This window comes from Delphinapterus leucas, chromosome 12, assembly GCF_059928025.1.
Source record: "Delphinapterus leucas isolate spDelLeu-1000000601 "Yukka" chromosome 12, BTC_Dleu_Yukka2, whole genome shotgun sequence".
In the NCBI taxonomy this organism is placed as follows: domain Eukaryota; kingdom Metazoa; phylum Chordata; class Mammalia; order Artiodactyla; family Monodontidae; genus Delphinapterus; species Delphinapterus leucas.
This window is the reverse complement of record NC_143140.1, coordinates 61,956,049-62,059,393: the sequence shown is the minus strand read 5'-3', so window position 1 is coordinate 62,059,393 and position 103,345 is coordinate 61,956,049. Positions and strand designations below refer to the sequence as shown.

General features: G+C 37.4%; 2 protein-coding genes across 16 annotated transcripts; one reads left to right on the top strand and one right to left on the bottom strand.

Moving 5' to 3' along the window:
* Positions 1-31,544: 31,544 nt before the first annotated feature.
* ECHDC1 (ethylmalonyl-CoA decarboxylase 1) lies at positions 31,545-79,258 on the top strand. Of its 11 annotated transcripts, none has more exons than XM_022556073.3 (9): positions 31,545-31,699; positions 31,930-32,051; positions 39,493-39,583; positions 43,492-43,539; positions 47,113-47,334; positions 49,879-50,021; positions 58,673-58,725; positions 63,313-63,393; positions 75,093-79,258. In XM_022556073.3, the coding sequence occupies exons 5-9, from the start codon at positions 47,115-47,117 to the stop codon at positions 75,499-75,501; spliced, it is 906 nt and encodes a 301-aa protein (XP_022411781.1). In that variant the 5' UTR covers positions 31,545-31,699; positions 31,930-32,051; positions 39,493-39,583; positions 43,492-43,539; positions 47,113-47,114; the 3' UTR covers positions 75,502-79,258. The 11 variants fall into 11 exon arrangements, with proteins under 11 accessions (XP_022411781.1, XP_022411828.1, XP_022411787.1 ...); XM_022556079.3 differs by lacking the exon at positions 31,545-31,699 and adding an exon at positions 31,785-31,864; XM_030760266.2 differs by lacking the exons at positions 31,545-31,699; positions 31,930-32,051 and adding an exon at positions 31,817-31,864.
* RNF146 (ring finger protein 146) lies at positions 70,895-98,508 on the bottom strand. Of its 5 annotated transcripts, none has more exons than XM_089921982.1 (4): positions 98,395-98,508; positions 90,018-90,125; positions 85,191-85,436; positions 70,895-79,257 (listed from the first exon to the last, which is right to left on the bottom strand). In XM_089921982.1, exon 4 carries the CDS (start codon positions 79,254-79,256, stop codon positions 78,177-78,179), a length of 1,080 nt encoding a protein of 359 aa, XP_089778108.1. In that variant the 5' UTR covers position 79,257; positions 85,191-85,436; positions 90,018-90,125; positions 98,395-98,508; the 3' UTR covers positions 70,895-78,176. The 5 variants fall into 5 exon arrangements, with proteins under 5 accessions (XP_089778108.1, XP_022411768.1, XP_022411751.1 ...); XM_022556060.3 differs by lacking the exon at positions 85,191-85,436 and adding an exon at positions 82,405-82,480; XM_022556043.3 differs by lacking the exon at positions 85,191-85,436 and having other exon boundaries at positions 98,395-98,507.
* Positions 98,509-103,345: the final 4,837 nt, after the last annotated feature.

Genomic DNA, 103,345 nt, shown 5'->3' with positions numbered 1-103,345 from the left:
TTATTAGTTCTAGTAAAGAATAGAATATCAAAATCTGTCTGATATGCTGAATTAAATTCTAAGGGAAGTGTTATTAGTACATTTTTATGTAATGGAAATATTAAATAAATTAGGATGCCATATATCTCTTTCTTCAACATCTTTAAAAAACTGGTTGAAGTTTTCTTCTTTATTTTTATTAATTTATGCCACTGATGGCTTCAAAATGCAGCTCTTAAAAATATTGCTTTATTAATTTTCATTTGCCTCATATAGGGAATTACCAGTGAATTGGTAACTTATGAACCCTGGAGATTCATTTTAAGTGAGTTTTTTAGATTTTGAAAGAAACTAAAACCAGAACTAAGACAGAAATCTTGTAAGAAAAGCATATGATAGAAAGACCATGATTTTAAAACCAGACATCTCTAGCTTTGAATTCTAAGTTTGCTGCTTACTAGTTCTGTGCATTGGGAAGAATTGAATGTCTGTTTCCTCACCTTTGAAATAAGAAAATACTTTGGGAAATATCTTTTTGAAAATTGAATGTGATAACCTGTCCAGCCCCTAGCACAGTGAGTCACAGACTAGCCACCAGTAAATGTTAGTTCCCCATCTACTACTCCTTCCTTCTTAGTAACATTAGATTTTATTAAGAAAAAAACAAACCTTCTATCCCTTTAAATTCTACATGCAGTAGCATATTAATTGTTTCTAGACTGTACCTATTATTTTATTCAGCTCCAAAATGCTTCACAGAAGAAATTGGTTTGGAGTAGGTGCCAAGCAGTTGAGCCTAGAGAACACTGGGTCACCATTCTGTGGAGAACTTGCTCTGTACCAGTTCATAAATGGAGATGAAGCTAGGGGTTCTTATAGTTGCACAGTCCCGATGTGCCGCTGTACAATAAGAAGAATGAGAATGAGTTACAATCTCTCTACTGAAAATATTCTCAGAGGCTTTCCCTAAAAAGTTGCTGTTGTTATGGTTTCTGGCCAACAGCTCTGTGAAGCCATTTTCTTATGATTTAATTACCTTATTAAGTGAGAATCTCTTTCAAAAGCTATTCATTCAACCTTCCATACAATGTGTTCTTTATACAATTCTGCTCTCAATCCAGCTCTGATCTGGGGATGATAGAATATGAAGGATATTATTTGTCGACACAGATATACTCAGCTCTACGGGGAAAGATTAGTGACCATTTGGATAGAGTGTGTAGGTAATGGTAGGAAGAGAGACTATTCCTGCTTCTTCTGCTGTTACCACTATTGCTTTTTTGGGGAGCCTCATCTTGCAGCATGTGGGATCTTAGTGTCCTGACCAGGGATGGAATATGCACTCCCTGCAGTGGAAGCGCAGAGTCATAACCACTGGACCGCCAGGGAAGTCCCTGTTACCACTATTCCTGATGCAAGTCATGCCCAGCTGATGCGGTAATTCATTAAGTCAATCCAGGAAGCAAGAGCTCTCTCTGCACTTCACAATTAAACGCCCAAACTTTCTGATTGTCTTCTAAATAACAGGGGGAGCTCTAACTCATCTCAGCTAAATTGTCTTTAAAATATATTTATGTCTATTAAATGAGGATAGAAAATAAAATTTTGTAAATCCAAAAATATGCGTATGTGATATAAAACATATATGGAAATATGGTGATTTCAGTTTTCTGTCAAATCATAACTAACCTGTACCTAAGGAATAGGACATGCTAAAAAATTAAGGTAATTATTTATATTTAATTTAATAAGGGTAAAATGTTGAAAATGTTTCCTGCCTTTGAGTGATGTATCTTGAGATTTTTTTTAACATGTGAGCATTATATGCAAGATAATAGTTCCTTGCTCTTGGTAAGTGGACTGATGCAAGGCTGAGTTAAATAGACTAGTAAGCCCGGATTAGATAAAGTCTGTGTTAGTGACACTGTACGTTATCCTGAGGGGAACAGAGAGCCTTTGGAGACACAACTAAGTATCACAGTGTAGACCTGACATGACAGATCTGATATCTGACTATTTCAACAAGGGATAATCAGTTCTGTAGACCTTCCCAATGTTTCTGTTATTTTATATATAAAATAAAATGCATAAAATCTGATTGGTCCAACCTAATTCATATGCCTGTACTGTAGATACAAAGGAGTTTGTGGGTGTGAATTTTCTGACTTCTACCTGCAGAAGGCAGGACTCATAGTGTGAGGAATTACAAAAATAAACGGAGATATTCAAAGGAGTTGGCCAACTACAGATGACTAATGTCCACTCAAGAGCAGATTTGGAGAAGAAAATAGGTGAAGTAGATTTTCAAGGCAAGATGAAATTTCATCTGGAAATATTACATTTAAATGTTGGGGCAAACAGACAGGAAGACATATTTAATAGGCTCTTTGGAGCTAAGGTGAGATGTCTGAACTACAAGTACAGAGGTAAGAATATTTATAAATAATCTACAAATGTTGAAGATAAAATGTTGCAGGTAAAACTGCCTAGAAAGAGATGGTATTTAAAAAAAGGGAGCAGGGTGAAGGTGGGGAGAACTAGTAATGGAGCCTTGTGGAAGAGTTGCACCCAAAAGAAATTTAGCAATTAGTAAGGACAGTTTCACAATGGAGAGAATAGAACCCAACTTCCATTGGAAGGATATAGGGAATATTAGGAAGTAAGGAGTTCTGAAAGGAAGAAGAGATAAAGTTTCACACTACCCCTGATTGTCTGAGGAATTTTTCTGACCCTCAACACGATGCAGACGAAAGGACTTGGGTATTAGCTGAGTGGTCACTAGCTGGCCCACTGCACTATCTAGAATGACAGCACAGGCAAAGGTCTTTACAGCAGATTCAAAGAATTCACACCCCATGGTCCACTTGGGTTTAATCTATTAACAGACATGAGTCCTGTGTTCTACACAAAGTTGTTGTCTTTATTATTTTCTTCTCTTCAAGTATTCTTTTTTGATGTGAATTACACTAGCCTGTAAAAAAAAAAAAAAAGAATTGACTGAATGAACTGAGTTCTAAAGAACGCAACTGCTATTAAGGAGAAGACACAGTAAACTCTGCAAGCTTATGCTGCATCCTGATTCCAAAAAAAATGGTATCAGAAAGTAAAGCCTCAGTAACAAAGTCCTTGAATGTGGCTAATTAATAGATCCTTCTGGGGGGGTTAGGAGTGAGAGTGCTGGTCATGGAGCCCTTTACTCTTACTCTGCTGCTTCAACCCCTACTAGCTTATCGGTTTATCTGCCTCTTTGCTACATGCATTTCTAGTAGCATTGGTACTTTTGGCACTTTCTGTGGTTAAATAAAACCCACCTTTCTCAGGGAACCAACCCCAACACCAGGAAGTAAGGGTTCCTAAGGACCCTTATCTGTGGAAATATCATTGTCAACATAGCCATAGCTATTTGATCCAAGGATGGATTCCAGAGCTATCTGGAATGTCCTGTAAAACCTGACTTTTTATTTTTTTCCTTTTTTTTAATACAACTGCCTGAGTTAAGCTTGGATTGCTGAGGCATCCACTTTAAAGAGGCATCCACTTCAAAGATGGTTTTCTAGAATAAATTTGCCAGCCATAGGACTAGATAAAGAGCCGGGTCACCTTCTCCCACTGATACCCCTTTGTTTTAGAGACCTTTGTTGATTCAATAACTGACCAGTTGGACCACTTGTTTTTTCTCTTCCCAAACTTTAAATTCCAGCTCCTATACTTTAAATTCACCAAGAAAGAGTAGAGTGCACCCCTGAAACCCTAGGCCCCCATCCTTGACTCCAGTGAAGGCAGAACTCCAGGCCTGTTCTCTCTCTCTCTCTCCCCCCGCCCCCAAACAACCTCACCATTAGGCCCCAGGTGTGCCATGTGCTTTCCAGGACCTGTGAGTAATAAACCTTTTTTCTTTTTTTTTCAAAGTTTCCTGATGGTTATTGCTGAAAGGCATCTTGCAATAATAATAAGAACCACAGGGCTGATCCAGCCACAACATTGGTTATTGACAGGCTGGGATCGGCACAAAACAACTGGTCAATCAGAAGAAAGATTAGAGAGCCTGGGAGTTAGTTGAGCTGAGTTCTTTAAATGGCAGGGAGAATCTGGACCACAATGTTTACAGTCTCCTGCTACTGGGTTTCTGGATCTGCCTTCTTCCTTCCTTTCTTGCATCTTCATTTTTCTTTTGATTTTGTGAGATATGTCTGTCTTCCAACAAATTCCCTGTTTTTGTTTATGCTAGTCAGAATTGGTTCCTACTGCTCCCAACCAAAAGAATGTAATGAATGCTCTTAAAATAGAGATGCCTTGAAATTAAAGAAAGGCACATTCCTAGGAGATTGCATGGAAGAATTGGCATTCTCTGGTTTTCAGTGGAAGCTTGTGCCAGTGATTGTGTGCTGCCCCATCAGAGCACCTAACCATACACTATACTTGGATTGTCTGCTTCATTGTCAGATTCCCCACTAGACTGTAAGCTTCACAAAGGAAGGGAACATTAGTGATCTGCACATTAATGAATCCCATGCACTTAGCACAGGGCCTGACATTTCATAGTTGTGCCAATATTATTGAGTGAAACACTTAATGAGCTTATCATCCTTGCCATGGTTCATTTGGCAAAACTGGCTAAGTTCAGTTTTTATTACCACCATATAATTGTTAATACTATGTTCTTTTATTGCAGGGCTTCCGTTTATATTGGCATACAGTTTTCTTCTTCTACTAAATCTTAAACCTAGGTCAATTCCTTTGTTTTATAGAGCTATGTTCATCCTCATCTCATGAGTGTAAGATCATGACTTTACCCAGAAACTGAGTTTCAAACATGAAAAATGATGAAGATGAAGTGCTGCCTAACAAAAAAATAACAAAAATGTACTTGCAAGGAACTACAAACAGCTGACCCAACAGATTATTCTTTCTGATCCGTTCATTCATGTAAGAAAGAGGAGAGGTCCCTCTCCATCTGATTCTCTTGTTCAGTGGAAAGTCAGTCATCTGTTGGTAGGCTGATGGGCATCTAGTGAAGCTAATGCAGTTTACAAAGCATTAGAAGCAGAAACCTCACATCCTGGGCTTAGCTGAAAGGACTGAGGGAGGTTATTGTCTGGTGAGTGATCTGAGTCTAGATCAAAACAGCTGCAGAGCAACTAGATCCTGCCTATTTACAAAATTTTCCTTCCTTCCAGGATATAACATGTATAAACATCTGACCTAAGAGTTAGGGTTCCGAACGTGGGTGCTGGTAAATGTTTTACAACTGGTTTTCTGGGGGGGAAAAGTAAACAAAAAACGTGGTGATTGTAGCGTTTGCTGATTTCCACGGTGTACATTGCTTCTAACATGGCCAATTTCCAGGTACCAGTGTGATATCAAGTAGCTCACAAAATTCCTGAATATTTATCAGTTGACTCTCATGAGCTGGTAGAGGTAAACTCCAACACACCACTAATCCTCTTCCTTGGAGGGTGTTTATCACACACCTCAGTCCGTTATGGTGTTTGGTTTCATTAACTGACACATGCATACTTATATTCATTTACTAAACTAACACTTATGAAGTGTCTTGTGACAGAAATGGGGGATACAAAGACTAACTCTACTCTCTAAGGGTTAATAGTTTAACAGAAACAAATTTTTTAACAATAACAGGTAATATTAGAGGTATGTACAGGCTATATGGGGTCACAAACAAGAAAGTACTTAAATCTATGTGAGGAGGCAAAGGAAAATAATATTAACTATTTAGTCATTTAATGAGCATGCTTTTAGCAATGATTGTTACCAGGAACTGCTAAGCATTTGATCATACAAAGGCAAATTAGATACTTCTAGAGAGGGTTTCACATTATAGCAGGAAAGATAAGTAAATAAACGACCATAATCTGGTATAAGTACAATTATGGAAGTGGATATTAGAAGCAGTGATGGCATATAAAAAGCATAAGATCCACACAGCTTGGTATAACCCACAAGACCTCAGTCACGGGGCCCCTTTGTGTCTCTCTACACTCATTTCTGACATACCGTGTAATCCATGCTCTGCTCTAACAGCATCTTGAAACTCCTTTAAAATGCCCATTTCTTGCCACTGAAACTCCGGCTTTCTTCTAGATTCAAGTGGTACTGAATATTTCCATATCACTTTTTTGAAGGGAAACATACTAGAACAGTCTTTGTGTATCTTTCTGTCAGACATTCTTCTTTGCTTTGCTTTTTGAAAAATGTCATATTAATGTATATAATTTTCACATAATAAAACTTACCATTTTATTAGTTCAGCAAGCCTTTTGCATTCCAGACCATCTAAGATGAGCTTACTTCTTCTGAAGTGTGTCTTTAAATGCTGCTTTATGGTGGACTCTGGGAAGGTAGTAAACTCAGTTTTTTACTTGTAAATATTTTTATTTTCCTTTCATTCTAAAAGGTTTTGCTAAACATGCAATTCTAAGTTGAGAGTTATTTTCTCTCAATAATTTGAAGATGTTATTCCGCTCTCTTCTAGATTTCATTGTTGCTGTTGAAGTTTGCTGTAATCCTATTATTGTTGTTACTCCTCTGTAGTTTGGAATGGAAAGAATAACAATGGGTCTGGAAGCCATTCCTTGCTCCACGAGGACACCAGAGGCAAGCTTGACCCTGAGCAGAACTCCTTGCAAACGTTAACTGGTGGAATTTACTGACTAAGAAATACATGAAGGTTATGCAGGGGTTTTGATGTGCTGATTACAGAGCTAGGAATGCCTTTAGCATGGTGGATCTGTTCCAGGCAGATTGGTCACTGTAAATAACCTGCAATTTATATACTGCCATTGCACTGAAGAATGGAAGGTGTGTACAGTGGCTTTCCTGTGCTAACTTGGCCCATACTCAGTTCTCAACACTCTAAAAGCAACCACACACTGGTGAGGGAAAGGGATTCTGAAAATGGGGGCTGACAGCTTGGGGTCTCCTGGATATTGATGTTGAATACACTTCAGTGTTTTGTGTGAGTCTGTTGAACAGTTTGAGTCTGTGCTTATGCACAGGTATCTGTTCTTCCTCTTCAACTAATTTAAGAGCTCCCCCCGACTTTGGTGTTATGCAGTTTCACAATGGTTTGCTATGTATGCATTTATTTTTTATAAATTACTGTATATCTTGAATTTTTTTTTGCTTCCAGGATCTGTAGATTCATATTTTTCAATAGTTCTGGAATGTTTTCAGTCGTTATCTCATTGAACATTGTTATTCCTCCAGTCTATCAAATCTATCTTTTCTAGCTCTTCAATTAGATGAAAGTTAGACATTTTCATGCATTTCTTTTAAAAACGCTTTGTTTTCCCTTTATCCTATAGTCCGTAATTTTTTTTTCAGTTATAAATTCCATTTAAGTAATTCTCTTCTAATTTACTGTTTATCCATTTTGGTTTAATTTTAACAAATACATTTTTTTGCTTCTGAAAGCTTCACTTACCTCTGTTTTCCAAATATTGTTTATTCTTGATAGATTTTTATTGCTTGCTTATCTTGTGTAAGAATAAGCTATGTTCTTAAAATTTTACGATGGGATATCAATGTGATTTCTCATAGTTAGCTGTATTTGTGATGAGAAATGTGAAATACCAACACTTGAAGTATAGCATAAAAATCACCCCAACTTAACTGTGATTCGACACTTATCACAAGATTATTTGGGATATCTGAAATTGCAAAGGGAGTGTAGTGGACCTGCTCATTTTCCAAATCCTCTAATATCTCTAGTCTGCATCTATATTATAAATTAGCCCTCAGTGAAACAATAACAGTGTTATATTTCTATCATTTATTTATCACTTTCTACATCCTATATATTGATTCAAAGCTATTTTACAAGATAGGTGCTGGTATTATTCTTATTTTACATATGCGAAAACTCAAACTTAAAGAATGTGTGTAACAGTTATACAACTAGCAGGACCCAAGATTCAAATTCAGGATTGCTCAACTCGAAATTCCAAAAGGATTTGAATAAAGCATGAAATTATTTACCAAAATAGTACCTAATTTCCCTTACATAACAACTGACTTGAAAATTTCTCTTTAAATGCAGCGTAAGAAAAAGATTGTCACTATAATCCAAATGACACGCTTTCTGCTATAGGATCACTAGAATTATAACACCTCATCTGATTTCCTCTGTATCTTATCTGTCAGAAGTCTCAAAGTAAAACAGAATATCTACCTGCCATAATAAACTATAGTCAGATGCCTGGTAATAAATATCAATTTGCTTTTGTCAAGTGTTTTTTGCACTGTTTTAATTCTTTTACTTTTATATTTCCTTTAACTTTTAAAGAGTTTCAAATATTTTTATAATGTAGGCAAGATATCTTTAAAAACTCAAATTAATGTGCTTGGCATGAGAAATATTCAGCCTCAACATTAATGGCAAGTTCAGTTTAGTTCATTCAAAATTATTATTGTTTCAGAAGCCATCTTCAGCCTTAGTTGACTATAACAGCGGCTCAGTCTTTGAGGAGTTTGCAGACAACTTATGTGGTCAACTTACTTCCCAACAGAAGTGTGGTTTATTGTGTTTCTCTTAGGCTCAGACATTAAACATTACAGGTAGCAAGGAAACTTCTTTTCACCACCTACCATCCCCCCCTGTATTTCCACAGTTATATGTATCCACCCTTGAAAAATTAGACCCAAAGTGTGTGCATTACCATCTTTTATTTAATCTTTGTTGAAAAATATTCTCAAATGTTGCCAAAAGCCAAGAAAGAAAATTATGGTTTTTGTTGTTGTCATTATTATCCCATTTGTAATCTTTTATCTTGATAACATTTCAACCCTTTGATCATTGCAAAATGTACATATTTTAGAATGAACTAAAATTATTTATTTCTAGATCACTAGTATTTGTTAAAGGCCTATTGTATCCATATTTGTACTAGATATTATGAAATTTAATAAAGCAATAAATAGATAAGTTCAAAACAATACAGATGAAAAGTATACAAAAATAAACAACCTGAATATAATTCTAAAGGTGAAGTTATATGATATAAGCAAGATAGAGAGGTATGTTTCTGGACACGTCAAGTAAAATGTTAATGGATAACTTGGCATTAGTCAGACAGTGTAGCATTTTAATTGATAGTAAAAAGATGGGAGACTTCTCTGGTTGGGAGAACAGGATGAACAGAGAATATAAAGGGGAGAGAGAAGAAGGAGAGTAGTCTCTCTGAGAAGTATATCAGGGAACAAGGAATCACAGGCCATTGTAAGCCAGGCAAGGGGGAGGCAGAGTGGACAGGAGCACAGCACAGTGGGTAATAGCCCCAGTTCTACAGCTATGTAACTTGAGATAGAGTCTCGGAGGCTGATGAACAGAGGACTTAAACTTTAGGCTGGCACTTCTGAAAGATCATAAAGGATAATATTTCAGTTAATTAAATTTCAAAGTGGGTGGTAGTTATATTTTGTTTGTCTTGCCATCTTTTAAAATATAAATTGCTACATTCACCTAAACAAAAACAGTTGGTGATCAATTTAAAGACAGATGGCACAAATATTTTTCCCTACAAGTATGGCTTTTTTCCAGTTGTGATATTTTCTTTCCTGAAATTCAATTTTTAAAGATCTCAAAGGAAGCATTTCTAAAATATAAATGATGACTGCAGTAGAGAAAAAAAAAAAGCATACTGATTATTGAACTCAACTGTAAGAGCAAATGAGTTCCAGTGGGATATGGCTTGTGTGTCCAAATGTGTTCTAGCCATGAGGTCAAGAGGCCATGATGTCAAAGCCACCCTTACTTGTCTGAAGAGTCAGTGGCTGCCTAGGAAATGTTCCTTCAGGGATAACAGGAAAGGTACCTGTAACTCAAAACAACTCCCCTGTCTATAGACTGACTTGTGATGTCTTTTCATTCTCTCTAAAAGAGGACTTTTAAGTGAAGATACTCTGTGCAATATAAGGAGTTGGTTTACATTTGCTTGAAGATATAAATGAATGAGGTTGATTCAGTCATGCCAGTCTCATGAATACTCACTTTTGATCTAATGAGATAATTTGACCACATATCACAGCTCTCTTTGCCCAGGGTAAGTTTGCATAGTATATCTATATACTCTGTACAGTGTGGAATAGCAGTAAACACTCTGGGTTGCTTATTTACTTATCTAAATAACTTATTGAAGATACATTAGCAAATGCAGCTTCAGATTTTCCTACCACCCAAAACAACAGAATCTGTGTTTTGAGTAAAATTTAAATTGTAACCCAAGGCCTTCAAACTTAAAAAAAAACAAATTTCCAGTTCTAAAGAGTATAGTCTCTGATCTTTAATAAGCACTATTTCTTAGATATCAAGGACTTCATGCTATTTTAGGAAGAGAAAATGTCATATGAGAAAGAATCTAAAATGGATTTACTTTTAGATTCTATGTCTATTGCTGCAAAAGACAGTTACAGTTGGCATCTAAAAACCACACAGCTTTCAAACAGATACCATCTGGAACTGTGAGTAGTCTCCTCCAGGCAAAAGAAATGAGGGGATAATTCAACAGAAACAGCAGAATGAGGACATGGGAAGTTATTAAAACAATAACACGTGCATGTCCATCAATTTGGCAACTATCTTAGTGTCTTGTTACAACACAAATCTAGTGTATATTTTATGAGCAACACCTGTACTTTAAGTATTACAGGTTGCAAACATGAGTTTCTGTTTTTAAAATTGAAGTAAACGCACCCAGAAATTACAGAAATGAGACAAACATGATCATGTACTGCTGGTGGAAGAGTAAATTGGTCTAACCTTTCTAGAAAACAAATTGGAATCAAATATCAAATGCCTTTAAAACTTATTCATGACATTTTAACACTTTTAGCAATCTATCTAAGGAATTTGTCAGTGATCTTTTAAAAAGGGAATATGACGTTTTGCACAGTACTCTTCTTAAGAGCAAAAATTAACTCTACAACAAGGGAATGGTTAAACAAATCATGCCATTTCCACATTATGTAACATTGTGGAGCCCATAACCATGTTTTGAAAACTTAGTATTATTTTTAAAGGTTTATGATTTAATGTTAATTTTTTTGCAATTTCATAAGTAAAATTTTACATATGTGACCATTAAAATTTGTAAAAAAGAAAGTAAATCAAATGATAATATTTCAGTTCTTTATATTTTCCACTGCCAGACAACAATAGCTGTAATATTCAATGGGGGGGTCAGTCTTAATCCTGCTCATTTAAGTCACATAGAACAAATGTATTTCAACTTCTTCACCTTTCAAATATTCGAAACTAGGTAGAGAGAGCTGTCAGATGATCTGTCTACTCCTTCCCAATCCTGACAAAATGTCACAACTTCTCCACGTTAACTATTCCTGATACCATCAAAGATTTCCTACATGATATTTTCTATTTATTTACTTAATTCTATTTATATACAATGCTTTCTATCTACTGGTTACTGTTCTGTGTGCTTTACAATGGTGAGTTAAAGTGGCCTTCAAGGTATTTTCTGATCTAGGTTATCTAGAAGTTTGTGTTCTAATTGTGTTCTAAATTCAGGAGCCAACAAAGAAATAAGACCTTGGGACTATTCCAGGTGGAGAGTTAAACTGAGTCTTGCCCTCCCACCCCTGCACAAAGTTGTGATCTTTGAAGGGCTGTGCCTTCTGAAAAATGATAAATGAGGCAAAATCTATACAACCAGAAAATGTGTCTGACTTAACTTGAGCTATGAGTGAGGAAAGAAATCTCCCTTGAGAATTTGTAAACACAGGCATAGTTCAAGCAGTCTTAGGGTTTTATTTTAAACCTCCTGGGTGGTTAAGTGCCAAGCTGAGAAATATACTTGCACTGGTCCTCATTGGCAGAGCCCTGGGTGTCTGGCAGAACATACTCCCTAAGGGCATAAATTTAATCCAGATTTGTGGATTAAACCTTGGATTCTCAGAAATCCAAAAGTCAAGCAGATAAAGTCAGGGTAACATGACCTCACACCTCATAATTACAAAACTCTCGAACTTAAAACAGTTTTTGTTTTAAATTTTTTAAAATTGGGGTATAGTTGCTTTTACAATTTTGTTTTAGTTTCTGCTGTACAATAAAGTGAATCAGCTATATGTATACATATATCCCCTCCCTCTTCGACCTCCCTCCCCCACCCATCCCACCCATCTAGGTCATCACAGGGCACCGAGCTGAATTCCCTGTGCTATACAGCAGGTTCCCACTAGCTGCCTATTTTACACATGGTAGTGTATTTACGTCAAACTCAATCTCCCGATTCATCCTACCCTCCCCTTCCCCCCTTGTGTCCACACGTCCGTTCTCTACCTCTGCATCTTTATTCCTGCCCGACAAACAGGTTCATCTGTACCATTTTTCTAGATTCCATATATATGTGTTAGCATAAGGTATTTGTTTTTCTCCTTCTGACTTACTTCACTCTGTATGACAGACTCTAGGTCTATCCACATCTCTACAAATGACCCAATTTTGTTCCTTTTTATGGCTGAGTAATATTCCATTATATATATGTACCACATCTTCTTTATCCATTCATCTGTCGATGGACATTTAGGTTGCTTCCATGTCCTGGCCATTGTAAATAGTGCTGCAATGAACATTGCAGTACATGTGACTTTTTGAATTATGGTTTTCTCAGCATATATGCCCTGTAGTGGGATTGCTGGGTGATACGGTAGTTCTATTTTTAGTTTTTTAAGGAATCTCCACACTGTTCTCCACAGTAGCTATGTCAATTTACATTCCCACCACCAGTGCAAGAGGGTTCCCTTTTCTCCACATCCTCTCCAGCATTTATTGTTTGTAGATTTTTTAATGATGGCCATTCTTACTGGTGTGAGGTGATATAAAAGTGTTTTAAATGCTTGAAGAAGTAGTAAGAAATTAAAACTGAGCAATTAACCAGGTATTATGCTTCTGACTATGGGCAGATGTGAAAAGTAAACAAATAGAAGTTATAGAAAAAAATTTAATATGTATGTATATAGTGTTCCAGAAGAAAGGAACAAATAGATGAAAAAGGGCAATGTTTGAAGAGATAATAGTCAATAAATTTTTATAATTGATGAAAGACAAATCCACATAATTAGAATAAATAAAGAAAAATTCTTCCATAACTTATCACAGTAAAAATAAAAAACAGCAAAGACAAAGAGATGATCTTTAAAGCAGTCAGAGGAAAAAGATTGCCTACAAAGAAATAACAGTTAGACTCAATGCAGACTTCTCAGTCTCAACAATGGAAAACAGAAATGTTTCAAAGTACTGATACAGATTAATTTCAGCCCGTAATTATATACACAGATGAATTATTATTCAAGAATGTGAAAAAATAAAAACATTTCAGAATAACAACCAAAATAGGTTCATTCTCTTCCAACAAATCCTCAACAAAGGAAATTCCAAACTATATTTCAGAAAAAAGGAAAATGATTCCAGATAAGAGAAGGAATAATGATCAAGAAACTGATAAAAATAAAAAAGTGGTAAATCTTTCTTAAAGGACTGTATAAAATGATAATAATATCACTGTCTAACTCCAAGAACAAAAAAAGAAAATATAAAAAAATATTGGACAATTACATAGTAAGATAGAGTTCATCAGAGCTATATATTATATTTATTATAATTTTCAAAGGAAAAACAAGATAAATAGAATTTATAATTTACAAGTCAGTGGGAGAAAAAACAACAACAATAGAAGTTTTTAAAAAACCTCCAGTAATCCAAAAGAAATTCAGAAGAAGAGGAGAACCTAAAAATCATGATATACAGAAAGCTTAAAATAAGAAAAATTTAATATGAAAACCAGTGAAGGACAGAATAAGAAAGAAAATCTGTCTTTTCCCAAGTCATAGATACAAAAACTTTTGTAGTAGTATCAGGAAACTGAATTAACAGTGTATTTAAAAATAATACATCATGATCAAATTGGATTGATCCCAGGTAAGAATGCAAGAATACTTTAGCATTTGAAAGCTTATTAATAGAGTTCATCACATTAATATATTGAAGGAAAAAAACCATTTGATCATCTCATTAAATGGAGAAAAAAACAATAATAAAATTCATAATTTCTATCACAACAATTCGTAGGAAATTAGGAATAGAAGAAAAATTCTTTCCTGATAAACAGAACCTATCATAAACTTGCAGACACTTACTATACCTGATGGTGAAATGTCAGCTTAATGCACATTAAAATTGAGACAACAATGCTCATATCATCAACATATTGAATGTCATAAAGAAAGCTGGACCAGCACAGTTAGAAAAGGAAAAGAAAAAAGAGAAACTAATCAAGTAGTCATTATTTTAAAATGTGTTTGTAAAAAAATGTATAGAAAAGTATCTGATTTAATAAGATTAAAAACAGCAGCTGGATATAAGAATATATATATATATATATATATATATATATATATCCAGAAAAAAGACAACTAGAAAAGATAATTTTAAAGATATAGCATTCATAACAGCAACAAAACAGAAAAATAGCAGGGAGGAATAAACCTAATAATATAAATGTATAACCTTAGTGGAGAAAATATGAACAGTTTGCTGGAAGATATTAAAAAGATAAATCAAGGACCTGAAGGAAAGGCTCCTATATGGCAAAGCTGTTTATATAATCATATCTTAACCTGTAAATTTAATGTGAACTCCTTTCAAAATCCCACACAAGTTTGTTATGCAATTTGACAAACTGGTTTGAAAATGCAGATGTATCAGCTGATGGCCACAAACAGGCCAGATGATTTTGAAAATGAAGAACAAGATAGAAGGATTTGCCTAGTTATATACCAATGCTTATTACAAAGCAATAATAATTGAGACAATACTGTGTTGGCTCAGAAGAGGATCAAAGGAACAAAACAGTAAGCATAGAAAGAGAACCACACACAAACTTCATATATGACAAGTGGCATTGCTAATCAGTAGTGAAAATGTGGACAATTCAATAAATGGTTAAATAATTGGTTATAACCATGGAAAATAAATTCTATCTATAAGTCACACCATACATAAAACTCAATATCAAATTAAAGTCTTAAAGACGGTAAGCAGAAGCATAAGACTTCTGAATGATAAGGGAGCACTGTATGACTTTGGGACAGACAAGAATCAATAAAGAAGTTTAACATCCTTAAGGAGTTGAAAATTAACCCTAATACAGGAGGAAGACTTGCAGCATAAGAGGAGTCCGGCTCCTGGGTAAAACTCTTTGTGTGATGTTTCAGGCCTGACCACAGGCCGCATGGAGACAACTGCCCTCCCCACCTCAGATCTGGCACACAGCCCTCCCTCTGCAGCTTCTCAAGGGAGTCGCAGTCAACGACTCAGGCTCCTCTGGCAGGCGGTGCTCTCCACACGAGCCTTCATTCCCAAGCCTCTTTATCTGAGGCTTTGGGTGGGCTCTTCTTCAGGCACCTCTGCTGGGACCTCATTATCAGGGGGAGGAAGGGGAAGCATTGAAGACACTTTCCACCAGCCTGACTCAGTTACTCTGTACATTTCCACTCCTAGCCCTTCCCCCTTGCTCTCTCCTCATCGCAAGTTTCGTAAAACCTCCAGAGCCTTTTGCTGGGAATATTTAAATATTCCCAATTATCCTAAATTTTGGTTGATGAAATATGGGCATGATATTTGGAGATAGTAAAAGTGGGACCATTCTAATCAGCTTTCACTTGCCTCAGTGTTATAGAAAATGAGATGCTAAAATTTCAACCTAAAGTGCCAAGTAATAGGTTGATACGGTGTTTTAAAGATTCAGCTACTCATTTGTGAATGATGTTATTTTCAAAGTTTGAATCCTTCATAATGTGTGAATGATTATGGCAAAAAGTTGTTCAATTACAGGGAGTTTTGATTCCTTCACAGCAATATTAATAAAGTTCTATGAAAGAATGGATATTTTTAGAAAATATATTCTGTGGAAAAATATAAAAAGAATGAGTACAAAGTAAAAGAAAGAAAGCAAAGAAAATAAGTCTGATGAGAAAGTATAAAACAAGATAATCTAAATAAAATCAAAACCTCACTAATAACAATAAATGTCAATACATTAAGCCTTTCCCCAGCAAAAGTTGTGCTATCGGTTTAAATTTATATACAACCTAACAGAAATAATATAATAGATGGATATAATTTTTAAAACTGATGTGATATTACAATTAGCAAGGAGAAAGGAATTCAAGGAAATTGCATTTAATGGAATTAAGCCAGTCATTTTATATTAATAAAATTCACAATAAACTCTGTGTATGTATGTGTGTGTGTGTGTGTGCACTTGTGTGTTGAGAAATCTATATGTACCAAAATATTGCATCAAAATATATGATATCAAAACTATCTCAGTTGAAAGGAAAAAAAATTCCCAAACATAATAGTAATAGACAATATAAATGTAGCTTTCAGTCCATGATAAAGTAGGCAGAAATTATAATGAAGGTAATCTGATAATGTAATTAATAAAATATATTAATTTTTCTAAACTTGTGCCCTACAAACAAGACAACTTATTTCTTAAAAATCATGGAGAATTTACAAAAATTGAGTATTTATCAGGCCACAAAGGAAGCTCAAATTACAAAAAACATAAATGGCATAGGACATATTCTCTAAAAACAATGCATTGAAAACAATGATTTAAACCAATGCAATAGTAAAAGGATAAACAGCAACAAAAATCAATCACTTAAAAATTTAAAACTCAGAGGATTCATCATATTTTCATCCAAGAAGAAATCAAACCTCTATTTTATTTAAACTGTAATTTTACTTATGGGGTTTCCCTTGTATGTTATTTGTTGCTTTTCCCTTGCTGCTTTTAACATTTTCTCTTTGAATTTAATTTTTGATAGTTTGATTAATATGTATCTTGGCATGTTTCTCCTTGGATTTATCCTGTATGGGACTCTCTGTGCTTCCTGGACTTGATTGACTATTTCCTTTGCCATTTTAGGGAAGTTTTCAACTATAATCTCTTCAAATATTTTCTCAGACCCTTTCTTTTTCTCTTCTTCTGGGACCCCTATAATTCAAGTGTTGTTGCATTTAATGTTGTCTCAGAGATCTCTGAGACTGTCCTCAATTCTTTTCACTCTTTATTCTGCTCTGTGACAGTTATTTCCACTATTTTATCTTCCCGGTCACTTATCTGTTCTTCTGCCTCAGTCATTCTGCTATTGATTCCTTACAGAGAATTTTTAATTTCATTTATTGTGTTGTTCATCATTGTTTGTTTGGTCTTTAGTTCTTCTAGGTCCTTGTTTAACGTTTCTTGTATTTTCTCCATTCTATTTCCAAGATTTTGGATCATCTCTACTATCACTACTCTGAATTCATTTTCAGGTAGACTGCCTATTTCCTCTTCATTTGTTTGGTCTGGTGGGTTTTTACCTTGCTCCTTCATCTGCTGCATATGTCTCTGTCTTCTCATTTTGTTTGGGGTCTCCTTTTCACAGGCTGCAGGTTCGTAGTTCCTGTTATTTTTGGTGTCTGCCCCCAGTAGGTGAGATTGGCTCAGTGGGTTGTGTAGGCTTCCTTGTGCAGGGGACTGGTGCCAGTGTTCTGGTTGGTGCGGCTGTATCTTGTCCTTCTGGTGGGCAGTGCCACATCCACTGGTGTGTTTTGGAGTGTCTGTGGACTTATTATGACTTTAGGCAGCCTCTCTGCTAATGGGTGGGGTTGTATTCCTATCTTGCTAGTTGTTTGGCATGTGGCATCCAGCAGTGGAGCTTGCTGGCCGTTGGGTGGAGCTGGGTCTTAGTGCTGAGATGAATTTCTCTGGGAGAGCTCTTGCCGACTGATATTACATGGGGCTGGGAGGGTTCTGGTGGTCCAGTATCCTGGACTTGGCCCTCCCACCTCGGAGTCTCAGGCCTGACACCCATCTGGATCACCAAGACCCTGCCAGCCACACGGCTCAGAAGAAATGGAAGACAGAGAGAAAACAAAAACAGAAACAAAAAACAGATTTAAAAAAAAAAAAAACGGAGAGAAACCTAGGATAAATGGTAAAAGCAAACCTATACAGACAAAATCACACAAAGAAGCATACACATATACTCTCACAAAAAGATAAAAGGAAAAAATATATATATATATATATAAATGAGGGCTTCCCTGGTAACTCAGGGGTTTAGAGTCTGCCTACCGAGGCAGGGGACACGGGATTGTGTCCCGGTCCAGGAAGATCCCACATGCCACAGAGCGGTTGGGCCCGTGAGCCATGGCCGCTGAGCCTGCGCATCCGGAGCCTGTGCTCCACAACGGGAGAGGCCACAACAGTGAGAGCCCCGCGTACGGAAAAAAAAAAAAAAAAAAAAAAAAAGGAAGACAGCAACCAAACCAATAAACAAATTCACCAATGATAATAAGCACTAAATACTACACTAAGATAAACATAAACCTGAAACAAATTAGACACAGAAAGCAAACTCCAAGTCTACAGTTGCTCCCAAAGTCCACCACCTGAATTTTGGGAACATTTGTTGTCTATTCGGTGTTCTTCAGATGCAGGGTTTATCTAGTTGACTGTGGGGATTTAATCTGCTGCTCCTGAGGCTGCACGGAGAAATTTCCCTTTCTCTTCCTTGTTCACACAGCTCCTGGGGTTCAGCTTTGGTTTGGGCCCTGACTCTGCATGTAGGCTGCCCTCAGGAGTCTGTTCCCTGCCCAGAGAGGAGGGGGTTAATTCAGAAACGATTAGGGCTCTCTTGCTCACTCAGGCCACGGGATCGGTAGTCAGAATTGGAATGTGGGGAGAGCCTGAGGCAGCAGAGGCTGGCGTGATGTTGCAACAGCCCGATGCATGCCGTATGTTTTCCCAGGGAACATGTCCCTGTATCATGGGACCCTGGCAGTGGCGTGTTGCACAGGCTCCCAGTGAGGTGTGGATAGTGACCTGCACTTGCACACAGGATTCTTGGTGGCAGCAGCAGCAGTGTTAGTGGTTCATGACTGTCCCTGGGGTCTGAGCTGATAGCTGCCGCTCGCACCCGTCTCTGGAGCTCACTTAGGCAGTGCTCTGTCTTCTGTGGGCACACTGGAAAGGAATACCCTCTCCTCGCACACCCTGAAACAAAGGTCTCTTGCCTCTCCAGCAGGTCCAGACTTTTTCCTGGACTCTTTCCCAGCTAGCTGTGGTGCACTAGTCCCCTTCAGGCTGTCTTCATGCAGCCAACCTCTTTCCTCTCCCTGGGGTCTGACCTCCGAAGCCCGAGCCTCAGCTTGTAGCCCCCACCTGCCCCAGCCAGTGAGCATACAAGCCTCTCAGGCTGGTGAGTGCTGGTTGGCACCCATCCTCTGTGCGGGAATCTCTCCACTTTGCCCTCTGCATTTCTGTTGCTGCGCTCTCCTCCGTGGCTCCAAAGCTTCCCCCCCCCCAACCCCCATCCCCCCCAGTGAGGGGGCTCCCTAGTGTGTGGAAACTTTTCCTCCTTCACAGCTCCCTCCCAGAGGTGCAGGTCCTGTCCCTATTCTTTTGTCTCTGTTTTTTCTTTTTTCTTTTGCCCTACCCAGGTATGTGGGGATTTTCTTGCCTTTTGGGAAGGCTGAGGTCTTCTGCCAGCGTTCAGTATGTGTGTAGGAGTTGTTCCACATGTAGATGTATTTCTGATGTATTTATCAGGAGGAAGGTGATCTCCATGTCTTACTCCTCCACCATCTTGAAGGTCTCTCCTCAGAAAAATGTTGTCTTCATTCTTTTTTCTGTTCCGTGATAGTGAATTTCACCATTCTGTCTTCCAGTTCACTTATCCGTTCTTCTGCCTCAGTTATTCTGCTATTGATTCTTTCTAGTGTATTTTTCATTTCAGTTATTATATTGTTTATCACTGTTGTTTTGTTCTTTAATTCTTCTAGGTCTTTTTTAAGCATTTCTTGCATCTTCTCGACCTTTGCCTCCATTCTTTTTCTGAGGTCCTGGATCATCTTCACTGTCATTATTCTGAATTCTTTTTCTGGAAGGTTGCCTATCTCCACTTCAATTAGTTGTTTATCTGAGGTTTTATCTTGTTCCTTCATCGGGTACATAGTCCTCTGTCTCTTCATTTTGTCTATCTTTCTGTGAATGTGATTTTCATTCCACAGCCTGCAGGATTGTAGTTCTTCTTGCTTCTGCTGTCTGCCCTCTGGTGCATGAGGCTATCTAAGAGGCTTGTGCAAGCTTCCTGATGGGAGGGACTAGTGGTGGGTAGAGCTGGGTGTTGCTCTGGTGGGCAGAGCTCAGTAAAACTTTAATCTGCTTGTCTGCTGATGGGTGGGGCTGAGTTCCCTCCCTGGTGGTTGTTTGGCCTGAGGCAGCCCAGCACTGGAGCCTACCTGGGCTCTTTGGTGGGGTTAATGGTGGACTCCAAGAGGGCTCACGCCAAGGAGTCCTTCCCAGAATTTCTGCTGTCAGTTTCTTTGTCCCTGCAGTGAGCCACAGCCACCCCCCACCTCTACAGGAGACCCTCCAACACTAGCAGGTAGGTCTGGATCAGTCTCCTGTGGGGTCACTGCTCCTTCCCCTGGGTTCTGATGCACACACTACTTTGTGTGTGCCCTCCAAGAGTGGAGTCTCTGTCCCCCGCAGTCCTGTCCAAGTCCTGTAATCAAATCCCACTAGCCTTCAAATTCTGATTCTCTGGGAATTCCCCCTCCCATTGCCAGACCCCCAGGTTGGGAAGCTTGACATGGGGCTCAGAACCTTCACTCCAGTGGGTGGACTTGTGTGGAATAAGTGTTGTCCAGTCTGTGAGTCACCCACCCAGTAGTTATGGGATTTGATTTATTGTGATTGCGCCCCTCCTACTGTCTCATTGCGGTTTCTCCTTTGTCTTTGGATGTGGGGTATCTTTTTTGGTGAGCTCCAGTGTCTTCCTCTCAATGAATGTTCAGCAGTTAGTAAACATACATCCTTCTACTCTGCCATCTTGAACCACTCTCTCGATATGCCTGTATTTTACATTTAGACAACAGTTGGAAGTTCTCTTTACCTCTCCCTAAGTTGAGCATAAGAACACCAAGAGTAGCATTTCAGACATATCACTGACATAAGAGAATTTGAATTCCAGAGGGATATTTAACGTGCAATTTCTTTACACAAGGATCATTTTCAGCTCGTTGTTTTTGACATTGACCAAATGAGTTTTGCTTACTTTGAGTACTGCTTCACTTTCTGCCACTTAATTTTTGCAGGAACTGGGTTACTTTCTCTAAATCATGGCAAGAAAAAGACTGACTGACAACTACTTTCCTCCTCCCACCATGATCCCCTCCTGCTGTTCTCATAAAGAAGGAAAAGAAGGGAGGATAGAAGGTCCTCCAAAAATGTCAGGAGGATACACAGTGATCTCTGCTGAGATGAAAACAGATCTGAAAAATCCACAAGCACTGTCCAAACTGCGACTTCTGCAGAACTCATGACTTTGCACTCTGACCAAGTAAAACATATTTTAAGATTTCTGAAATTTCAAAATAAATTCTCCCCTCTTTCCTACTAAATTTGGTAAATAGTAATATCGTTTCAAACTATTTGAATCACTGGTATGACTCATTCAAATCCAAATTATTTGACAGGTAAAAATGACAGGAAGAAACCAGTTCCATGTTAAACTAAAACTAGTGCAGTGCTCACTGGGCTTTCTTCTGGTTCTATAAAGCTACATCCTTAAGCTTTCTCTCTCTCAGCTTCTCAAGTGAGTTTCATAAAGTTTTTCCTTTGGTACATTCAAACAGTCCACTCTTATTTTAATTATTTGGGCAGATGTTACTTGATTTTTGTGTGTGAGTTGACTTTGCTAGGTGCTTGAAAGACATGAGGAAGTGTCAGCAAGTATAGAACAAGAAGAACTTTGCTTTGTCTGTTATTTTACCTCGTTTTTCCAAGGCAAGAATAAGAAATGAGGAGGTGACGGAGATAGTTTGAGGAGAGAAAAACTACTGCGCATCTTATTCATCCATTCGTTCATTCAAAAATAATTATCCGGCACCTCTCATATGGTAATCATGGCAATTCAGAGCTAAAGGAGATAGTAATGGTCTCTGTCCTCATGAAACTTAGAGTTTGGCTAAGAAGACATTTATTAAATATATATTCACATGCACACTGAGCCTTAGAATAAAGTATAAAGTATACTGGGTGTGTGTGAGGAGCTAATCATGAAAACAAAAACCACTGAGTATTTAAAACAGCAGAAATTTATTGCAAAGGAATGGTGACACAGGTGATGAAAAACTGAGAAGTCCAACAGAGGACCCTGAGGCTATCTAGAGGCTGGCAACAATAGGAACCCATTATCTCCTCACTTCAGTCTGAAAGGACAAAAGGCAGAGGTGGCATTATGAGAGCACAGGGGCCAGGGTCACCTGGTGGGAACTGGAGCCACGTTAGGAAACACAACTTCCATCAATTATGACACCACGGGCCAGGAGATGTGGAAACGCCGTGGCTTTCCTTTTCCTCCCACCCTTCAGTTTCTCTACAGTAGTCATCATTGGCAGTAAACAAACTGGAATGGGAGTTTATCTTTTTGCTAAATAGAAAAGACCAAGAAGGAGATTTGAGGACAAATTGACCCAGGACCTGCACAGAGAATATAGAGAATTAGAAATATCTAACGTAGTACTGGGGATATCAGCTTTGAACCCTCTACTCACTTCCTACCTCTACATCAGCCTGGCTATGTAGCCACACAATCAGAAATGTTCACTGCCAGTCTTAAAATACTCTTCCTTCTACTTACTCAGACATAGATCTGAGGAAAGGAGAAAAAGGAGGTGGAGGAAGCTCTAAAAATGGTGTAAGAGACCAAATGGAGGGGGAGTTTTATATATATATGCAGCTCAGTATAGATACAAAGGAGAAACATAGTCATTACTGAAGCACTATAAAGAAAACCCTCTGCAAGATTTGGGTTCAAATTATATCTTTTGCAATTACAAGCCATGAGCTCTTCGGCAGTTTATTTAACCAATTTGACCTCAGTTTCTTCATCTATAAAATGAAGTTAATAATATCAATACTTACCTTTGGTTGCTGCAAGGATTTCCATATATCAGACGTAGGGGTGGCAAGCTGGTTGGGGGTGGGAGAATGACAGCTAAACTCATGTTTGCACAGAAAGCAGCAATTGCCCACTTTGGTACTGCCACCAATTAGTTAATGCCATGTTAATCTCTTGGATACATAGTAGGTGCTCAATAAAAAGTTACTTTTATTATGTTTATAAATCATTAAGTAAAACTTTGTGTGTAGTTTATTCATTTGGGATTCAGGTAGGTGTTGAAAGGAAAATTATTTATTTTCTCATCTCAATCTTCGTGTTCATCTTTTTACAGCCATTTGGAATAAACCGATGTAGAAACTTCTATAGAAAGAAACCCCTATTTCTTCTTTCAATGTCGTCTCCTTCTCCTCCTATACACCTGCAACCATGTCTATTTTGTTCACTATTTGATCTTCAGTGCCTAGAACAAGGCCACTTAGGACGTGAAAGGTCCTGAAGTCATGTTGCTATGCAGGCTCCACTTTAGTAATTGATTGCTTAACTGGTAATTCTGAAATAATTAGGTTGTTGAAAGCAACCACTGAAATTTAAAGATCACTTCCCGACATGCCTTCACAGTTTGAAGACTGAACCTACTGTTTCCATATCGGAGCAAATGCTTTATGGGAGCCGACTATAAAATTCAAAAAGTTATTATTCCAATTAGTAAATCTTAAAACAATGGTTGAAATTAAAGAATTTATTCTTGGTTGAATTTCTTCTGTGTGAATCAGAAAGACTAATGTTGTGGGTAATACTAAATAAGACAGATTATGTCTCTGTGTCAAATATCAAAATAATTTTGATATGCGATGCATAATTTTCTGAATCTTTTTGCAACATCTCCTGGTTATGAAACATCCCAACATCCCACATCATCTCCTTTCACACCTTTAATACTAGGCTGAGAACTTTCTTTTTCCTTTCATCTCCTGCTGTTATATATGTATATAAATGACTCATCAGAAAGTCTAGCCTCATAATTTCTCAAGCTCCATATTTCCAAAACCTTTTATCTCCACTTCATTTCAGTCAGTCTTACAGCTCTGAATTGCTCCCCTTCGAAGATTAAATCTCAAGACTCCACTTCTATCTAATCCTTTCCTCCTGCTCTGTTTCCTCTCATATTTGTTGCATTTACTCTTCAGGAAGACCTCTGGTGTCCTTTCCCCTTCTGTATCTTTTCAGTACATTAGAGCTCCTTTTGGCTTCTCTTACTTTTCTATTTAGCCTAATTCCATGCTTGCACATCTCAACTCTGCCCTTTTTTCCCAGCACTTTTGAGTCCCTAGACTCTAACCTTCCACCAACTTACAAAATCAGGTCATAAACCTTGGTAACTGCTACACCCATCCCCTTCTTTTCCTTAGAATGCCTAATGTTCCTGTATGTCAAGTATGATCCTGAATCATATGAATTCTTGCAATTTTTACCTCAATTCCAGGAATCTTTTGCTGTTTTTTTTTAAAATTTATTTTTTATTTGTTTATTTTGGCCGTGTGGTGTGGCATGCAGGATCTTAGCATGTGGGATCTCAGTTCCCTGACCAGGGATCGAACCCGCGCCCCCTGCATTGGGAGCACGGAGTCTTAACCACTGGACCACCAGAGAAGTCCCCCAGAAATCTTTTTTTTTTTTTTTTTTTTTTGTGGTACGCGGGTCCCTCACTGTTGCTGCCTCTCCCGTTGCGGAGCACAGGCTCCGGACGCGCAGGCTCAGTGGCCGTGGCTCACGGGCCCAGCCGCTCCACGGCATGTGGGATCTTCCCGGACCAGGGCACAAACCCGTGTCCCCTGCATCGGCAGGCGGACTCTCAACCACTGCGCCACCAGGGAAGCCCCCAGAAATCTTTTAATTCATTTCTTGTGGATTCAGAATCATATTTCCTAAGGAGACCTTAAAGAGTATTTTTCTCTCCCCCCTTGTCTCCCAGTCCCACCACGGCCTTGTTCAGTCTCAATGGAAACTTTTTCTCATTTAATTTCTATGGTCTTGAACCAATAAGTTTAGGCTATTAATCACTGGGACATCTTTACGAAGGAGACACATTTACATGCACCTCTCCCAATTGTGCTGTATACAAGAGTAGTCAGAATGCAAGGTGGTGGGTGAAGGGAAGAGAGGGGCACAGGCTGGTTTGTTTGAAAAACTCCCTAGTGTAGGAGGCACTATCAATATCCATAATTTCCATGCATACCATGATTGCTTCCAACATCTTGGGCTGCCTGAACTCACTTTGCTGGAGATCACAGCAGGCCAGAAGCGCCGGGAAAATGACTCGCTGGTGTGGGAAAACATATGCTCTAGCTCTCAATTTTGGGACAATTTTGCACACGTGTTTTACACTGTCTTCTAGAGCTTCCCTGGGGATTAGGCTCCATTTCCCCCACTGTGGTATCATGCTTAATTACTCCTCCTTCAATTCTCTGTATCACCTCACCTGTGTTCCTGGCTACTTTCAATAAACTGCTTGCATGTGAATCCTTGGGTTAAGGTATGCTTCTGATGGAGGCAAAAGAAGACACTAGGGAATTCTAAAGTGCATACACTTTTGGGAATCAGTGCCTTAGTGAGAAGATCAAACCCAGCTCTCATCAATTTATTTTATCTTTCCTGTTTTTCATCTCAAGACACATTGCCACACCACTCCCCTCATCAAAAAATATTCAGTAACCTCCCCAATTAACTTTTCCACTCTTGTTGACTTGGGAGAAAAGCTATCTTTTCTCCTTGTCAAGCCATGTTACTTCTTATCTACTTTCAACACTAAAATCCACTATTAAGAGATTGCTTTTATTTAAAAAAAAAAACCAAAAAGAAACCTCTCCACCCTTGTACTTCTTGTCTATGATTTTATAGCTACCCTACCTTGCATCAAAACATCTAAAAGAGTAGTTGCTAGCCAGCCTTTGCCTTCACTTCATTACCATCCTTTGAGTTTTTAATCATTTGCACTGCTTCTTCCCACCTTAATTAAAGCTGCTCTCTCAAAGGTGACCTATTTCAGGAGTCCCACCTCTGGAATGGCAGCACGAGGAGTTCCATGGACCCAGTCCCTAACCAAATAAGCATAAATTGTAAAACTTATTTTTAAAAAACATGACGTTTTAATGTATATGGAAATTGGCTTAAGGGCATACAACAAACATTTATTCAAGAAAATCTACTAAAACTCAGTAAGAACAGTGAGAATCTGGACCATTTGAATCACAACCTGTTCCCTCTGTCCCTTGCTCCACATCAGCATGAAAGAAAGTTCATTCCAGACAAGTGCAACCAAGAACATAGGGTTCCGTCTCCTCTTAAGTGCTGTGCAAGGGACAAGCTGCCAGTGTTTATCAAATACCCCAGCTACATTTTGCAGAGGCTAAATTCCAGGTGACTGCAGTAGAGGTCAGAGGCTCTCTTCTTTCACCCAGCCTCAATTCATAGGCCAGAGGCTCTACCACAAGTGCGGTAGGCTGAGAAGACTGGGCCCTTGATTTCTCTCATGCTAGCTGATTTCGAGGTGGAGGTTTCACTATAGGAGAGGCAAGCCAAGAGGACCAGAGGCTACTGCCTACACTTAGCGCCTTCCTCCTGAGGGAAAGATACCATACATAGAGAAGTCAGAGATTTTTTTTCCTCAGGAGGACAGATAGGCCTTTAGAACAGAAATTTCTGAAGCTCTACCAGATGAGCTAACTTTATATGAAATAGAGTGTGGGAAAGGTCAAACCTAAGGGTGCTCTTAGAAACAATGGAGCTGTTTGTTGGGAGTGAGAATGCCAAGCTAAAAGGCTGGCCAGCAAGTTTGCTAGAGGGAAACAGGGAAAGAGATGCCCAAGAAAATCACTCCTGGAGTCAGAGCAATCTTCATACACTGGCTTCAGACACTACCCCTAAAATGAGGCCCAAATTTAATTGCATCAAACTGTGGAGCAATTTATGCCCAAGGGCACTATAAAACAATACAGCAGATCAGCCAGAAATTGAAGGAGTCTAACATCTGGGTGTGATCAGGGAAAGAGACAAAGAAAGCCCTGCTAAAACCACTATCATCTCAGCAACGTTTGCAGTACTCTCTTAGGAGCAACGTCAGAGCCTTCAAACTAAGATAGCAGCACCAGTAGCTAAAGAAATAAACAAGCAAACAATGATAAGCACCAAATGGGTGAGGGAGAATCATATGCAGAGTTACTACAATATATTACCTAAAATGTAAAGTTAAAAAAAAAGGAGACACGCAAGAAATTGGAAACGGTGACACATACACAGTTTTGTTTTTTTTTTTAAAGCAGGCAATAGAAACTTTATTTGAGGGGGCCCAGATGTTGACCATAGCAGACTTCAAAGCAGCTCTCACAAATATCTTCAAAGAATCAAAGGAAATCATGCTTAAAGAATTAAAGGAAGGTACAATGATAATGCCTCACCAAAGAGAGAATATCAAAAAGGAGAAATTACAAAAAAGAAACAAATAGAAATTCTAAAATTGAAAATACAATAACCAAAAAAAGAAAAATCACTACAGGGCTCAACCGCAGAATCGAACTGGCAGAAGAAAAAATTAGCAAATATAAAGAAAGGTTGATAGAGAGTATACAATCCAAAAAAACAGAGAGGACAAAAAGAATGAAGGAAAAATGAACAGAGCCTAAGAGAAACGCATAACATCACTAAGCTCACCAACATACACATAATAGGATTACCAGAGCAGAGAAAGGAGAGAGAAAGAAACAAGCAAACAAAACTGCAAAAACTTATTCAAAGAAATCATGAAAATTTCTCATATTTGATAAAAAAACATTAATCTACACATCCAAGAGGCTCAACAAACTACAAGTAGGAAAAGCACAAAGAGAGCTACCCAGCAACATGATAGTTAAATGTTCAAAGACATTTTTGTCTAAAGACATCTTTGTCTAAAGAGAAAAATTTGAAAGCAGCACAATGGAGCTGTAATAAAGACAATGTCAGTTAAACAAAAACTGAAAAAAATTCATTGTAAGTGAATCCAACTAACAAGAAATACTAGGAGAACCTCTTCAGGCTGAAAGCAAGTGACCTCAGACAGTAGTTGGAAACCATATGAAAAAAAGAAAAAAGATACTGATAAAATAATTATGTAATGATAAAACATTGAATGTGTATTGTTTCTCCTTTCTTCTCTTAGTTGATTTAAAAAGCAATTATGTAAAACAGCATGTATAGAAGTAGGTCTATAACATATAGAAATGTAATGTATTTGCCAATAATAGCACAGAGGAGATTGGTGGGAGCAAAGCTGTATTGGAATAAGGCTATGATACTAGATGGTAACTCAAATCTTAAAGAGAACCATAAATGATAAATAAGGTTAATATAATAAAATGCTATAAATATACATTTGCTCTTTTCTTCTCTCAGTTTTTTTAAAAGATATACAACTATATAAATTAACACTTATAACAATGTACTGTGCAGTTTGTAACATTTATAAATGCAGTATGTATAATAATAATGGAACCAAAAGGCAGAAAAAAGAACTCTATAGGAGTAACATTTCTATATGTTACTGGAATTAAGTTAGTATAAATCTGAAGTAGACTCTGATAAGGTAAGATGTATATGGCAAACCCCAGAACAACCACTAAGAAAATAACCCCCAAATAATGAAAAAACTGTAAAAGGAAAAAAAAAATGTAACAAGAGAAAACAATCATTAATGCAAAACTAAGAAATGAAGGAGAAATAAAGGAAAGAAAGAAATGAGACAGAAAAAAAAAGGTAAAATGGCAGGTGTAAATCAACTATATTAATAATAACATTAAATGTGAGTGAATTAAAAAAATCCAATAAAAAGACAGAGATTGTGACACTGGTTAAAAAAAAACAAGAACCAAGTATATGTTGTGAGAGTGGACAAATTTGTATTTATAGATACAAATAGGTTGAAGGTAATAAGATGGAAAAATATATATCATGTAAATAGTAACAATAAGAAAGCTGGAATGTGTATGCTGATATAAAGCAAATTGGACTTTTAAAAAATGTTACAAGAGACAAAGAGGGACTTTAAAAATGATAACAGTGTCACCCTTAGGAAGATAAAACATTCATAACCACATGTTTACCTAAAGTTAGAGCCACAAAATACAGGAAGAATTTACAAAATTGAAGGGAGAAACAGACTTAGAAAAACACAATTCAACAGCAACAGTTGAAGGTGTTATTAACCTATTTCCTTCCCCCCCCAACTTCATGGAAGTATAATTGACAAATAAAATTGTATATACTTAATGTATACAATGTGATGCTTTAATATATGTATACATTGTGTTATGATTACCACAATCAAGCTAATTAACATCCATCACTTCACATTTACCGTGTGTGTGTGTGTGTGTGTGTGTGTGTGTGTGGTGAGAACATTTAAGATCTACTCTCTTAGCAAATTTCAAGTATACAATACAGTATTACTAGCCATAGTCATCATGTTATACATTAGATCTCCAGGATTTATTCATCCTATGTAATTTAAATTTTGTACCTTTTGACCAATATCTCCCCATTTTCCCCATCCCCCATCCCCTTGTAACCACCTTTCTGATCTCAGTTTCTATGACTTTAGCTTTTTTTCTATGACTTTGGCTTTTTTAGATTTCACAAATAAGTGATATCATAGAGTATTTATCTTTCTCTGACTTATTTCACTTACTGTAATGCCCTCAAGATCCATTCATATTGTAGCAAATGGCAGGACTTCCCTTCTTTCTTATGGCTGAATAATATTCCTTTATATATATATATATATATATATATATATATATACATACATATATATACATATGGCCATCAGATATAGATATTGCTATAGATAGACTATATCAATTTATATTTTTAGAATATACTCAAATATTAGCAGTTATCTCTGTGAATGGGACTAGGGAAGGTTTTTGTTGTTCTTTAAAATTTTCATATGTGCACAGTAACATTATATTCCTAAATAGAAAAAACATTTTTTTCTAATGCCAACAGAGAATTACACTCTTTTAAAAATAGACGGGAGGGAATATCTCTTACTATCTAGGAAGTGAGGAAGTGTCAGAAAGAGAGAGGGAGAGGGGAAAGGCATGGAAGAGACAGAGGAGAGAAGAAAATTGCAAAGAAACAGAAGTTATAGTCACTTGATGCTTTTCATATTTGATAAAAATATCTCCTTTTATCTCTCAGTTGGGTTTTTCTTGGACATCCAAACTCTTTAGAAAGGGATGAATGGTGACCTATCCAGATATAAAGTTGGGTCATAATACTTTTTAAGGTCCAAAAAGTCTTTTGGAATTGTTATAAAAATGCAGAAAAAAACTAATTGTGACAGAAAATTTTATGTGCCTCAAGACTGAAAGCTATTTTGAGCCAATCTCTCAGAAGAGTAGATACTGAAAAGTCTTGACTGTAGAACATGAGATGGAGTAAAAGGAAGAAACGCAGTTTAACAGCAAGTCAACTGAAGGAGGGGAAGAATAACTGGATATGTATTTTATGAAAACTCAAATGATTAAAGAAATGGCCATCCAATATTTGCAGATTGAGCCAGCAGTTAGACTAGGCACTGACATGCTAATATTACAGCACATTAACTTTGTAGTTCGGCACAACGGTTATTGTAGTAAAAGGTATTTTTACACTAAGTTGTATGTAAATGTACACTGAAATGCTATTCATACAGATGGGCAACCAGAACACTACTGGAAAATAAAAAAAATGTGAAAGACTAGCTCTTGGAATAGAAAACTTTTTCTATAGGATATGGGAAGCAAGTATCAGATATCCTGGTCTCAGCCCTCCCAGCTCCCACCTTCCTGTCCTCTCAGGACACTTAAATAAATAAATACTTTTTGTGGTTTAGCCTCATAGTAGATTCCAATTTATCAAGGCTAATTACAAATGTACACGTGTGTGTGTGTGTGTGTGTGTGTGCAGGGGGTGTGAGGGAATTTCAACATGAAATTCAAGTAAATAGCAATAGAATTCGTTATTTAGGCCCACTGCCTACCACCACTGACACGTCATTGCAGATTCCCATCTACTCTAACTATATAGCTGTGGGTGAAGAGGCACTTCTGTGGGTGAAGTGCGATTAGAGAAAAGAAATACTGGTCTATCAGCGTATTAGTCACTGTACTTAAATGCATAACTGTCATCTTCTGTGCTACCTTCCATGAATCTTCACTAGTTGCCAAACTTGTTCCCCTTCCTCCAAACTCCTGAGCACCTTTTCAGCTACCTTCCAAAGCACTTCGGATTGGCAAACAATTTTAAGCTTGTTGAGCGTTACAATGACGCTACTACACGAGGTGCATATGCTTTCTGGCAAAAACAAAAAACACAAAAATGCCTTCTCTCCACTCAATAACACAGATGACATGTGTAAGAAGGCACAGCCTAGATAACTTCCTCTCCCCTCCCGTTTCGAAATTCTCCTAAACTGGTCCTTCTCCTTCGCTCTTTCCACGTTTACACAGGAGCCTGAAACAGCGCAGGACTTCGGGGCTTCCGGGCACCAGCCCCAGCCCTGCGTCGCGAAGCTCGGCAGATAGGAGCCCGCTTTCAGGGCTCGCTCACGGCACGAGCACCCGGCCAACAACGGGGGCTCTGTCTGGGATGCCCGCCCTGGAGCGGCACAGGGTCGCCGGGAGAAAGCCGACGCGTAACATAGGTAACGGGCCATGGAGGATCGGAGGGCAGCGGGCGGTGCGGAGTCGGGGGCGGGGAAACGGAAGAGGATCTGGGCGGAGCGGAAGGGGGGGCGCGGCGGGGCGGAAGGGGAAGTCGGCGCTTCTGGGAGCTGCGGGACCTTGTGGCCGTAGGGGCTTCACTTTAAGTAAGTACCGTCTAGGAGAGGGCCCTAGCTGTCTCTGCGTAACGGACTTTAGTGTTTCTCCACAGGGATTCCAGACGGCGACCTGCGGGGGTTCGGCGGCGCGGTCCGTGTGAAGCCGCCCCGCAGGCCCGCTGCCCTCTGCTGGGCGTGGGGACGCAGCGCACAGCGACGCAGAGCCCTTTGCCAGGTGAGGGGAGGGTGATAGGAAAAGACGAGTCGAACTTTCCTGGGAGAGTGGAGAAACAGCTGACATAAACGTTTTCAAAAGAATAGGGAGACCTGATTTCAGTGCACTAATTTAAATGCTGAATACTTTCCAGGCCCTCTTCTCAGCAGTGTTAAAAAAAAAAAAAACGACTAAAGAAAATAATTTAGGTGATACAGTTTAAGTTCACATTGACATGAAGTGGGCAGTCTCCTTTTGGAGACATGCAAAATAAGGTGGAAGGCATGAAGCTTTTAAGATAAAAGTAAAACAGCCGTTTATTTTACCAGCAAAATGGGCTTATTTGGGAATAGCAGAGGAATTGCAATTCGAGACAAGCGAACTATAGGAAAACCCATAGATAAGTTCAGCAAAGGAGAGGCCCATTCTGTTACAGAGAAAAAGGAGGAAGTTGGGAGGGGTTGTTCTGAAGAAAGTCCCCTGGTAGAAAGTGAGAGTTCAGGTGGTGATGGTTCCTCCTAGGCAAAGTTGCTGGGTGAACAGGAAATCTTCCCTCCTAGTAGGTCTGTGAATGATGCTTTCCTGTTGGAGTATGTAATTAACGGGAGTAGTTGATGCTTCCTGTGGTAGTGTGTGAGGGTTCCCCCTTCTGGACTCCCAGCTATTTTAAATGAGGTTTCCTCTATTCAGTTTGACATTTTCTGCTTTTCTCTGAAAGCATCGCTGATCAAGAGTCAGGTTTTCCATCTAAAGTGGCCTTTGTCCCTTGGTGCCAGGACTTTTCCTGGGTGTTGTGTCCCACCTTAAAGGGAAAGTGCACAGATTGGAAACGACTGAGGTCATGTTCAAGTAACAAGGAGGAGTAGGAGGGAGAAATCTCAGGCACTTACCATCTAAAGTCTGTCATAAGCGTTGCAGACCATTCTGATCATTTTGAAATGTTGAGCCAGCATTACCTGTTGGACACATCAGTTTTACAAAGGTGTTACAGGAAACAAAATACAGAACTTAAAATAGTTATACAAACCGGAATTAAAAGTAACATAACTCCAGGGCTTCCCTGGTGGTACAGTGGTTGAGAGTCCGCCTGCCGATGCTAGGGGACGCGGGTTCGTGCCCCTGTCCGGGAAGATCCCACATGCCGCGGAGCGGCTGGGCCCGTGAGCCATGGCCGCTGAGCCTGCATGTCCGGAGCCTGTGCTCCGCAACGGGAGAGGCCACAGCAGTGAGAGGCCCGCGTACCGCAAAAAAAAAAAAAAAAAAAAGTAACATAACTCCAAATTTTATGATGGTCTAAACTAGGACCTTAGGCCTGCGGGTAGCCAGCTGAACAAATCATGGAGGGTCAGGTGAGACTTGTTGCAACCAGTGCTCTTTCTCCTCAATTCTTCCATGCAGTTGAGTTTCTGCTGCTCTAATCATGTTTTCTTTGGCACTTACTCGGACCTGAGGGAAAAAAGGCCCTTCCTACAGCGGCAGACGTGGAGTCATGTATGCCTCCTGGAAGTTCCCACTCAAGGTGGCCATGAAGGTTTAGTAAAATGGATCAATGGGAGGCTTCTGTTTTGTATTGAAGAGAAAATAGAACAGTGAATACAGCAACAGCACAAACTGAAAGAATTAACTGAGCATATTGGGAAGACAGGGCAGGAATAAGTATGGAGCAATAGCTTATGAGCTCTTTGCAAAAACAGCAGAACTTCAAAGACGTATTAAAATAGTATTGTTATCCCAAAAGAGCTGTTTAGAACCAAGTGTGTTATCCAGTAAGACAGCCTGTAAGGTTGCAAATTCAAAGACCGTGAATCTAGGTAAGAATCCCGAAACAGTTAATAGTCCAGATGAAAGAAAGACTTCAGTGAATTCTAAACCTTCTAACTCTTAAAAAAAAACCAAAAGGCAGGTGAAAAGACTGATTTGTTATGGGGTCATGATGAGGTAGTTTCTGAAAGGCCATAATCAAAAGAAGAGGATTTGGGAAGTAGAAACAAGGGCATCGTCTTTCTGTTAAAGAGAGAGAGAGTAAAAAAAAAAGCAACAGTGAGAAAAAGGGTATACAGGCCTGGTCAGGTCATCTTTGGAAAGCTGTATGCCTCCGTTGTCAGCTGCTTTTCTTCCTAGTCGTTTCGATTTGGAGGTTTCCAGTGTTTGTGTAGGACCACATGTCAGGTGCGGTCTTCTCTAGCTGTGAGATGTGTACTCAAGGTTCGAGTCCCTGAAGTTTGGCTGCCTTCTAGGTAGTGAGGAGGACCTGGTAAAGTCCCTTCCAAGAGGATTCAAGGCAGTCTTTGTTCTTACTGATTTCAAATCAGAAGAGTGGAAGAAAATTGAAAACATTAGTCTGGAGAGGAGTAGCCAGACATTATTGGAGACTAGAAGAATTTAGGATCCAGTCCAATGTGCAGGTATATGACAAAACCTTGGAGATAATTGATAGGACTAGAACTTAATAGCTACGTAAGTGCAAACATGATTTTTCTCTCTATGATTGTCCTCACTTTTATCAAAGATAATCATAGTAAAACTAATTTGTTGGTATTAAACTTGGTTTGATTATTTACATAAATGCAGCAAGAATGGTGATTGACCATATAAGCTCTTTTTCAAAATTGTTTTGCTGGAATCTTGTAAGCAAGGTACCAGGCTGATTTATTTATTATTTTTGAGAAGTTCCTTAAAGCTGTCTGGTCATATCTGTCTATGTACGTCTTTCTTGAATATGATAATCCAGCCAAAGCCTTGGTAATATAGCCAATATTTCCAGTTGTGTCTTGTTATGAGGAGAACAGATTTTCATTGAATTTATGCAAGTACACATATTGTCATGAAAAACATACTTAAGTTTTTGAATTCTGGAGGGATCAGGATGGGAGAAAAAAAAATATTTTAACCTTTGTTACAAAGATACGTTTTCTTTTTTTTTTTTTTTTTTATGCGGTACACGGGCCTCTCACTGCTGTGGCCTCTCCCGTTGTGGAGTACAGGCTCCGGACGCGCAGGCTCAGCGGCCATGGCTCACAGGGCCTGCCGCTCCGCGGCACGTGGGATCTTCCCAGACCGGGACACGAACCCGTGTCCCCTGCATCGGCAGGCGGACTCTCAACCACTGCGCCACCAGGGAAGCCCAAAGATACATTTTCTTAAAGGAGAGAAAGAAAAAGGCCCTTTAAATCTAGTTCTGTGTAATAGCTTACAGTTATCTAACACCTGCCTTCAAGAGTATTTGTCAGGATCTTTTCTGTGATGAAAGGTACTAGAAATGATATTTGCAAAAGCACCAGAGTAAAACAACAACTGTCTATAACTGACAAAAGACTTAAAAATAGTAATGATTAAAGATCTGATGAAGGTTCATTATAATGTAGTTGACAAGTCAATTTGGTTATTTCTGTGACTACATCTTTAAAATCATGGCTGATAACATTATGCCAGGACACATCAGAATCATAGGAATTTTCATACAATCTCTAGAACATTTAATAACATTCACGTATACAACATAACCTAAGAAAGTTTATCATCATTTATTTGACAAAGCTTCCCATATAATCTGACATATCAGATAAACCTGATTAACATCTCCCTTTTTATAAGAAGAGAGAACAAGTCTCTGGAGATTCCCAAAGTTATTTTCAGGTCAAAATGACTTAATTTAGAGTTTGATTTTGGGGAAGTGTTTCAAAAATATCAAAAGGTTTTGGACATTTGACCAAATAAGATTACTGAAGATTACAAAACACCAAGTATCTATTTAATCAAAATGACAAAAAGATTTCAAAAGACAAATAGAGAAGGTTACATAGCTGCAAAACAAAAAAAACCAAACCCTTAGCTCTTCTTTATAAAAAAGACAGCTTTTTAGAAAAGCACAGGAAATAATTTTGATAAAACACAAAAAAGTAAGGAAAAACCTTTCATAATCTCTTATCAGGAGCAGACCAATAGCCCAAGCAAACCATGTCCTTTTAGCAGCTGAAAGAAAATTAAGTTCCAGTTTTACATAAGTACACTATTGATATTAAAGCTTACTTTTTAAAACCCTTATAGCAAGTATATTTAATCTTATCCTACTTTATTGCATATAAAATTTCTTTCAAAAGATTCTTGTTTCACAAGCCCTTCTACAGTTCTCTATTTACATTCAGATTTTGTCTTATCCTTTCCTTTTTATTCTGGCAACTATTTTACTTTAGGACAAAACTACTTCCTTTGCATACAGCAATGTTTTCCTTATCATTTCTAGTAGCTTTAATCATATTTATTAATCAGAATATATAACCCTTAGAAACTTTGATTTCTAGTGAAAACTAAGAAGTAAGCAATTTTAGACTAGCAAATTTATAAATGTATTTTCTAGTTTCCAAAGGTATATGCCATTTTAAATAGTACAGTCTTTCAGTGTGACACAAGACATGGTTACTAAAAGACAAAAATTTATCTTTGGTTTCTCTAAAATAGAAAGCCAAAAGCAATAGATCTGTGTTCAGTAATTAATGTTCTAGTAATTTATCATGTTTGGAGAATGATCCAGACATTCAATAAAGATTTGAGTATGCTATTTTTTTTAAGGACACATATCATAAAACATAATTGTTGTACCTAAAGACTCTTACCCCATTTTCATCTATCTGAATTATTTGTTCCCAACATTTATGTTTAAATTACTCACAAAAATTTTATGAGACATTAGACAAAGTCAGCCATCAACTCAAGCAAATTTTTTTTCTAACAAACTTGCAACAGAGATAACATGAACTTATTTGACTAGTAAACCCAAGTAGAATAAAAGTATTATATTTAATGCTGTTAACTCTGAAGACATGCCTGTTTCAATTAGACTAACAAATTTAAACTAGCTTTAATGCCAGATATTTTCCCAGATCACATGAACCACAAAAGCATCTGTTTGAGTTTCTCTTATATTTCTGATAATTTAATTTATATAAGTACTTAATTTTTTTAGGCCAGTTAAATAGAACTGTTTTTATAAATTAATTTTGGCAATACCATCTGGAGGTATAAAAAGAACACATATCTATAACACATATATGGACGCACATCACATACATACAGACACAGAGATCTTATAGCCTGGTACAAAACTCAAAGAGAATATTTGGATCCAAATTGTATTTCTGGCAGATGGACTAAGTTAACCTGTTTAATTGCGTACTGTAAGGATCCTCTTAGAGCTGTCTTTTTGGAGTCCTCTTGTCTTTTTAGAAATTTCTGCATACCTGTTAAAGAATGCATTCCACTGTCCTCGAGATCAGGTGTCCTAAATATTGAACCTGGGTTTGAGCAAACTGCAGTTTTTCTTTGGAGACATTACATCCCCTTAAGGTCAAACATTTTAACAGGTGGATGCTGTTTTTCTGTGAAGAAATTTGAGAAGGGGGGCAGAGAAACAGATTATCTACATAGTATAACAAAGTAGAGAATAGAAGAGTTTATCGAAAAATTTGATCTCAGTAGGAATGGATGTCAGTAGCTTGTAGGGATTAGGAACAATAGGGTACTGAGGGATAACGGTGTTATTTATTGTTCAGAGGTTCTGGACAAAGCTCCATCCCTGCCCTTGGGTTTTCTCACAGGTCAAATAGGGGTATTACAAGGAATGAGTTTATTGCTTTGAAGGCTTATTTTTTTTTAACATCTTTATTGGGGTATAATTGCTTTACAATGGTGTGTTAGTTTCTGCTTTATAACAAAATGAATCAGTTATACATATACATATATTCCCATATCTCTTCCCTCTTGCGTCTCCCTCCCTCCCACCCTCCCTATCCCACCCCTCTAGGTGGTCACAACCACAGAGCTGATCTCCCTGTGCTATGCGGCTGCTTCCCACTAGCTATCTATTTTACGTTTGGTAGTGTATATATGTCCATGCCTCTCTCTCGCTTTGTCACAGCTCACCCTTCCCCCTCCCCATATCCTCAAGTCCATTCTCTAGTAGGTCTGTGTCTTTATTCCTGTCCTACCCCTAGGTTCTTTATGACATTTTTTTTCTTAGATTCCATATATATGTGTTAGCATACGGTATTTGTCTTTCTCTTTCTGACTTACTTCACTCTGTATGACAGACTCTAGGTCTATCCACCTCATTACAAATAGCTCAATTTCGTTTCTTTTTATGGCTGAGTAATATTCCATTGTATATTGAAGGCTTATTTATCTACTGTCAAATTCTAGAATTATTATTTCCTTTATGGGGAGAAAGAAATCCCAGCATGATACTTTTCTAAAAAGTCTTGGCCTAATAAATGAATAGGGGGCAGAGGAAGTTAAGGAGGGAAGAGTGGGTATCTCTCAGAAGGCCTAAAAAAAGGCCTATTGCAGAGACTCCCACTATCTGAACCGTGTTAGTACCCGTCTTGGAGAAGGGAAGGAGGAAGCTGGCACTGGAGGCAGGGCCTGAGACAAAGAAAATTGGAGGAGGGGAAAGAGAGACCTCAGAAGACACGTCTTTCTTTCTTCGTTTGAAACGTGCATGAGGTAGGACTGCAGTTTTTAAATATAATACTGTCCAGAGTCCCTGAAAGGGCAGGGGGCGAACTCCAACATGTAGCTTACTGGGATCTCATTTCTCAAGTTTTTTTTTTTGTTTGTTTGTTTGTTTTTTAAATTTATTTTATTTATTTATTTATTTTTATTTTTGGCTGTGTTGGGTCTTCGTTTCTGTACGAGGGCTTTCTCTAGTTGCGGCAAGCAGGGGCCACTCTTCATCGCAGCGCGCAGGCCTCTCACTATCCCGGCCTCTCTTGTTGCGGAGCACAGGCTCCAGACGCGCAGGCTCAGTAGTTGTGGCTCACGGGCCTAGCTGCTCCGCGGCATGTGGGATCTTCCCAGACCAGGGATTGAACCTGTGTCCCCTGCATTGGCAGGTAGATTCTCAACTACTGCGCCACCAGGGAAGCCCTTCTCAGGTTTTTTTCCTAGAGCAAAAGAAAATTCCTAAACAGTCTGCAGGTCAAATACCAGCACAGTTCCAATAGGAACAGCCTGATTCCAAACGAGTTGGGCCAAATGCTAAGTGAGTGAGTGCTCACAGGAAGGATAAAGCCTTTATATAGAAAGTTATTTAATGGAGGTTGTCTAAGTTTTGGTTTGCTGATGTGGCACCCATGGCAGGAACAGCTCTATTTTGGGCCTAGCAATTGATTTCAACAGTAGGTAATGTTCCCTGGGAACTCTGTAATTGTCCTTCTCACTACCTGTATTAAATTATCTTGCTTAAGTAAAATTTGCATCCTTCGTTTCATGCAGCCAACTTTTCAACAACAACAAAAATGACTAACTCATTTTTGGTAAATGTTCTTTCATTCTAGAATTCTTTTGAGCCTCATTAATCCTTTTAACGCTACACACACATATAACTGTGAAATCTGCTGGGGGAGGAAGGAGCGTGGTAATAAAACAGAACATCTTTTCTTGATATTTTATTGGTCTGATCTGAAAGGTGAGCAGATCTCCATTAGTTGGGGCACAGGCAGTGATCAGCATCCCAAGAAGACAGACCAGCTTGCAAGGAAGAATGGAACCGAAACAGGGTGAGTGGTGGGAATGATAAACAGGGTAGGTAGAGTTGGTTTGTGGACAGCTTCTTAAGCCTTGTATGGCATTATGGATTCTCAGGCATTGTGTGCCAAATTATTACTGGTGAATGTTATTTGTCAAGTACTGTACTAGGCACTGCAAATGTCCTCTTGCAACTAAATCTAGTGGGAAGATTTGGTTAAAGAAGTAATTACAGGAAAGCGTGATTGAGGGTTAATAAAGGATATAAATATTGTGAGAACAGATAGTAAAAGTATTTTGTATAGTTTAGAGTATTAAAGGAGACGACTTGGAGTTACTGTGAGGAAGAAAAAAGTGTAATGGGTGGGGGAAGCACATATTCAGAGGCTTGGAATGAAGAGAACATCTGAAGGATTTGAAAAACTGAAAGAAGTTCATGTCGGCTGAGAGGAAGAAGGGTATGTGTGGCACGTGATTAAACTTGAAAGGTAGGATAATAAATGACAGCCTAAAACCAAACTAAAATACGAAAAACAGGTCATATACTGACAGTCTAAAGTAGAATAGTTTTGATTTTTTGTTTACTCCCTGCGTTAAGCTAATTGTTTTCTTACTAAGTATGCGTTTGTGTTTATTGTCTAGATTTAGCAGTTTCAGCACATGGTAAAACGGGTTATGCCTTCTAAGAGAACAGCTAGCTTAGATCCTGTGCAGGGAAGGGAGCTATTTGATCACCTTTGAAGAACTTTAAAACAATTGGAGAAAGTGAAACCTTTGATCTCAGATGTACACAGGGCTCTCTTCTCTTTTCCTTTTCCCATGGTACGGTTGTAAGCTTGTTCAGCTGGGCTGACTCTACTTGTGGTAGGACAGCAAAGCATCCTGCAGGATGAGTTTTAAACATACTTTTTGTTCTGAAGAAAATTTATAAAATCAAAAATGCCTCCGAACCTTTTCGTTGCCTCTGATCCTGGGACAAATCCAAAATGCCGATTGCTTAACTACATGCTTATAAAAGACCAGAATCTCAGCCCTTGTTTGTTCACTTATACTTTCAGATAATATGGTAGTTTAATAGTGGTTTATACCTTGTCATCTTCTAAGTACTGAACTATTGTTTAATTTAATCTCTGAGTTTAGAATTGGGATGAAAGTATCCATAATAGGCTATTTCAAATGTCAAGAACTGGATCCCTAAACTTGAGATCAGCAAACCTAATAGGCTTAAGCAGTGCCCTTGAGTTTCTCTGGTACTAGTGTGTGGCACAGACCAGGGGATATGAGGGGAGGAGAGAAAAGAAAGGAGAGTTAGTGGAAGGGGGACAAGAGTGAGGGGGGGAAAGAAAAAAAATATGGAATCAATAGAGAAAAAGGATAATGAGGTTTTTATTATAAGGTTTCCATGGAAAAATCAGCATATCAAAGTTGTCCAATGAGGCAAAAATATTAGTAACATGAATATTTAAATTTGTAATGATTTAAGTATGAGGAGATACAGATCTGATGATGTCTATACTAATTGCCCTTGTTTTGGTTAGTGGAGGTAGGGAAGTGTGTGAAGACAGAACAGACAGACTCCTTACAATGAAAGAAGATAACGTTTATTGAATCTATTATCCCTTCATAATACTTAAAAATGCTAATGATTTTATAAGCCTTACCCCTTCTTATTTTCTAGTTTAACTCCTTATTCTTTTCCCTAAACAGAATACTATGGAAAACAGGGAAATTTATTTATTTTTTTAAATAGCCATTTAAGTTCTCATCAAGTTTCTTTGGCACAATTCTTTTATACTGAAGTCATGGTCAATGTGGAAGAGACCTCTGCCCCAACTGAATTTTCCATTGAGTGGTCTCTTCTATATATGACTTATCCCCAGGGGCAAAACGTGCATAGAGCATATTCTAGGCAAAAGCAAGCCTGGTCATATTGTGTTTGGCTCTGACCCTCTATGTAGACCTCTCAGTTTTGTGAACTGATCTGGCAGGTGACCTTGAGAGCTTATTTTTCTTAGACTAGAAGCAGGCCTAAGGAACCCTGAGCCCTACTGCCTTTAACCTTCTTCAGATGCCTTCCGAAGATAAAGGCAGCCCCTGCTTCCATGTACCACACAAGCTGAAAAAGAAAGAGAGGAGAGAGAGAGAGAACCCAGTAGAGAGGAAAAGGAGGAAAGGAGGGAGATGAGAACAAAGAAATCCAAAGTGGCAGCAGTGCCAATGGAAACAGTTTCACTCTGTTGCCTTCTACAGAAAGCTGTGGTACTTTGAATGTCGTTGGCTCAAAACCGATAGCATCTTCCTTTGAAGGAGGAGTGGGGAAGGTAGGGCAAAATAGGTCAAGTCATGGGTTCCCCATTTAAATTTGCCACGAACAGTTACTAGGTCTCTTTTAAAATTAATTTTTATTTATTTTGGTTGCACCAGGTCTTAGTTGTGACATGGTCTTAACCTCAGTACTCACTGGGTAAATTGCCTTTCATTCCTAGAAAGTTAGAGAATGTAACAGGCTAGTCCTAACCCTTGTGAGGGAAATCTGGTTATATAGTTAAAGTATGAAGAATACTACTAACCAGACCCTTGTAAAATATGTATTACCAACTACAGACATTATAAATAGGTAGAGCGATGTTTTGTTATCTATTACTTACCATCATTTCTTAAAAAGTGTTAGTATTTTCATTAATGATCCAATAGAGATTGTGTTGTATGCAAACCCAATTTGTAAACATGAAAAGAAAAAAAATATCAGACCCAAAGCTCTTGTCTGTTTTGTGAAAAGGAGCAGGAGCACTGACGGTGGAGTGGTGGTCCTGGATCAAACTGACCAGGGGCCAGTGAAAAGGAGATCTCCTTCTCTGGCTGACTGTAATACCCTTAAGCACTTGGGGCTACATATCCTGGACTTGCATTTCCTAGAATTCCAACAATGAAATAAACTTTTTCTATCTGGCAAATAGAGATCTTTTATTTAGTTTGGGAAATGATGGTTAGGTACAGTAATCCCTGTATGGTAATAACCACGTTAGGTATCATTTAGTACCGCAAATATTAAATGTAAAGCTCTGTATGCTAAAGCCATGAATAAGATGTGGTCCCTACCCATAAGAGTTTTTGAATTTACTGGAGGCAGGAGGTTCATCTCTAATTCTTTCTTATCTGGTTTCTGGTTGTACATCAATTTTTAAGAAATATCATTACCTTTAATAAGAACACTTGCTCAGTTGTCAGACCTGCCAGAACCTTCAGACACTTATGTGGCCACCAATGGCAATATTTGTGTTCTTTATTAAATATCTTCTATGCAAAAAACAGAGTATTTAGAAAACTAGTCTTGAAATTGGCAGTTTAGAAGGTTGGGAGAGATTACTGGCAAAGGTAGAGACCATCCCCTCTAAATTTGGAATGATATCCTTCAGTTAAAAAAATGTTTAGTGAGAAATGTAGCATACATGCATATAGTGAAAAGAGCATAAGAAGAGTTTAAAGAAAGGCAACAACAAAAAGAAATACCTGTGTATCCATTACTTAGGTCAAGAACTACAACACATTCATTCTGAAACCTAACTTTTTCAAAAGTATGTTAGGTTAGCTTTCTTCATTCTTCATGTCTACATTTATTTTCATTCTGGCTAACTGTAATACAACCTGATTTCAAAGTAAGTAAATGAAAGCAATCTTTTGTAGAAGTAATACATGAATAGTAGTGTCGCACAGTTTCATATAACCTCATAAATGTTTTGATTTCATCCGATAGCCTTTATGTAAAGTATGTTCTTGTCTATTCAAAAGACTTGTGATTCTAGGCAGCTATTTAGTTACCTAAAATACTGTCTCAAGTTTTAAAGGTTTTTATAAATTGATAATTTGTTTTAAAAAATTACATGTATTTATTTGGAGAAAAAGCAGAGTGAGAACTTCAAGAGCTTTCCTGTTGTTTCAGAATTTGACAGTAAGCAGGTCACTCTCTAGAGGAAAGCTTCACATAAAGGTACGCTTTCATTACTTGTAAAATGGAAATGTGGGCCCTATTTTCTGTTTGTCTGTTTTCTAGATTTGTTTTGGGAGGGTAGTGGGACTATATAATTTTCATTCTAATAGATTAGTGCTAACATAATCAGGTGAAGAACTGATACTCTGGAAATATGTAAGATGAAAGTGTTTTGAAAGTAGAGCCCTCTGCCAATATTTTGGCCACAAGACACTGCAAAAAAAGAGCTGATCTGAGTTTACTTTTTTCTTTGGTTACTCCCCAGCAGAACTAGGATGGTGCTTGATTTTTGTTCTACTTCTGCTTAGAATGTTAAAACTTGGAAAGAATGAAGGGAAATAAAGTATAATCCCATGCACTGATTTAATGTCTTTGGATCCATTTCTGCCTATAGAAAATTCTTAGACTTCGTGATAAAAGTTTATTGGTGAAGAGAAAAAAATTCTTCTATGAAGTTATGGCTATATTTTAAATTTGATGCAGGTCTCTAATAGAGCTTAATAAAATGAGGGATTTTGTTCTATTTTCAACTAGAGAGTTGAACATTATTGCTGAGTGTGTATGTATTTTGTTTCTTTGATAAAACTAAAAATACTTTTTTTTTCTCTCTGAAATAGCTAGTTAGCAAAGGGGAGATCACTAAATAGGAACTCAATAAATACCAATTGAATTGTTACCAATTATATCTTACCAAATGCTCTTATCATATGCATGTATGTTTATATACTAGGATCCCAGTCCTTTGAACTTCTTGGCTATAAAAACCTATATACACATGGTGTAATTTACTTAATGACTTTTATGCAAAGAAACTATTCAACCATTTTTTATTCTTAGAATGAAGCTATTTACTTTAAATAATCCAAGAAAGAATACTGTCCTGTTTTAAAAGATTTATCTTAATTGCTAATCTAGTTATTATGTATGTTTTTTGCAATTTGTCTTTTAAAAAGCAAGGAAGGCTTCCAAACTCATTTTGAATGATATATTTTGACCTTATTTTTCCCACAGACTTTGATCACTGAACTTGAATCTAGGGATAGTGAAAGGGGAGATGAAAAAGAAGGAACAGTGGTTGGGGATGAGAGGGCTTTTTTGCACATTGCTGGAGTTGTGAGCATACATATAAATATACATATATATCTTGTCCTGAGAATATAAGTTTTGCTAATTTAATTTATTTCTAGCCCCATTGCTTGTAATTTCTCAATAACTCCTGAAATTTTTAGTGTAGATTTCCTCTGCTAGCTAAGAGAATCTTGAGAGAACTTGATACTTATATTTAGTTGATACTTTAGGAAGCCTCCAAAATCCTTGTGTTTTTTCATAACTATTTCGTACTTTTTAATTAGTAAAAACATTGTATTTCCCCCCCCCCATCCCTTTCATTTCCCATAGACCTAAATTTTCCCACCTTAATCACTTTATTTCCCCTTCAGGTTCATTTTTTAGGTTCATGTTCAAGTCCTGAGAAGGACTAATTTTAAATCTTTTCAATTTCTTTGAAAATGTATATGAAGATTTGTACTTCTGGGGGCATACAGTAGAAAGATAGCTCTGATTTTAAGGTGTAGTATACAACTAATTGGTGACCACTGTACTTATCCAGGTACATAGGTTTGAACTATGTTAGTCATAGAAGAAGTAAAGGATGAGAAAAATAAAAAAGGTTGCATATGAGAAATGAAGGTGGGGAAGGAGATTGGGTTTTCTGCTGTGGCTTTCTGGGTTGAGGATACTATGGATAGTTAAGGGAAGGAATAAAGTAGTTACAGGTTTTAAAAGTGTGAGTTAGGTTTAAACAGTGATTTTGAGAAACCTGTGGTACATCTAGAGGTGAGGAGTAAGAAGTAGATTTTTGTTTGATTTAGGAGTACTTGGGCATAAGGTCTCAACTAGAGATGGAAATGTAGAATTTGTTGTCTTATGAGTTTTAATAAAAACTGTAGGCAAATGAATAAAAGAATTCCAACAAATTAGTACTAAAAAGGCAAAAAAATGAGCAAGAAAACTTGAAGAGGCACTTTATAAAAGATGATATGCAAATAACAAGCATATGAAAATGGAGCTTGACTTCATTAGACATCATAGAAATGCAAAGTGATACCACAATGATATACCACTCTCTAGAATGCCTAAAATGGAAAGAAAGGAAAAAAAAGACATTGGCAAGTGATAACAAGGTTGTGGAACAACTGGAACGTTCACTAGCTGTGGATGTGAAAACTCTTAGGCAGTATCTTTTAAAGTGAAATAAATGAACAGATGTGATCATTATGACCAGTGGTGTACCCGGAAAATGGCTGTGGGGGGGGGCGGGGAGAGATTGATATGTAGAGTTTGCTAATACTCTCACCATGGTTAATTTCAAGCTACCTATGGTTTAAAAAGCAACTTGCAAAATTCTTCAGTGTTTAGCAAGCAGTTTTAGCCAGCTGCTGCCTGACCCACTAATTCCATTTCTAGATATAGCCAGCAGAAATGCATACTTGTTGACCCAAAAGACAGATACTAAAATGTTCACAGCAGCTCTACTTGTAATGCCAAAACCCAGAAACAACCCAGATGACTATTTACATTAGAATAGATGAATTGTGGTATATTCATATAATAAAATACAACAATGAAAAGAATGGACTATTTAGAATCTAATTACACATAATAATAGTAATGGGTGTCACAAACGTAGTTGAAACTAGACACAAAAGAATATTTACTATATTTTTCAATTTATATAAAGTTCAGTAGCAGGCAAGCTAATGTTGGGTATTAGAAGTCAAGATAGTTGTTATTTTTATTTGGAGTCATGTTCAGTTTCTTGATCTGAGTGCTATTTATTTGAATGTATTTACCTTGTGAAAATTCATTGAACTGTAACCTATGATTTGTATAATTTTCTGAATGTATTTTTTTATGTGAACAAAAGTACTTACATAGGGCAAAAAAGCATTTGGGCAGATAGGAGATTACCCAGAGATGAGCTATGTAAAGTGAGAAGAGTGACAGAAGTTTGGGGAATACAGAAACCACACACATACATTCCTATTTCTTTGCCCACTTTCCTCGGGACCCATTCCAGCTTTTTCTATAAAGCATTACATAAGGTAAGGATAATGCTAAAAATAAATTTTCTGTTAGAGACTGGAACTGCTCTGTAGCATTTCTGCATAGAGATTGTTTCCAAGGGGACTTCTGGACTGAATTTATTCTTAGATTTAGAGTTAAAGGGAGAAGAACTGCTGTCATGAGGAAGACTCCCTGAAGGCAGGAGATGGTGCTAACTACAGAACAGCAACATTTTTCTAAATCCTCCTAGTGTGTTGGATCTCAGTAAATGCCCTATAACTACGTCATCATCTCCTGATGATATACTGAAATAATGTAACTTATATCCTTTGGTTTGAGAAGCGGGGGGGGAAGGGAAGCAATCCTATACACTTCTCAGAGAGTGTTTTGAGAAGTAGGGAAGTCCTCCCAATAAACAGAAAGGTCTCTCACTAAAGCCTATTAATGTATAATATTCTAAAAGTGTCTGTTTATCCAGACTACTGCATACTTATCTCTCTTTTCCAGAAATGGCAAGACATGTTTTGAAGACATCACCTATCCCTATGAAGACAAAATTGCTACATCAAATAGGATTGTCACTTTATAATACCTCTCATGGCTTCCATGAGGAAGAAGTGAAAAGAAAACTTGAGCAGTTTCCTGGTGGATCCATTGACCTTCAGAAGGAGGACAGTGGCATTGGCATTCTTACTCTGAACAATCCAAGTAAAATGAATGCCTTCTCAGGTATAGAGAGCTTTCTTTTGTTAGTTAAAAAATGACACTAAATCTAACCTGCTATCTCATGCTTTTATCCTTAAATCTGTTGAAGAATTCTTGAAAGTCATGGTACTCTTTGTAGAACATGAGAAAACAAAACAAAACAATCACCTGAACCAGGAACCCTTTTACTAATTGTGAATATTTTAATGTTTTTAAAAAATCCGTGAGTATGGATGTTGGTAAAAAGGAAACCATCAAATTAATCTTGATTATTTTTTCCATTGAAATTTTAAGTGCTTAATAACTTCATTTGTTTGTGTTCAGCTAATGTCACTGGGAGACAAAGGGAAGGATGTTTCAAAGATTTTAAAACCTAAAGAGAAAAGCCTAAAATGAAAAAAAAATTATTTAGCTTAAATTTTTTTTTCTATGAACTGAAATAAGACTGTCATTTTAACCATGTAGTTCCAATAATCACTGAAAACACTGCACTTGCCTACTTGTTGCCCCTTTCTAACTCTGAGATACAGGTAAATACCTTCTATTTACTAGGCAGCGCTCTTGGCATATAAGAATTTTATATTTAAGAGACCTCAAGGTCCAGGACCTGTGATAATTTGTAATTTTTTGCCGAAGCTCAAATTTGAATTATCCTACCGTGATGTTACACAAGAGCTCATGAGTTACCTTCCTGACTACCCAGCACTCGTGTTTCCAGGTGATTTTGGCAATCTCTGTTTGTTAGTTACATACTTATTGTGGGGGGAGCGAATTATATTTTATAGTAGCATTTGAAATATTGGGCTCAAAAATATCCCAGTAAAGCTTCTTGTGTCTATATATAATCATACTTATACACATAATTCAGTAGACTGTAAACTTTGTAAATTATTAGTGGTGGGTCTTCAAACACAAGATGACTTTTCTTTACATTCAGCAGAATTCAGAGATGTCTCTATTAATGTTAACCAATAGAAGTATAATGCAGGACACAAGTGTCAGCTACATATGTAATTTAAAATTTTCTAGTAGCCATATTTCTAAAAAGGAAAAAGAAAGGTAAAATTAATTTTAATAACATATTTTATTTAACCCAGTGTACTCAAAATATTTCAACAAATGACTGATACAAAAATTATTAATGAGGTATTTTCCTCTTTTCTTTTTTCATACCAATTCTCTGAAATCTGGTATGTATTTTACACTACTGTTACCAAATCAGGTCTGGTTGCTTGCCACTCAAAAATCAATACTCAAGAGACAGATGTTGGTAGAAAGGAAAGTAGCTTTTAATCAGAATGCTGGCAATCTGGGGAGATGTTGGACTCAGTTGTCCCCCAAAAACCACCTCTGAAGATTCTGCTCAGCCATGAAAGTTTTAAAGGGAAAAGGGGAAGTAATCTCAGTCGTTGAGATAAGGGGTCAGAATCGTTGCCATCCCCCAGTGTGTGCAGGCTTGTTGACTTCTTGTGATTTTTCTTTAGATGCTATCTTGTTCCCACAGATCTGTTCTCGAGATTTCTGAAGGGGAAGCTAGGGAAGAGATCTGGTCATGTCTTAATTACTTATTCTTCATTTCTACTTCTTTGATCTACAGAAAGAGCCAACAGGTTAGGCAACCTATTGTGTGATCAAAAGATCTGAAAGTTGTGCTAGGGCCAGAGATGAGTAGAGGATGGGGGTGCCTGGCTTAAGGTTAGTGGCAAGAGAAAAGGGGCGTCCTGTAGAGAGCTCTTTCCTGCAAAGAGGCCTTTCCTGCCCAAAGCTGTTCACACTACTGCACATCTCAGTTTTAGCCATGTTTCAAGTGCTCAATGACTACATGTGCGCGGTGGCTGCTTTACTGGACAGTGCAGCTGCATACCCTCAACTGGTTCAGAGAATAAAAGCCAGTTTTTATATTAGCCTAGGAAAAATAAAATTAGAAAGGTAAGACTGCTCTAGAGATTTAGACTAGATAAATACTTGTTTTAACTTACTACTGAATAGCTACAATTTATAATTTATATTAGTAAAACTTTTTATTCAAACAGAAACAAGTATTAATTTGATGCCTAATATTTAAAACTAATACAGGCAGAGCTGCTTTGATTTGGAGGATGGTGGTTGGGTTGGGTTGGGTTGTGAGATGATGAATTAGCCCCACACCACACAACTCTCAAGGCCCTTATTTGAAAATCAGCCAACCAGATACTCTTTAAGGTCTGTTTCAACTCTTATGTTTATTTTACAAAGTCAAAAAGATTATTTTATACTGGTACAGATTTCTCATACTTAGGGCCAGCATTATTTTTTCTACCTAACCACATATTTATGTGACTTCTTAATTAAGGGAGAGAGGGAGAGAAAGAGGTCACTATCAAGTTGTAAACTTTTAAAGCAGAGACTGTCATGCTTGCCTCTTTTGTATATACTCCTTAGTACCAACATGATAGGCATTTGATAGACATTCAGTAAATATTTGTAAAATTTGTGACCTAAGAGTCTTGTTTGACACCTTACAGTTTCTAAATTATTTCTATTTGTCCAATATTTTATGTGTTTTTGACTCCCCCTCCCCTCTGGCAGGTGTTATGATGCTACAACTTCTGGAAAAAGTGATTGAGTTGGAAAATTGGACAGAGGGGAAAGGTCTCATTGTCCACGGAGCAAAAAATACTTTCTCCTCAGGATCTGATCTGAATGCTGTGAAAGCACTAGGAACTCCAGAGGCAAGTATTGTATGAATTATGCAGTAGGTTCTACATGTTTGTCAGACATCTGGGCTGAGATACTTATATTCTACTTATATGGTTATTATCATGACAGCTTTTCTTTAATAGCTTTCCAAGGATCCGAGTTTTTGTTTTGCTTCTTAAAGTAAAGATTAGCTTGTAATAGTGTGAAGTAATGAGGAATAAAATGAAGGACAGGAAGACTAGCAATAAAAAGTTAATTATTAAAGCCAGCAAGGATTTTAATTTTTTAAGTGGAAGTCCCTTAGCATCTCATGATAAGGAGTTTTCCATGAGGTACCTAGCATAGCTTTGGCACATGGTAGACTTCAAAAAATGCTAACAGTTAAAAAATTTTCTTTTGAATTATGATTACAGAAAAGGAATCCGAATCATCTCTCATTATCTGTCTTCCAAGCAACCTGTTTTTCTTGAATTCAGCCGTCCACTAACATCCCCTAGGCAGAAAAAAAAAAAAAAGAGAGTGAGAGAGAGAGAGAGAGAGAGGAGAGAGAGAGAAGAAAAAGAAAAAAAACTATCTGTTGCCATTTAATTATAGATGTGAGCTGTACGTAGGTAATAATGTTTTAATGTTATTGCACAACTCTCATACCACTCTATGTAGTATAATGATCTCTATTTGCATAATATATGAGGAAGGATCTCTCTTTTGGATATTTTGATAGGTTTGTATTTGAATGCTGGTTTCAACATTTTCTGGCTAAGTGATTGGGTAAATCACTTACTCTTTCTAAGTCTTATTTTCCTAATCTATAAATAAGAATTGTATATTTCACAGAGCTATCGTGAGGATTTAAGATAATATATATAAAGTGCCTACTAGCATGGTGTCTGAAAAAGGTAGCTATTATTTTTATTTCAAAGATCATCATCCATGATGATCCGTAATTTGTAGCAGCACTAGCCTTAAATTTGTAATGCCTCTGAACGGTTAGAGTGAAACTGCAGAAATGCATCTCGGGGTGGGGGGCTCCGAGGAGCTCTGGTTCTTTATGTCTCAGATCGGAAAGAATTCAGCAAGAGGCAAAGTGATAGATAAGAAATGATTTATTAGAATAGGATGCTTATAGGTTTACAAGCAGGCAGGCAGGAGGGTGCTGCCCTGAGAACTTAGTGGGCTACAGTTTTATAATTAAAGGAAAAGTGGGGAGGGGGAGATGACCACCTTCTTCCTCATTCCTGAGTAGACATCACGCTTCCAACATTGGTTCCTCCTCCATGTCGGGTGGGGGATTTTTCTTGTCCCTACATGGTCAAACTGGGGCTGTCATGGTGTAATGGAAATGAGCAAAAAGGTAGTAACATATACTAAAATGTGGTAAATCATCTCAGCTTTCAGTATAATGTCACCTTTTCCTTATATTTTTATTTTCAGTGTATGCAGAGAAGCATGTCCTAGAAATCATTAACTTACTGACCTCACTGGACAGGATGTGGGTCTCAATCCACCATTATTTTATTGTTTGGGGCATGTCTCATGCTTCTGTTGCATGATTTTGCTGCTAAGCAAGCCTGCTTGGTTTTGTGGTGAAGCAAACCTGCTTTCTTGAGTGATCATTACCTTACAGGGTCTCCCATGCTTTGTCTTTACTTACAGTCCCCTAGTGGGATTAACTATTTAATCACCTACTTTGTCCCTTTAATCTGTCCCTATCAAGAGCACAAAGCTGGGGATCTGAATATATGGATTCTTGCCCAGGCTTTACTGATAATTAACTATGTGACCTGCAAGTCATTTGATTATAATTTTTCATTTCTAGAATAATTGTATTGCTAAGCACTTTACTTTGTTCACAAAAGATACTATAAAGATATTGTAGAATGAGATAATAGATTACTGTGGGTCTGGTGTGTTGTCAGCATTGGGCTGCACCCTGCAGGCCTGCAAGGCCTGTATTTGCCCAGCTTTTAAGACCTAAGAAAGAGCCCGGAGTCAGTGACAGAGACATCAGTGGTTCAGTGGATAGGGGGAGCGTCTGAAGCAAGGTCCTGGAGCAACACCCCACCATCTGCAGCAGATGGTGGGTGGGACAGGGCAGGACAGTCTTCACTCCAAGGGCAAGGGGAGATGGGAGATTGCCAGTTTTAAGGGGAATTAACCTCAGGTTGGCTCATTGGTTACTAGGGAAACTAGCAGAGGGGCACGCCCCTCACCACCGCTTTGTTAGGAACAGTCACTAGCTGGGGCCTGGGGCAAGTATGTAGGAAGGTCAGTCATGTGAGTAGGGTGTAGGTAAAGCAGGCACTGGTGGAGCAGGGAATGTATAGAGAGCCAGAGAACAGCCATCTTGAGTGGCCTGACCTTACAGTCAGATAGGAAAACACCCCTAAAAATGTGAAAGGTTATTTTGCTTTCTTCTAGTTAGAAGGTTGTTGCTGTCTAACTAGATCATGTGGCCAGGAATTTTTTCCCTATAAATGTAAAAACTAAAAGTGGAGATATGCTAATTGTTTCACATATATGTAGCCAGCCTGATGTAAATCATGTAGGAAAATATGTATCATTTTTATTCAGACTTCAGGTAAGGGATCACTAAATAAAGTTTATTCTTTCCAGTAAGGACATTCTCCAAGCAATCTGCGGTCTTGAATGCCTGCAGTAGAGTAAGATTGACTTTTGATCAACAGCTGAGAACTCGGGTGGTGTTACCCCAATGCTTAAATAACACTGCCGGTGTTCGTCCCTTGTAGCTATGCACATCTGCCAGTCTCATTAGAAAAAAAAATCTGGAATTGTGATTCTGCTTTACAGTGTGTATGCTTCAAGCCCAGATTGGTATTTAAAATACCTTATTTTATTTAAAGCATTTTTTTGTGTAGATGGTTCCTTTATTGTACTTTTATGAAACGTTCTTAGTCATAGTTATAGGAAATATATAGCATGGAAATAAACAATTTGAGTAAATTCTCTTTATGGATAATGTTAAGAAACACAGTAATATTTATAAAGTATGGTGTATTTGTCACATGATGATTTTTAAAATTAATAAGAAGTGGAAGCAGTTTACATAAAGTTCCTGTTAACTATTTCCATTTCTCATATAGAACATATTCCTGTATGCCTGAGAAGTAACTATAAATACATGTAAAACTGAAATTTTCAATGGCCTTGGGACTTTTGAGGCTCATACATGTTTATGAATTACAGCTGCACATATAAACGCATCTGTCCCTCACAGCTGAGAGATTCTGAGATGCTTAACATGACTTTAAGTATAAACAGCCTTTCTCTCAACAAAGCTCTTCTTTATCTAATATACTTACTCTTTGTTGTTGCAAATGCGTCATTGCATCTGCTTATTTGGTGAATTTGCTCTTCTGAGGATGATGAGATAAGTAGAATAGATGATTTTAGTAATTGGGTTACTTTCCCTTCTCATTAGAATAAGATACATGAAAGTGATTATTAAATGGCTTTTTAAAAAAAGATAATTATGTTGATGTTTTTGCCACTGTATGTTTTCAGTTTTGAAAAAATATTTTATTAATGAAAATTACCAAATATAAACAAAAGTAGACATGTCGACTGAAAAAAGTGCATGACCTAAAAGTTGAGAGTTATGTATTTTTCAGCAGACATTCTTAGGACTTCAAGCCTGGAGACAGCATCTCAAATAACCCTGAGAAACTGCTCCTAGGAGGTGAGGGGGAACCGGAATATATAGGAGTATTTGCAGCAAAGGGCAGTTAGTCGGAATGTCAAAAGATTATTGTTAATTAAAGAAAACCAGATATATCAAGTTAAGGAATTTACTGCTTTTCTATGTATAGGGAGGTGCAAGAGTCTAGGCTCATTGAAATCATTCCTTTGATAGGCACTTCAGCTATCTGGGGCCAGTGTTCTGTGTTTTCTCATCCTGAGTTTCCTTAAATCTGCAGTGTTGGGGTGGCTGCAGTTTAATGACTGCTAGATGGGGGGCATTCCTTGTTTCCATCCTGAGTTCCCTCAGGGCTCACCATCAGCGGTGGCTGCTGTGACTGATGGCTGTGACATCCTTTGTTTAGTGATATGACAGGCAATATTTTTCTTCTCAGACTAATACGTTGAAACCCTCATGTACTCATAATAGTATCAACAGTCATCAACATTTTATTTGCTTATCTGTCATTCTAGTTTTTTTTTCTTTATGTATGTGGTCTTCTAAGAGGTTGGTTTCATATTGGTACCCTTTGTTTAATGAGCAGGAAAAGAGCTCTAATTGTTCCTATTAGGCAGTTAATCCTTGGTTGAGAAGGTCCAGGCAGGGAGATGAATTAGCATAACACAAGCGTTAGCCCTGAAAAGTTATGGGACAGAAAAAAAGAATAAAATAGGAAAAAATCTAGTGTAAGTATTAACCCATTTATAAGATTTGAATTGATACTACCAATGTTCTGCAGACTAAAGTCTTTTTTCAGAGGGAGAAATAATCAAAATCCAATTAGAAGCTTCAAGATTTGGGGTAATAAAAACCTGCTTACTCTGCAGTGAATGGGTTTAATGCCTCAAGGAAAAGTCTGGCGTTTTAGAAACCTTTATACTCTTAATCTAGCTGGAAGATAATATCCTCCGTTGTCCGCTGACCTCCCTTGTTACTTTTTTACCAATCTGTTGCCCCCTATTTCTCTGTTGCTTCAATTTCCACAGCGACCTCAAAGTTCTTGTCTAACTTCTTTGCTTTTGCTATGACTGTTGTACAGTTCCATTGTAGCCTTATTAATTTGTAGACAAGCTATTATAATTTTCTTGAAACCCTTCCATGTATTTTGAGGAAATTAATATATACAACAAGCACTTAGGGAGAAAAAAAGAGGCTCATTTATGGTTATGTTACTGTAAGGGGCACCCCTTCCAGGGCCCAAGAGTGGACTCTTGTCTAACACTCGGAATTGAATTGTCCAAGGAGACACCTGTACTGACAAAGCAAAAGACTTTACTAGGAAGGGGTGCCTGGGCGGAGAACAGCCGGGTATAAGGAACCCAGGAGAACTGCTCTGCCACGTGGCTTGTAGTCTCAGGTTTTATGGTAATGGGGTTAGCTTTCCAGGTTGTCTCTGGATAATCGTCTTGCTTGTGCCCATATTTGGTCCACTTCCTGGCAGCACATACATCTCTCAGTCAAGATGGTTTCCAGCGTGAGGATTTCTGGGAGGTTGGCAGGACATATTATGGGCTGGCATCTCCTCCCTCATTTAGGCCTCTCTTCCGGCTGGTGGTAGCTTGTCAGTTCTGTTTTCCTTATCAGGACCTCCTGTTGCGAGATAATTCATTCAAGCAGTTATTACCCTGCCTGGCCAGGGCAGATGATTTCTGTCAGTGGTTCCCTAACAGTTCTAGGATAAGATATGTTTACAGGCTGGGCATTTTTCCACTCAGTATACATGTGGTTTAGAGTAAATATGACGTTGATAGTTCCCTTTGGCACTTAGGCTGGGCATTGTGCGTCTCATCTTTGTTATTCTAGGAGGAGCTGGAGGAGGAAGGTTGGGTCTCAGGGTATCATCCAGATAGGATGGAAGTATCCCCTTCTGCAGCAGCTCTGAAAACCTTTATTAAGTTTAAGTTCCAAGCTCCCAACTTTCATTCATCAGAGTAGGTCTAGATTTTCATTGGTTCCTTTCTTTCAGTTTATTCTATCACAGGTCAGGGTTTCTCTGTCACTGGCTTATTTTCATCCTGTAGCCTAGGAAGAAGCCTGAACATTTAGTCATTGTTGGCTCAATAGCTTTGGGGAATAAATTTAATAAATTAAATATTTCTTCTCCCTAGGTCATGTTGGCTAGTGCAGTGTAATCTCTATGATACATTTAAAGCCAAAGCATACCTTATTATCTGATTGCTATTACTGATATTAATTATAATGATGATAGATAACATTCTTGTTCTGGTACTGTATGTCAGGCACTGTTCTAAGCTCTTCTGTGTTGTAATTTATTACTAATTCCCCTAATGAGATATAGGTACTATTACTAGCACCATTTTACAGGTGAGGAGACTGAGGCACAGAGAGGTTAAGTATCTTGCCAGAATTCAAACTAGCTATTAAGTGGTAGAGCCCAGATTCAAACCTAGGCAGTTTAGCTCTAGAGTCTGTGTTGTTATCTATTATTCCATATTGCTTTTAAACATTTTTAGTGTGACTTTTATCTTTTGAATGAGAAGCATAATAGTACATAGGTTAATACCCCCTTCACTTTTATTTCTACCAATTCTAAATAATTCCATCAGTATTTTAAGTACTCTAAAATCTAGTAATAGAAAATAAGCCCATTAAAATTACTTTGTTGAGATAATTTAACAGGCTTTATAGGACAGATTTTTAATAGAATATAAACTATTCTAGTTTTAAACCTTCTAGCTCTTTGTGCTTGTGTTAATTTTCTCATCACTTTATTGTATAGACTGACCTTCCTGATAAAGGCTTTCAGTTAGGAAATTTGTATCATACTGGTTTTTACTACCATTGACTGCCTTTGTTTTATGAATCAACATAATTCTCCACCTTAACTTCATCTGAGTCAGTTAACTTCAGCAAGCACATACTATATGCAGAACATTGTACTACTAGCTTCTGAGGATAAAGAAGGCATTTTGTTAGCCTCAAAGACTTTATTATCTAGGCCTAGCAAATGCCATCTCCCCTTCTCCTCTATAAAACCTTCTCAGCTACCCCAACCCAGTTGAAATGAATTGTTTCCTATTTGCCACTGTTCTCAGCTTGTTCAAGCATTTCTTAAAATACTTATTATACTATACCTTGATGCATGTTGCATTTCTTTATTTCTCACAAGATTTTTGAGGACTGGGAACTGGGACCACATTCTACTGATTATGTTCCCTATCCTTATTTTGTAGAGATGATGTGACTGATAATAAATCCAAACACAGTGTATACAATCTATAAATTCTGTAGTTAAGTTAGAAAAATAAAAATACTGCAGAAACACAAAGGAGAAAACTATTACTGTGGGATTTAGAAACTCCTGATGGAAAAATATTTGATCTGAGCATTCCTTGAAATAGGTAGAGAAAAGGACAGGCTGTTCCAAATAGTGGGAATGATGTAAGCAAAGACACAGGAACAACCGTAACTGTAAGGTGTTAAAAGAATGACAAATAGTTTGTCGTTGCAGAAGTTAAGATGCTTGGATGAGGGGTGCAGTAGTCAATAAAGTTGGTAAAATAGTTTGGGATTAATCCTTCCCAAGGAATTTAGACTTCATTTTATTGGTGATGTGAAATTATCATCCTACAGGGAGGTTTTTCAGGCAGGATGCAAGATATATCACAGAGGAAAAAGAAATTAAATGTAGAGAGACCAGTTAGGAAGCAAGGCTGTTGGTAATAATCTAAGCATGAGTAACACAAGTCTGAGCTAGTGTTGCGGCAGAGAAAATAGAAAAAGAAGGGATTTGCATTGGAAATATTTCAAAGGAAGGATTGAGGGGACATGCTTGTTAACTCATCTAGCATGGGAGAACTGTGAAATGGAAGAGTTAAAGATAATATCAAAATTCTGAGCCTTTTGGACCAGAAAACCTTTCCTATTAACTCAGAACTCACTCTGTGATCTTTTACAGAGTATCTAGGTACATTTTCATCTTTCCAACCATTCTTTAAGTCAAATAGAACAGGTTTTTAAAATTTTCATTCCTTCCTTATGGATGAGAAAACCGAAGTTCATAGTTATGACCTGCTCAAGTTTATGTTATTATTATGTGGCAGTGCTAGGATTAAAACCCAGCTTTTTCACAACCAGTTGGTTTTGCCATGCTGAATTTGAAGTATTAGCAGAATGTGAAATTTCTAGCAGGTTTTGGGACTCTACATGAAAACAGTAGTTGAAGCAATGGGAATGGTTGAGACTTCCAAGGGAACAATTGTAGATAAAGGAGAGAAAGAGAATCATGGATTGGATTTTTGGTAATAGCATTTAGCTGAATAAAAAGAGAGAAAGAAGAAAACTGGAAAATAACAATCAAAGAAATAGGAAGGGGATCAGGAGTGGAAGATGTTGCTAGAAACTGAGAATATCAAAATGCAGAAACTGGTCAAAGCAAGATGCTATGTATACTGCGGAGACACAGAGGAAGATGAGGATAAGGAAAAGCCATTTAATTTAACAATTAGGAGATTATTAGAAACCTTTGAGGAGAGTCTTTTGAGAGAAGGCTGAAGACCACATATTATACTAGTTGAAGAAAGTATATGAGGGAAAAAAGAAGGGGCAGTGAGTTTACACTACTATTAGGAAACTTGTTTTTTATGTTTATATTCTTAGGGGATCAGAGTTTGGGATAATAGGTGGGTTTGTCTTATGCCTCTTCCCTCCAAATTACCCTGAGTAGAACTCCCCTCTTTTCTGGGGTATGTGACTTAGGTGTGAGAGTTACTCTCTCTCTCTCACATCTAAGTCTTTACTAATAGCGCATGCAAAGCTGAGCTCAAGGAACCCTAGAAGATCCACACAGTTAAATACTGCATCATTTGCATTTCAGACAGCTTCAAAGAGTTTTAAATGATAACCTCATTTTATAAAGTTTGGTATATTTTTGGCTTTATTACTTTCTAAATCCTGAAAGTGTTTTTTAATAATTTCTTATATAATACATTTGCATTGTATCTTTGTGCTTATTCTTATTTAAAGGATGGAATGGCCGTATGCATGTTCATGCAAAACACCTTAACAAGATTTATGAGGTAATGTATCTTTGTTTTTAAAATATAATTTCTAATAAACCAAAAATAGCTCTTCATTCTGTGATTTGCAGTAGTTAAAAAGCAGTCACTGACTTTCTAATCATATTTATTCTAATGATGAACTATTTGTGCCATCAAGGATTGTCATATAATTAAATGTTACTGAAGGACATACAAGAATATCTCTTAAAAAATATGAGAGATAAAAAGAATTAAAGACATAGCACTTTTCCCTAAAGAGCTGATATTTAGGTATAATCTGGTTATATTTAGGTATAGACATGGGAAGGTTAAATACTGTTACTAGAGCAGAATAGACACTGGTCAAGAGATGACACATAAAGATTACCTAATATTCAAAATTAGTAGAATGTATAGTGAAGTGGTCTGTATCTGCAAGGAGATAGAAAAAGAGTTCCCAATTGGAGAAGGCTTTTATAGATTTCTGAGGAAGATGGATTCACTTTGCACCTAGATGAGGAAGAAAAAATGAGAAAATTTTGGGCCTGTCATTTTGTATTTGGGGTTACAAACTGTGAAATGATTGGGCTGATTAGCTTTCTACTTCTATATTCTGAATGTAAACAATTTAAATATAATTATAACTAAGGAAATTCATATTTATTTAGCATACTTGTTTATTGGACATCACTATATTTTTGGTACTCTTTGTATGTGAGTCTAGAAAGAAAAGTGGAATCAACATTACTGTTTAAAATACCTTCTTCATTGTCTTAGCTCCTATTCACCTACTTCTCCCTATTACACTTGACTTTTTCTTAAATAAATCTTAAAACTTGGGTGTTTTTTTTTTAATAATCCTTCTTAGGGACTTCCCTGGTGGTCCAGTGGTAAAGAATCCACCTTACAATGCAGAGGACGTGGGTTCTATCCCTGGTCAGGGAACTAAGATCCCACATGCTGCAGGGTAACTAAGCCCATGTGCCACAACTACTGAACTCACGCACCTCAACTAGAGAGGCTGCGTGCCGCAAACTACAGAGCCCACGTGCTGTGGAGCCCGTGTGCCACAACTAGAGAGAGAAAAAAACCCACATGCCACAAATAGAAGCCCGTGCCCTGCCAGGAAGAGCCCGCATGCTGGAACGAAAGATCCTGCATGCCTCAACGAAGATCGTGCATGCTGCCAGTAAGACCTGATGCAGCCAAAAAAAAAAAAAAAATCCTTTTTTTTTTTTCTTTGCGGTACACAGGCCTCTCACTGTTGTGGCCTCTCCCGTTGCGGAGCATAAGCTCCGGGCGCGCAGGCTCAGTGGCCATGGCTCATGGGCCCAGCCGCTCCGCGGCATGTGGGATCTTCCCAGACCGGGGCACGAACTCGTGTCCCCTGCCTCGGCAGGCGGACTCTCAACCACTGCACCACCAGGGAAGCCCAAAAAAATCCTTTTTATTTGGAAGCAGTGTGTGTTAAGAAATTTGCAATTACTTTAGACCTGCACCTTTTCATTTTGGTTAGACCTACAAAAAATTCTGTACTTTCAAAACATTTTAAATTCACCTTTTAAATACACTTTGCAAAGTGGGTCTTTGCAAACACAAAAGGTTAAGACTTTTTTTTTTTTTTTGGTACGCGGGCCTCTCACTGTTGTGGCCTCTCCCGTTGCGGAGCACAGGCTCCGGACACGCAGGCTCAGCGGCCATGGCTCACGGGCCCAGCCGCTCCACGGCATGTGGGATCTTCCCGGACCGGGGCACGAACCCGTGTCCCCTGCATTGGCAGGCGGACTCTCAACCACTGTGCCACCAGGGAAGCCCAAGACTTATTTTTACTTCAGAACCATTCTTTTATATAGGATCAGTCTCTGGGTCATTTTAGTGAGTAATGAAAACATTTTTGATAGGAACCTTCAATAACAGTTCTGGAGCTCAATCTTCTGTACCACAATTCTTCCTTTTGGATACAGCCTTAATTTTCCCATCCATAATTTGATACCAATAAAAATGGACTAAGACAGTATCACATTGAATTATTCCCGATTGCCAGCTGCTGAAAAGTTCCAGGAGCTGTATCCAGGCCTACCTCAGAGATATTGCAGGTTAGGTTCCAGACCACTGCATAAAGCGATATCGAAATAAAGCAAGTCACAAGAAGTTTTTGGTTTCCCAGTGCATATAAAAGTTATGTTTACACTCTACCATAGTCTATTAAAGTATGCGATAGCATTATGTCTAAAAAAAATGTACATACCTTAATTTAAAAATACTTTATTGCTAAAAAATGCTAACCATCATCTGAGCCTTCAGTGAATCGTAAACTTTTTGCTGATGGAAGGTCTTGTCTCAGTGTTGACGGCGGCTTACTGATCAGGGTGGTGGCTGCTGAGGGCTGGGATGGCTGCGGTAATTTCTTAAAACAAGACACCAGTGAAGTTTCCTGCATCAGTTGACTCTTCCTTTCATGAATGATTCCTCTGTAACATACAGTGCTGTTTGATAGCATTTTACCCATAGAGGAACTTCTTTCAAAATTGGAGTCAGTCCTCTCAAACATTGCCGCTCTTTATCAAATAAGTTTATTTAACATTTTAAATCCTTTGTTGTCATTTCAACAGTCTTCACAACATCTTCACCAGGGTAGATTCCATCTCAAGAAACCACCTTCTTTGCTCATCCATGAGAAGTAACTCCTCATCTGTTAAAGTTTATCATGAGATTGCAGCAACTCAGTCACATTTTCAGGCTTCAGTTCTAGTTCTCTTGCTGTTTCCACCACATCTGCAGTCACTTTCTCCACTGATGTCTTAAACCCCTCAAAGTCATCCAAGAGATTTGGAATCAACTTCTTCAAATTCATGTTAATGTTGATATTTTGACCTCTTCCCATAAATCGCAAATGTTCTTAATGGCATCTAGAAAGGTGAATCCTTTCCAGAAGGTTTTCAAGTGACTTTGCCTAGATCCATCAGAGGGATCACTATCTATGGCAGCTATAGCCTTATAAAATGTATTTCTTAAATAATGAGACTTGAAAGTCAAAATTACTACTAGATCCACAGACTGCAGAATGGATGTTGTGTTAGCAGGCATGAAAACAGCATTAATTTCATTGTACACTTTCATCAGAGCTCTTGGGTGACCAGGGGCATTGTCAGTGGACAGTAATAGTTTGGTTTTTATAAATTTATTTATTTTTGGCTGCACTGGGTCTTTGTTGCTGTGTGCGGGCTTTCTATAGTTGCAGTGAGCAGGGGCTACTCTTTGTCGTGGTGCGCTGTCTTCTCATTGCAGTGGCTTCTCTTGTTGCGGAGCACAGGCTCTAGGTGCGCAGGCTTCAGTAGTTGTGGCATGTGGGCTCAGTAGTTGTGGCTTGCGGGCTCTAGAGCGCAGGCTCAGTAGTTGTGGCACACGGGCTTAGTTGCTCTGTGGCATGTGGGATCTACCCGGATCTGGGCTTGAACCCACGCCCCCTGCATTGGCGGGTGGGTTCTTAACCACTGTGCCACCAGGGAAGCCCTGGGCAGTAATAGTTTGAAAGGAATCTTTTTTTTCTGAGCAGTAAATCAGCAGTGGGCTTATTCAGTAAAACACGTTGTAAACAGATGTGCTGTCACCCAGGCTTTGTTGTTCCATTTATAGAGCACAGAGTAGATTGAGCATAATTCTTAAAAGCCCTAAGATTTTCAGAATGGTAAATAAACATTAGCTTCAACTAGTAGTCACCAGCTGCATTAGCCCCTGACAAGAGAGTCAGCCTGTCCTTTGAAACTTTGAAGCCAGGCGTTGACTTCTCTCTAGCCATGAATGTTTTAGATGGCATCTTCTTCTAATATAAGGTTGTTTTGTCTACATTGAAAATCTGTTGTTTGGTGTAGCCACCTTCATGAATTATCTTAGTTAGATCTTCTGGATAACTTGCTGCAGCTTCTGTATCAGCACTTGCTGTTTTATCTGGCACATTTATGTTACGGAAATGGCTTCTTTCCTGAATTCTCATGAACCAACCTCTGCTAGCATCACACTTTTCTTCTGTATCTGCCTCACCTCTCTCAGTCTTCATAGAATTGAACAGAGTGAGGACCTTGCTCTGGATTAGGCTTTGACTTAAGGAAATGTGGCTGATTTGATCTTCTATCTAGACCAATAAAACTTTCTTCCTATCAACAGTAAGGTTGTTTTGCTTTCTTATCATTCATATATTCACTGGAGTAGCCCTTTTAATTTCCTTCAAGAACTTTTCCTCTGTATTCACAACTTGGCTAACTGTTAGCCAAAGCCTAATCCAACGCAATAAAGCGAAGCACAATGAAATGAGGAGTGCCTGCATTATACAAAAACATCCATTTATTTGGAAGAAAGTTGATATGTCTATAGTTTAAAAATATATAATGATTTAGGGATGTATTTTGATAAGCTTACATAGCATTTAGTATGAATTATTTTATCTTCATTATTATACTGTTTTGCTCATGATACATTGGCTAATAGTTCTATACTTTGAGGTGTGATTATTTTTATAAACATAGTTCAGTAATTTTGTTTCTACTGCATCTTAAGTTTTAAAAGTATTTGTAAATATCAAAATTAAAAATATTAACATCCATTTTTCCTTTTTCCTTCAATATACAGACTTCCTTTAATAAGTGTTGCACTAGTTCAAGGTCGGGCCCTGGGTGGAGGAGCAGAGGTTACTACAGCATGTGATTTCAGGTAGGGTAAGAATTGTATGACTCCTTGCACAGGTGTAATTAACATGCTCAAATTCATTTTTGCCTGAATATCAGTATTTTATTTATTCTTAAAGAGGATAATCAGTTAGTGAATATTTTCTTTTTGCCAATCATTAAAGTAGATAATTTTAGTCAGTCTAGTATAATTCCATAATTATTTCTTTACTATGCATTTCAAAAAGTTAACAAAAGGATTTGAATAAATCAAATCCATATTAGCAAAGTCCCTGGGGAAGGAAACCAAGAAAATATATGAAACTTTAAGATTCCCAAGAATTATACAAGAAAAGTAAAGAACTAAAAAAACCCAGAGAAATAAAATAAAGAGAATAGAGAAAGAGACTGCTTAAGTCTTCCTCTTACAAGAGGTTTTCTGAGAACTATTTCCTATCTTTACTGTGATTTGTAGTAACTTTGTGGAGATTTTGGGCTGATTAGGGAATTCAATTAGAGAAAGTTATTTGGGACCAATTAACCTTTCGATCCCTAGAATTCTTTTTAGTATTGGCTAGCTGTACTTTATAGGAATGACACAATTTTGATAAGGCCTTCTATATTTTGGTTTTGTGTGTATAAAACATAAATGTTCAGTTTAATGACTGGCTACAAAATAGGAACCTATGTAACCATATTATAGGTCAAGAATTGAAATATTGGGGCTTCCCTGGTGGCGCAGTGGTTGAGAGTCCGCCTGCCGATGCAGGAGACACGGGTTCGTGCCCCGGTCCGGGAAGATCCCACATGCCGCGGAGCGGCCGGGCCCGTGAGCCACGGCCACTGAGCCTGCGCGTCCAGAGCCTGTACTCCGCAACGGGAGAGGCCACAACAGTGAGAGGCCCGCGTACCGCAAAAGAAAAAAAAAAAAAAAAAAAAAGAAAGATTACCGGCACTCCTGAACCCCCATACATGCACCTTCTAAGTCATAGACCCTTCATTTCCATCTGTAGGAAACTATTACCCTGTAATTTATGATAATTACGTTCTTACTTTCCTGTATAGTTTTATAAGTTAACTATTCTGTAACCAATATATTCTATTTTTTTCTTTTTGAACTTAATATAAATGGCATCATATACTAATAGAAATACTATGAGGAAAGATTCAGTAAGCTAATTCATGCAAAGTAGTAGCATTTTATTGATATATTAATTTTTCTTTTTAAAATTTATGACAGGTTTCAATTTATAAGTTGAAATATATCACTTTGTATTCACATAAGTCGGGATTTTAAAATAGTTTTGGTGTGTAAGACAATTTACAAAGATCCCAGTCTCTCTGAAAACTAGTACTTACTAACTGGGGAGGATTCTTGTACACAACGAAAAATGGCGATTTCACATGACAGTGACCCCTGCTGTCATCAGTGCAGATTGCATCAGGAAGCTACATTTCATTCTGTGAGGAGGAAGCAGTTATTGGCTTCATGGACAGTATGAGACTAAATATAAATGCTCTGTGTGTGAAAGGATTAAATGCTTTCTCACTTTACCCTGAAACACAGGTACTTGTGGAATATATAATTTAAATATATAATTATATAATATATATAAGATATAAAGTATATATTTAAGTATAATTTAATATATTTAAAGAATCCTAAGGTATATGTGAGTATACATTATTACACTTAAAAATTCTCTACATAAAAAAAAACATTCTTTGCATAAAAGTAAGTGCAAGTTAAAACTTTATAGATGCACTCTGGAGAAAGTGTACCCTCTAACATAGTCTGGTGTTCATCTTTAAGCATTTATTAGACTTTTGCATCATCCTTTATATTCATTCCTGACCTGTGTTTGGGTGTAGTTAGGATTTAGGCCAAAAGGCAAAATCACAGAAAAAAATAGAGATTATTTAGTCCTTTAATACTGCTAATTTACCTTGCTGTGTTATTCTCTAAATGAAGTGTCATGTGTTCCTAGAGCCTCATAAAATATTTAGTTTTTTTGATTATGAGTTGTCTGAGGGTACTGCCCTCATCAGATATATTCAGTAACATAACCAGATACAGTCACTTTTCCAATGAAGACATATTCATTTGTGGACCAACTACTTGGCATATACAGACCCTCATATTAAATTGCATTCAGTAGAGTCATTCATTAAACATAGTTTAGCACCATGGCTATCTAGGCACTGCCATTTAAGAAACTTGTATGTTTTGGGTTTTTGTTTAGTTTTTCTAGTAATACAGTTTTATTACATTTTATAAAATTTCTGATTCACAACTGATAAGAAATTTTTAAAAAAAGAAACTGAGCCTTCACAATAGAAGTGTGAAAAGCACTGTCCTAGACTATTCAGCCCTTTTAAATCTTTATACTAAATGCAAGAGTTCTTAAAAGATAAAGGCTAATAGAGAGGGTTGTATACTGAAGTACATTACTAGCCACAGTTACAAGGTAGTGATAAATCAACACAAATTACTCTAGCTGATTTTCCCCCCAACTTGATCAGTACCCTGTCAGTTATCTTCTATGACAAATTATATTATAAAAATACCTGCTTGTTATTAAAAAAACACCAAAAGCTTTCATAGCATTCTGCTAAAAAGATAAGTTCCTTCCGTAGGTTGGCTCTTTTTAGCTTAACTTTCTTACCTTGGAGAGTTGCCTGGAATTCACTCAACTGACAGAAGAAGAAGAGAAATAATCTTAATATGAATATTCCAAAGAATTGAGCTCATGCACCATTCTAGCATTATCCTACTCCCTGCCCCAAAACCCTTTAAGCACCAGCTGATAATACATGTAATGAATTAATATGTCAGAAACAGGTCTGCATGGCATATATAGACCCTCATACTAAATTGCCTTCAATTGAGTCATAATTTTCATTTAAACTTTCTTGAGAAAATGGCTTTTTAAAAACATTTTCTAAAGCAAAACATTAACTTATGAATTAAAAAATGACATTCTACAGTGCTCACAATCTCGTCACTCTAACATCTTTCCCTTTAGTGACAAAATTGATGAGGAAATAAAAAGCTAGAACTGTATTAAAATCATTTGCTTCAGATTTTTAAATTTGTCTTGATTAATTAAAATATCTAGAATGAAATATAAATTAAGAAAATATTTGAGTGTTAGTTTTCTATTGCAGCCGTAACAAATTACCACAAATTTAGTGGCTTTTAACAACATCAGTTTATCTCACAGATGTATAGGTTGGAAATCTGGCTGGGCTCAACTGGGTTCTCTAAACCTGGTCACACAAGGCCCAAATCAATATGTTGGCTGGACTGGGCTCTGAGGGATCATCTACTTCCAGGTCCATCCTGGTTACAGCTGGCAGAGTTCAGCCCCATGCACTTGTAATTCTGAGGTCCCTGTTTTTCTGTCAGCCTGTCAGCCAGGGGCCAGTCTTTGCTCTTGGAGGATGCCTGCATTCCTTCTCATGTTTTCCATGTGGCCCCCCTTCAGCAGTGGTGGGTTAAGTTCCTTTCGTACTTTGAATCTTTCTCACTTTCCCCTCTGCTGCATCTCTCTGACTCCAGTTGGAGAAAGTTCTCTGCTTTTAAGAGCTCATGTGGTTAGATTAGGCCCACTCAGGTAATCAAGGATAATGCCCCTGTTTTGGTGTATATAACCTTAATTACATTTGCACAGTCCCTTTTACTATGTTTACTATGCACAGCTTCCAGGGATTAGGGCCCTGGACATCTTTGTGGGACCATTCTACCTACATCGTATGGGCTTGGCATAGAGAATATTGCCAGATTTTTTGCTTTTATATTCCTATTTGATCACCAATTAAAATTGGTAACTTTGTTACTCTAAGCTACCTTTGTAACTCTTTTTAAACTTTTATTTAGGTACTTTTTAGACAACATTAATAGGAGTTCCTATATATACCAAATTAATAAAGGTTCGTTGATATAAACATTATTTTAAGTGTAGCTATAGTATGGTTTCTTAGATTGGTTTCAAGCTCAAGTTTCCAGAATGTGTTTTAGGAGGTACTTAGAACACTCATTCCTTGATTCTGCTTTCTGTCTTATTCCATATCATTCAGAAAAAGGGGGTCGGGGTGGGACAAAGGGGAGAGAAAAGAAAATCTCTCAGAACTACCCTAGAAAATAGAAAATGACAAACTCAGACTGCTTGGCTTTTCAGCATCAACTTTTGGCAATCAAAAGCATGTAAACAGTTTAATTACATGTCTAATATTTACTTTTTGCTACTTAATTTGGTATAAGAGAGAAACTGGAATTGCATTTTTTGTTTGGAAATATAGTCAGCCCTCTGTATCTGCGGGTTCCAAATTCAAGGATTCAACCAAGGATTGAAAATATTCTGGAAAAACATCCAGGAAGTTTCAAAAAGCAAAACTTCAATTTGCCATGTGCTTGCGGCTGTTGACATAGCATTTACATTGTATTAGCTATAAATAATCTAGAGATGATTTAAAGTATATGGGAGGATGTGTGTAGGTCACATAAAAATACTACACTATTTTATATGAAGAAATTGAGCATCTGAGGATTTGATATATGTGGGGAGTCCCGGAACCAATCGTGGAATGAACAGAGAATTTTCCTATAACATATTATCACTTAAATTTACCGATTTTTAACACCTTGCTGTTTTGTTTTTCACCTCGTGTGTGTGTGCGTGTGTGTGTGTGTGTGTATACGTATGTTTTATATATATATATAATAATTCTGAGAAATTTGAGTAGGTTGCAAACATCTTGCCCTTTTACTCCTTTAAACACACATGTACTCACATAAATATATATTATTTTTTAAGAACTAGAGTATTTCCTTATTTAACCACAGCACAGTTGTCAAATGCAGGAAATTTAACATCAGTGCCATACTTTTATCGAACATACTATCCATATTCCAGTTGTGTCGATTCAGCAGTAATACCCAGTAGAGCACTCCTGGACTTTTCCTCCACTGCGAGATCATGTACTGCATTTAGTTGTCAGAGTTCTTCACATTCAGAACTGAGATTATTTATTTATTTATTTTGAGATAATTTATTTTTAAGCCAATAAGTTTGTGTTATAACATCAATAGTAAATAATACAGGTGATGATAGTTTTAAAATGTTTATTGTGCTTTCTGGTTGTAAAAGGATATGTGTACATGCTGGTGAATATGAATCACCTGGGGATTTTATTAATATGCAGTTCTGATTTCATCTCAGGGGTGAAGCCTGAGGTGATGCTGATGTTGCTGGTCCACAGACCACACATTGAATAACAAGGTGTAGATTATTTTGAAAATACTTATTTCAAAAATATTTTACATATTGTAAAATATACCTTACTGTACAGTAAAAAAATTTTTTTAATGTACAGTTAGTTATAGACTAAAAATTAAAGTTGTTGCCATTCAGAGATAATTAGCATTAGCACTGTGGTGTGCTTTCTTCACATCTTTTTAAAACAGACGTATAACTATTTTTTAAAAATTAGGATCATATGACATATAGTTTATATTTAATGTACTTGGAAAACATGAATTTAATAAATTTAAAATATTCCATCAGTTTGGATTACTAAAATATCCTCCTTTGGTTGTTCCTAATTTTTCTCTATTATGATTAATGCTGTGATAACTGCCTTATAAATAAGGCTTTGTCCTTTTGGATTATTTCCTTAGAATAAATCCTAGTACTTATTAAGTACTTCAGGTACTTAGTCAAGGGATGTGAAAATGTTTAAGGTGTTTGATATATGGTGCCAAGTTATCCTCCAGGAAAGATTCTGCCAATTTATACAACTACCAGCAGTATATGAGTGTGTTTGAGAGCATCCTTTCTTACAATGAGTATTACTCTTTTAAAAGATCTTTTCTAATTTTGATAATCAAAAATTAAATTTTATTTTAATTTGCAATTTTTAAAGGTTTCAGTGAGGCATAAATTTTCACATGTTCATTGATGTGTATCTGTGTGTGTGTGTGTGTGTGTGTGTGAATTGTCTGCATTTTCTTTTTGCTCTTCTTTGGAGTATCCAAGATTTAGCTGTTTATACACTGTATGAAAAACATTTTTATTCCTCCATCTCCCTAGAGAAATAAGATTCTCAATTATGCAGTTTAGAGCCTGCCTATCTAATTTGTTTTCAGTCTCTAACATTGCTTTCATGAATATAAATAACCCTCAGCCAAAGGTATTAGCATTTCCAGCTGCTACCCATTAGTTAAAAGTATATTACAAAGAAAGGGAGCTATAAACAGCCTTGTCCCAAGGGAGCTACTGTAGGTAGCTCTTTTCTTAAAATACTAACTTAACAAGTAAAACACAAAATACACATACACACTTGCACAAATGTGCACGTGCACACACCAACCAGCACATCCCAGAGTCATTAGAAAAGAAATTCCTTTTTTTTTTTTTTTTTGTACGCGGGCCTCTCACTGTTGTGGCTTCTCCCGTTGCGGAGCACAGACTCCGGACGCGCAGGCTCTGCGGCTATGGCTCACGGGCCCAGCCGCTCCGCGGCATGTGGGATCTTCCCGGACCGGGGCACGAACCCGCGTCCCCTGCATCGGCAGGCGGACTCTCAACCACTGGGCCACCAGGGAAGCCCACAAATTCCATTTTTGCTGTGGCAGTGCCTGTTCTCTAAATATGAGATGTCCACCTTAGGAAGCAGTCACGCTGCCCACGCATCACTGTATTATGCGGAAAGACTTATTTTAGAGCCTGTGATATCAAGAAAATGCACCTCTGAGCATGCTAGGATTACTGAGTATTAAAACCAGACTATATTCCCAAAACATTTTACTGTCTGTTTCTATCTCACTGTACCACCACACACACACACACACGCGCACGCACACACACACACAATATTCACTCATTCAACCATACTCTCTTAGTCAAGCAGTCTCTTTGCATAAAATACACGGAGCCTCATGAGAACAATCAGCTGAGAGCAGGAAATCAGAACAGTGAGCTATGGGGAGAATCTTTGGAGTCTTTCCTTCTGTTTTCCATAATTTGTCTTATGTTGTGATGGCAGGTAGAAAACATGAGGAAGGAGGTGCCAGGAAAGGACATGCACAAACAAATAAGTGTGTGTTCAAAGCATGATTTTAAAGTATTGTTTGTGGTCAGATATGTTGTTGCTATTATATAATTTTATGTGCCATATTTCCCCATATCACCAGTTTGCTTTGTTGTATTTGGGTCTTTGTTTCTGTGCGAGGGCTTTCTCTAGTTGCGGCGAGCAGGGGCCACTCTTCATCGCGGTGCGCGGGCGTCTCACTGTCACGGCCTCTCTTGTTGCAGAGCACAGGCTCAAGACGTGCAGGCTCAGTAGTTGTGGCTCACGGGCCTAGTTGCTCCACAGCATTTGGGATCTTCCCAGACCAGGGCTCAAACCCGTGTCCCCTGCATTGGCAGGCAGATTCTCAACCACTGCACCACCAGGGAAGCCTGGTTCGTTCTTAATACCATGTAAAAGGACGAGCAATTTCTGGCCCTACAGTTTTATTTAAGTCAATGATTTCAGACTTCAAATTTATATCATGTGATTTAATTTTGTAACAGGAGTGCCTTCTTTAAAATTTTTAAATATTTCAGCTTTTACTTATATTGCACGATATTCCTTGTTAGTCTTCGAGAGATATATGTCTATTTTTCTTTTTTTAAATCACCTTGGAATCTTCTGCTTCAGCCATATCTATAACAGAACACAGTATTATTTCTACCTTTATTTGGAAATGAAAAATTGTATATATTTTGTATTCTCCATTAACAGATATTGAGGAAAGGTAGTATATCATTATTTGCTGGGCTTCAGTGCGAGTATAGCTCTTACTTTAGGGACTGAGTGAGTTTAGTCCAGGAAACAACTTTATAATGTCTTTCTAGCAGAAACACTGCTGTATTTGTAGTGACTTATCTATTAATGTAACCAACTTGATAATAATAAAAGCTAGTACACATAGTTTAATATGTACATTGTGAGGCTACAAAATACAATTTTTATATTCCAAATAAAAGTATAAATAATACTGTGTTCTATAGATGTGGCTCAGACAGAAAATTTCACACTGATTTTTTAAAAATATATATAAACACAATTCCTCTAAGATTCTGTTTAAAAGAATTGTGGTGTATATATGTTCGAAGTAACTTTCATATATTAACCATTTAATACTCATGGTAATTCTATGGCATAAGTACTATTGTTATATCTATTTTATAAACAAGCATACTGAGGCCCAGGGATGTTAAGCAATCTACTCTTCCTCATCCTCTTTATACCATGTGTCTTTTTTCTTTGCTGTATTTTACGAGGTGTAAAATGCAGCCGGTCTAGTGGCCAAGCCAGGCAGTCAGTCTGGTTTACATTTATGCACTTCACATCAAAGCTCCTACTCTATCCCAATGCAGTTATTTATGTGTTTCTAACTCTTTGCCACAGAGATCAGTAAAAGTACCTTTCTTTAATAATAAACAGTTTTTAAAAACTTTTTTATAACTTTTACTAAAAATCCTCCTGTTTTAGTAAAATTTAGTAATTGTTTTAAAATTGTTTTTCTTGAATACATTTGTCCAAAGTCCTGCAACTTATAGCTAACTCATCAGAAAGTAGTAGCACAATGAACAGTCCTTTCAGATATCAACATTGGCTTTGCAACACCTGTCAAAGGTGATACTCTTCCTCAAGTTATGGGTAGTTTTTCCTATAACACTGATGCATCCATACTGTAACACCAGGTATATCCATATTTGATTAAATTTCCTCATCTCCCCTCTCCCAAGGTGTCGCAGGAAATTTTCAACTTTGCTAATAATAATGACACTAATAAACAGATGATACTTATAATTCTTTTACTTTTCAAAATAAGAGAGTTTAATATGGTTTTATAAATGAGTCGGCTATAAGGCTTCAGAATCTTAAGATTCAGGTCTTCCAGTTTTCTACATAGATTAATAGATTATCCCTTGCAATAAATTACATTACATACAGGTAACTGCATCTAAACTCTAGCAGTAATTAGTGTATAATCCTGTAAGGCCTATCAGGAAGCAGTTTCTGTTTTTGGATGCATCTGGCTGATATGACGTTTTCTTCATAAATTCTGGTTATCACCATTGAAGATTTTATATTTAACTTTTAGGTTAACAAAGAGTATTGTGGAAGGTTATCATCTGAATGTTCCATATTTCTTTCATTGTTAGACTGAACTACTTTGTGTTCTTTTGTCACTAATACATTTTTTGGTCATATTTTCTAATGTATTGATAATATGTACATCAGTACACAAGTACACCCTAGGCATGACATGTAAAGAATGGATGTCAGAGTTTGATCACAATAGGTATTTTTATAAAGATCACCTCAGGATTTGTTAGAGTTATAAAATATGATTCAAAAAATCATACCTCACCTTATAAAATAAGGGAAAAACCACACATGGTATAAAGATGCTAATAAACATTCTTCTTTAGAAGCAAATAATTCCAAATATAAAAATGCTTACATATATAATAACTTTTGTTGTCATAAGTTCATCTACATTATCCCAACATCTAGAACTTTAACCAACTTTTGTGTTCAGCTGATTTTAAATGAATTTTTCCCTGACATAATCCTTTTCTGTACTGTAGGCATAGATCTGAGCCATCAGTGTCAATTCCAGTATATAATGAGGAACTGTGACACATTTATTCTGTGAAAAGCTTTATAGGATTTTCAATATTAACAATATTCCTATTTCCAAGTCTATTAGACATTATTGTAATGTCTATTCTACTTTCTTAATTTTTGACCTTGATTTCTGTTTATTATAAGACAGTACTCCTCTCACAACTTGGGGCTAGATTCAGATTAAGACACTTGTTCTTTTTTCCCTCCCATTTAAAAATAATTTATTGAAAACTACTATTTTCATGGCTATTTGCTTCTAATAGCAGTTGTCCATAATAGAGGCAGATTTTCTCTTACAGGAATTCACAGCTGTGAAGAGAAAGTTCTTTCCCAGTGGGTTAGTAAATAGGCTTTTGTGAGAATTCTCTACTGGAATATTTCTCTTGATTAAAGGGTCAGAGACTGAAAGTCTATTGTTCTTGGTACTAAAAGAACCAAACCACCTGCAGCTAAGCATTGAACTCTTTGGAAAACCAGAACTATCTTAAAGTCTTCGTTTTTGTAATGAGTAGTTTGAAAGCAATAATTTTTCTTAAAAAATTAAAATTCAGACATGACTTTTGGTCCAAATTAGAGATTTTAACATAGTGAATGCATTGAAGAATGCAGTCCAAATAAAACTCATACGCTGCATTCTCTAAACAGTATAGCTTTCTGCAGCCTATTAATACTATACACATATTTAACTGGCAAATGTGACTGCTGTGCCCACTAATCTCTTTGTGTTTATTCCTTTTTATTGTTCCACTTGATTATTAATCCCCCTATTCATAAAAGTCCCAAGATTTGGGGGAAATGAATCCCTGCTATAGGAAATCACTCAAGTCCAACCCAAGCCACTATCAACTTTAATGGTATCCCTGCTTCCACTCATCTAGTTAACTATTTTATGTACTGTGAGGTTAAGAGCACACATAATGAAGCTAACTTACTTGGATTTAAAATTCTGGTCCTGCTATAGCTGCATGGCCTTGGGTGTGCTATTCATTTAATCGCTGTTGCCTCTGTTTCCCTCTGTAAAATGAGCATATTACTGTACCTCATATGGTGGTTCTGAGGATTAGTTAACATAAAGTTCCTTAAATAGTTGGTGTGCTATTAAATGCTAAATAGGCTACTCTTACAAAACAAATCAGATACTACTCCTTTGGTCAGCCTCCTCCTAAAGAGCTTCACACTTAAAAAATAAAACCTGACCTTCTGAGTGCCTATAAGCTTACCTGTCTGATTTCATCCCCCATTACTCTCTGTTGGCTCTATTCAAGCTACATTAGCCTGTTCCCCAGAGATACTAAGCAGTTCTACTTCAAGGCCTTTGCACTTGCAATTCCCTCTTCCTGGAATTCCCTCCCAGAATTTTGCATCGCTCACTCACTTGGGTAGCTGCTCAAATATTCAGAGGACTCCATCTAAAATAGCACACACCCAACACACATTGCCTCATTCTCTAGTTCCTTGCCTCATTTTCTTCATAGCATTTATCACCACTGACATTATATTGTCCAGTGTCTTTCCTAACAGGAATGTAAACTCAGCATAGGGATTTTATTTTGGTCATTCCTGTAGTCCCGCATCTAGCGTTGGTAGTGCTTAGGAAATATTTGTTGGAAGAGTGGATCAATCGAGTTAAAAAAAAAACCAAACATTTTTTTTCCCCCTGAGGACTACTGAGTTTAACTTACTATGCATTTTTTTTCATGGTATGCACCTAACATTCCTTACTCCCATATTTTCACTTTAATCCAGGTTTTCTCAGTAGGCCACCACTCACTTGAGAAAGATACACTTTGGGCTTTTAGAAGTAAACATATAGATTCTTATATGCAAAGTAAAAGATAAGCGAGCACAAGAATGTTGACCATGTTTTCAAAGGGAAGTGCTAAATACTGTGCAATAAATTGAATTCTATACTTAGCCAGATTTTTTGAACATTGTTTTTAATACAACACATCTACCTGTAAAGATCTATGGAGATTTCAGATTAGATTACGAATAGGTAGTACTTTGTGACTCAAGCATATATAGTTTCAATTAAGTTTTTTCTTTTTTCTTCTGCAGATTAATGACTACCGAGAGTGAGATCAGATTTGTCCACAAGGAGATGGGTGTAATACCAAGCTGGGGAGGTGCTACCCGGCTAGTTGAAATAATTGGCAGTAGACAAGCCCTCAAAGTGTTAAGTGGGGCCCTTAAGCTGGATTCAAAAAAGGCTTTACAAATAGGAATGGTTGAGGAGGTCTTGCAGTCTTCAGATGAAACCGAATGTCTCAGAGAGGCACAAGAGTGGCTACAGCAGTTTATCAAAGGGCCACCAGAAGTAATTAGAGCTTTGAAAAAATCTGTTTCTTCAAGCAAAGAGCTTTGTTTAGAGGAGGCATTACAGACTGAAAGAGATCTTTTAGGAACAGTTTGGGGTGGACCTGCAAATTTAGAGGCTATTGCTAGGAAAGGAAAGTTTAATAAATAGTTTAAAAAAATATGTACTACAGGTAAAACTCCAATGATTAATATGTATAAAAGTTAAATGATATTAAATATGAATGTCAGAACTACTTTGAAGGCTACTATTAGTATTTCAGTTTTAAACAACTGTTTGAATACCTGAACTCATTGGCCTAGTTTTCAGTCTATGTGGGTACTTACCAAGTAATTTCGAACATCTGACTAAAATATGCAACACTTTCAGCTTAAAAATGATTAGCAATTCCCAAATTCCCATATTAGTTCTTAGGCTATAACCAAAGACCAGTTTTTAAAAGAAAAAACTACACAAAATCTCTTGTGTTATTTTTCATAAAGTCTTTGTCTTGCCTTACCTGGAAATTATTTACAAAAATAGCTTAATGAAACTTAGCAAAAGTGGAGAGGGGTCAGGGACAGGAAAATACGCAAAGGTATGGTTAGTCCTCTTCTGCTCCAAGCAGCTGCATTGAAGAAGTCATGGGTAACAGCCCTTCTTTTAAATAAAGATGCTCCTCACCTCAGCCCTCTACAAATCTGGACCTTATTTATTTGATCTTTTAAATAATTATTAGATTTCTATTTTAAATTATCTACGAAACAATGATAGCCACAACAAAGAAAGTCTACTAACTACAAAATTGGCCAGTTCATTTGTGTGTTCCAGAATTTCCAAACCAGTAGTTAAGAAGTACTGTAGTTTATGTAGTAATCAAATTGAACTTTGATCAAAACTGCCAAAGACTGCAGAGACTGAGGAAGCATCCTGTAACATACATTTGCATTTTACATCAGATTTCTATTTTTTTCTGAAAAGTAGCTAGCGTTTCTTCTTTTATAACTAGCTATCTTTTAAAAGTAAAGTTAATAACAATGTGCAACTCAAACTTTTATGATCTCAGTAATACAGACTTTAAAAAACATAAGTCAAAGAATTGAGTCCTAATTCTAACCTATCACAACAAGAGGTAAAAGGATGGACCTAGAGTCTGTCATACAGAGTGAAGTAAGTCAGAAAGAGAAAAACAAATACTAACACATTTGTATATGTATGCTAACACATATACATGGAATCTAAAAAAAAAAAAAAAAAAAGGTTCTCACGAACCTAGGGACAGGGCAGGTATAAAGACACAGATGTAGAGAATGGACTTGAGGATGCAGTGGGGGAAGGGGAAGCTGGGACAAAGAGAGTAGCACTGACATATATACACTACCAAATGTAAAATAGCTAGTGGGAAGCTGCTGCATAGCACAGGGAGATCAGCTCCATGCTTTGTGACCACCTAGAGGGGTGGGATAGGGAGGGTGGGAGGGAGGCTTAAGAGGGAGAGGATATGGGGATATATGTATACATATAGCTGATTCACTTTGTTGTACAGCAGAAACTAACAACATTGAAAGCAATTATACTCCAATAAATATGTAAAAAAATAAAAATAGTGACAATTTATATTTGCTATTGTAACATTCAATTCACCTTTGAAAAATCATATTAAAGACAACTTGCGTATGCTTTGTGATCCTACTGTTTTACTTAGGAAAATACAGAAGAGAAACTCATGTTACTTTTCTTCAGAATCAAATTCTGGATTACCACGTTAACCCAATGCTTCCTACCTTGCTATATAGATTGTACAACATTTTGTGTTGAATCACTTTGTGTCTACTAATGCTGTTTAAAAATAAGCCTACCATTTAATTCAGATTAGGGTTAGCCATTAATGAATACTGGCAAAGAAAATCTAATATATATACGCGGTCTCTGCTATCAGTTATTTAAGGCCTTTAAGTCTCACAGGCTTTAGGTTTATTTCCATACATATTTATTCCACGAACATTCCCTGTAGACTCTGTTTAAATATTCTCTATGAAGAAATCAAACTTTTCTGAGCAGGTGACTATGTAAGCTGAATACACCACCAATTCAAATCACCCCCTTTTTTAGTGACCTTTTGGCCACAGATGTCAAAATGTTTCCATCCCCTTCCAGACTCAAACAAGAGACAGATTATTTTTGATAAACTCTAGTATTTATTAAATTATAAAGTCTGTAATCAAAAAGAAAAATGTGGATCAAGACACCTCAAACTACAAGGACTAGACAGCAAAGCCTATGGGAACGCCATGAAGTGTGTTACAGACAAGATTCTGAAACATAAGTTATAAGCTGTTTTCTTTACATTTCCATTTCAGTAACTTTACTATTAAATAGTTGTTATTCATCTATTTTAAAACCCCAAATTCACATCTATGCTCACATTAATTAAGCTGCTTGTTCATACTGATCCCAGACATCTCATAGGTGCCAAATTTTAGTAATGGTTTTATGTCATTCCATGCAGAAAAATATGACAATGCAAGAGTCAGATGAGGATCGTTAATGCACAAATAATACACGCTGGCCAAAAGAACTGAAGATATTTAAAAAAACTATAAACAGACCTCAAGAAAACTGGGTTACTACTAAACAGCTCTCAACTATTAACACCCAAGTTCCTTATATTAAATAAATTTCTCAACAGAGACATGTTAGACATTTTAATTACAGGTCTATCCTTACCATACCCCTTCCCACCCCAACTCCCAAAATGCACTACTAGGGATGAGTATAATGTTATGTGGGCAGAAATTTACAGATAACCATTTTTACTTTGAGCACGGATCTGAAAACTTTTTTACTTAAACTTCAGTTACTGTGCACTGTCCATCAGGCCTTCTGGATCTGACACTGACACCCACTGTTCCACCCCCTGCCACAGATCGATCAGTTCCTGATAGATCAGATCGATCAGATACTGTCTGGTTGGGATTAGGAACCAAAAGTCTCTGTTGGGTCAAGGAGTGTTGCGCAAGAAGCGCAGATCCATCCTCACTATCACTACTGGCATCTGATTCGGTTTCTTCAATGGAAGTGTCTGGTGCTGGTACCCTGCCTGAAGATGGTGACTCATGATCTTCTTCTCCTTCCCCCCTATGACTCCTTTCAGCTATGCTGTCTCCACCAAGTTGTAAATGTGCAAAAGAGTCTTCCAGAGAAGTGCTTGCATCAGGGGATGGTGTTGCAGGGCTTGTTAACTGACCATCTACTGACGTCAGGGGCCTTACAGAAGAAGACACTAGAGGCTGAACAGAAGCTCCACTCTGTGCTGATACACTGTCCGCTCCATCAGCAGAGCTCTCTCTTGCTAGGTTTACGGTATTAGCATCACAGTCCAGCCTAAGTCCGGCTACTCCCTTCTTTGGTATATCTATTATATCCCGCTTAATCTTCCTGCGACGTCCATGTTCATTTCTCCTATATTGAACCATATTTTCAAGATCGGCAACATACAGAAACCCAGCAATTAACATTTCGGTGCTCTTTTTACCTTTGGAAAAAGCATCTTCCAGCTCTCTACTAGTGCGCTCATCATACTGCCACCACCCATTTCTTCCTTCATAATACCATGCATATTCACCATTTCCTCTACTTGCTGCCTTGAGTTCTTCTGGTGACAATAAGGTTGGCTTATCAAGGAAATCCTCGGGAATTTCTTGTCGACAGAGGGCACATCGCTTTCCAAGCCATGACGCTCCCTTCACACATAGATAGCAGAAAACATGCTTGCAAGGCAGACTGACTGGGTGAACACATGTCTGCAGACAAATGGCACATTCAGGGACAGTTAGAGAAGGTGCAGTATTAGAACAGGACTCATTTGCTTTCCTGTTCGTAGGAAGCATATTTATTGAGTGATCAATTTCACCACAGCCAGCCATCCTGAGAAAATGAGAGAAAATACATATAGTATTAAAATCTTGTTTTAACTCTTCCAATATCTTAATTCAACAATTCAGAAAACATTAAGTACCTGTTACATGCAAACCACATCCTAGACAATGGGGATACAAAAATGAAAGTAGAGAAAAAAACTCTAACTTGTACAGAAAAATCTTTTTGATTTGTATTGATTTTTACTTGTGGGTGGCAATGAGGCACACAAATGTTAAGCCAAGAATAAAAACATACAACCAAAGTATAGATTTCAAATAAATACACCATTTCTATTTATTCACAGAACTTACAAGATAGAACTAAATGCAAAGATTTTAAAATGTATCAATACAACCCATCTAGACTTTTACAATCATTCTGGAAAGTAGAGAAACAGAAAATTGCTAAAAGTAATTCAGGTTACAATTGCAGAAAGTAACAAATTTTGTAGCCTTTTAGGATACTACTAGGTGCAGTTTTGCAAATATTGCCATGTATTAATGTACTTTTGGTACTTGACAAGGAGACCATATGAAATCAATACCAGAGTTTAAATTCTAGAAATTCCCTTTCTCTGCTGTATAATCTAAAAACACTGGTTAAACCAGTCATTTCATTCCCCCTCTGTGAAACACTCTCTTCTTATGGCCTTTTCTGTTGTTGCTGCCTCTTTCTAAACCATATATATGCTCTTCTTGCTATACTCTTTCAAGATAATCTCATCTATATTCATGGCTTCAACTGTTACCGACTCATAAGTTGACAATCACCAGCCCAGGTCTCTCCTTTCAGCCCTATACCTATACTTTTAATTGCCTATTTTAGATCTCTTCTTGGATGTCTTGAAGGCACAAAAACTGAATTTATGATCTGCTTCCTCCTTATTTACTCACTCCCTAAATGCCACTCTGGAGACACCTCTATTCATCTGCTTTTCAAGCCAGAAATCCATCCTTGAAGCTGTCCTTCTCCTAACCCCTCCCCAACCAAAACATCAGCAAGTTTTATATTTTATCTCCTAAATATCCCCTAAATCTATCTACTATCCACCTCTACCCTTCCCTAGTCACCAAGCAAACACTATTTATTAAATTACTGCATATGCCTTTTAATGGGTCCAGCCTTACCCCTTTTTAAAAGGTTGATTTTAGGTTAAAGACCAGGATCTATATGCCCTGCATGGTCTGGATGCCAGCTCCCACGCCAGCCTCATCTCACATCAAACTTCCCCTTGATCAGGCTTCCAGCCACAGTGGATACTCCCTCCAATAATAGGTTTTCTCTGTACGGAATATTTCTTCACTTCTTGCCTCTCATGCCCCTCCATGGACAAACTACTACCCATCTTATATCTCTCTTGAGAAAGCCTCCATGAATTCATGAAACTTAGGTGGGAAACCACCCCACCAAAAAAAAAAAAAAGCTCAACAAATGTTACAATCATATAAGACCATGGGAGAAAATGACATGAATACCGAAGTTGCCCTGAAGAGGAAGGAGAGAGGAAAAAAAACCAAAGATTTGTCAAACTATCTACAAACAGTAAATGCTGGAAAGGATGTGGAGAAAAGGGAACCCTCCTACACTGTTGGTGGGAATGTAAACTGGTGCAGCCACTATGGAAAACAGTATGGAGGCTCCTTAAAAAACTAAAAATAGAACTACCACACAACCCAGCAATCCCACTACTGGGCATATACCCTGAGAAAACCGTAATTCAAAAAGATACATGCACCCTGATGTTCACTGCAGCACTATTTACAACAGCCAGGACATGGAAGCAACCTAAGTGTCCATCAACAGAGGAATGTATAAAAAAGATATGGTACATATATACAATGGAATATTAGCCATAAAAAAGAACAAAATAATGCCATGTGTGGTAAAATGGATGGACCTAGAGTTGTCATACTGAGTGAAGTCAGACAGAGAAAGACAAATATCATATGATATCACTTATAGGTGGAATCCAAAAAAAAAAAGGGGTACAAATGAACTTATTTACAAAACAGAAGTAGAGTCACAGATGTAGAAAACAAACTTATGGTTACCAGGGGATAAGGTACCATAAGCTTGAGGGATAAATTGGGAGATTGGGACTGACATATACACACTACTATATATAAAATAGGTAACTAATAGGAATCTGCTGTATAGCACAGGGAACTCCACTCAATGCTCTGTAAGGGCCTATATGAGAAAAAAATCTTAAAAAAAAACAGTGGATATATGTGTATGTATAACTGATTCACTTTGTTATGCACCTGAAACTAACACAACTCTGTAAATCAACTATACTCCAATAAAAATTTTAAAAAATTAAAAAATAAAAAAGATTTGTCAAACTGGATGTATAAAGCTTAAACACTGGTATAAAATTTGGAACTTCCACCTTACTGATTCAGATAAACATTTATTAAACTACTACTATGGTCCGTATACAATTCTGAGTATTGATGGATCTAAAGATGAATAAGACACATACCTACTCTGTTAAATAAGGAAACGTACATGCAAACAAGCAGATATTCACAATGTGACCTGATTCCTGCAATAACTGAAATGTGTTAGGATACTTATTAAAAGTAACAATGATAAGAGAGATGAGAGGATAGACATAGGTTAGAAAATTTGAGGTGCAGGAGGCTGGGGAGTGGAGGAGATTCAAGGCAGAGACATGTGCAAAGCACTGAGTCATAAGCAATGGAGCAGCAGGAAATTAAGCTGAAAAGGGAACCAGATGCCCAACCTGAAAACCTTATTGTGCCCTGCTAAAGAAACATCTGATTTGGTTTAATCCCATAGTAATAGGAAACCACAGATATTTTAAAGGGGGAGAAAATGATAAGAGGGTGTATACGAGTGATAAGTGAAAGACTGAGAAATGGAGGTGAAGACCTCACAGAGACTAGCAACCCTTAATTAACTGCTGCTTAAAGTGAGTGGCAATCTCTCTCTACTAGTTGGTTCTACCATTTTAAATATGGAATATTTAGAATTTAATCACCATAAGGATATTTGCTTTTTTCCCAAGATCAAGTTCTCAAAAATGGGTTCAATGGTTACAAAAGGTATAGTCAGTAAAAATGTTTACACTTATCTCTTAGGCTTTCATCACAGTACATCTAATCAAACAAAAATACATTCTCTTACTGCTTTTTCTGTGTCCTTGGTTCCTCAACAGGCAAGGTTCAAAATGATAGTAAGTTTTTGAAAAGACTGCACTTATCTAGAAAAGGAAGCAACACACAGTCTCAAGGGAAAGAACTGATCTCCATGAAATGCTTAATTTCCAATCTTTTTTTTTCAACCTTTAATTTCACTTCCAATCAACTCCTTTACCAGAAATTCTAAGTTACAGAACCTAGTAAAATACAACTTTTTCCTAACCTATGGTAAATTCTAAGTCAACCAAATATGACCTCTTAATATGTGTTATTAGGCACTACAGGAGCTTCAGAGTATTCTGAGATACACTATGCCTTCAAAGATTTTGTAATTTAACAATCTGAGTTATAAGTGAAAGCACATGCTTCTCAACCGGTCAATTAATATCCCCCACCTATTTCCCCTAAAATGACTGGCTGTACACAGACTATTTTGTTAGGCTCTCAAAAACTCATATGTATTTCTTGAATACAAAATCTAAGTACTTTCCAAAATGGCAAGAGACAGAATACCACATATTTCATTTGTCATTTAGCAAAAGATTCAGAATACTTTTGTCTGCCCCAGGTAGTCTTACACTGTGGTAACAGTTTATGTACACTACTTTCAATTTGGCCAAATACTATACTCAGTGCCCAATGTACCTTTAAGAGATTTAAAAGAAAAAATATCTCACACACCATGCTTCTGGGACTTCAGTTTTCTCATCAGTAAAACAGGAAAAATTCATGTTTTGACTCAAAATTCCCTTTTCTAAGATATCTAATACATGCTCATCACACAGTACATAATAAATACTTGCTAACTGAATTTAGCCTCTCACTTTTCTGTTTGTTGGCAAAAGCTATATATAGGCCGTGCTCAGGAAAAGAACTGAAAACAGTTGTAAGGCACTGGCTACCTAGTTTTAATTCATCAGGTCCTATCGCTACATTTAAATCTCAGGATAACTTTAAACATTTTCATAACAAAAAGAACTAAAATCAGCTGTAGAAAGGGTGAACAATTAGTACATATATTCTTTCATCCCTTTCAATTTAAGTTAAAGAAATCAGCTGTCAATGAAATTCTTGAAAATCTTTTTTTAAATCTCCATATTTATTTGAAGCCCAAGTAAGAAAAAGAAAATAAGGACGCCCTTCATCCACAAGTAATAATTTAACTGAGTAAGACAGATGTTTGATTCTATTCGGAAGACAAAATGTTGAAGTGGGCTAATGCTCATCAGTGCTTTGAAAAAACGATAGCAACATCTCATATACAATAAGTCCATATCCTAAACTATCTAGGTACCCTCTGGGCAAAGGACAGGCCAATAAATTTAAAATTTTAAAAAGAAAATGTCTAGTAAAATGTAAATAAAATATCCAACAGTGCAACCTGGATGAATGCCATACTTTAAAAAGATACATAATCCCAAACCCTGTTGTACTTAAGTAAAATTAACCCAAAAGTCGATCTTCCATTAGATGCAGTTATCTACAAAAAGAAAGTTTTCAACCTAAAAACATTACTCTCCATCTTGTTTAACATGATCAATATTTTATATGACTCTCACTCTTGCATGCACAAATAAACATATAATTAACAAACTAAAAAAAGCAATTACAGCCATCCCAGGGGAAGACATGAACTGTGAAAGCAACATGCTTATTTAGAAAGGCAAAACAATTCTTTTGGGGCAGGTATTTTGGTTCCCTCATTAGAATGAAGTAAAATTGGATAAACTTCATCAGAAAACAGAGAGACACAAGATAGTTAAAGTTTCATTCACCTAAAGCACTTTCAACTATCAATTTGCCATAGCAAACATCAAATTCTAATTCTGTTTAGCCCACCAAGTACACTCCTAGTCTATCACCAACTAAGAAACGGAGAGAACTTATAAATACTTTTTACATAGCTCTGGATGAGGCACATACAGTGGACAAGATACCATTAAGATATTTAACAAGATAAAGACAAAGCAACCCACTAGCCTGCCTATCTATAGACACACTTCAAGGTAATTTTCATGACCATTTTAATCTACTCTACAAAACAGATTTTTTTTCTTTGCATAGTTTCAATGATCTTCAAATAGGTTGGAGACTGAATATGTTCAGAGGATCATACTGGTGTGTAAGAAATGCTTTTTTTCCTTTCCTTTTTGTAGAGCAAGGATTTGATAAAGAGAATGCTAATCAAAGAGTAGTATTCCCTAACTAGTAAATGTCTCAGGAAACTTCAGAGATCATTTTGAAAAAGGGAATTTATTTCCTGGTTACTAAATTAAGAATAATATGTAGAAATTTGGAATGACGTTAGTCCAACTCTGCAGAAGAACATGGTAAATGTTTCTTTCACTCATTTTCCAAGACTTTCTTACTAACTGAACTCTTAATGTGATATGACTTTTAAGCATAAATCCCATTCTTCTTCTAAACTATGTAAAATATTTCCGGAAGACAAATAAACATCTATTAATGCTAGTAAGGCTTCTCTCTTCAACAAGACCAAATATAGAGGGATATGGGCAGATTCAGTGGAAATCTCCAAGTATTCAGATTTTGTTTAATCTTCTTAAAAATATTTCATTAGTCAAAAGAAAGGTAAAATTACTATAAATGAAAAAGACCTTTAGCTTACATAGTATTGAAGAAATTTCTGCCAGCAATTAAAAACTACAAATATTAAAAGTCAGGTTTTTAATTCTGGGCTCAGAATCCAATTAAAAACATAAAAACGGGAATAAAGAATAAGGTACTGCAACATCTTTTGCACAGACCTACCAAAAAAGAATGTCATCTTCCTTCCCAAAACTTTGACTATTTTTTAAAAGAAAAAAAATTCCTCAAGGGCTTCCCTGGTGGCGCAGTGGTTGAGAGTCCGCCTGTCGATGCAGGGGACACGGGTTCGTGCCCTGGTCCAGGAGATCCCACATGCCGCGGAGCGGCTGGGCCCGTGAGCCATGGCCGCTGAGCCTGCGCATTCGGAACCTGTGCTCCGCAACGGGAGAGGCCACAACAGCGAGAGGCCTGTGTACCGCAAAAAAAAAAAAAAAAAAAAAAAAAAATCCTCAAATCTTTAGTTCTGCTGGAATATAAAGAGTTTGAGGTTTAATACAAGTTAAAAATATAACATTAAAATTTTAACAATGACCATTCCTAAGCCCTTAAGACAAAATTCTTAACTTTTCCTATTGTACAGTGTGTTGTAATTGGTGGGTGTTTAATTTCTGTTGGATGTCTGTTGATGCATAGCTCATTACATTAAAATATAACAACTAACATTTACTGATTGCATAATATGTGGCAGATACTTTGCGAAGCACTTTATATCTAATCCTCCTATCACCCTACGAAATGGGTCCACTATTTTCCTTATTTTACAGATGAGGAAACTGAGGTACAGAAAGTTCAGGTAAAGAAATACCCAAAGCCACAGTTCATTAAGTGATGGAGCCAGGCTCAAATCTAGGTTTCATAATCCAGGTGATCTGACTTCATAGTCTTTACCCTTAACTGTTACAGAATGCCTCTAAAATAATCATGACTATCCAAATATAAGAACCACCATCAATAATTTTAGGAAAGACTTCAGGAAGTTACTAAGAAATTTCACAGACTGATAAAGGAATGACATTTTTATCACCTGCTGCAAGAGCTGTCACGTATTTCTCCTTACTCCTTTTCAGTTTTGAACAGAGAAAGTGTCTCAGCATCTACCATGCCCATGGCGGTAGCAGAGAAATGGATAATAAAACTGCCATCAAAGTTAAGTTGAAGAACACTACATTACCTAATGGTTTCTGATAAGTGTAACAGATACCATTTCTTCCTTTGTACTCCCCAGTAACTAGCAGGGAGGGGATAGATACATTTTGAATGGATGAAATGTACTATGCACGAAGTATTGCAAAGACCTTGTACATTACGCTATCTTAGTAAGTTTAAACACTTATTTTAAATACAAATGGTTCTTAAACATTTTTAGGTCACAGTCTTATTAGGGAAATCTTACATATAACATCAAGGAGTTCAAGGATCTCTATGAAGCTGGTCCATATATGAACCCTTAAGGAGGCAACGGGAATTCATTGAAAAGTTTTATGTTAGGAAGTGACAGTTTAGTAGTTTATCAAGACCATTTGGACAGGAGTTTGGAGGAAGACTTGGTGTCATGGGGCTAAAAGGAAACTAAAGTTTAGAGTAATCCAGGTATAAGATAATTGGGGGGGGACGACAGATGTAAGGTTCCAACAATAGAATATAAGAAATACTAAGGAAACAGAAATGAAAGCATTTAGTTACTGATGGATGATGGCATCATTCATCAAGATTTGGAACTTGAGGCGAGTTCTGACATAATGACTTTGAGATATTTATAAAGTCTTCAGATGAAGACAGGTAGATGACAGTTGAGTTTACTAGATAGGTGCTCTGAAGAAATCTAAGCAGAAAGAAGTCTCATGAGTCACCAACACATACACGGTTCTTGGGACATGAAAATGTACGAATGCCCAAATTAAACTTGTTAGAGCACACAAAAGGGCCAGCGATAGAATCTTGGATTACTCCAACATTTATAAGTGAGGCAAAGGATGGGAGGAATGGTCAGAGAGGAATGGGGAATAAAGTAAGACTGCCGCCTCGAAAGCCACAAGGGGAGACATTTGCAAAAAAGAAGGGTCAAGCAAGGAGAGAACTTATAAAAGTTACTCTTCAACTTATGAAAATTTCCATATTTGTAGTGAAATATATGGTGCAAAAATTGTGAGCGCCATACACTGATTAGTTATTTTGATTCCCAGAATCCATCAAGCCTGCTATCAATTACTTTTTACTCAGCTAAGACATCTTTCTTTCCCTATTCCCACAAAGACTATTACAAAACTTCTCCAACCTCTTAGTAAAGAGATATTCTGGACTCCCTTATTAAGAAATTAGGTATGAATGACTCCTCAAATTTTATTTTTATCTTCACTCTACCTTATCATCATTCCTCTTGGCTCAGGATGGGGTACTGCTAGTTTTCAAAGCTAAACCATCCCAATTCCTCCCAGATTTCAATTAATATTCTCCATCCCTAAATTTCAAAATCAACTAACATGCTAAGTCTAATGACCTCTTCCAGTCTGATCTATTCGATCCCATTGAACTAAATGATATTATTAACCATCGACTCTTTTTCTAAAAATTTATATTATTAATTCCCATGATGGTACTCTCTCCTAATTCTCCGTTATCATTTTTTTTCTACCTTCTTTAGCTTCCCTTAAATACCAGTATTCCTCACAGGGGCTCTGTGGGTGACCAAATTTTCATACTACATTCTATGCCTAGACAATCTACTGAATATTCCAAACTTATATATATGTATTAGTTTGGAATACTCAGTAGATATATAGTATATATATATAAACCCCCATGAGTCCCCAAATCTAATATCCAGAACTGTTCTGGGTACCTAAAATCTGTATTTCCAATTCTGTATTCAAAAAGTCTACCTCAGTATTCTCCAGTCACCTGAAATCAAACATTAATAAAACCAAAATTATCTGCTCCCCTAAACCTACACCCTCTTCCTTTGGTCTCTATCTTGGATAAAACTTGGGAGTCATCCTCAGTGCTCCCCTATTCCTTGGCCACTTTGCTTTTCTGCAACAGAAACTTCTTTAGAATGTGTTCCCTTTAAAGCTGTGACCTTAATTCTGGCCTCTTGGACGCACTCTTGTACAAAATACTGACCTCCCAAGTGGCCTTCCTGACCTCAGTCATTTCTTCTTCATCTTTCCTCAGTTCAATTATGTCTAATTAGTCTCCCCTCCACTCAATCTTCAATAGTTTTCTATTGCCTACATAATCCCACAGAAATTCCTAAACACTGGCTTTCAATTACACTGACATAGCCTTCAGAGTATAACAGACTTAGTTAAAATCTACCATTTATTCTTACTGTTGACCTACAACAGTGTTTCCCAAACTTCTCTAAAGATAAGAATTAGCTGGTGTGCTCTCTCCTGGAAATCTGGACACATCTGGGTTAGAGTCTAAAACTCAGTTTTCAACAAGTGCCCTAGTAGATTATTCTCAGAGATATTTGGTAAACACTGACACAGGGAAAATGACTTCATCTCTGTTTCTTCATCAGTAGATAAGGCTACTACCATCTTGTGACTGAATTCAGTAATCCAAGTAAAATACCCAGTAAGCACCTGGCAATAAGTAGACACTAAATAAACACTCATTCCCTGTGAAGTCTCTATTTCCCACTCCACCTTCACACATAGGACTGCTCCCCGACTCCCCTAAGATACCTTGATATTTAGGCAGCTGTGCCCTTCCCCATTCCCTTGGCTTAAAATATAATTCCTAGTTTTCTCAGATTGTTAAAATTCTATTCATTCTTTAAGACCAAACCAAAAGTCCCCTGTTCACTCTGAACCCTTCAGATGGAATAAATCCTCTCAGTTCTGAAAGCATTGTATTGTTGCCTCAATACAGTATTTCTTCCACTATATAATTATTAATTACATATGTGTCTTACTGACTACACCACAGTCTAGTTCCTTGATGGCCATGATAGTCTGATGGTCAGACTATCTGACCTACAGGATTAAAAAATATACATATGTATATAGATAGACAATACATGAACAGGGTTAAATAAAAAATATATTTGTCCCAATTTTAAAGAAAAATGCTTACTGGCTTCAACTGTCTTTTATCAAATTCTCAACATTGACTAAGAATGATATGGTCATACTTTTAATGGGAATATATAATTAAAGCACCATATTGGAAAAGTAGATAACAATAGTTATATGTCAAACTGGGAGAACATATGAAATAGTATTTACAAGGGTCACTCTCTGGTCAAGTATATTAAACACTGTTATCACCAAAACTGTAAAAGTAAAGTGTTCACTGCATTTTTCATGAATGACTCAAGTTGGATATTTTTCATATCAACTTGGAAGACGGAAATATGATGTTCATTGTGTGAAAAAGTTTCATCAATAACAGAATGAAGTTCAATATGGGCAAGATCAAGGTAGTAGCAACATTTTAAAGCATACTTCACAAAGAGAAACTGATAGGAAAACAGAACTGGTAAAACTGGGGACTACAGTGACTCCAATAGGAATTAAAATGCATGTACTAACTTGTTAAAAGAACCAATTAATTAAAAAAACCTATTTATTTTACTGAAACATGTTTTTAATAACTAGTATTTTATAACCCATAAGTCTTTCTTATTTATAAAGGCTGATATTATCTCCTTAGCTTGGTTATTTAAGTAAATTACTATGTAAAGAAAAAGTAGAACCTAGAAGACCTGGAGATCTTTCCAGTTTTTTTTTTTAGCCTTCTATGAGCAAATTTCTCTGTCTTCAGTTCCACTTTTTAATAGAGATTTTTCCCTACGAAGAGATTTTTTTTTGGAAATCTACATTAATAATAATTTAATGTGAATAAAATTGTCAACTCAAAGTCTATATAAAATGCTCATTTTGTATAATTAAAACTAACTATGACAGATACTTGATTTATTACATTTTATACCAGTCCACTTAATTTACTGCAGCTTTGGAACAAACATGATGCCATACTTACATTTCTACTACAGATTCCACAAATGTCTGTCACAAAAATAAAACATCTTCTTCACGAGAAATCAGCCAGTTTGCAGTATTTTCTCCTCCATTGCTGGATCATCCTGTGCTGCAAAAGAAAAATTTCAACATCAACTTCTCTACAGACTAAGATCAACAACATTAAAAATTAATTTCAGTCAATTATGTATGATTCTTCATTTAACAAAATTCACTGGCAAATTTTATCTCAAAAGTGGAAAAATTTCAAGACAAGGATGCCTGCTTTCTCCACTGCTATTCAACACTTTACTGGAAGTTCTAGCCAGAGCAATCAGACCAGAAAAAGATATGAAAAGCATATAAATTGGTAAGGAAGAAGTAAAACCATTAACTATTTGCAGAGACAGTAAAATTTTCTCTATTTTCTATATAGAAAATTCTGGAGAATCCCCAAGAAAGCTACTAAAGCTAATAAACAAATTCAGCAAAACTGCAGTTTATTATAAGTTCAATGCACAAAAAAGTCAGTTCTGTATCTAGCAGTCAGCAATTCAAACAGGAAATCAAGAAAGCAGTTCCATTTATAATAGCATCTAAAAGAATGAAATACCTAGAAATCAACTTAACCAAGGAGGTGAAAGACTTGTACATTGAAAACTACAAAGCACTGCTGAAAGAAATTAAAGAAGAGTTAAATAATGGAAAGACAACTGGTGTTCATGGATTGGAAGACTATGAAGACGACAGAACTATCCAAAGTGATCTACAGATTAAACGTAATTCTTATCAAAATTCCAAGAGCCTTTTTTTCAGAAATGAAGAAACAAATCCTCAAATTCATATGGAATTGTGAGGGGCCCCAAATAGCCAAAAATAATCTTGAAAAAGAACAAAGTTGGTGAGTTCAAGCTTCTCGATTTCAAAACTTACTACAAAGTTATAGTAATCAAGACAGGGTGGTACTGGCATAAGGACAGACAAAGATACCAACAGAAGAGAGAGTCCAGAAATAAACCCATCTATGGCCAACTGATATATTTTACCACAAGAAAAAAAATTTAAGTGAAACAAGTTCTTTATGGACAAAGTAGCCCACATGGAATGTATTCCATAGCCACTGCCTTCCTACAAGAAGGTAATGTATGGGAAGGCAAGGTCATCATCACATTAACTAGGACCTCCTGGTATTTATATGTATGTCCAAGTTTAAGCCAACCTTCTCTCAAGATGCCTGTTGTCCAGGAAGTCCAGAGTCACCAACTAAAGCATCATCTCAGCCATTAATCCTCTTTCTTCTCATTTAGTATTTCCTCCTTCCACTTCATCATGCCCACTGTGGGAGGCTCATTTCACCACACAGAAATTAGAATCAAGCATACATGATGACTAAAGAGATGACGGGCTTCACAGTAACCACAAGACAGGAGAGACAAATACTCTTTCAGTTCCATGTGCTGCTCAGTGTGGGAATCCATCTCCCTAAAAAATTTGTAATTTTAGTATTTAAGACGATATATGGCCTTTAAATACAAGCCAGCCTATCTCACCAAATGTTTAACAGACCAAACAGTATGCAATCTGTTTCAAAACTGGAGAACTTTCAGAAGTAACTGACTAGAAAGGGTTTCTAAACAACTTGACTTTTTGTTTTACTCTGACTTTAGAACTTAGTCTTTACATGATAAGGACTCCACTGTCCTGACTTCCCACCACAGCGCATTCACTTTACCCTCCAAGAGCCTACAACTTCAATGGCACCAAAGAATACTCCATCATTCACTTCCCTCCTGTCCAGTTTCACACACAGGACAGCAGGAAACACTCTACTATTCTAACATCATTACTCTTAAAAACAAACAAAAAAACCCCACTTATTCTTTGAAGTCTCCAACCATTGGCTATAATCCCCTATAGCTATTCTCTCTTAACCCTTAAGGTACTGACTTAATCTACTCACTACTGGTCATCCTATTCATCTTATCTCCTGACATCTCACTATGAACCTATTTAAATATCCTTGAGAATAAACCACTCAACACCTAACTCAGAGGTTCCTGAACTTGCCCCACAGAGGTGGCTTGTTAGAAATACACATTCTCAGGCTCTAACCCGAGATACTGTAGGCCAGTAGAGATGGGTTTCAGCCCAGGAATCTCACCTCAAGTGATGCTGATGCAGGTAGTCCATCGAATACAATTTGAGAAACACTGTCCTTGTTTTTCAATTCCTAAAATCCTAAATTCAATTAACTTCATCACCCCCCTCCCCCCAAAAAAATATGATGGTCACATTTGGAACTAGATGCGTCCTAAAACTACTGCCTCTATAAAATCTTAATCTCACTCTCAGATCACAAGCTCCGGTCCTTTCAGCTCACTTATTCATTCCCACACCCACTCTTTAATTTCAAGGGGCCCTCCAGTCTCTTGACCACCTCCTTTCCTTTCTCCAATACCTGATCTCATTTCCTTTCCTGCCCAATCTGGAGCCCAACCATTTTAACTTCTTAAGAGAATGCTTGGTTCTCTCATATCTCTGTCTCTCATCTACACATACTCTACACACCCCCATCTCTGCATATATCTAACAATGTGACATCTCAGCTTCCATGCCTTAACCAATGAGTGCTGACAGAGAAAAACAAAATTCTTTTTCTCATTCCCCTCCTAACACATCACACCAAATTCTGTCAACTTTCATCCCTAACACCTTTGGAATCTATCCTCCATTCTCTTGCCATTGCTAGTCCCCTAGTTTAGAATTTTGTCCTCTCTCTCCTGGACTACTGTTCAGCCTGATTATCTTGCTTCAGTATCACCCCTTAAATTTATTCACCAAGTCTCTGAGTGTGATAGACTTAAAAAGAAAAATGAAGCCTTCCATACGCGAAGCCCTATATGGGCTCTCCAGCCTATACAACAAAGGTAAAGCTCCTTAGAACAATATTCAAAAGTCTTAAAGACCTGAAACCTAAATAACTCTCTAGTCTTATCTCTCTCACACAAATTAATACTCTACTTACACCTAATTACTCACTTCTCCAAACTTCCCTTTGTAGTTCTGTATTTCCTCCTGCCTGGTATAGTCTCCCTCTTTTAAGGCTAAAAAGAATGCTACTACCTTTCTCTGACTACCTCCAAAAAACTGTTCCCTCCCCTCTATTTTGTAATTCTTCTATTACTGAATTTATCATGCGCACTGCAATCATCTGTTCGCTTCTGACTCTTCTAGTAAACCATGAGCCCCCTGAAGACAAGGACAATTTATATCTCTAAGCGGCCAGTAAACTGCCAATCAGTTGTTGACAACTTGAACGGGTATTTCTTGGATGAATGAAAAACTAAATTTATTTACTAACATAACACAACATTTGCATTCTAATTGTGAATAGGCACCCAACCACAAAAGACATAAAGATATCTAAGCTCTAATCCTTTCTTTAAACAACTTAAAATCTAACAGAGGGAGTTACTACATTTACAAATATAAAATTCATGCCATCTTTACATCTTTTGACAAGTACATCATTTATCCAGCTTTATTTGCTGGCAATGAATTCTACAGAATGCAGATAAAAATCTAGGAATAAAACCAATTTTAGTAAATCTTGCAAGCTACAGGGACTTTTCCAATTCCTGTATCCCACGGCTAAATTTCAAAGCTGACTCTAAATGGATAATGGTTGAGGGGAGGAAAATGAACTAAAACCTATGTAGTCATCTAGATCCTAGCTATGACAACTGTGGTCCTCAACTAGCAACATCAGCATTACCTGGGAGTTCCTTACAAACAAAATATCTGAAGCCCCACTCCCTACCAAGAGAATCAGATCTCAGGTATTTCATATGCATATTAAAGTTCAGGAAGCACTAGTAGACCCATTATATCATTGAATCCTCAAAATGACTCTGTGAGAAATTTTATAAATGAGGAAACCCAAGCCCACAAGAATTTAACCCCAAATCACGAAACTATCAATACTGGGAGATGAGATTCAAGCTCAAGTATATCTTTAAAAAAATATTTTCCTCAATGTGCTGTATCTCAAAGAAAAGGTCTAGAATAGCATTGTCTAATAGAAAGATGATGCAAGCCACATATGTAATTTCACATTTTCTATTAGCCACATTAACAACAATAATAAGAAAACAGGTAGATTTAATTTAAAGAATATATTTTATTTAACCCAATATATTCTAAACATTACCATTTCCACTGGTATTTAATATAAATTAATTATTAATGTGATATTTTACACTCGTGTGTGTGTACACTCTTTGAAATCTAGTGTGTATTTTACTTATAGCACAACTCAATTCAGACTAGCCACATAGTTTGCTCAATAGCTCCATGTGGCTAGTGGCTACTGGCAATGCAGGTTTAGAATGTCTTGCATACCAACAGGTTTTTTCCAACACAAAACTGGCAATTTACTACAAGAATTGTTGAATAAAGAAAATGAACTCCATGTTACTTTACTCACACCTTTGCTGGCACAGATGAAAAAGAAAATTGCATATTTTGCTGTGATCAAAACTGACTGGTTTAGCTAGTCTCAATTCTACCAAATAGATCCATCAACTCCAGCCTCTGAGAATTACAATGCCAATTGGGCACAACACAGGGTATGGCATGTATCAGTAATATTCAGAATAGTCATGTAAAGTAGCCCTCAGAAAACTTCTACATTTGAAACCAAATATTTTTTCTTTAATGGAAGGAGGGGGAGGCTTTTACTTTCAACTAAAGATAAAAGAATAGTATAATTCTAACTACAGGCCAGAATTAATTTGGCAAACATACATAATTCCTTCTGCAACGAATGATTTGTAAATTATCACCAAAGTCAACACAATTTATGAATTATTACAGTAAAATTTGCCACAATATTTTGACATGCAAATACCAATTAGCTAATGGGTTAAGGTTCCTTCTTAAGGTGCAAACTTATACAGAAATGAACCATTAGGAAGGTAACACAGAAAGAGAAAACATATGAAACTAAATGAGATATTTCTGCCCCTTAACAATTCTAAAGAAAAAAAGTGGCAGACTGAATTTAAAAATATATAAAAGAGATTAGAGAGTATCAGTTAATTTAAATCATCTACCCATTCAACCAATTAAGTATAACTGAAAATGAATATTGTATTACTTATAATTTGTGACCACTCAACAAATTCATGCTCCTATTATTTGCACCTACTGTTATTTTCTCTGAAAACAGGCTTAATTACAAGTCTACTTTTCAAGTCAGTCATGGAGTCAAAAAAAAAAAAGGTTTTTTTAGATTACAGATTCAAATAAATGATTATCTTTTTTTAAAGAACTCGTCAAAGAAAAAGATAAGCATGTAACAGTTAAAATATCAAATTACAAAGATCTGAAGATTTCCTGTATTTTTCCAATTATACTAACAGCTAATGTTTAATAAAATAGTTCTTACTCTTTATTCAAAATACACAAAACAGGAAATGTTCTATATAAAAGATATCAGTGCCAGAAAAGAAAAATACTACAAATCTTACAACTTTTGGTATACAAAGTCAAAAAAGAACAAAAAGCAAGGACCAGTAAAAGAAGGAACAGAGAGAGAGAGATCGGGTGTAATTCAGCAGATACATCTTAATATTTCTTAAGAAAGAGTCCCAAATTGAGAGATGTAACTAAATGCCCTAATGTTTCCATTTTTAGCTTTCCTTCTCATCTCCTGTGAAAACTCAGCTTACTGAAAGCACACGTCATACTGGGAGACAAAAGTCTTCAGTCAAAACTCATTTCAACTAAATGGGGTCCAATATTTTACAGTACTCTATGTTAAAGAATTATTTCCACCACTGCGTTTAACACTTCCCATAAAAAACATTACTGTATGACAACTTCCGGCCTTCACAATCTTCATACCCAAGAATTAAATCTTTATATTTTCCACCCAAAAAGGTGGGCTTTGCATTTTAACAAAACATTAAATGTGAATGTGAACAAGTACTGTCTTTTAATCACATAAACCAGGAGTTGCATAGCCTGCAACCATTTTGTAAATAAGAAAAGCTCTGCTGCTAATTATCTGTGTGACCTTGGTCAAGTCACAACTCCCATGTCTTTGTTATTTCACCCTACTCTACACTTCCATAATTCTAAATACTTTAATTAATACGATTTAACAACGGGTTTTGTTTTAACTAACTCAAAGGGTAATAAGCCATGAACACTCAACAGTCCATAAATAGCACAGGTGGTTGTAGCAGAATGTAAATAAGATGGATTCCATACCCACAAAGACAGTTTCTAATCCAGCTGGTCGCACAAAATCACGTTCCTTGGGCACAATCAAAAACCAGGCAAGAGGATGGAAAAGGTTCACCTTGTTACTAACACTGGGGGGAAAAAAAGCATTCACATACCCAACTGACAGTGTGTCAGGTGTTTTATGCTAGTAAATTGCTAATACATGAGATAATATTCTCTATGCAGATCAATATTGTGAAAAGAAAAAATTTAATACTATATTTTTCTTCTACTAAGTCAAGAAATCATTTTTAGATCCTTTCAAAAAAAAAAAATCTGCCCTATCCTTGCGACAACTCAAAAACAAAATACTTTACCAGTTGACACATGTCTCCTACCAAAAAAAAAAAAAAAAAATCTTAAAAAATTCTTTTTTTCTTCCTCTTGTCTAATGATCAGCTATTTGGAAAAACAGTTTTCCTGATGATTATAATTCTACCAAGTTTTTAACAACCGAGTAAATAACAAAATCCTACAAATGTTTACCATTATTTTCATTTTGCCCACAATTTACACTGGCCCACTTGAAACATAAGTTCTAAATCAAAGATTTCGGCTTAACAAAATGCTCCAATTTAAGATGTACAAGCTAAAACAAACACATCCAAAATCTATTTCTAAAGTGGTTTTTCACTTTTCCGGTTTGCTCTTTAAAATTGGATTACTTGACGTATTTTCATGATTTTTAGAGCACTCCCAGACATTCAACACGAACAGTATTTGCTGGTCACAAAAACAGCAAAGCCAACATCATAAATCCTGTTAGTTGTGCCACGTCTTTTAAAGGTCTAAATATAGATTCACTTATTAAAAAAACAAAAACAGTTTTAAGTCTTCCAGTTTCCGTAAGTATATACTGCTTTTAACGCCAATGTCATACTTTCAAATTCTATTTTAAAAGTACACACATTGGAGGGGTACCTGAAATGTCAATCATCCAAAGACAACGCGTTTTTCTATCATTTCTTGGCTTTCTTCTCTCAATTCCACAGTTTTAATATTACTTAATAAACAAAATATTACTTAACAAACAAAATGTACGTACTTTAGAAACTTGAGAAATAAGTGCTCACTAAAATGGCACTTAGGGAAAAGAAAAACATATTAAAAGCGATATCAAGCGGAAAAGATCTAGTTGCCAGAAGTGTGCGTAAACTCAAAACAATTTTTCAGCCTTTCTCTAGATGCCCACGGAAAATAAAACAGCGGCAACAATTTAAGACCCGTACTCTTTCAGTCGGGATGGGGGGTAGGGAGAGAATTCCGCACCCAGCAACCAGAAGAACAAAGCAACAGCCTCCGCTGTTAAGATGCACCGAGGTTTTTGGAGGCTCAACGGGTATTGAGAGATCTCTTAACGATTCTGATGCTTTAATAACAGCGCTGGGCTTAACGTGAGCAAGGCGAGGGACTGCTCATCATATTAGGCAATACCCAGAAACTGAACCGGAGGAGGAGGGAAAGAGGGAAGAGAAAGAAGCCAAAGACACTCCGGAAAAAGACAAAATGCAGTAACTCTACGCCCTGACCCAAGGCCCGGGTAGAAGCCTCCGCACGGGAAATTGGGAGTAGGATACCCCTTAAACCATTGCCGGCCCTAAATCTTGAGGCCCAAAGTCCCCGTGTAGAGGCCTGACACCACCGATGAGGGGAAAGGAGAGGAACCTGGCTGCCACCAAAGGCAGCGACGAGGACCCCGGCGGAAGAGGCTGCGCAGTAATGGCCGCTGCTCCGCCTCTCGCACCCGGACCGTGACCAGCTCCGGGCTGTCGCCCAGGGCAGGGGCTGCGGCGGCCCCAGGCAACGCAGAGCCCGTCACCGTCTTCTTGCCTGTGACAGCAGCCAAGCTGGGAGCGACGGAAAGGGCTGAGCTGTCCCACCCCGGCTCGGCGCAACAGCCGCGGTCCCCCCGGCCCAAGGGCGTCCACCTACGTACCGGCCCCTGACCCCTCCGCCGCCGCCCCTCTCAGGCCCGGAGCGCAGGGCCGACCCAGAGTGTGTCGCCGTTGGAGGTGACACCGCGGGCCATCACTTCTCTCCCCAAGTTAGGATCCCGGAGCGGCTAACTTTCACCCTGCCCCTCAAGTGGGCTTCGCCCTTACTCGCACCTCTGTGGCCACAGCCGCGGTCGCCTCGCAGTCTTTTCTCTTCGGCCTCGGGGCCCGCAGCGGCCGGGGACGCGCGCGCGGCCGTCACGTGACCGCCGGTAGCGTCGCGGGGGGCGGGGCCGCGCGATGCGGAAGCAGCGCCGCGCACCCGTGAGCTCGCTCAAGCCCAGCTCCGCCCTAGTTCCCCACGCCCCGTTCCTGACGCACGCCGCAGGTTGCCTACCTTCTCCTATCTTTGGGGAGCTGCAGTTTCGCCGCTTCTAACTGCTTTATATTTTGCTTTACTTGTAATTAGGTGCCGAAGAATTCTGAAAGAATGCAAGTCCACCAGAGAGAGATTTGGGGCCGAGGAAGTAAGACACGTGTAGAACCAGCAGGTGGTGCTGCTCAGAAACCCAGCTTCGAGATCCAGGAGAAGCCCTTTTGGGCGCCTAGCTGGATTTGGGGGTGAAGAGTCCTTGGCAAAACTACTGGTTCTCTTTCAAAAAAAAAAGGAAGTTCCAATTTATTCATCTTTTGAACCACTGAGCAATTTAATAGGAAAAAAAAATCTTACCTTCCTTTGGGCTCATTTTTCTTAGACCAGGGCGCAGGAAGCTGCAGGAAGAGATTAATCAGCATAAGAATCTAAAACTAAAGAAATGGCTTTATTTTATTGCACGTGTTTGGTTTCAAACATCAGAATCCTGGCAGTACCCTCCATTTCAATTTAGCATATACATCATCTTTTTTTGGAACTGATTGTATTTTCTTAATTTGTAGTAAAATGAAAAAGGTGGAAGAGCATGCTTTTTTATTTTTAAAAGAATATATGTTTCAACATTCCTTGCCAGCATCTTCTTAATTTGCAATGCTGTTGCATTTTGAACTCTCATTAACTGTTTATGGTTAATTTTCAAGGTTGGAAATTTTTCAGAGTTTATATATATGTGTATTTTCTTTTATTCTGTCTGTCTACCTATCTGCTGATTTGTCTGTCTATCCATCTGCGTGCAAGAAAGGAATTAATCAACAGGAGTCTCACTAAAACGCCATTACAGGCTTCAAACTCTCAGCCACAGCCATAGTCTTAGTCATTTCAGTGAATAGCTCTTGCTCACATCATCTTTCCTTGCTCACACCTATCTGTACTTTCTCTCTTTCTCTCATGCCCCATATCCACTTTGCAAATAATCTGCTGGCTCTTCGTTCGAAACACGTTTTGAATTGGACTACTGACCGCCTCTACTACAACCTACATTATCTCTTAGACCAGGGACTGGTTTTCTTGCTTCTGTCCTTGCTTTCCTTTGAGTCTGTTCTCCACCCAGAGGCCACAGTAAACTTATTAAAAAGGAAGTCAGTCATACCACATCTTTGTTGGAAGTCTCCCCTAGCTTCCCAAAACAAAGTAAAAACCAAAGTCCTTAACAGTGGTGCTAAGACTCTCCCCTCATTACCTCCCTGACCTCACAAACTGCTTGTTTAGCTTTGTGTTCCAAGAAGATTCTACAAAGTTTCTCAACCTCGGTCTCTGCAGTTGCTCTTTCCTCTGCTTGGAAAACTCTTCACCATAGTGGCTTTCTCCCTCTGTCTGGGCTCAAATGCCATCTTTTCAGTCAGGCCTCTACTTGCCAAACTATTTTAAATCGTGACATTCCCCCATTCCCAATATTTCTTATTCCTCTCACCTTTTTCTCTCTAATACTTAGCACAATGTAAAGGATGACTTAGTTTACCTGTTTATCTCTACTGTGTGTCTCTGCACACTAGAACATAAGTCTCTCGGGGTCAAGAATTTGTGTTCTATTTTGTATTCCAACTGCCAGGAATAGTACCTAACACACTTAGAGAGGCTCTCTGGAAATATATGTTGAATGATTGAATGAATATGTGCACACACATTTATATACTAAATAATATATAAATGAATAAAAACTTATTTGTCAGCACTTGTATATAGAGAGGAAAATTGAGTGTATGGAATGTTATGCACCCCACCTTCACCACACCTGAAAGATAGTATGAGTTTCTGTCTATGAGTAATACAGGAGGGCACCTCTCAACATGGACAGAATTATTTGAAAAGTAATTGGTTTCCAGTAATTGTCAAGATGCCCAAACTTTCAAATGGTTTACATAAAGAAATAAATCAGAGCCCAACAGATTCAAGGTATCTCTGTAATAATGTTATTATCATTTTCATTCTATTTTGCTTCATTGAATCAAGAAGTTGCAAAAGACTGCTAGGAATTGCTCATTATTCATAACTGACTGTCTATTTCCCACAAGCATATAAAATGTGTTCATGAATACCACACATCTCAGGCACCCCCTCCTCCCTGTACTATCCCCCCCAACATATAAAAATGTTTGATGTTGTTAGTTTAATGGTCAAAATATTCTGTTTAGTTAACATCTGAAGACATCCATGAAAACATGCATAAGAAAATTGTATGTGTCACAGTGGAAAATGTTTTGAAAACAATTGATATAGCTAGTCTAGGGCAGTGGTTTTCAGAGTGTTTTCCAGTGTTCCCTGGGGGTCCTTGAGATCCTTTCAGAGGATCCTAGAGGTAAAAATTATTTGGATAATAATATATACAAAGACTCTAGCTGCCTTGTTTCTCCCCCACCCCCTTTCACTTTAGTACAGTGGAGTTTTCCAGAGGCCACATGATATGTGATGTAACAACAGGTTGAATGTAGAAGCAGATTCTAGAATTTGGCTATATTAATTAGGCCAGGGATTAAATAAATTTGCAAAACATAAAATAATACTGCTCTTTTCACTAAGTTAACTTTGGTTTTAAAAATAGTTATTTATCAGGAAATATTTATGAGGTTATTAATGTTAACATTAATGAGGTTATTTTTAATGAATTAATTTTAATTGATGAATTAATTTTAATGAATTAATAAATATTTTAAACAGTTCTCAGTTTTAGTTTGGTAAATATTGATAAATTAACATATATAAACAATACTTCTTCTGAGCCTTCTATAGGTTTTAAGAGTATAAAGGGGTCCCAAGGCCAAGAACTTTGAGAACACTAGTTCTAGTGTAATGTAAAATAGACTGGGACTATTTTGTGCACCAACCCTGAGCTAGATTTCTTCCCACATGCCAGCAGTCATCTGATAACTGTGGACACAACTTTCTCATGTTTCTGGAAACAGAACAAACCAGATTCAGGAATGTACTAGTCATTATAGCTAGCAGATGAATAGAAATAAAGCCAAGGGGAAGTTTTAGAAAGCAAACTTTTCCATTTCAGTTGAAGATTTTGCTCCAAGAGCTGATATATATCTTGCTCTCTGTCCTACCATTTGACATGTTCTTCAGTTATCAAAAATATGTACTTTTCTACTAGAATTCCTTTGTAAATAGTAGTAGACTAGACAGTTTTGCTGGTGCTCGTCCTTTACCTAATGTGATAATCAGTTCTCTCTCTTTGGCTCATTCTTAGTGCTTCTACAGCAGCCGTGGAAGTTACAACTGAGTTATGACAATTGTATGCCTGGGAAATAGCCCAACACGAAACAGTCACTGAGTCAGATTTTATAGTTTGTAAAGGCAAGCACGCCTTTCCTAACCCTGACTGTATCTGTACATGAATGTATGTATTGATTTTTAGATGTCTTATATTGGCAATATTAGCTATTATATTATTTCCAAAGTCCATGCTTGTTTCATTGGACATGACCTCATTGAGCATTGTATTGAATAAATGCTCTATTTTATTTATTGGCAAAGTCATTTATTATTTTTTTTATTTTTTTCTTTTTTTTGCGGTACGCGGGCCTCTCACTGTTGTGGCCTCTGCCGTTGCGGAGCACAGGCTCCGGACGCGCAGGCTCAGCGGCCATGGCTCACGGGCCCAGCCGCTCTGTGGCATGTGGGATCTTGCCGGACCAGGGCACGAACCCGTGTCCCCTGCATCGGCAGGTGGACTCTCAACCACTGCGCCACCAGGGAAGCCCTCATTTATTATTTTAAAGCTAGATTATTATTTTAATAAAACTGACACTTAAACAGTGCGCCCTATTACATAAAGGAAATAGCTTACAGTCATACGGGCAGCAAATATGTTTTGCAATGCCACATTTGCCTCCAAATGGTTAGGTTAGGAAATCAATGTTAAATGGTTTTATAATCATGCATATTTGAATTTTAATTTATTAATTATGGAATTATATGTCTATCAATGATCAGTTTAATACAACTATAACTTGAAATATTTTTCACAGTGGTGTATCAGGGTCCTGTTTGGAAAACAGACACCACCTTAAGTATTTCAAACAAAGGGAGTTTAATGCAGTGAACCGCATTAAAAGTATTATGAAACTAGAGGACCAAAAGAGGGAAGATGAGGATACCCTGAAATCAGTAACTGCAGAAACTCACTAACTCTCCTAAGGTTGGAGGAGCAAAGGGTTTATTGATGTTCCCAGGAGCCTATTCACATACCCCCATAGGCTGCTATAGAGCACTTCTGTATGAATTGCTGCAGTAGGAAGCCAGAACCCATATGCTCACTGAGCCTACAGGAATCCAGGAACTCATGGTGACCAGCAGTCACCAACCCCACCACTGCCAGAGCCAGGAACAAGAAAAAAATCACATTCTCCCTCCCCCTCCTTCTATTTTCATATAAGTACCTTCCATTGAAAGAACCATGCAGGAAACCAGTGGTCAGTGGATTCTGGAAAATAACTTTTCCAGCTCCCTTAGATATAAAGCAGAATATACAAGTGCCAATGTAAAGCTGGGCATCAACAGGCAAGGAATTTGCTGGAACTCTGACTAGAACTGAGTTTTCCCCTTTTGTTCTTCCCACTGTCCCTGATATCCATAGGGATCCATGAGATTCTAGGAAATATTACTTCATGCTCGTAAGTGGAGGATGTGAAATTCTGGGACTTTTACAGAGAGTTTGGGAATACAGACCCTCTCCTCCTTTGGATGGCA

Excerpts from the sequence above, each read along its gene's own strand:
- ECHDC1 (XM_022556073.3), top strand. The coding sequence starts at position 47,115 with ATGGCAAGACATGTTTTGAAGACATCACCTATCCCTATGAAGACAAAA. Across the intron at positions 50,022-58,672 it reads AAGCACTAGGAACTCCAGAG|GATGGAATGGCCGTATGCAT; the intron begins GCAAGTATTGTA and ends TCTTATTTAAAG. Across the intron at positions 63,394-75,092 it reads ACTACAGCATGTGATTTCAG|ATTAATGACTACCGAGAGTG; the intron begins GTAGGGTAAGAA and ends TTTCTTCTGCAG.